The 144179-nt window shown below is 35.9% G+C and overlaps 1 pseudogene; it reads left to right on the top strand.

The window, feature by feature from the left end:
* Positions 1-131041: 131041 nt before the first annotated feature.
* Positions 131042-132482, top strand: LOC123608829 (annotated as a pseudogene).
* The last annotated feature ends 11697 nt before the right edge of the window (positions 132483-144179 follow it).

Genomic DNA, 144179 nt, shown 5'->3' with positions numbered 1-144179 from the left:
GCTGAGTTGCTTAAAAAAACGGAAATGCATTTCTCACAGTTCTGCAGGCTGGGGAGTCCCAGATTAGGGTGCCAGCAAAGTCAGGTTTGGGTGAGAGCATCATTTCCTTGTTTCCTCTCATGATGGCAGGTAGGAAAGGGGAGCAAGCTGTCTTGTTTCTCTTCTTACACAAGGCACTAATCCCATCGTGAGGGGTCCACCCACTTCCCAAGGACTACGTCTCCAAATATCATCATGTTAAGTATTTGGGGAACACAAACATGCAATCCATAGCAAGTATTCAGTAAATGATTTTTGAAACCTTAGTAAGAAAAGATTCCTATTTAATCATTCTTTAAGATTTGGAGTCCAAAAATGTTTAGGAGGCATAACTTTTGTGTTAATCTGAGACTTTTATAATAGTGTTGTTAAAAATAACTATTCTTGGGTATTGTTCATGATTCAAATTTAAATTTTTACATATATGTTATTTATATATATGTGTAAGCTTTACATTCTGGTGATCTAGGATTGATTGGTAACTACCTTATGTAATTCAAATGACAAGACAAAAAACAATAAAATATCAACTCTAGAAAACCATTACAAGGCAGGTCTTAGAGGAAAACTTGCCATTATGTGAGAGTGAGAAATGGAGTTAGCTAAACTCTGGCTTAATATGATCAGGGAGCATGGAGATAGTCCCTGAGGGGAAGAGTAATTACAAAAGAATCAGCAGTTGCCTACTTGAGAAAAACAGAAGCAATCACTAACAATCTCAGTGTATGTAAGTTAGTGGGGCAATTCTACCTTCAATTTCTAACAAAATTATAAATTTATCTCTTATTCTAGAATATAAACTGAAACTTTCATAATTTAGTACTATTCTAAGCAAAGAGTTCATATTTCAGCCATTGATATTTGTGTCTTGACTTTCTTCAGAGTGCTTAAATATTGTGGCCTTGTGATCTTAAAATAAGATACTATAATGTGAAGAGCTTCTTTTGCGCTCTACCTGGTCTTGCTCAAGTCACTTAAATTAGTAAACAGAATATGCAAACAGGAGAGCCTTGAATCTCGCCCTGGACATTCAGATAACTGAGCTAATTATAACTTGAGAAGCAGATTCTTTCAAAGCATAAAATCCCATCCCTCAGATATATCTACATTTCTACTCTAGTCTCTTTAAAATATTGTTGCTTTGCCTACTTAATGAAGCTGCCTATTATAATAGTACCAGTCAATGAATCCTCTTCTGTTTTTCTAAGCTTCTTTTAATCTTTATTTTTTTTAAATTTTCTTTTATTTTATTTAAATCCAAGTTATTTAACATGTAGTGTAATAATGGTTTCAGGAGTAGAATTTATTGATTCATCACTTACATATAACACCCAGTGTTCATCCCAACAAGTGCCCTTCTTAATGCCCATCACCCATTTAGCCCATCCTCCCACCCAACGTCCTTCCAGCAACCCTCAGTTTGTTCTCTGTATTTAAGAGTCTTTTATTGTTTGCCTCCTTCTCTGTGTCTTATTTTTCCTTCCTTTCTCCTATCTTCATCTGTTTTGTTTCTTAAATTCCACATAAGAGTGAAATCATATGATCTTTATCTTTCTCTATTTTACTTAGCATAATACAATCTAGTCCCATCCATGTTGTTGCAAAAGGCAGGATTTCATTGTTTGTGATCACTGAGTAATATGATCTTTAAAGTTAACATGTCCCAATTAAGTTTGCATTTGTTTTCCAATTAATTTTTGTAGTACTTACTACCATATTATTTTCTTCCTCCAGTTAGATCACAAGTCTTTTAAAAGCATTTACATCCTTAGTTCCTTCTTCATTAATTGATGAAGTTTTTGGATGGTGGGGACTTCATGGGGTCCAGAGCCTGATGACCAGGCTCTTTGAATTCAAAGAATTCTTGAAGATGTCTTTGGTGCAAAAAGGTGATTTTAATAAAGCACAGGGACAGGACCCACTGGCAGGAAGAGTTGCACTGGAGTTGTGAAGAATGGCTCCTTATATACTATGGAGTTGGGGAGGTAAAGTCAAAAGGGAAGCCTCCAGAAGGACTTTGATATCCTAAAGAGGATTCCTAATTTACCTGAGGCCTTGCTCTTGTCAAGGTTGTTTTTCCTCTAGTAAGGCATTAATCTTATGACAGTAGGGAGTTCCTAGAGAAATGTTTAACTAGGCCAGCCTCAAGTATCTGTCAATGGGCTACAGGTTATAATGAAATTTAATTTTACCTGCCATCTCCTTCTTGCCTTTGTTCCCCATATCACTATGAATGGGTGATGTTGGGGCTCCAGGAAACAGAGTCTCTAAGTTTCTGGAGATTAGGCTATAGATAAGATCACCTTTTTCTTGTAATATACTAAAATATTTGTAAACTGACGGAGACCCATGTCCTGTATAACTATGATCTCTATCAGTTCACCATTTGTTTTCTTTCCTTTCCTTTGTCCTTGGGCAACCAGGAGTGGCCGAGGAATATCACACACATCCCACCTTGGATGAGGGTAGTGGTGCTAGCTTGTATTTTGCCCTCAGCCTGCCCCATGCTAACTCATCATTAAGTATCAGAGCAAAAATAATTTTTAATTGATACATATTTTAATTGCTACCAAAAATATTTCTCAAATCATAATTTCACCCGAGAGAATAGATACTCTGATATTCAATATGTTAAGTACTGAATTTACCTTATGTAACACCCCTGAATCTTCTCATTACATCCATATTAATTTATCTTTAATTTATTTTTAATTTTTTAACATATATTTATTTTTGAAAGAGAGAGAGAGAGAGAGCAAGCAGGGGAGGGGCAGAGAGAGACAGAGAAACAGAATCCAAAGCAAGCTCCAGGCTCTGAGCTGTCAGCCCAGAGCCTGATGTGGAGGCTCGAACTCACAGACCATGAGATCATGACCTGAGCTAAAGTCTGACGCTTAACCAACTGAGCCACCCAGTCACCCATATCCATATTAATTTTTATTCTACTTTTGTATATTTGTTACTAGTGAAATGATTTGTGTATCCATTCAAGCTAAATACCACAGATTCATTTTTTTGTCCTCCTTCATTTCTTCCGTAACCTTCAAATAGCAGCCAGAATTTTTAATTATACCTCATTAATTTCTCTCATAGTCACCTTTTATATCGATGCCAGGCTTCTGGTTCACATCTTCCTGGTGATCCTGTTTTTCCAGATATAACTTCTAAAAATTATAATACATTTTTCTGAATAGGTATTTTAAACAAGCACAGCACTGATAAAAACTTACACCGGATCTCACTGTAAATGGATTAATGTTTAAATTTCACATCCTGTATTTGAACTTGACCTTATACTTCTCATTATGTCCTCCTTAAATAAGAATACATAGCCTTCCCCCAATAAATACTTTATCTTCTTGCTTTTATGCATTAATTGTGCCAGTTTTTTCTCCTTGAAATACATGATTTCCCTTCTCAGTGAAATGCAATACTATTTATACTTCTAAATCCAGTTCAAATAACTCTTCTTCTCTGAATACTTTCTTTATCCTGCTAGTCACTGCTTTCACTTAAAATAATGTGTATGCACTACTTTTATGTAAGAGCCACGCTTACCTTCAATTTGTCTATTGTATTGTTTTATCTCACTTGTAGTCTTCAATTTCCTTATAAACCAATAGTATGTCTTATTCAATTTTGTATTTGCAGAGGTAACCTAGATAAGGTCTTCTAGGTGGCAGAAACTCATTAAAAAGAAATAACTGAATGAGCCAATGAATGGCAAAAAGAAGGAAGGAAGGAAGGAGGGAAAGAAGGAAAGAAGGAAGGAAGGATGTGTCCACATGCATGGCAACACGGGGAAGGTGTAGACAGTGGAGAAGTAACCAAACACAGCGAGATCAGACTAGGATTATGAAGTCGTAAAGCAATGAAAGAATGAGACAACACTAAAGCTGGCCTGTTTCCTGCCCTTCCTCAAGCCTAGTTAACTAGGCGTTTTCTGCACTGTTGTGAGATCATCTCCACCCTTAAATATTTCCCTTTTAAAATTAGATTGTTCAAAACGCATGTTGTCCCTTAGCCCTAACTAAACAAGCATTAACTGGGACATGTTCATAAAAGTCCTTATATTATTAATTATCTTTCCATGTATGTCTATTGTTTCTTGATGATCAAGTCTGTATTTGTTTTTAAGTTTATTTATTTATTCTTTGAGGGAGACAAAGACAGCACAAGTGGGGGTTGGGACAGAGAGAAAGGGAGAGAGAGAATCCCAAGCAGGATCTGCACTGTCACCCCAGAGCCTGATGTGGGACTTGAACTCACTACCTGTGAGATTATGACCTGAGCTGAAATCAAGAGTGGGACACTTAGCTGACTCAGCCACCCAGGTGTCCCCTGAATCTGTATTTTTAACTTTATTTCTCACTCACACAAATCTACTAATACATTACATTTATTGAATAGATGGGGAAAACGGGTGGTTCAGTAGGCTTTGTAGACCACTCTAGGCTGATCTAACTGGTAAAATACCTACATGATTCGTGTGTTTCTACGTGTGCTTGTTCTTGTGTCTGTTGGGGGTAGGATGAGAAATTCCTTCAGAGTTCATTCTGTGGAACTCTAATTGCTCTCTCTCTCCTCCATATATATTTATGATAATAATGTATTCTACACATTGAAGCTGATGTCTAAAGAGGTGTAGCGACCTCATCAAAGTGACACAGTTATTAAGTGACAGGACTTTTATGTTTTTCAAACCTTATCCCAGGTTACAGTCCTAGATCCTTCCTGCAACTTGGCATCTCATTAGAGATTGGATATTACAGATCCAATTACACTCCATTAATTTTTGAAACACATTAAGCTTTGGTCCCTTCTGTAAAATAGTCTGCTTTAATTTCAAACTGAAAAATTAGAAAGCAAAAAAAGCAAAGGGATTTCTTTTTCATTTCCCAGTACTCTGAATGACTACTTCTCTCCCCAAACCACGGGCATCGGATAGTATTAATATGAGACACTGTGTCAAGAGACTGAACTTTAATTGATCCATGATTTGAATCCGTGTTGCGGTGCTGACGGGAAGATCTGAGGTTCTGGTAAATAATTTGAGGTGTACCAAATACCTCTGTGAGTTGAAACATCTTCATAGCTTGGCAGTGGTCACTACAGACTTAAATTGAAAATATCAGGAATAAAAGCATGAAGCATATTTGACAATGTCTTAATATTCTACAATTTAAAGAAAATCTGAATCAAAGCGAATTTAATAAAACCAAGCCATAAAACTATCAGGTCATATGCTGCTAAAGGAGCATTTCCTTTCAAAATCTTAGAACTTAACAACAGAAACACATGCCCCTGACAGGGATTCTCCTGCCCAGCTACGCATCATTTGGTGATATAAAATCACCTTACAAAATAAAGGAATATACCCTCAGGATTTCGTCCTCAATTCATCCTACGGTTTGCATAACAGCTAGGCTTTCTCCCGTGAACAAACGAACCAATAAGGTGAGGCAGGAGAAGAGCAGGGAGAGGAAAGAAATAAGGGAAGAAAGTCATTTTCACCAGCTGTGTAGGAGAGCATGTAAAGGGTATGTTATCTCACTCAGCACAAAGAAACCCTGGATTTCTTTCTCCACCACAGAGCAGCAGGTTTTTCCCTCCTCCCTAGCCATCATACCAAACAATACTTCAGAGACAGCTCGGTTCGTTAGCTTCGAGTGTCTGCTAAAATGTAGAAATTGAAAGCACACTACAGAGCTTTGATTCAGCATATTTTTCCTTCCCACAGAAACAAAAACCTTAAAGAAGTTCAGGCTCTTCTACAGAGATCCTGAAACCATAAGTAAAAGTCAGGATTCAAAGGACAAACCATTGTCTAGGCATCCTATTATCCCGGGCAATGCTATATTCACTAGGAACTTCAGAGACCCCTGAGGATGCTTATGTAAATTACTTCAGAGTGTGGGAGAAATCTAGTGTTATCCATGCCATTTAAATAAGCACTTGAGGAGCTCAAAGGGGAAAATGTGGTAAGCAAATGGTACACTGTGTCAAGAGACTTGAAAAAATGTTAAACCTTACATAAAAATAAACCTAACTTCCAAGATTAATGACTGTACAGAAGTTAAAGCTGGATGAGAAAGAACATAATATGTAAATGTGACAGAATTTATATTATCAACCCTTTTAGGATTCCAAAAATATGGGTTCAGGAAGGAGATTTATTCATAAATACTGCGATGTTTTGAATTTTACTTGAAGAGACTATTGTTTTATCACAGAACATACTTGAAGGAGAGAGACTTTGTAAGCAGAGCAGGAAAAAGAATCACCGTCATGACAAAAATAGGAAGTTGTGTGTGTGTGTGTGTGTTCTCTTTTCACTTTAATTAATCTCTTTCTCTCTCTCTCTGGACTTCTGCGATCTAGAAAAAGGTTTTATTCTTGTTTTGGGAGCTTACTTGCCAAATGGGGGTCTTTGAACTATCACTGCTCTAACTCTGCTTACTTACAGCATTCAGAAGTAAAGATTTTAATTTGTTTTAAACATATACAAAAGTAAAACCAGCAACTATGTGTATATTGGAGTGTACAGGTAAAGGTCAATCTTGAGGACATAGATGGCTATTAGTAAGGTAGACATATAGGCATACAATGTCTATCTCTTTCTTTTCCTTCCTTCTAATTCTTATAAAAAATCCCTGGAGGGGCGCCTGGGTGGCTTAGTCGGTTAAGGGGCCGACTTCGGCTCAGGTCATGATCTCGCGGTCCGTGAGTTCGAGCCCCACGTCGGGCTCTGTGCTGACAGCTCGGAGCCTGGAGCCTGTTTCAGATTCTGTGTCTCCCTCTCTCTGACCCTTCCCCGTTCATGCTCTGTCTCTCTCTGTCTCAAAAATAAATAAACATTAAAAAAAAATTTTTTTTTAAATCCCTGGAGGATGAGACTGATTTTTTTTTAAGTTCTTTAACCATTTACCATTATCTCTGAAACAACAATAATTGAATCAGAAGTTTTTATTCCCTTTATATGTTTTTACAACATTCAATGCAAAACCTTGCCCATGGTAGTTGATACATAAAATTGGTTGCATTGCTTTAAATTTAAATGTGGCCAACTTAAGACAAGCTGTATTGTTTAAGGGGAAAGGCAGGTGGAGGCCTTTTGTAAGCACTTTTAAACATCACAAAGAATATTTAATGGATTTAATTCTAAAATGATTCAGTTTACTGAGATTCATTGTTTGTGTACTAGTCAAAGATGTAAGTCATATCGCAAGGAACCCAGGATCCTAAGGAAACCCTTGTCACTTTACCACTCCCACCAAGTTGCATACAGATTAACTTACTGACATCCCATTTTCTCTCAGATCCAGAGCTACGTATTAGGAAAACATGAGGAAAGGTGAGGCAGCTGACTGAAATTGAGAAATTAAGGAAAAAGTTTTTTTTTTTCCTTTAAATTTGATTTATATTGAGAGGACTTAGGAGAGACTTAACTAAATAAACATCTGAACACTGACCAAATCAAAGCAAAGAACAATAATTTCTTCTTTTTTTTCTCTTTCCTTACATCCTTCTTTCCTTGCTTCTTTTTTTTTCCTTGCTTCCTTTTTTCTTCACTTCATGAAACATTTATAGATGAACCTGCTATCTAGGTAATATAATAGGTATTAAATATCCTGATCCATCGTTAGTAAGAAGACAGTTTTCATTTACAAATTCAAATTCAACAAGTACTGAATACAAATCTGCCACATCAGGGTCTCCTTAAACTTTGGACACTGGTAAACAATAGAGAGACATTCCTTCCCCTCATGTAAATTGATATGTAAACCTAAACAGTAAGAGTTTGAAATTCTGCCAAATAAACTTACTCAGAGTCAGTGACAAAAACTAAAAGAGCCATGAATCTAATTTACTATATGCACCGTTTGCTATACTCTCAACTGAATGCTAATTAGTATTGTTTAAGAGAAAAGACAGTATCATTCATTGATCAATGATTCCAATTCACTATTCTCAAAGAGGTGAAGATGTAGCAATTAAAAGCATCCCAAGAGCCAAAGAAAATTATCGTATAGGGCTATTCCAGAGGATTCTCTAGTTTAACTATATGTCTGTATCAGACTTTCCCCCCAATATTTTATTATAAAAATTACAAACATACAACGAAGTTGAAAGAAATGTACAGTAAATAACCATATAATCACTATCTAGATTCTAAAATTAAGACTTTTATGTATCTGCTTAGGTTGTCTTTTGAAGTGTGGCTTTTGGCTTAAAATAAAGTTGTAAGAATCAATCACAGACAACTAATCATGTCAAGAGCAATTCTATAACAATATTAGACCATAATTATATGGTTACAGCAAATATTTGGCTCCCAGGAAGAGACAAGCCACACGCACGAGGGGAATTAGGAAAAAACTGTTTATTGCACACCGGTGCTGGCCCAGAGGAGTCACTTCCAGAGGCTGAGCCCTGACCCTTGACATCAGCCTCCTTTTATGGCTGGGATGGTAGGGTGTTGAGATACAAAAGAAAGAGGGGAGGTGGCCCTTATCAGTGGTGCTATCCAGACAGTTGGTGGACACAGGAGGCAAGCAAGATTACAGGAGCCAAAAGTATGCAAGGGGAGTATCTGGCCCCAGACATCTGGCTGCCACTTTTATCTTGTTTTTACTAGCTTTTCTTTTCAATATCATAGGAAATCTAATGGAATCAATGACAGCTTAGTTCAGAAATGAATGAGAATGGCTTCTTACAGTGGATAACATTCAAAATTTTTGTGGCATTGGAATTATTACAGAAAAACATCATATGTTAAGGAAGGAAAAAAAGGGTTTTAAACTACCTTGGCATATAAATGTAGAAACTAAATTAGTAACATTTATTCTCATTTTTATTAAGATTTCATTATGTGCTATGGGGACAAATCCTACGAAATCAAATTAATTAAAATAAATAGTTCAATGGAAATGAGTTTTTTTTAACTAAATGACAAACTATGATTTCCTCCCCAAACTATTATCTTCATCAACAGAGTAATTATATTTAAAATATTTAATTCTTTGTAAATGGCATTTATACTTGCTACTATTAAACTTTGCAAATATTAGCTTAATGTCACACAAAAGAGTTGTAAAAAGCATATAGTTTTGTATGGTAAAAGGTAGATACCTGGAAATTTGCAGAATTGCATTCTAAACAATGATCTATGAGTTTCTGGTTGTGCAAATCTCTGGGTATCAGATTTCTTACTGATTCTCTTTTACTTTTAGAGAGAATGGGAGAGAGAGAAGGAGATAAACTGAGTGCGTGTGTGTGTGTGTGTGTGTGTGTGAAAGAAAGAGATAGACAGAGACAGAGACAGCGGAAGAGAATGAGTGGAATTCTCTCTAAATTTCCTGTGGTTGGTGGTTGGTACTCAAATCACCTCTCTAGATAGCTATGGTCTCACAAAGGTGAGCAGGAGGATATGGATATTGTAGATATTCTGGGGATTAAGTGGAGTAAATTGCATTTTATTATCCTTATTTTGACTTTACCAAAGGAAAATTTCCAAAGCTTAGCACAGATCTCTTCCAAGTGAACTTCTGTGTTCACAGGATCACAGAGCATTAGTTAACTCCCTTTTAAACCATGACCTTCATGGGGCTCCAACTCTATCATCTATATCTTATCCATCAAGACCTTCAGCTTCCCCTGGATAGGAATGAGATTTCAAAGCCCCTGTGGTTTTTACTCAGTCTTTTTATTTTAACTTAAGGTACAGTCACTTCACTCTCTTTTTCTCAACTCCCAATACAAATACAAAAGTTTATGAATAAAAATGCCTGTACTCCTTTCCTCATCAATACTAATAGGTATGCTTTTCATACAGACCCATTAATTTGATCTGTATCATTCCTTATAACAGCAGTCTTGCAGTTTTTGGATGACTTGAAGATAAAACAAACAGCACTAAAAAAAATAAGACAGATTGAGTATCAAAACATGGCAATCATCATATAACTTCTAGACATGAAAATCCTATTCTAGAATTGTCTAAAGAGAGCTACAGATGTGGTCTTTATAGATAATGTCAGGAAGACAAGTAATTCAGTAGTCCGAAAAACAACAAAAACAACATTGCCCTGTATCTATGGGTCCCAATGCCCACAGGCCAAAAAACTTCTCAGTATCTGTATGCAGAACAAGAAGGACAATACAAATATTCAATATTGACGTGATACGTACTATGAACCCTTTTCTAAGCCCTTTGCATATATTAACTTATTTAATGCTAAAAAACTCAGATGGATTACATGTTATGAGAAAATCGAACTATAGTTAGGGTAAGTAATTCACCCAGTTAAGGTCATAAAGGTAGAAAATTGTAGGTCCCAGGATTTGAAACGGAGGAAGTTTGTTTCAGAATCTTCACCCCTAAATAGTTTAAGAATATAGTAAAAACTCTGATCTTGTGGTTTCTCTAATAGAGTATGCTAAAATTCCTGACCCATAATATTTAGGTCTTTTCACATTTATCTTGCCTGATTCCATTGTTCATTTTTGTCATTTAACTCCTTTTATGTACAAATCCTCTTCAATATCATCCACTTACCAATTCATTTAACAATAGTAGATATTAAAAGTCTCAGCCATTACTGCTGTTCCACAAATCAGAATTTCTTCTGCTTCAAGAAGTCATGGATTCCTTTTGAGGCAAATAGAATGACCCACATTTATAACAAAGATAACTGATCTATTATTTAGAGTATCTCAGATCTAAAAGAACTATCTACAGTTAATGGATGACATTGGGCCGCATGTTCTTTTCTCCAAATATTTATTTTAGGGATCACAGTCAATGAACAGATTAAGAAAATGAAATTCTTTCGGTCTGGCATATTTGTGTGTTTATTCATACTCTAATTTTATCAGTGACTTTTAGGTATCTAGAAAGAATCCCTCGAACTTCTTTAGCATCCTCAAAAAGTCCTCCATTGATTAAAAATAAAGATAAAGCCACACAACTTTCATATTCCTAAGTACATTACTCAACATTACCTAAATATCAAAATAAAGGCAGTGATGCAACCAAAGGTATAGGAAACACTGTTAAGTAGCACATTTTTCATACTTCATAATGCATCCTTTGTCTCTGAGACCCACATCTGCAACGTGAAGTCAAACCCTCTCCAGACAGCCATACCACAGGTGCAGCTGAAATCCTGATTCTGTGTCCGTCCTCCACGTTGCCTTCATCTAATCACAGAAGGATTACTTCATGAGCTGACATCATCCACTATGTTCATAACCACCCCTCCTTAGAAGAATACAAAAAAATCTCCAATTTGAGCAACACCAGAGCAGTCGGCAAATTAGCAGTTAGCAAAAACTTTATGTACCTAAATAAATTGTATAGCAATCTAGTGATGGGGTTCCTAACATATGTTTGCAAGGAGAAGCAAAGACTCCTTGAAAGGAACAAAAAAATCGCATTTTGTATTGCTGAACACCCCGAGAGAGATAATAACAAATGTTACTATATTTAAATGTAAATCACATAGTAATAAGATATAGTAAAATTTTCACACTGAATTAAGATTATAAGGTAAATATTTCTTCAGGTTTGGGAATATATTTGATTTAGAATTTTATGAGTAGATAAATTTTATATTCCCAACTTTGTTATATAAATTATTCAAATGTATTCTATCACCTCCTATAGAAGATTCTATAACAGAATAATATTGGCTGTCACTTACTGGGGGCTTACTAGTGTGAGATATCATTTTAAGTACTTTATATAGATTACTATTTAATATTTTTGATCACCTTATGAAGTACACACGATTGCAATCCCTGCTTCACAAAATAATCAAATTGAAGTACAGAAAGGATAGATAAGTGGTTTGCCAAATGTACACAGCTAGTCAGTGACGAACCACTGTTTGAACTTAGGTAGCCCATGTTGATCCACTTCTCCAGTGAATATGAAATAAGATGCACTTTAAACCACTGGTTTTACCATATGGTAAATCATTATACACATTTAAAATGCTATTTTTAAATATCTTTTTAATTGTGTATTTATTTTGAGAGAGAAAGAGAGAGTGAACAAGGGAGCAGAGGAGGGGCAGGGAGAGAGAGAGAGACAGAGAAAGAGAGGGAGAGAGAAAGAATCCCAGGTAGGCTCTGCACTGTCAATGCAGAGCCTGACATGAGGCTCGAACTCACTAACTGTGAGATCATGACCTGAGCCTAAATCAAAAGTCAGATGCTTAACCAACTGAGTCACCCAGATGCCCCATTTAAATATTCGATATGTACTGTAATATGTGCACTACTTTGAAGTTAAGTTTATTTTTAGTTTCTTTGGTTTACACTTTACCCTTATAATTTTGTTTTTTTTTTTCTGTCTGTGCTTAATCAATGTTTTTTTTTTTTTTTTCAAAATAACAAATGTTTGTCTTTCAAATATGGCAATAATAAACTTTAAAAAGGAAACTGGAATTATCAGAATTATGACCATTCAAAACACTGTTGCTTGTAACTTTCTAATATTTTGCTTTGTGGGATTTTTTTTTTCTTCATTAGTGCTATATATACTAACAGTTTGGAACTTAATTCTACTTGAATATGAGTCTCATGAAGGCAAGCTTTTGTCTTTTAGATTAATTTTTGTTTCCTGTGCCTAGAAAAATAGCTCAGCAAATAATTACTAAATGTACTTATTTTTGAATGAACTTCAATTAGTCTTTGTTTTAAATTATTCTTTGCTATTCTTACCAGTTCCTCTTATTCTTTTGAACTTTACTGTCATTTTATTTCTTTATTCCTTACTGCAGTGGAATAAGGTGGGCGAATCAGTAGTTTTGTAAATAATCTTCTCATTGCCAAAATCCTTTTAGTTAGGTCTTCACTTATTTCTCAACAATTTTTATTGGTTTTATTTTGCGTTGGGGAAGGGGGAGTTCAGTTTACAGAAACCTACCATTTGTTTGTTCCATTTATTCAAATTTCCATATCCCAAACACGGAGTATTCCATGCTCCCAAACAGTAGCAACCTTTCTTGTGTATTTTATGTATATCATTTTTGTTTGCATGTATCCTTATAAAATTTGTAATTTTTTTTATAGGTAGAAAACACTGGTGTGTTGTATATTGTATTCTGTTCTTTAATTTTTTTTTTAACTTAGTTACATGTGCTAATGCCCCATCCATCTTGATACATGTACATCCTCTTTATTACTTAAGATAGTGAATTGTACTGCATGGTGTTTTTTCAGCCATTTTCGGTTTTCTCCCACTCCCTTCCTCCTCAAGCATAAACACAAATCTTACAATCCAATTATCCTCTCCACAAATAATCCTGCATTTAATACTCTTAGGCATTCAATACATTTTGCACATATTTTATTATATATTCTGTATATTTTGCTATCATAATTGGATGTCTTTTTAGTAGATTTCCTTTTGGTTCTCTTCTACATCTGAGTTTAATGTAGTATTATTATATTATATAAAATACCTTTGGAAGGGCCACCAGGATTCAGTGAATAACTTAATCTGACTTAATATTTATTAAGAGTTCCATTATTCAGTTACATTGTTGGGAAAATAAGTAAAGTTATGCACCATAAGATGGCCCATGGGACTAACATAAGCTCTAGTCCGTGGCTTAGAGACTCCTCTTCAGGGTTCTTCTTCCGCTCCGCATGCCAGGTGTGCCAAATTACTACTAATGCAGAATGAAGAAGTAACAGAAGATATATTGCCCCCGTGCTTATGCTTGGGACTCAGATGTCTGGAGAAGGATCTCCTCCGAGCCCGCTGGTGTAAAATAAAACTCTGATCACCAAGGTCTCTGAGTGCCTCTTGGTTTCTCCACCAGAGATCCAGCCTGGTTCTGTAACAAAATTATCGTTATTCAATCCAATAATCAGTAGCAATTAATCATCAATAACACGGAAGATAACAGGCTACACGTGCCCTTATTCTAAAACAGAAAATTAAAAATAGAGATAAAACTGTGATTAAGTGTTCAGGAAAAAGAATTGAATTAGACCTATAGAAACTTGTTTAACCTTTCCAGAGCATTTTAGTTATGTCCGCATGTGGTTACAAACTCATGTTTACTTTGTGACAAGTCCCTGAACTTTCTTGCATTCTATGGTCTGTGTATACCTTGGGAAAATAATAACCACCAGGGCAAAGATAATTTAAATATGAGGCTATTCATATTTGTTGGAGTGCTCTCAAATTGTTGTTGAAATCCCATTAAAATATTGAAATATTGAATCAGTTCTAGTTTCTTTAACACCATAAGAACTATTATATAAAGAGAGGCTGCCTTAACACTTCCACCAACAAAATTCTTGGCCAAGTCTAAGATGTTACATGGGAGGGGGGTATAGGTGTTACTGGCTTACATGGGAAAAATTTTTGCTTTGTTTCGTTGGTTCAAAATAATGATTTCTACCATAACTGGAATAGTTATGAAATGACTCTTGTGATTCATTCCTAATCTGGTTCCCAGGCCCAAGCCTACTGATGTTCCACTGACAGATCGCATTCCCACACAGCCTTATCTTTAATACCCTTCTATCAATACTGTGCACCAATGACACCAAAGTAGAAAAACATGTTTGGGCTTAAACAATAGTGTTCATTTAGGTGAAAAAAAAAATGAGAGGGAAGGGAGGAGATGTGTAGAAGTAAGACTAAACTCAGGAGATAAAGAGCACATTCCATTGAATTTGTTCACTCAGATACTAAAGAAACTAAATAAGAATTCACCAAATTTTGTTAAAGCCATATATTTATAAGCCAAACACAACAACACCCAATTGCTTCTATTTTTCCTCCCTAACAGGACTTTATTTACAATACAGAAAACAAATAGCATTAGCACATGTACAAACTACAATGAGCAGTTCACTGGCATTTCTAAAATGGAACATTCTTTATATGCAGGATATTCTCTAGAGTCAAGTAAAGTTTGAAGAGGGCGCAAGGGACAGAAAGCAGATATGTAAGGTGATCTCTGAAGTAGCAAGGAGTTCTGACTTCTGACCAAGCCATGATAAAAATGATTAGCTTGCATTATAGTGTTGCTAATAACTGGACCACTATTATCAGGTCTTTCCAAAAAGAATGCAAGTTTCAATGCAATATTTTTGTTTTAACTTTTATCAAAATTACTGAATGTTTACATTTGAAAAATATTATTAAAATACACTGGTTGGCTTACTTATCTACATTATTTATACCTCATTTAGACAGTTGTTGAATTTGCTTTAATTACACTGTCTAGATGTAAACAAGGTAAGGGGGGAAAGGCTGGTTTCAATGAAACCAGTTAGAATAATGCAAGAACTAGATAGTCTATATAAAAATGATTGAGAATTCTTTGCATGTGATAAGGCTACGGAACCGTCTAAATTGTATAATTCACCCTAATCCAAAAGACAAGTCCAGAATTTAGAACTGTTTATTTTTTCTAGGCCCAATAATAGCACATGTGGAAAAAAAAATTGATTATATTATAGCTGGGCCTGTAAGTTAGCTGGGTAATTGGCCATATTTAGGAGCTGGCTTCTTGAGGAAGCATAAGTCATGGCCACCAAAGAAATACGTATTGAATGTGAGGAATTTACTATGGCATTTCTTGATACTAATGAATGATTTAAATGAAGTGGTTGAAAGTGATGGTCCAGGCAGTAAAATGTGCAATAAATCTGCTTTTATGATAAAAACAATGAGCAAGCAGTTATATATAGGAGCATCAAGTTAAAAATCACTTAAAAATACGAAACCTATCTAATAACTGCTTTTAAAATGTTTAACATGCTTTAAAAATTGTAACTCCTTTAGCCTCATAAAATCTTCCCAATTTAAAATAAGGAAACTGAGACCAGAAAGTATAAATTGCAAACAGTCATACAGCTGGTAAATTGCAGAGCTAGAATTGAATGTAGCCAATTTAATGATGCCATCCATGATTTTAAACCACCACACTGTGAGTTGGGTTGCAAATAGTTATCTAGATAGGTCAGGGAATTGAAGAGACCATCTCCTCTGTCTTCTAGCTAGAGCAAGATTTTAATGCGAGCAAACATGCCTACATAGCCACATATCAATATACCTGTGCACACAGAGCAGAGAAAAACGTACTGAGTGAAAGACTTCCCTTTTTCATGATCCACAGAATGTATTTCTCCCTCTTCATCATGCTCATTTTACAACTTCCCTTTTCTTCACCTCAACAGTGAGGTTTCCTTCCAACTTATAGGTTGTATGTTTTTAGCTTGGGAAAGGCAATTTTGTGGTTATCAAAGAACCTGATATCTTTCAGAATTTGTTTTCTGATAATATTTTCAGCATTTTCTATGCAACAAAAGTAAAGAATGAATGAAGCTGATTTTTCTTAACCAATCTTTGTTAAAAGAAAGCATGATTTTAATAGCTTCTTTCTGAGATATAAAGCGATCTTAAATTTCCTTAACATGTTTCCTATTCCCATTAATATCAACTGCTTTCAGAATTTTCTCTGTGAAACACATCTTTCTCCTGTGAGGAGCTGATCTCAAACTCTGACTCTGTGAAGTTGAAGGCCATTGTTTACCATCATTCTTGGTGATTGGTACCTTATTGCAATCAAATGGTCTCAGGACGATCATTTTGAACATAGAGTGGGACTATAGCCTAGTGGTTAAAAACACATAAGTTGGAGCCAGACTGCCTTGGATTTGTCAATTCCTAGTTTTTTTCTCATTGAAAAGTTTAATTCTCCATTCCTTCGTTCCCATATAAAAAATGAAGATAATTATAACACCTACCTCATTGGATTGTTTTGAAGATCAAATGAGTTTGTGTGCGTGTGCGTGTGTGTGTATTTAAAGCAACACTCTTAAAAATTTGCCAGACACAAATGTGTTTAATAAATTTTTGCTATTATTATTAATAATAAAATGTGCTAGTATGTAAGACTTATGAGACAAATTCTATAATTAAAAAAGAATTAATTAATTGTGAGCATGTTCCATTGAAAAATTAATCTGCTTACTTCCATTTCAACTTACTTTAATTGTCTGTTGATCTTCTAAATGTCTCCATGCTATTTTGTTTCATAGTTTTTTCTGTTTATTTAATAATAATAAATTAGTTTGCAAATGATCCATTTATTTAATAATAATAAATTAGTTTGCAAGTGATTAAAGAGACTTAAAAAAAGCTAAAGGTTTTAATCTTAAACTTTAAAGGTACTATTTCAAACAGAAGTGAGCACAAGATAAAATTTTAAATAATTTAAAATATAGTTAAAACAAAATTAACCATAAAAGGTGTGATAAGATCATTTAATAGCTGTTAATCTAAATAAATATGCTTTTAATAATCAAGTGCCATTTAATTAACCTGCAATAACTGGCTTATTAAATTTAAATTAAATCATTATATGAGACACTTCATTTAAACTGTACATGAATGTTATATTTTCCTACTACTTTGTACTTATCTAGGGTATTCAGATTCACTGAAATGAAGGTTACTGAGAGAATTTTTTAAGTCAAACTTCTCATATATCCTTACTGGAAATTCCATACTTTTACTTTATAAGCTTTAAGTACTCTTCTTATGAGGCAGTCATTTAGAACTTTAAAACAACATTAAATTATGGGGAAAAAAAGAAAAGAAGCCTAGAAATTTGTGGTTAATTGCTTCACTTTACTTCTCCCCCCCAAAAAAAAAATATATATATATATTTGAGTCATTATCCAACACTATTTCTTAAAGTTTATTTATTTATTTTGAGAAGAGAAGGAGAGAGAAAATCCCAAGCATACTCCACACTGTCAGTGTGGAGCCCGAAGCGGGGCTCAATCCCATGAACTGTGAGATATATGACCTGAGCTGAAATCGCTGGCCACTCAACCAACTGAGCCACCCAAGCACCCCAATCCCACACTATTTTTATTTATTTTGTTGCTTACATTTTGAAGGTGTTTCAGTTTCATCTTGTATTTTTCATGTTCCAGTTCTATAATCAAGCACTCTTCCAGGAATTCCAGTTCATTTGTTGGAGAATGATATTTATAAATCAAGATCTACATACTGTGTGTGCTTATTGCTGTGCGACTGTCATTGTGTCTAGGCTATCTTGACAGAGTGAGGCGATGTATGTGTGTATACTAACCAACGCACACACACATATCTATGTTTATGTATTTATGTCTTTGCATATGTGTTTAAGAAAACACATACAAGCTCATACTGAAGAATCCAACCCAAAGCAGGTTTATTCTGGCATTCTCTTTTTGGATTTTTCTTTTTTTAGCTTTTCTTAGATAGTAAAAAATCTTACTCCATCATGTTCTTTTTAATTCCAAGAGCTACTTTGGGCTAAGTACATTGACTAAACCATGTTAACAGATTTACCTGGATATAATTCGGTAGGTTGTTTCCTTAAAACATTTTTAAGACTGTCACTTCCCAACATTTATTTCTTTATTTATTTCTTTATTTATTGTATTTTGACTTATCTCAAAGACTACTGGAATACATCTGAAGAGCTTTTTTGTTCATTTTTTAACTTCTATAGGGTACAACTCATGAGCTTTGGATTTATTTTCTTTATCTTTTTATTTATTTCTTAATGTTTATATTTTAGAGACAGAGAGATTGAGAGAGCAGGGGAAGGGCAGAGAAAGAGGGAGATACGGAATCTAAAGCAGACTCCAGGTTCTGAACTGTCAGTACAAGGCCTGACACAGGGGTCAAATTCACAATTCTTGAGATCATGACCTGAGCTGAAATCGGACCTTAACCGAGTGAGCCACCCAGGTGTCCCCAGAGCTTTTCTTTTAAATCAGTTTGCTAAATAAACAATTTTTAAGTAGTAATTTTCCCCTCAAAATTAGATAAACAGCTAGATACAGAATTACAGCCCTTAGAAAAACAAAAGACTATATGTAAGTCAATATAAAGTTTAATTAAGTTATAATAAATTAAATTATCTTTCGGATATTTGTGGAATCTTTTTCTTTAAACTTCAAAATCATCAGCGAATATTTAAGTATGATACTTTTACATTACTTTTGCTCAGTAATCCATTAACTAGTTTTCTCTAAATACTCAAATATGGCTTCTACTCAAATTATCTTATTTCTGTGATGCTTTTTTTTTTTTTTTTTTTTAATCATAGCACACTTGTTTTCTTGGGAAATTTCTGAAGTATCCAGTTATCTAGAATTTCTTATAATCTTATTCTGGCATGGTTTTCTCTCCATGCTTGCCAGATCTAATTACAAAGAAATGATGATCTCTTGAATAATTTCAGTATCAAATTTGTAAGTCTAAAATTTTATAATATCTATTTCTATAATATGGGAAAACATATACTCCGAGTTGTCAACAGGATTTGATTCTTTTGAAGTTAACTTCTTTTCAAATACGCTTGCCCAGTAGTGAGTATTGAGAGTACTTCTAGTTGCAGATTTTGTATGTAAAGAACTTCAGACTTGCCATTCTGCCATTCCTAACAAGTACAAAGCTGAGCAGACTGAAAAACCAACTCCTCTTGGAGAGAGGAGAGGACATAGGGCAAACTGCGGCCCCTGAGACTGGAGAGAGACAGACAAACATAGGGAGTTGCAGATTACCAGAGCAGAGATTCACAAGAAGAAATTGCCATAAGACCCAGTGTCAGAGAAGGAAAACCTGAACTATCATTGAATAATTGCTATAGAGTGCTGAGTGTTCAAAATTCTAGGAGGACCCAGACACAGGGGAGCACCCATGTATCGTGGGATTTGCCTCCAAGAGCTTGACCAGGTTCCAAGACATACCAAAAGGCAAAAGGAGTCTTTATGAAGAGACAGAGTAAATATCAGAACAAGACATGGCAGGGACATTGGAATTATCAAACAAGATTTAAAACAAATCTGATTAATATGCTAAGGGCTCTAGTGGATAAAGTAGACCTCATGCAGGAAAAGAAGGGCAGGGTAAGCAGAGATGGACACCTTAGAAAAGAACACAAAGAAATGTTAGAAATAAGAAAACACACTAAAGGAAATGAAGAATATCTTTGACATGTTCATTAGTAGAGTGGACACAACTGAGTATAGAATCTCTCAGCTGGATTTACCTAGATAATCCTCAAAAACCGAAGTAAAGATATCAGAGACTGAAAAATACATACCTGAATAATCAAAGACTATTGGACAACAAGTGATATATTTTACACATAATAGAAATACCAGAGGAAGAGAAAGAAACAGAAGAAATATTTAAAAAAACAATGATTGACAATATCCCTAAATTGACATCAAATACCAAAACACAAATCTGGGAAGCTTAGAGAACACCAAGCAGGATACATGTAAAAAAATTATAAACTATAGAAAATGTAGCTTTATCAAAGATACATACAAAATCCTGAAAAAGGCCAGGGGGGAAACACCTTATCTATAAAGGAGCAGAGATAAGAATTATATCCAGCTTCTCCTCAGAAACTGTGTAGGCAAGAGAGTGGAGTGTTGAGAGAAAAAAAATAAAAGCCCCTACAACCTAGAATTCTGTGCCCTGTGAAATTATCATTCAAAACTAAGGAAGAAATAACAACCTTCTCAAACAAAAATTGAGGGCATCTGTTGCCAGTAGACCTGCCTTACAAGAAATGTGAAAGAACTTTAGAGACAAGGAACATGATAAGGTCTGAAATGCAGATCTACTTAAAATAAAAAAAAAAAAAAAAAAAAAAAAAGAGCATAGAACAAGGAATAAGTGATGGTAAAATAAAAACATATTTTTTCTTATTGTAAATTGATCTAACAGGTAACAGTTTGTTTGAAATAGTACCATCTGTGCTTATATTATGTATCATATGTTATATATGTGTCCTGAAGATTGCTCATCTATAAGTGAAATGAATGGCAGCAATGATACAAGGGATAGGATGGAGGAACTAGTATTATGTTGTTATCATAAGTATTCACACTACCTGTGAAATGGTAGAATGTTGTTTGAAAGAGGACTTGGGTTAGCTATAAAGGTAAATTGCAAATTCTAAGGCAACCACTAGAAAAAAAATAAAAAAGTATAATATACTAAGAAAGGAGAGAAGATGAAATCATATAAATTGTTCAGTTAAAGCCACAAGAGGCAGAAAAAGAGTGGAAGACAAAATTTGGAACAAAGAACAAAAGCAACACAAAGAAAGCAATAATGCATGTGGTAGAATCCAACTATGTCAATAATCACTTAGAGCTTCTATGGTCTGAATACACCAACTAAATGACAGAGATTGTCAGAATGAATCAAAAAACACAATCTAAATAAATGTTGTCTGCAAGAAATTCACTTCAATATAAAACATACATAAATTAAAAGTAAATGAATAGAGAAAAATATACTATGTTAGTACTAATTAAAAGAAAGCTAAAGTGGATATGTTAATTTCAGACATAGCTGTTTTCAAAGCAAGAAGAGCTATCTGGGGTACAGAATAGCATTACAGGGCATCTGGCTGGCTCAGTAGGTTAAGCATAAAGTCTCAATTTCGGTTCAGGTCATGATCTTGTGGTTTTTAGGATCCAGCTCTATGTTGGGCTCTGTCCCGACAGCATGGAGCCTGCTTGGAATTCTCTCTCCATCTCTCTCTCTGCCCCTCCCCTGCTCTCTCTCTCTTTCTCAAAATAAATAAACTTAAAGAAAAAAAAAAAAGAATAGCATCTTTCTGTTTGGTTGGGTCAATCATCCCAAAACACACAAAAATTATTCATGTTTATGCTCCTAATAACAGAGTGTCAAACTTCATAAGTCAAATACTAATAGACTTGCAAAGAGGAATAGCTGAATCCGCTATCATAGTTGAAGACTTTAACACCTCTCTCTCAGAAAAGGACATATACAACAGGCAGACAATTAATAAGGACATAATCTTATCAATAGATGCAGAAAAACGTTTGACAATACCTAACATCCATTGATAACAACTCTCAGTAAACTTGTAATTTAGGAGAACTTCCCCAACCAGATAAAGATTATCTATAAAAAACCTACTTCACATTACACTTAAAGGGGAGACACTGGAAGCTTTACCGCTAAGATCAGGTACAAAGCAAGAATGTCTCCTCTCACCACTGCTTTTCAGAATTCTCCTGGAACTTGTTAATGCAAGAAGACTAGAAAAGGAAATAAGAGTTACAAAGATTGAAAAGAAAAACATAAAACGATCTTTCATCATGATCATCTATGTAGAAAATCCAAAAGACCTGAATTAATAAGATTTTATAGAATGGTTGCAGGATACAAGGTTAACATAAAAGTCAATTTATTTCCTATATACCAACAATGAACAAGTGGAATTTGAAATTAAAAACACAATGCCATTTACATTAGCACCCAAAAAATGAAATATTTATATATAAATCTAACTGAACATGTATAGACACGTATGAGGAAAATGATAAAACTCTGATGAATGAACTGAGAGCTAAATAAATGGAGAGATAATCCATGTTCATAGATAGGAAGATTCAATGTTATCAAGATGTCATTTCTTCCCACTTTTATCTATAGATTCAGTGCAAATAAAATAAAAATTCCAGCAGGTTATTTTGTGAATATGACAAACTGATTCTACAATTTATGTGGATAGGCAAAAGACCTGGAATAGCCAACACAGTATGGAAAGAGAACAAACTTGGAGGACTGAAGCTACTTGACTTCAAGACTTACTCTAAAGTTATAGTACACAGGACAGTGTGGTGTTGGCAAAAGAGTAGACAGATCAATGGAACAGAATAGAGAGCTGAGAAATAGATCCATATAAATATGGTCAACTAATCCTTGACAAAGTAACAAAGGAAATAGAATGGAGTGGGCAAAGGTAGTCTTTTTGACAAATGGTATTGGTAAAACTGGAAATCCACATACAGAAAAGTGAATCTAGACACAGACTTTAACACCTTTCACGACAATTCAAAGTGGATTGCAGATATTAACATACAATGCAAAATTATAAAAACTAGCAGACAATATGACAAAACCTCAATGATTTTGGGTATGGCAATGACTTTTTAGATGTATCAAAGGCACAATCCATAAAAGAAAGAACAGATAAAGTGGGCTCCATTACAATTAAATCTTCTCTGTGAAAGACAATGTCAAGGGAATGAAAAGACAAGTCACAGACTGGGAAAATATATTTGCAGAAAAAACAACTGCTAAAAGACTGTTATCCCAAATATACAAAGAACTCTTAAAACAACAATAAGAAAGCAACCTAATTAAAAAATGGGCCAAAACTCTTAAACAGATACCTCACCAAAGGGGATATATACATAGGAATAAGCATATGAAAAGAAGTTCCACGTTATATTTCATTAGAAAAAACGAAAATGAAAACAGTAATGAGAAACAATTACACACCAAAATCTGGAATGCTGACAACACCAAATGCCAATAAAGATGTGAAGCAACACGAAACTTCATTTATTGCTGTTGGGAATACAAAGTGGTACAGTCACTTTGGAAGACTGTTTGCGGTTTCTTACAAAACTAAGCATTCTCTTATCAGACAATTCAGTAATAGCACTCCTTGGTATTTACCTAAAGAAGTTGAGAACTTACATCTACAAAAACTCCTGCACACAGATGTTCAGAGCAAGTGTATTCATTATTGCCAAAACTTGGAAGCAATTATGATGCCTTTCAGTAGGTAAATGGGCAAACTAATATGGTACATCTAGACAATGGAATAGTATTACCACTAAAAAAGTAAATAAAGAAATAACTATCAAGCCGTGAAAAGACATGGAAGAACTTTACACTTGTATTTTTAAGTGAAAAGAGCCAATCAAAACAAAACAAAACAAAACACAAAACACTCTTTAGTGTATTATTCCAGCTATGCAACATTCTGAAGAGGGCAAAACTATGGGGACAGTAAAAAAGGTATGTGGGTGGGATAGGGAAAGATGAAGAGGCAGAGCACAGAAGATTTTTAGGACAGTGAAAATACTCTGCATGATACAATTATGGCAGATGCATATAATTATACATATGTCTAAACAGAACGAACAAAACCAAGAGTGAACTGCAACATAAACTATGGACCTCAGGTGATTATGATGTGGCAATGTCGGTTCATCAGTTAATACAGAAGTAGTAGTCTGGTGGGGCTGTTGATAATGGGGGAGGTTATATTTGTGGGGGCATGGAGAATATGGGAAATCTCTGTACCTTCCTCTCAATTTTGTTTGAAAACAGAATAAGTTGCATTTCTATACACCAAAAATGAAGCAACAGAAAGAGAAATCAAGAAATTGATCCCATTTACAATTGCACTGAGAACCATAAAATTCCTAGGAATAAACATAACCAAAGATGTAAAGGATCTATAAGCTGAAAACTACAGAAAATTTATGGAAGAAATTGAAGAAGACACAAAGAAATGGAAAAACATTCCATGCTCATGGATTGGAAGAACAAATATTGTTAAATGTCAATATTACCCAAAACGATCTACACATTCAATGCAATCCCAATGAAAATTGCCCCAGAACTCTTCTCAAAGCTGGAACAAACAATCCTAAAATTTGTATGTAACCACAAAAGACCCCGAATAGCCAAAGTAACGTTGAAAAAGAAAAACGAAGTGGGAGGCATCATAATCCTGGACTTTGGCCTCTACTACAAGCTGTGACCATTAAGACAGTGTGGTATTGGCACAAAACAGACACAGAGACCAATGGAATAGAATAGAGAACCCAGAATTGGACCCACAAATGTATGGCCAACTAAGAAAAAATATCCAATGGAAAAAAGATAGTCTTTTTAGCAAATGGTGCTGGGAGAATTGGACAGCAACATGCAGAAGAATGAAATGGTACCACTTTCTTACACCGTACACAAAAATAAACTCAAAATGGATGGAAGACCTAAATACGAGATAGGAAACCATCAAAATCTTAGAAGAGAAAACAGGCAACAACCTCTTTGACTTCAGCCTCAGCAATTTCTCGCTTGACACATCTCCAAAGACAAGGGAAATAAAAACAAAAATGAACTACTGGGACCTCATCAATAGAAAAAGCTTCTGCACTGCAAAGGAAACAATCAACAAAACAAAAAGGCAACTGATGGAATGGGAAAAGATAGTTGGAAATGACATATCGGACAAAGGGTTAGTATGCAAAATCTATAAAGAACTTACCAAACTCAACACCAGAAAAACAAATAATCCAGTAAAGAAATGGACAAAATACATCAATAGACATTTTTCCAAGGAAGACATCCAGATAGCCAACAGACATATGAAAAGATGCTCAACATCAGTTATCATCAGGGAAATACAAATCAAAACCACACTGAGATACCACCTCATACTGGTCAGAGTGGCTAAAATTAACAACTCAGGAAACATGTTGGCAAGGATGTGGAGAAATGGGAATCCTTTTGCACTGTTGGTGCAAATGCAAACTGGTGCAGCCACTCTGAAAAACAGTATGGAGTTTCCTCAAAAAATTAAAAATACAACTACCCTACGACCCAGCAATAGCACTACCAGGAATTTATCCAAAGGATACAGGAGTGCTGATACATAGTGACACTTGTACCCCAATGTTTGTAGCAGTGCTTTCAACAATAGCCAAATAATGGAAAGAGCCCAAATATCCATCAACTGATCAATGGATAAAGAAGATGTTGTTTATATATATACAATGGAATACTACTTGGCAATGAGAAAGAATGAAATCCTGCCATTTGCAACAATGTAGATGGAACTGGAAGATATTATGCTAAGTGAAATAAGTCAGTCAGAGAAAGAGAGATATCATATATTTTCACTCATATGTGGAACTTGAGAAACTTAACAGAAGACCGGGCGGAAAGGAAGGGGAAAAACAGTTTTAAACAGACAGGGAGGCAAACCATAAGAGACTCTTAAATACAGAGAAAAAACTGAGGGTTGATGGGGGGGGGGGAGGGGAGAGGGGAAAATGGGTGATGGGCATTGAGGAGGGCACTTTTTGGGATGAGCACTAGGTGTTGTATGTAAGCGATGAATCACGGGAATCTACCCCCAAAGCCAGTGGCACCCTGTATGCACTGTATGTTAGCAAATGCGAAATAAATCATATTTAAGGGGTACCTGGGTGGCTCAGTTGGTTAGGCGGCCGACTTCAGCTCAGGTCATGATCTCGTGATCTTCAGCTCAGGTAAGAGCCTCGCGTCGGACTCTGTGCTGACAGCTCAGAGCCTGGAGCCCGCTTCCGATTCTGTGTCTCCCTCTCACTCTTCCCCTCCCCTTGCTCTCTGTCTTTCACAAATAATAAAACATGAAAAAAAAAATTTAATGAATTAATCATATTAAAAAAACACACAAATACATGCACACACACAAACTTTTTTGTGGTGATGGTGGATAGATTAAAAAAAACTATTTCTTTATCTCACTTTTCTAAAATAATTATTCCACACATACCACACTTATATCATATGTGACATAAAGTTAGAACACAGAGAAGAAAGAAAAGATGACATATGGGACATAAGTGTTTGTTTTGGGGGGCCTGTGATTAAGCAATACTCTATCATCCCAAACTCTCTGGAGCATCCATATAGAAGCCCATCTATAAAATGTCTTTCATCCAAGTAGGAGGCATTGAACTATAAATAAGAGGAAACTGAAATTAATGGAGGTTTAAATCATATAGCAAGTGATTGTCAGTAATGAGAAGTCAAAGGTAAGGTGTCCTGGGTTTTTTGATAGCTTAACAATGTCACCCAGGACCCAGGTTTTTTCCTGACCTTCTACTCTGAATTCCCAGTGTGTTTTCTTTCATCTTCATGACTGAAACTGACTGCTTTGGCCAAATCATCATGCCCTAGCACACTGTGTTCAAAGGCAGGAAAAAAGAGCAAAGGTTGTGAGAGAAGAGCATTCACCTCACGTGCCTGTCTCCTTCCATCGAGGACAAAAATCTTCAACAAAATATCCCTGAGCCCTCATCATGTAATATCTAATTAGCCAGAACTGAACTGAATTCCAGCTGTAAAGGAAGCTCAGGGAAAAGAAAATGTATGTGAGAGAAAAATACTGGGAGGCAGGGCATGGGAGAGAATGTTTGAAAGGCCAATGCTCTGAACTTGTAACATTTGATAATCAAGAGTCTGACACAATGCTAAATGTGACATATTAAAAGTCCCATTTTACTGAGACTTTGCCTCCTCTCTTAATTAGTATTTCTAGGTGACTGTGAAGTAATATGAATTCAAGTGTTACCCAAGCATTATAATAATTATTTTTTAAATTTATTTCTACACTAATGTTAATACATAGACCGCAAGGTTAAAATCATGGTTCATAATCAGGATTTCCAAAATGTATTCCATAAAATCCTAGTCCCGTGAGAATTTCCAAGAAAATAATTTTCTGAGCTCGAATAAATTTGGTAAATCCTTCAGACTCAACTAGTCCTTGGAGATTCACTGAATATATATTGAAGGCTCTGAGAAATTCTAAAATTAAAAAAAAATAGTTTAAATGTGTTTAGCTCAGTGTTTTCTAAATGTGTAGCACTTTCCCACAATTAAACCTATTCATAGTGTGTAGAAACTGTTTTCTAGGAAATGTACCCTGAAAAAACATTGCCTCTGCCATGAGTAAACTGTTCCAAGAACATAAAGTTAGCCTGGCTGAATTTACCTAATCATACCATCTTTAATTTTTAAAAGAGCTTGACTCCCTCGAATATCCTTTATTTGTATCAGTTATAGTGATTCCACACATTGCTATTTACAAAACTCTTTCTTTCACATTTTCTTATTCGATCACAATAACCCTAGGATTTAGGTATTACTGTAATTGCCAACTTATAGATAAAGAAAATCAGCAAGACCAAATAATCCATTTGCTTACTCTCAGCTCGTCAAAGAAGCTGCAAACAGGACTTAGGTTTAAATGTTTTCTCTAGAACTAACTACTAGCAATTGAGAAGATGACTTAACGTCTTTGAGCCAAGGATTCCTCAGCTATAAATGAAGGATGATTATGAGGATTCAAATAGCTAACGCTTAGTAACCATTTAATGGAGGCATGGCAGAGATTATCATTATTATTACTATTACTATACTATTGCTATTACCATATTCATGAGTGCACTGCAACTATGTCTTAAACGGAGTGAAAATCATTTGGTTCAGTGGAAAGATTTGATTTCTATTTTCCTATTCCATCTAATACCTGGCTCCTTCATAAGCTACATGGACAAAAATGAAATGCGAAGAAGTTTCCACAGACGCCATCATGCCTTTTGTTTTCATACATTGCCTTTCCATTTTCTTTTCCCTCAACCTAGATTTCCATTTCATTACTCTTTCACCTAAAGAGCTGGTATTCATCCTTTACAACACAGCTCAAATGCCATTTCCATTGTGAAATTTTAATTTTATTTTCCAGGGATTAGTTAGTTGTTCTCCTCTCTGAGTTCTCGCCCATATTTCAACAGGAATATTGGATCATACTTTTCTATTTACTTCCCTGTTTCCCCCACTCTATTGCAAGCTTCTTGAAAGCATAGCCCATGGTTTATTCATGGCTGTTTTTACTATCTGGCAACATACTGGGCACATGATATGTTTGTTACATGACATGTGCTATTTTGTCTATCATAAAATATACATTGAAAACATTCACAAAATCTTTCCATGTTTTTTCAAACGCACAGTTTCAGCGTGTTTTAAAGGGACATAATAGAAAGTGATTGCAAATTCATCACTAACTAAAAAAACAATAACTTATGTTCTTAAACTACATCAGGTTATTGATAATATCAACTGAAAATAATTCATATGCCTTAAATAACGGGTGTACTCCGGAATATCTATACAGATATTTCTATCATTGGCAACTGTAATAGCAAAAGTTGGGTCTATTTTTTTTTTTTGGTAGATATACGTGGATATTTTTATTCTCTTCAGTTTCCCTTGAAAATAATTTCATTGCCACTTCATCCATTCCTCCCATAAATTAATGTGGATTTTTTTCACAGTCAAGTACAGATTAATTTTAGAATAGTGAGCCAAAAAATTATTTTCAGTTCTTTATGGCCAAAACTTTCCTTGTTTTAGAAATGCTTTTGTAAAGTTCCATCCCTTTTGTCCTTTAAAGACTGACTGAAATCTCCTAAGAGTTACCAGGAAGCACTGCATATATTTCTAAAAATGCACTTGCTGGAGGGATTCTGACTTCCCAAGATATCTTTACAGCTTCAATATATATTTCCCTATTTTGAACCCACCTAGAAAGTTGTGGTGATTTTAGATCATAGTTGTCTTCAAGGTGGTCTCTGAGAATTAGCAAAAGCTTTAAGTTGAATTTGATGCATAGGCGTTTGAAGGTTGTTTCATGTCATACCCTCTGACTTGGACCTGAGAAGAAAGTGTTTTTAAGGCCAGCTAGGTATCCGTATACACCTGCACATTAGCATCAATGTTATAATGAGCCAATTGGTTTTGAATATGCAGGCACAGATCTATCATTCTTTTCTGTAAGATCCGGGATGTTGCCATTACCCCACTGCCATTAATATGTCAAGGTAAAATAAGATACAACTTACAAATATGCTATTCCAGAGCTGGAATACAGTTTGCATGTGTTGGAAAAATATCTTGCCCAGAAGCATTAGGAAAAACTGTGCATCAACCCAATTCTTAATCTCCCAAAAGAGATTAGAAGACAATCTCCCAGTCCTGGTAGAAAAGAAAAAAGACCGAAAGGGAGAGATTTGTCTCCATTTCTTCAATGTGCTTAGAAGCAATAAACCACACAGAAATCTGTGAGATAATCAGAGCAAAGGAACCCTTGACAGAATAGCTATTAAACAAAACTTCTCACTCTCACAAAGATTCTTTTACCCCAAGGGTACCAGAGAAACACAGGGAGCTGTTGGATAGCAAATATTAGAATTAAGAGGGTGAGAGATGTCTCTAGAAATATCCCTGGACAGATGACCGAAGACTAGGAACCTTTCCCCAAGTCCTTTGAAAAAATTTAGTGCCCTATAAACATGACACAAGCTTGATGGGGTGGAAAACACTGAAAACATCTGAGATTAATTTTCCCACCAGCTTAGCAGAATAGGAGCTTAAAAGAGATATTCAACCTAGTTACAGCTAATAAATTTTAATTTTTTTAACATGTTGTGATATTCTTTGAATTAGCACAAGATTAAGATGTATCTTTGCATTCATGCGAGCCCATCAAAAACAGATCCTTTTCAAAGAAAATGGAAGAATTTTTTCTGGGTCTGGAGAGAATCCTATTGACTTATCTTGTGTTTTGGAACTGAAAAGAGTAAATTAAATTCCTTTGTGCTGATAGTCTAGTATGCATGTGTCATTAAATAAGATTTTAAAGGGATGCTAACAGTACCATACTGAAATATGAGTCATGAATGACATTTTCAATGGGCTGTAAAATCTTTCTGATTGCCACCCTTAACCAACCAGTTGCTAGTGAATGTCCCGGCATCAGGTTGAAAAGGTTAAGCACTAGTACTTTAGATGAATTATCCCAGAAATCCTTTTGCAATGGTATATAATGTCTGTTGATATCATTTGTGTTTCAGAAAGTATAACCCAGATGAACTGAGAAGTGATATTCCCATGCCATTTTCCAGTCTTGTCACTGCAGTAATAATGGCTAACTTAGTAACAATTATTATTAAAAAAATAGAGTTTATTTTATTAAGAGTAACTGTCTTGAAATGATATGATCACTGAATAATAGAAGCTATTTGGCAACTCTGATAAACAGTGGAACTTGTGGCTGAGATCTAATTAGTAATTAGCCTTGGGAGATTATAGTCAGGTTCTAAGTGGTAAAAACAAATGAATAGTAGTGTCTAATATTTTTAAATTATTTTTCCATTTATTTATTTTTGAGAGACAGAGAGAGACAGAGCACAAGTTGGGGAGGGGCAGAGAGAGAATGAGACACAGAACCCGAAGCAGGTTCCAGGCTCTAAGCTGTCAGCATGGAGCCCCATGCAAAGCTTGAACTCACAAACCATGAGATCATGACCTAAGCCGAAGTCAGAGGCTTAACCGACTGAGCAACCCAGGTGCCCCAAATAATTTTATTTGATATTCAAAAATTTACCTTCAGGCTAGTTCCCCCCACTTCTTAGAGGCTATCACTAAATTGAACGTGCAGGTACGGATTTAGTGTGGTCACTGGAGCCCTACTCAGATAAAGACCTGTTTGTAGAGCCAGGTGAAAGGGCATTATCTTGGCCAACTGTATGTCTCACAGACGTTTTGGGAAGTATTCCTATCAAGGGAATTTCTACAGTTCTTTTTTTTTTTTTAACAAAAATATAAGATAACAAATCTATACCTTTATTTATCTACTTGTCAGTTAGTTTAAATCTTTAAGGGGTACAGAATCACACGGATTCTGTGGTAAATGGCGATAGCAGGAAGGTTGCTTCGGAATTTGGCACAAACCATGCCACTGCTTCCATGAGCACCAGTTAACTTTTCCCCAGATTACTCTGGTTGTATTCAATTTGCCACCAGGAGTCACTGTGTTGTTCTTTGCTTTGTACACATAGCACATCTCTTGCCTAGATAGAATTCAGTTTCATCTTGAGCCTAAACACCTTCAACTTGAAGAAGAGCTGTGTGTTCCCTCTGGTTCCAGAGACCTAGCTCATAGCCAGCAAAAGTGACTTTGGATCACAGACTTCCAGAAATCTTTTTCACTTTAGAAGTCCTGTTCCCAGCAGGCCTCCGCAGGTTCCAAGATGGCGGAAAGATATACTTCTTAAATTCATAACTTGATAGGAAGGGAAGAGTTTGATTGATTTAGATGCTTCAATTCAGAGAAGAGTTGTTTAAAGAATGGAAAACAGCTTTCACAGACATGGACTCTGGTTTGTCTTTGATTAAGCAAGAAAGCTTATCATTGACAGAGAAGGGTAGTTTATGATGAGACAGCCTGGAGAATGAAGTTTTTAGCCATGTGACTATAATTAGGAAAATTCTTACTGACTTAAAACACACACAGAAAATTTAACTATAAGCCCCAAGTGAATAACTTTCTAGGGTGAGTAGTAGCCAAGAGACCTATATGGCTATAGGCTTAATGACTTTAGGAAATCATGTTTGATGTTTAATGTACTTGTCCTCATAATATATATATCTTACTTGAACCAACAACAACTAAGCAATAAGAGAACACTTCCCATTTGTTGAATCTAGGTAATGTTGCATCTGTTCATGCCCATTTTGCTGGAATTTCTACATCCTTCACAAGTCCTGCTGCTTGAACAATATGTTCTCCTTTGTATGTAGCCAACTCCATTTGGCAAGCAGTGTCTCTGGCCATCTGCAATTGATGCATAACTAGTTTTGTTAATCACTCCCAATGGCATTTACTACATTTTTTTTCATTTTCAATTAATTGGTCCCAGGTCATTTCATCTTGCAGGGAGCTGCATTTACAGGTAGCTAATACAATGAAGATGACTGACACAAGCTGTTGGATACCTGGGCAGAGCATATCACCAGAACAAGCATGGTCCATTAAAGAACTTTGTGCTGAGGTAAAATGAAATCCAAAGCACGGACTGTGTCTTGTATTATCCACAAACTGCAGATAAGAGAAAACAAAAACTAAACTATCCCAAGCACATTAAGAACTCCTTATGATCTTGAGCCTAGATGACCTTCTTCTTGGTTGATAGTCTAACAATAATAAAATATGAGAGTAGACACGCATGACGAAAGAGAAAGGGATACATTGGGTGAATATCAGCATCATCACCTACACAGAGAATTCATTTCTAGATCTATTTTGGATTTTTGCTTTTGCTCTTTAAAATACACAGTAACAAGATCCCTGAAGGGCCAATTCTATGTGTTTTCTCATAGGCATGGAAGATATTATAATTTGTCAGTGATCAGATGGCTAAAAATACTGGGAAGGCAAGAAACAGTCAAAAACATATGAGTATATAAGGAATAATGCAAAATCAAACTTCATGTTTGTAATATCACATGGATATGTTCCATTATGCAAAAGGATCAGGGACATAGTGGTTGATTGGCTGCCACAATGCTTTATATGTAGAAATGACCTGATGTTAAAATGTCTTTAAACTTTACTATTTAATGGTATTTTTATTAGAATTCGGTAAGGCGAATTCATATCAATATTTTGTAAATTAAGAGATTGGAGCTTAACTGGAAGACATGGATGTGTAGGTTACCATGACCAATAAACAGAGGACTAGCATGAGTCACCAGACCTTGTCTCCTGACCTATTCCCCTTCACTTGTTCATGGGCCACAGTTTTTGCTGCAGGTATCTGCTAAATGTTTCTGTCAAACATGATAAATATCTGTGAATCCAAAATATTTCTAACTTTAGAACCAAATCTAAATGTTATCATCTTCCTTTGTATTCATAGTATTTATTTCACTCAATTCTCACAATAACCCTATGAGTTAGAGGGTTTGTTTTGCTTTCTATTTATCACATGAGGGAAATAAACCAGAAACGTTAAGAGTGTAAGGCTATACAGTTAGTTATTAGCTGGGCTGGGTTTCAAGCAAAAATCTACCTTTTTTCAAAATCTGCAATAATTTTTGCTTTCCTCCTTCATGCCCATGTGAATAATTTATGAGTTGTTTTTCATAAAGTTAACATAGTGACTACAGCTGATATTTTTGGGCAATAACATGACACTTGCTACAATTTGAACTTAAATTATACATAAGAATTAAATAAATCTCCAGACCCAACTCTATCTCACTTTTGCAATTGCTCCAAAGAAAATGGTAAATGAGAAAATCTCAGGCAAAATTATTCTTCACTGAAGTGAAAATTATTTCCTCTTGTGTCTTCTGGTTTCCTTTGATCAAGATTGGAATTGTTTGGTAAAATGTGAAACATTATGTTTAACGTCAGTCACTTTGCAAATAATCTAGAATTAAATTAATTTCTTAATGTTTACATCTGATGATCAGTTACAGGGGTTTAGAGAAAGCAATGGAAAGAATATATCACTTCTCAAAAAAATTAATAGCTTCTTTGAAAAAAGGAACATGTGGCAACTTAAGAAATCAGAAGGCATTTTGACTGCTCAGCTTTTTACTGTGGACTACCATTTGTCATTCTATTATAGCAAATCAACTTTCTTAACCAAAAATATTTTAAAAAATCTCTCCGTGGAAGAATAATGATAAATTAATGAATACCTTTAGCAAATATGGTAGAAGTTCGTGTATGCATTCCTCAAATACTGATTAAGTGACTCTTATGTGCCAGACCCTGTTCTAGCGGCTTAGGATATGAGGCAAATGGTGCATTCTGGGGCCCTTCCCTTGAGGAGCTTACATTCTAAGTCCTATGACAGGGGGACTAGGACACTTGTCAGATAAGAGATAAAATCTGTACTTTATGCTGGCTAAGACATTGCCATTTCTTTTCCACATAACTCACATCTTCCCATTAGTACATTCTCTGAGAAATTCTGCAATAGAGTTATAAACTACATGCACAAAATCTGTTTGCAAATACACCCTGAATCCTTTCTTGCTTTCCTCCTGGTGACCTTTTCAAAACAGCTCTTATTTGCAGAACTGTGTTAATTTATGTGTTCTAACCTCCATGTCAAAAATAACTTGGTTCTCTTGGGTGAAAAGGAAACCTCACCAGGAGTGACCTGCCTCTTTATCTTCATCAAGGGGGACTCTGAAACAACTTGAGATCTTTTACTGCCAGCCAATCCCTGTACTAATGTAGCATTTCACAGGGTTTCTGCAATAACTATCTTTGGGTCTTCTCATAAGAGCCCTATAATAGCCATAAATATTCCTCAGGAGAGCAAGATAGAATCTGAAAGGCCTATAATAGCTATCATAAATGAATAATAAAATGTGGAAAGGACAAGCCACCATGAAAATGGCAAATGAATATGATGACGTGTGTACTGTACTTGAAGTAATTATTGGAGTGTTATATTTACAGAAATTGTCCACAGTTTTTTGTGGTGTCTGCGAAATTCAGCAAGGGCTGCATCTACTGTAAAATTGGTGGCATGGAAAGAGCATAAAACTGAGAAAGTGTCTCTTCATGTATCTTTTAGAATCAAATCAAATACGACCATCTCACTACACTGACTTCTGAAATTTATCAGTCTTAACAACAAATCCTGTGCACTCAGAGCATCCACATAAACTTCGCTTTTGTGCATCAAAAAGAAGCAATATGCCAAACAACACAGTTTTTGCACTGTCATCAGAACTCATCGAGTAACTGGCAAGGAACTTTAACAGCGAGGGTGAAAATGTGATGTGTGTGGGTGTGGGGGATGGAAGAGTGTATGCATTGAAGGAAATCAAGGGAAAAAATGAATAGTCACTGCATGACTCTCAATTTAAGAAGGGAGAAGGGACGGAAATGCATGTAACATTGTATTGTACTTTGTAAGAAAGGCAACTCCAGAAACCCCCGTGGACATGAAGAAAGAAGTAAGACGCATGCTTTATGCAGAGGAAGTGTGTAAGGTTTCATAACTAAAAGGTTGTTTATCTTGCCAGGAAAAAAAATTATAAAAGAACAGCAATGGGGAAAACAAATCTGGAAGACCTTGAGAGGGATCACTGAATAGAAAGAAAAGAATCACTTTGAAATGCTAGAGTGAAAGCAGTCTATCAATTCTTACTACTAACTTACTGTGTAATATCCTGAAGTCTTCGCGGTTTTTTTTGTTTTTTGTTTTTTGTCTTTTTCATTTGTAAGGGTTTGCATGTGGGGAAGTTTCCTTTTCAAAAGACCAACTGATCATAAGGAAACCTGCGGGGAAACACCTGATTTGCAATCATCTCTCTTTGCTTCCCAAGGTTCTTTCTATATTCCACAAAGACCTTTAGAAGAGAAGTGCTCTAAGGAAGAGCTCTTTCAAGTAGTTCTTTTCATAACACAGTCTTGAGATCCCAGAAACTGTCTTTGACGGCATTCTTATCTTGAGGCTTGCGGAAGTCCCTGGCATTTGGTTTTCTTTTTCCATGTCGTCTGTCAGCCCATTGTGTAGGCTTTTTAATGTAGATTCTTGCAAGCATTGTCTTAATTCCAGTCTATTCTACCAATGGAAACTAGGTTAACTTTCCCCATCTACAAATATCAGCTAAAGTTGCTCCCCTTAAATCTGCCCACAATCTCATCACAATCTATCTTTTTAACCTCATAAACATCCCATACTAATCAAAAAGCATTTACTCTTTGATGTGATCATAAATTCACTTATACCTACTCTTTGTTTCACGTTTGTGTCACATATCCAACAGTATAGGTATAACCCAAAATTGTCTCTTACTTATGAACCCTTGGTTGACTACAAATGCTGAAAATAACTCCTGTAATGACTGTCTGAACCATTCATTAGACCTTATCATTGGTTGGCTCATATGACTTACATTTGTGTATATCTTTTCTCTATAAGTATATGGTCTATTTTCTGAAATTTATTATCATAGTAAAAATTTGCACATAGTTGATCAGATGGAATAGTTTTGTTTGTTTTGTTTTAAAAAGCTCAGAGACTTCAAATTTCTTCAGGATGGGGAAAAATTGAAGACATATTCAAATAAACTGTATCATCCATTTGGTTCAAGGTAATTAACTTTGAAGACTGGTGATAGTATAAATAAAGACTCAGTTCACTGATTTTTAAATTTGAGAACCTGATGATACAGACTTCTCTATGTAATTTACTTACGCTGATGTAAAGACTATGCATTTTGTAAAGAAAATGAATTTCTGGGCTTCTCATTAACAACACAAACCACCTAGCTTCAAAAATCTGTCTTCTCATTTACACAATAAGCATATAGTTTCCAGTCTATTCTTACTATATAAGACCATTGAGGGGTGCCTGGGTAGCTCAGTCAGTTAAGCCTCTGACTTCGGCTCAGGTCATGATCTCACAGTTCGTGGGTTCGAGCCCCGCATCGGGCTCTGTGCAGACAGCTCAGAGCCTGGAGCCTGCTTCAGATTCTGTGTGTCCCTCTCTCTATGACCCTCCCTTGCTCACACTCTCTCTCTGAAAAGTAAATAAACATAAAAAAAAATTAAAAAAAAAAGACAAGAGAAATAAATGTAAAAACAGGAGTCAACTTAATTTGTAAAGTGTATACAAATGTGATCTATTTTTATATACTGTGCATGCCTTCAGATTCTTTAATGTGCTCTGATACTAAAGAATTTATGTGCCATTCAATATTTTTGTTATATGGTATTCTTAAGGGCACATTTCTGATTATTCTTTCTTGGCTTTCCCCTAACGACTGGCTTTTCAAGTTATACTGGATGCATTTGGTTCTGAAACAATTACTGCTGAAGTATACACAACTTGATCAAACAGAATTCTTTTGACAATATTAATTGAATTCTTTAAAATCACAGATTGCCCTATCTTCAATATCTTGCAGAGAGAACAGATCAAAACTATTGTATTCCTTCTTTGGTTGATCTCTTTTTACTCTTCTATAGCATGACCATCAAGTCTGAAAACAAAGATAAAATAATTTTATCATTTTTTGCAATAAAATATCAGTAAACCTTTTATTATGCATATACGTGAGTTATAAGATTTGGTTGTTACCCTATCTTTATGTTCTGGTGCTATGCAATAATGAGAATTGTTTTCAACATGATGTTTATAAAGCATATTTTGATAAATGTTGAACAGATTGATGAGTGGGTCCACAAAGGAAAATCTAAGAGTTTATATTTTATTATTTCTGTCTAATTTGACACTCTTCCTAAACCAGTACTGATGCAACATATTATATGCCATAGAAATGGTAGTATGTACAATTTATTTCCTTCAAAAAAATATTTATATTGCCTAATTCTGTGATGAGCACTAGAGAGTTTCTGATCATTTCAGATGCATGGCTAAGTTATTTCCCCAGTTTATTCTTAAATTCCAGTTCAAATCTCATCTCTTCGAGATTGTCTTATTTCTCAAGCAGAATTTGTGATGCTCCTTACTTCAGTTTCTTACCTATTTGTTTATACACTATCCCATATGCATTGCATTATAATTGGCTAAACGATAAGTAGAACTGCTGTTCACATTAAATAGTGAGTTTCTTGAGGTCAGGAAATCTGCCTGATTTTTCTCTGGTCTTTGTATCTCTAAAGCCTAGCATATATTCTGGGCAAATGGGTACCATATAGTGGACATTTATTAAAAGAAAAATAATTCGGGGCGCCTGGGTGGCGCAGTCGGTTAGGCGTCCGACTTCAGCCAGGTCACGATCTCGCGGTCCGGGAGTTCGAGCCCCGCGTCAGGCTCTGGGCTGATGGCTCAGAGCCTGGAGCCTGTTTCCGATTCTGTGTCTCCCTCTCTCTCTGCCCCTCCCCCGTTCATGCTCTGTCTCTCTCTGTCCCAAAAATAAATAAACGTTGAAAAAAAAAATTAAAAAAAAAAAAAAAAAGAAAAATAATTCTTAGGTTGTTCTAAGTAGATGCAGGCAGTATTTACTTCATTAACATGCAAATCTCTTAGAAAATAAATTATTAAAACTGAAGATTGCTATGAAATCTATACCAAAATCCACCTTTTCTTGCTCTGGAATGTCTCTCAGTTAATCAAACCAAAGAAGAATATCTGTTTTGATCCTTGCTCTCTTTCAAATATTAGTTGCCATGACAATGTGAATCATGATGCCATGGCAGAGGCTAAGTGTAGATGACGATTCAGTTTAATTTAGTGAGACCATTTCTTGTGTTTCTTCATTCTCTTTTGCATACTGGCAGAATTGACTATGGTGCATTTAAGCAGAGATTAGTTGATGCCTGGGGGTGAATATCCTGATATTAGACTTGCAGTAATAACACACTTGACAGTACTTGTCAATTCATGGATTTCAAAGTGTCACCATTTCACTCACTGCCCCAACAAGAATTGATTCTCGAGAAAACTGTTTCATAGATAAAAATCTGTCATCTATTAACATTCATTTCAGATTCTCACATTTTGCACGCTCTTCTCTCTGACCTATTGTCAGGGTCCTTTTCCGTTCTACCAGATGACTTGTTTTCTCATCATTGCTGTCTATCACAAGCAAAATATACTCTAAAGTAGTTTAACACTATACTAAACTGGTTTGCAGTTATTATATTTCATTGCCAATTTTAACTGTAATAGAATCATAATCAAATGAGTAAGTCATTAATGCCGGAATTTCAGGTATCAATAAAAAAACTAATGGAGGCATTTCAGAGGGTCTAAGAACCCTAGTAATGGTTCTGAAGTTACAATACATACATAAGCACTAATTTTACTTATAAATTTAAGAACAGAATGACTGAGTCTGAATCAATGTTTATTTTATTTTGGAAATACACAAATATCTCTATCTACCACATATGCATCTTTCTACCTACCTACCTGCCTGTCTACCTGCTTATGTCACAACAACTCAACTGGACTCAACCACTTTCATTTTTTTTTTTCAACGTTTATTTTTGGGACAGAGAGAGACAGAGCATGAACGGGGGAGGGGCAGAGAGAGAGGGAGACACAGAATCGGAAACAGGCTCCAGGCTCTGAGCCATCAGCCCAGAGCCTGACGCAGGGCTCGAACTCACGGACCGCGAGATCGTGACTTGGCTGAAGTCGGACGCCTAACCGACTGCGCCACCCAGGCGCCCCATCAACCACTTTCAATGTACATGCACATGATAAGCGAAACTGGTCATCTTGTGAAGTATATCTAGTCTATATTTCATACTTAGGAGGCGTAAGAAAATCTAAAATAATCTAACACATGGAAACTTCTGGGAATGGAACTGTTTAGTGTTATTATAATAAAATATGTGGGATAATTTAGTGGTCTGGGGATCAAACATTTCTGGAAGTTCTTCTCAAACTAGAGATATTAGCAGATATACTCTCTTTCTTTAGGAATATATATTAAAATTAAATATCTTTTAGTGTTTTATTGTGTTTACCACATTTTGAATGAGAGCATATCAATGACTAATGTTTAAAAATGTGGAGTTAAATTTCCCTCCCCTATTGATTTTAGGATTGTAAGGTCCTTGTAGATCAATTATTATTATTATTATTTTTATTTTATTTTATGCTTTTAAATGTTTATTTATTTATTTTGAGACAGAGAAGCGATAGAGAGGGGAGGGGCATTGAGAGAGACAGAGAGAAAGAGAGACAGAGAGAGACAGAGAGAGAGAAAGAGAGAGAGAGAATCCCAAGCAGGCTCCGTACCATCAACACAGAACCTGGCATGGGGCTCAAACCCAGGAACCATGAGATCATGATGCTAGCCAAAACCCTTTCCAAGAGTTGGACACTTAGCCAACTGAACCACTCAGGTGCCCTGATTTTTATTAGAATTTTAGATAATGACTTTGAGCTGTTTGAAATAAAGTAACCATAGGAATATTTAGAGCCTAAAAGTAAGAGGACAAATCATAAGGTTTTGTGGATTTTCAATAGGCAACAGAGTAAAAACTTCCTCAACTGAGTAAAGTTTAAAAAGGCAGCAGAAGAAAATATTACTATGATGGCTAAACTTGAATTTTGATTACAAAAGAGAAAAATCCTTATGTATACTTTGTGAATTCTGACATCAGCCCTGCAAATTTTATCAATTTTTCTTTGATAAATTTGAACAATTTAATTTGTTCAATTTGATCTAATTTGAACAATTCTTAGATTTTTTTTAGTGATTTAGTATTATTTTGGGAGAACCTTGAACTATCCATTCTGCTATCTTTTCTCTCCAGCTGTTTTCCTGGGGACAAGACAAATTCACTCTGGCAGGAAGGATTTACTATACAGAATAAAATAGGTAAACATAATACTAATCAAGGTCATACCTTATAAATAGTCAATAATTTGTTGTATAAATGATTATACCTTTGTTCTGGCTTTCAATCATGATGATAGTGTAGGAAAAAAGATATATCAAAGTTGCATCAAAATTTCAAAATTGCAGAAAAATTTTTTCTCCATTTGAAAATAAAAACTAGTCCGTCTAAAGGAAGATTAGGTTGGGGTGCCTGGGTGGTTCAGTCAATTGAGCGTCTGACTTCGGCCTAGGTCATCATCTTGCAGTTCGTGAGTTCAAGCCCTGCGTGGGGCTCTGTGCTGACAGCTCAGAGCCTGGAGCCTGCTTCCCAGTCTGTGTCTCCCTCTCTCTCTGCCTCTCCCCCACTCACACTCTGTCTCTCTCTCTCAAAAATAAATAAACATGAAAAAATTAAAAAATAAATAAATAAAAGAAGATTAGATTTAGAGTTAAGGAAACTTGGACTAAAATCCCAGTTCCAATAGTTACTACTGGAGAACCTCAAGCAGGTAGTTCTGCCTCCCTGATCCTCAACTCATATGTAAAAGGAAAATAATACTTACCTTGAAAGATTGGTCTGGAAAAAAAAAAAAAAAAAAGAGGAAATGTAAGAAAAGTTCTTAGTACAGTGCCTGAGAAAGGGTGGAATTTAAGTAAAGTTTAATAGTCAGATGGTTGAGTGAGCCGTCTTTTCCCCAAGACCCTCAAAACAATAATACATGAAGAAAAGAAGAAATAAACCTGAAACAAGAGAACAGGAAGAAAGCAATCAGGGGGCAAGAAGTTGTGATACATTTCTCAAAATCAGGAACTGGATGAAGCACTGATGGATGAAATAGCACTAAGGAAGGTCCAGCCTAGAAGAGGGAGTCCTCAGCAGTCAGGATGGGGTTGGTCCACCCAGTGGAGCTCTGTAGACGGGGGTTTCAAAGACAGCAGGTGAGGCTGAGGGCAGCAGGGACAGGAGAGATGAAAATGGAAATTCTTACTTCCAGTGCAGGTAAGAGCTCTCCATTCTTCAACAACATGGGCTGTCAGAATTGCTTGGAGCCAGTTCTTGCCTACGGGGAAGAAAGGTAGATATTTCTTCTGTAAAGAAATTGAATAAATTGGGTTTAATTAGGTCAATTAGTTTGGTATTGGCAATTCAGTTAAGGCCTTCTTTTTGGCATATGGAGGGTTTCCTTCAGATAGAACCTGATTCTGCCCACTCTTAAAATGTAGTACTGAAGAAACTAAGCCCTATGTTTAAAATAAGACTTTCTTGGGGCGCCTGGGTGGCGCAGTCGGTTAAGCGTCCGACTTCAGCCAGGTCACGATCTCGCGGTCCGTGAGTTCGAGCCCCGCGTCGGGCTCTGGGCTGATGGCTCAGAGCCTGGAGCCTGTTTCCGATTCTGTGTCTCCCTCTCTCTCTGCCCCTCCTCCGTTCATGCTCTGTCTCTCTCTGTCCCAAAAATAAATAAACGTTGAAAAAAATAAATAAATAAAAATAAATAAATAAAATAAGACTTTCTCAACACAGGAAAGACAGGAATTGTGACCACACAATTCCTTAACCCACCAAAACCACAGTTTTATTTTATACACTAGTTAAACTTTAAGCCTCCTCCAAAAGTTGTCTGTGGTCATCAAGGGAAAGGGGCCTTTTGACACTTAGACGGGAGAAGAAACTTCATGTTACTTAGAAGTAACATGATCAAAAGAGTAAACTTCAAAAAGGCTGTTTGTAAGGAATACTGATAACACATATTCGAAAAAGGCCACCTGGTTTTTGCGGTTAAAATATTAAGTATCTATCATTCTGTTCAACTTTTTTCTTTTCCTTCTTCTTCACAGTAGTGCTGTCTTATTACAGAGGGGCTATTTTTTCATGATTTTGCTTCCTTTATCATTATGCAATCCATGTGTTTATACCTAAGTATCCAGTTCAGAGGTTGAAATTGTTAATCATCACTCAGGAGATGTGCAAGGAGGAGGAACACACTGAGAAATAAGATGAACTGATATTCCAGCCATGGAAATTAGAGTAATGGTTCCCTTGTCCACACTACAATTAATTCCTAGAGTTACTTATTCTGGGTCACTATGACGTTCTTCAAGGTTCTTCCATAGTCCACCGTGGATGCTGCAGGATAACCATTTCCTATCTAGGTTAAAGCTACCACCAAATTGTAAAAATCTAGCAATCCCCAGTTCTGCTTTTTTTAAAAAGTTCCACCACATGCTACAATCACTTGCAAGGAGATTTAAAAAAAAAAGAACTTTCAACCAGTGTACAAAGTAATCAATATATTACCTTAAAAGATTTTAAATGTCACATATAAATCACATTTCTTTTTTATACATGTAATTATCTGGAAGCACCATAAACTTTTCTTAGTACTGTATAATTATTATAACTGCAGCAAAATTTTAAAATATAGCAAATAAATACTTATCTGAGATTTGCCGATACTAGGTGTGTGCTTACCAAGATTTAAAATTACAGACAGATCGATCAATTATTCAATTATTTATTCAAAATTATATACTTATAGTTATAATGCTGTCACTCCAACAGGCCAGAATTCTCCCTCAACTTACAAGAACATAAAGTATCAAGTGTATCCATTCTCAACATGAAATATTAATACTGTGTTTTTTAACCTTCTTATACTTATGATTACTTATGAAAACTTTTAAATTTATCTTTGAGTTGCAGGTTCTTATTAACTTAATACTTTAGGCTTAACTTGAGTTTGCAGCGTTGCAACTTATCTGCTTCTCCTAGTTGGCATTATCTTGAGCCAACACCAACTGTAGATTAATTTTTCTCCAAATAAAATCAAGGAGATACCTAGTATCATAGAATTTTACAAAATTGGCAAAGAATAGTACATGTAAGTACAATCTCTCGATGTTTGGTTTGAAACCCCATTTAACTCATAGGTCAACAATATAACCTATCTCGAATTTATGGACAACCTTAGAGTAAAAATTCCAGCTCTTCAGAGGTCTATGGATACATGCAGTCTTTGTACTCTACTGGTATGCAGATTAGAATTTCCAAAAGCAGCTAGTAATGATGGAAAAAAATAATCATGAGAATCTGATCTCTATCAGACTCCATCACCAGAATCCCCTACCCTCTGGCTTCCAGTTTGGTCTGGCCAATAACATATCAAGAAGGAAGAAGGAAGGAGATTCTGGGCATTTATTTTCCTGTTTCTCTCGCTGCCAACCTCAGTTTGAGCTACAGTGTGTCTCTGCCTAAGACCACAGGCTGAAAAGCAGCCCCTGTTTTATACCTATGGTTATCTCAATGGGATCTGGTAAAGTCTGTGGCTGTCAAAGGCTTCCCCTCTGTGTTAGCATTTCATCATTTGCTGCTCCCTTAACCTTGGCTACACCTCTGTACAGAGTCCCTGACTCAAATTCTCTTCAGTCACTCACTTGAATACACCATCTATTTCCTACTGGGACCTTGACTGACATAGAATATTCTATCTATGCTATATCCATTATTTCTATAGTGGACTCTTTTAAGAACTCAGTGTATTTAGGGATAAACTCTGAGGGGCTTAATCTTCTAAAGAGTGAGTTTAAACAGTTGCTCGTAGAGGTTTTTAAAAGGTGCTTGAGAAGTTCTATGTCTATTTTTTTTTCTACATCCTTAATATGATTTTGCAACTCTTCCTGGATATCTGTGTAACAGACAAAGATTTGGTATTATTTTTATAATATAAATTTTTTTTTACATTTATTTATTTTTGAGAGACAGGGAGAGAGAGAGAGAGAGAGAGAGAGAGAGAGAGAGAGAGCAAAAGTGGGGGAGGGGCAAAGAGAAAAGGAGGTATAGAATCTGAAGTAGGCTCCAGGATCTGAGCTGTCAGCACAGAGTCAGATGTGGGGCTTGAACTCACAAACGATGAGATCATGACCTGAGCCGAAATCAGAGGTTTAACTGACTGAGCCACCCAGGTGCCCCAGATTTGATATTATTTTGACAGGCCTTATTTTCCCACAAAGGCTGTGCGTGGCCAGGACAGAAGTTCCCCAAGTTGTTTCTCATGCATCACAGGACATCATGATCCCTCATTTAAGTGTTCATCAAATACTTTTGAGCTTGTACCCTTAAATCAGTTTTCAAAATCAGTGTACCTTATCACATATTTTTAAAACTTGACATCTAAAATAATTTATCCAAAGTTTAAATATAACTGCAAAGGATGCTAGTTCTATGCATTGTAAACATAAACATTTTAAAGTATTGCCCTACCAAGCAATCATATATGCGTAATGGTATCAGATAACTGTAGGAATATGATATCATTATTATCCAATTTAAATATTAATGAAAAATATCTTCATCGATACAACTTTATGTAATTTATATATATATATATATTATATGTAAATGTATATTAAAATGTTATATAATTTTATGTCATATTTCTTCTCTATACTCATTCCAATTTCACTTCCTGCACATAATTATAACTTAATGTAATATAACTTAATAACTTAATGTAGTATGTTTTTATTTTTGAAAGTATTTTATTGATTCTCTTCCATACCTCACTGAGTAGAAAAAATATACATGTTAACACTGAATTTCTTTCTTTTCTTTTTATTAAAAAATTTTTTTAATGTTTATTTATTTTTGAGAGAGAGACAGAGGCAGAGCACGAGCAGGGGAAGAGCAGAGAGAGGGAGACACATAATCTGAAGCAGACTCCAAGCTCTGATCTGTCAGCAGAGAGACAGATGTGGGGCTTGAACCCACAAACTGCGAGATCATGACCTGAGCCAAAGTTGGAAGCTTAACCAACTGAGCCAACAGGAGCCCCTGAATTTATTTTCTCATAGCATAAGCTCTATATGTTTTTCAAAAAATCCTGGTTTGGATTTCAATTTCTTTGCAAATCAACAAAATATATTAAAATTTCAACGTATAATTATTAAACATAAGAAGGAAAATGTTGGGGCACCTGGGTGGCTCAGTCGGTTAAGCGTCCGACTTCGGCTCAGGTCACGATCTCACGGTCCGTGAGTTAGAGCCCCGCGTCGGGCTCTGTGCTGACAGCTCAGAGCCTGGAGCCTGTTTCAGATTCTGTGTCTCCCTCTCTCTCTGCCCCTCCCCTGTTCATACTCTGTCTCTCTCTGCCTCAAAAATAAATAAACGTTAAAAAAAATTTTTTTAAAAAGAAGGAAAATGTTTAATTATTCACATATTTCTTAATGAAATGAATACAGTGTCTTTGTTCCAATTATTTCTTATATCTATACATGATTATTGTTGCTAGAAAAAAGAGCTAATTTAATCTGATTTTTATCCCTTTTTTGTTCTGTTTTCAGAGATTTACACACTAAGAAAACTTGTTCATGTAAATAATTAATGAGAATAAGAGCTTTGTTATATCAGTGTCGCTCCATTTTTTGATTTTTTTAGTGTCAGGGGCTTGGCTGAGCTGGGAGAGAAGGAGCTGGGCTGCCAAGCATTGGAGTGGCCATTAAATCAAGAAGTCAAAAATGATAGGGTTGAGCCCTTAATCACTTACTGATAAGGTGTAAGGAAGAGTCTAAAACCATGAAAATGCCAACTCCCTCGGTCCCCCCAAGGAAGGGCCCACAGGTGTAGACCAGGTGGATGAGCACAGACGTGGGGTTGTTGTATTGTTGAGGGAGCTCCGGAGGAAAGATGATCAGTTTTTGGACAAAGATAAGGAAGGAGACGTGGAGGAAAACGTGGGGGCTGGGGAGGAGGCTAGCAGTGAAGGGCCGGTAGTGATTCAGGGTGAGGAAAAGCATCTTTAACTTTTCCCCATCTCCACATAAGGAGGCCTCAGCAGAGGAGCCCGTAGAAGACCTTTGCACAAGGCTTCTGATAAAGTGACCTAGGAATGAGCGTTCTGAAGCTGGGAATGCAAATATGCCAAGAGCGCAACCCCCTAGTGAGCCCGAGTCCTTGGTGGCAACTCGCTCCATAAATTGCAGGGCTGTGGCAGCACTCCGAGTGTGGTGCAAGGGGAGCGGGGGTTCCCTGTGAGGCCTGTCCAGCACAACCATTGTAACCTGCTTCAGGTCAGGCTTGAAAATAGCACACACAGGTTTTCGACCAGGAGGCAAGCTCCTCGCTAAGTTATACATTAAATATCTCAGACTGATCGATCATCAAAGGCCATGTTTCATATTTCCGCTGACAACTGGACGGAGTCATCTTTCAATTATGTTCAAAGCAAGTTTTTCAGTTGACATACACAAAATGTGTAGTGCACATTTTGCAAAAACACTTGCTACACAGTTGTTAGAATCACTCACAGAAACATTTTGAATTGTCTCTCTTTCATTTGTCCTGGGCCTTTACCCACACACAATCGAGTAGACTAAGATTTCGGATGCATCAGAGATATGCCTTTCTTTGGTTAGACAGTGGCAAGGCGATTGTGAAAAGGCAGGTAGGAAAGAAAAGTGACCCCGGGTCAAACAAGGTTCCTTCACAGTCAGGTCAACTCGGGGAAAGTGTTTTACCTCTTCTAAGGTCTTCCTGTACCCCCGAAGGGTGCATATACCCACTTAGAAGATTGGCAGCACAATCACACTGGCAGCGAATGGCAGAGGCAGGACACATGCTGGCAATCTGCCTTGAGAGTCTGTTTTCCACCAGACTCTGCCACCTGACGAACTGGTTTCCAGATCTGCCTTGGTGATATGGTTTGGCCACCTGCTTTCTTAGTAGTTCTTGGACTCCATCCAGCCAAACACGGATATAACTCAGAAGAATAATGTTCACAGCCACAACAGCGTAGCACATTTCGAGAGCCACGGGTCCAGTTTGGACGAAACACAAGGAGGCGACAGTGAAGTTCACTGGGAAAGGCATCAACAAATGATGCTGGCAGAATTAAGTTGTTACTCTCTTGAAAGCAAATAAAATGGTGTCTTTACTCCTACTCATAAGTCTATTCAGGTGGATTCGATGTCAAGTGAAAAATTGTGTAATTTTCAGAAGAAAATAGAGAAAAAGAGCTTTGTATCCTGAAAATAGAGGAAGATTTGCTAAGAAAAAAGCAAAAAAAAAAAAAATAATAATAATAACAAAACAACTCTTAAGACACATGGCGTTAAATGTTGAAACTATATTTAAAAAATTATATCAATCAAAAGTCTATCTTAATTTCTTTTTACATTTATTTATTTTTGAGAGACAGAGAGAGACAGAGCATGAGCAGGGGAAGGGCAGAGAGAGGGGGAGACACAGAATCCAGGCTCTGAGCTGTCAGCACCAAGCCCGACGTGGGGCTCGAACCCACCAACTGCGAGATCATGACCTGAGCCGAAGTCAGACGCTCAACCGACGGAGCCACCCAGGCACCCTGATCAAAAGTCTATCTTAAACAAATGAAAATAAAACCCATACACTGAGAATTTTTAAAAATTAAGTAAGTATATATTTCTTGTGTGTATATATGTATATATACATATATTTAATTTTTAACATTTATTCTTGAGAGAGGAAGGGGAGCACAGGGAAAGAGACCAGGGGAAGGGCAGAGAGAGGGGGAGACACAGAATCCAAAGCAGGCTTCAGGCTCAGAGCTGTCAGCACAGAACCCGACGTGGGGCTCGAACTCAGGAACTGTGAGATCATGACCTGAGCCGAAGTCAGACACTTAACTGATGGAGCCACCCAGATGCCCCCATTGTGAATATTTTTAACAAATCAGTTTAAAAATGACAACATTCACTAGAAAAGTGACCAGATAGACAAAGAAGACACCTGTAGAACAGGAAACCCAAATAATACTCATAATGAACAACATGCAGGTTATTAAGCAACAATTAAATAGTTAGAACTCCAAAGTTGCAAAAGATTTTATGTCTTCATATAAAAAAGCTCCAGCATTTGGCACGAATTTGGAGCAATAAGTCATATGGTATGATTATAAACTGTTCAAAACAATTTAGTAAGTAATTTGGCCTTATCTAGTAAAATTGAAGATCTGCTCGTATGCCTATGACCCAACAATTATTCTTATGTATAACACTGAGGGAATCCTTCTGGAAACTCACAGAGAAACATGTATAAAAGTGTCCACTGGAGAGTATAAGAAAACAGAAACAGAAAAATTTTAAATATCAACTCCCGAATAGGTAAGTAACTTGTGAGAAGTTCATGAAGTAAAGTACTACAATACAGCTGTGCGAATGAATGACCTAAAACCAGGTCTAATAAGAAGGATACTCTTAAAACATAATATGAATGAAAAAACAAACTGCTGAATGGTATGCATGGTATGGTAACATCTAAATACATTTCTAATACATAAAAAACATGCGATGCGATGTTTAGTGACATATGCATGTGTGGCCATTTATTTATTTCAGAAATTCAGGGAAAATAATAAACCACAAATTCAGAATTATAATTAGCTCAGACTGGTGGAAGAAGGGAGTATGAGGATTGCTACCCACAAAATACACAAATGATATCCTGAAGAATACAACTCCATTTGTACATTTTCTTTCTTAACCTGACATGTGGAAACTTGTTATTCTCTATATCATTGTTCATTCAATTTTAAATAATGCTTCCAGAGGGTTGTCCTTGGGGAAAGAGGTAGACCCCAGAGGCTGTGTAGTATTATTGAGAGTGTAGGAAAATGTGATAAAATGACAAAAAAACAGAGTGCAGAGTGAAGCTGCACCAGAAAGTCATTATCCGAGAACAGAATACAACTACCACCAAGAAAAGCCACGATTGAACAGGAAGTAAAGGACTTCACAAATACGAGACTATCTTCCTATCATTCGCTGAATTTTGTTCACTCACTCAATTACTATATCTGTGTGAAATTTCAAAAATGTGAATTGCAACTTCTGTAATAAATGGCTTACCAAGTTATTTGCAAATGCCAGCTAGAGAACTACATGTTACAGAGAACTAGTCAGTCAGACAAAATTCCCTTTTCTTGTTTAGCCAAAAGAAATGAGAAAAAAAAAGTAATTACAGGTAATATTCCAATCATTCCTGTGATATGAGATAGTATGCACACAGAAATTACCAGATAATGGGTTTCTATTACTATTCTTTTAATTGAATACAGAGAGTATAACTCAGGTCTTAGCGATTTTTTTTTTTCAACGTTTATTTATTTTTGGGACAGAGAGAGACAGAGCATGAACGGGGGAGGGGCAGAGAGAGAGGGAGACACAGAATCCGAAACAGGCTCCAGGCTCCGAGCCATCAGCCCAGAGCCCGACGCGGGGCTCGAACTCAGGGACCGTGAGATCGTGACCTGGCTGAAGTCGGATGCTTAACCGACTGCGCCACCCAGGCGCCCCCTAGCGATCTTAATAAAGTAAGCCTGTGGGTGCCTGGGTGGTTCAGTTGGTTGAGCATCTGACTTCCCCTTGGGTCGTGATCTCATGGTTTGTGAGTTCAAGCCCCACATGCGGCTCTGTGCTGACAGCTCAGAGCCTGGAGCCTGCTTCAGATTCTGTGTCTCCCTCTCTCTCTGCCCCTCCCCTGCTCATGTCTGTCTCTGTCTCTCTCTCTCTCTCTCAAAAATAAAAATAAAAAACAAATAAAAATTTTAAAAAAATAAATAAAGTAAGCCTACATATAATAGGACGTGAGGCAAAGCAAGTAAACGGAAGGGGGGCATACTCATGCCTAATCTTCTGAGTGAGCAATCAGGAGGCATTTTCTAGTGGATGACATTAAAAAATGAAGTTTAAATATGTTGTTTGATATTGAGACAGGGTCCTGTGGAAGAACTTAGTCAAGGATATAACCAGGAGTAATAGTTACATAATGTCAACTTTTCCAGCTGGTTACACCAATATGAATGCACCCACCCGCCAGCGTTAGTGCTAGGGCAGGGCTCTGAGAACTCCCCTACTCTGGGAGAAGCGTGGGGAGAGGCAGCAAAGGCAATCAAGGGTCCTGGGAATCAGCTACTTTACTTTCAGCTTTCAGGCATATTTCAATATTTAACGACGTTTTTTTTTTTTTTTTTTTTTTTTTTTTTTTTGTCTACGTTTTTAAATTTAAAAAAGTTTATTTGAGTGTAGTTGCCATACAATGTAACTTTCATTTCAGGTGCGCCACATAGTGATTCAACTTCATAAATATATATTATGCTACACTCAGCTCACTGTGAATGTAGCTACCCTCTTTCACCATAATGTTATTAAAATATCATTGACTATATTCCCTATGCTGTGTATTTTGTTCCCATGACTTATTCATTCCATAATTGGAAACCTGTATTTCCCACTCCCCTTCATCCATTTTGCCCATGCCCCTCTTCCCTCTGACAACCATCAGTTTGTTCTCTGTTTTTAGAGGTCTGATCCTGCTTTCTTTATTCATTGGTTTTATTTTTTAGATTCTACATATGAATGAAATCATGTGGCATTTGTCTTTCTCAGCGTGACTTATTTCACTTAACATAATACCCTTTAGATCTACCCATGTTGTTGCAAAGGGCAAGATGTCATTCTTCTTATGGTTGTGTAATATTCCAGTCCATTCCATATGCAAGATAGATATATACATATATACACACTATATATTTCCATTCATCTTCTTTATCCATTTATCTATCAATGGACACTTAGGTTGTTTCCATATCTTTGCTATTGTAAATAATGCTGCAGTAAGCATAGGGGTTCATATATCTTTTCAAATTAGTGTTTTCATTTTCCTTAGGTAAACACCCAGTAGTGAAATTACTGGATCATATAATATTTCTTTTCAAAAATGTTTATTTATTTATTTTGAGAGACAGAGAGAGAAAACGAGTGGGAGAGGGGCAGAGAGAGAGAGAGGGAGAAAGAGAATCCCAAGCAGGCTTTGTGCTGTGAGTGCAGAACCCAACTTGGGGCTTGATCTCATGAACCATGAGATCATGACTTGAGCCGGAATCCAGAATCAGATGCTTAGTCACTAAGCCACTAAGTCGCCCCTGGATCATATATCTATTTTTAATAATATTTAACAACTCTTAAGGTTGTAGTGTTGTATATCAGCTGAACAAAAACCCTAGACAAAGTTTTGGAGACTGGGGGGAAGAAGAGTTAAGCAATGTTTAATGTAACAAAAACAAAACAAAACAAAACAAAAACTCCTCTTTCATAACAAGAAGTGAAATATCAATTTCTAAAATCAATAAAATAAATGGAAGTTAAAGCATATTATTAGTAATATTTGATTATCTAACTGAGGTCTAAAATTAAGAATGCCAAATACTATTATTTATCAACATCATAATCATTTCCCCATACTGTCCTAAGATTTAGGCCTGTAAAAACTCCAGCACATTTCCTATCATTATTCCCAAAATATGTTGTCTTATCTTTCTTTACCCATATCTCCACTGACTTTTATTTCCTCTCCTCTGCTAAGCACTCCCAAGCTTACCAATTACAAAATATCTAATACCAAGACCTCAACTCCCACTGACTTGTCCCAATCTTCCCTGCTCCCGACACACCTTTCCAGGTAGATTCCCATTTTCTCCAATATATTAAACCCACCATTCTTTTACGATCTAGCAACACCCTTCTGTCTTTGGTTATGCCTGGCTTAGATTTCATAATCCATAAAAATAAGTGCTTCTTTTCAAAAATATTCAACTTCCATTTCGCTCGACTTCTTCCCTGCTCAGCTGGAAGAACCTCAACAATATAAAAACTCAACAGCAAACTTACTCCAAAGCAAGTGTGTTTAGATGAAAATGACAGTCACAAAACCAGTTAGGTTGACTTAAAGTGAAATATGAAATTAAATTTCAGGTAACAGAGATAAGTGGACTCAACATCTCTGGCAATCCACTTTTCTATTCTAAAATAATAATTTTACCTATTATCTTTTCTCCTCAAACCACTTAGTGCTCCTCTGCCATTACATCTACCTAATTGCTTTTAGGTGATGACCTTGCTTCCAATATTGAGAATGCAGAAACTATTGTTTGAGAATTCCCTCAGCATCCTACTTAATTTCTAACCGACTTGCATGTTCATCTTATCTTGTTCCTTTTCCTTTGTGTTGCATTCAAATTTTATCTCTCCTTCCCTGTCCCTAACATTAACTCTACATCCCATCTCCTTTCACAATTTAAAGAAATTCAGAAATTTCCCCCATTGGTGCTTATTCCTCTCATCTCCTAGACCATCATTCTCTCCCTCTCCAGGAGAATATTCATACTGTTTCGTAGTCCTTTAGAAAAAATTCTTTTTCCCTACCATTCTTTCCAGCTACTATTCCATTTCCATGCTTATATGGATGACATTTCAGAGAGAACTGTCTACACATGCAGACTCCACTTCCTCACTTTCTATTCACAATTTTGCTTCTTTCTCCATTATTACACTGATACATCTTTTGTCAAGACCTCTGGAACTTTTGCCAAATTCAGTGATCATTTTTTGTCCTCATTTTATTTCTCCACAATCTTTATCACAGCCGAGTTTCTCCTTCTTCTGAAACCCGTCTCATCTCTTAGCTTCAAGGACATCGATCTTATCTTGGTTTTTCTAATAACCTTTCCAATAACCTCCCTGACAGCTTCATGTTGGAGTCTCCAGGGCTTATTCATCAGTCCTTTTGCTCTTTGTTGCCTACACTCTATTCCTACAGCTGCTAATGACTCTTAAATTTCTTGTTGGATCTCTGTACTGCCTATTCCCAAAGCCAACTTTCTTGTTTTATTTACAAATCTCAAAAGTAACATGTCCACAGTGGACATGATAATTTCTCCTTATGAAACCTGGATGTGTTTCTTATTTCAGTAAATGACACAATCATTCATACAGCTTCTCAGGCAAAAAACTCTGGGGGCTTTCTTTATTGGTCCCTCTCCTCTATCTGCCTCTATCCAAAATATTGGCAAGTGTTGTTAATGACCCCATCCAAATAAATCTAATGTTCTCCTTGTCTTTGTACCCAGCACCACTGTTGTAATTCAGGACACATCTGGCTGAACTGTTGCCATCGTCTGTCTCAGGTCTCCAGATTTCTATTCTGATCCTTCTCACTATAACTGCCAATAATCTGTACAATGCAAGGTACCCCGGGGTCATCTTTTCTTAAAGCCATGAATTAAACCATGACATACCTCATAAAATTCTTCTATTGACTTCTTGTGGAACTTTGCGTATAATCTAAAATCATGCACATGGCCTAGAAACCTCATGTACCCTTTTCAACCACATTTTAAACAACTCTTATTCTGGTTCCCTGTGCTCCAATCACACGGACCTCTCTACAGATCTTTTAAATACCCCGAGTCCTTTTCCATCTTAGCACAGACCATTTGCGCTGCCTGGAAGGCATTATTTGGGCTCATTACATAGTTGTTCCTTTCTTAAACTTCCCATCTCATTGTAAATGGCACCTATTCAAAAAAGGCATGTATTCTCCCACTTCCTATATACTCAGCAGCCCCCCTTATCTATTTTTCTTTTATCACTGAACTCTTTCAATTTCTTCAGAGAGCACATTTGTAATTTTATAGTTGTTTGTTTGCATTTTTATTTTCTGCTCTTCTCATTACACAGTAAATTCCATGATGGCAGGAATTATGTCCTTTCTCAGCACCCGGTATCTGCTAGAATTTATTTATTGTGTAGATGAGTGAATGATAGACTATTAAGGATTTGAAATAACTCATATGTTTATAAATAACTTACTTCATTGTAAGGGTCTAAGTCAGAGATATCATATGCTTCTTTGTACTTCCACAAGGCATCTAGCTGTGCGATACACATTAGAACAACATCATTATTGACTGTTTGAAATTCACATTCATACATATAGTTAATAACTCACTATTTTATATCAAGTTTTCTCATGTATTTCTCTTTATCTAGTATTTTCTGCCACGGAGTCAGCACTCATGTTCAGTGTTTGAGCTAAAGTGAACAATATAGTACTGATAAATATAACAAACTGGTTAATTTAATTCCCCCTTTGTTATTGCCAATTTGGAAGCAAAACGTAAATTCTAATTTCATTGAATTTTTATAGGAAAAATAAATTAGTAACATTCTCTTCAAACACAATAAAGAAACCCACATGGTTTCTATTTTTGCATTGCCTTTCCTCATAACTTTAAACCACCCACAACAATTCAGTCTAACAATCTGTGTGCTTTTTCCTCTGGGGAACTTGCTAAATTTGCAATTGAGATAAGCAATCAATGCTCACCTCTGCTAAACTGTACATAAATATTATTTCAAAAGGAAATTCCTTGGAGGAACTCCTTTATGGAATGTAACTTCATTAGTAAGTAATGGATTGCTCTATTGTAGGTTTTCTCTCATCAAGCTAATTTGGAAACTGTTAATTGTCTTACATTTCTTTTATATGGTAAAATGAATGATACTCCTGTGTGGGAATCGACCTGATTATAATTATGCTTTCCATGAGTTAATGGTATTGACTTCATTCGACTTTCATGTTCACATTAATCTATTTATTATAGAATATTTACAGAATTGAATTGGAATGGAATTTATCCTCACCTCTACTTTGTTTCTTGAGCTTTCGTAGGTCTTGTGACAGAGAAAAAAAGAAACCCAGTATTAAAAGAAAAGATCTCAGTACTCCTTTAAGTTTTCTTGGTGCTCACACAAATGCTTTCCACCACTCCTACGAGTTTACATATAGTTGTTTGTTTGTTTCCTGAAAAAGGGAATCAAAAGATGTAGCCCTTGGTTCCCCTTAAAGTATTTGGGTTTTCTCAGTAGTGCAAGTTTTTTCACTACTGAATTTTATTTATTTGCTTGGTCAATAGAGATAAATTATGATTTTTTTCCTCAAAATACATTAGTAATATTTTCGCCAAAATATCAGAGTACTATAGAACTTTTGATATCAAATAGACTCTGAGAAATATAATCTAAATTTTATAGTTGAGGAAACTGAGGCTTGGAAAGCTTAAATAACTTTGTTTAATCCACACCACTAAAATCACAGAATCACAATGCTAGAAGACACCAGGAGGAAGGTCTCGCTTATTTTCCTATCCGAAAAACATCTTGGACAGCAGTGTTATTATTTGAGATATAGTCGCGGGGAAAGTAAACCAAAATTTTAAACTGAACTATAATTGTTATTTTTACAACTTTGAGTTAAAATTTGTAAGTTAAGTTGATATTGAATCTTCCCCAAGACTAATTTGTCCATTGCAAAATGTTTGCCAAAGATGAACAGTGAGCAATAGAAATTATGAAATTACATCTCCGGTATTTCTTTTGACTTGCTGTACTAGTTTTCTACTGCTATGCAACAAATTACCAAGATTTTAGTGGCTTAAACAACATGGATTTACTATCGCGCCATTTCTGTGGGGAAAGAAATGAGATACTTTTTTGCTGAGTCCTCTGCTCATCATGTTACCTGGCTGAAATCAAGGTATCATTCAGTGCTATGACCTCACCTGTGGCCCAAGAACCTCTTCCAAGCTCACTAGTTGTTAGCAGAATTCACTTCCCTGTGGCTGTAAGACTGAGCTTCCTGCTTTCTTACTGTCGTCAACCAAGGCCTATTCTCAGCCCTTACGGATCATCCATCATTTCCTGTCACATGGCCCTTTCCACCACTTTCAGTTTGCTCCTTTAAAACCAGTAGGAGAGGGGTGTCTGAGTGGCTCAGCCAAGTTAAGTGTTTACTCTTGGTTTAGACTCTGTTCATGATCTCTTGGTTTGTGAGTCTGAGCCCCGGGTAGAACTCTACACTGACGTCACAGAGCCTGTTTGGGATTCTGTCTCTTTGTCTCTCTCTGTCCCTCCCCTGCTCATGCTCTTTCTCTCTTACTCTCAAAGTACTTAAACAAAGGTTTATTTAAATAAAATATGTATATCAAACCACCATGATGTGCAATTTATATATTATACATCGTTATACCTCTAAAGCTGAAACAAACAAAAAAGGAAAACCATATATGTCTATTATTCTCTACTTTAGATTGTTTTCCTTCTAAAAGGTTTAATTAATACATAATTTGTACTCAATCACAAAAAGTGTTTGTTGATCAAATTGAAACTGCCCAAGGGAACAGACCTCTATTAAATTGTATATACAGTATGTAATCTGGAGCTAAAAGAAGTTATTTTAGTATTGAAAATAAAGGTAAAAGGAAAAAATATGTATTTGGGAAATTCAAAGCACCATGCCAAAAAAATTGGCTATTAAATATAGGATTATATTCAACTGGCAAGTGATTCTATAGTGACCTCTTTAATATCTGCCTCTATTATTCTATTAAAATAAATAAAAGAGCAAAACATCTTATAGAATGCTTATAGAAATCAGCAAAACAAAGTTTTTCAATCATGATCAGTCATGTGACAAGTTTATAGTAAACTGCCTTCTCCTTGACAAATTGTCACATGTCGTAGCAAGGCATTCTTATATATGAAACTTGTATGCACACTCTGGAACTCATAATATCCAACTGTCAAGTCCCCTGAATAAAAGAAGTATACAGAAGATTTTTAATTTACCACAAGTTCATATTAATGTTGATTTTAAAAGAACACACAAGCTATCATGAGGTCTTGTCTCTTTCCTTAAGACTCTCTTAGTTGTCGGGGTGCCTGGGTGGCTCAGTCGGTTGAGCATCTGTCTTCGGCTCAGGTCATGATCTCAGGGTCCATGAGTTTGAGCCCCGCGTCAGGCTCTGCACTGACAGCTCAGAGCCTGGAGCCTGTTTCAGATTCTGTGTCTCCCTCTCTCTCTGCCCCTCCCCCACTCATGTTCTCTCTCTCTCTCTCTCTCTCTCTCACTCTCTCTCAAAAATAAATAAATATTAAAAAAAGAAAAAAGAAAAGAGTGTCTTAGTTGTCAAGAATCAGGCAGCTGTTTATAGCATCAGTGGAAGACCTAAGTAAACACCCATTCCATTTTTGTGATTATTTTTAGAATAAAGACCTTTTTTTTAAATTTAAAAATCTTCTTTCATAGATGGTATAGTGGCCAGTATTCTTGTCAGTTTCAAACCTAACAGTTTAAGGCATTAATGAAAGGGGAAGAAAACTTGTGTTTTCTGACATATTTACCAATTGAATCCCCTACAATTATATTAAAAGTAACCATTATTTCAGAATAATCATATTTCTATTACATAATTTGTATTTAAAATACATTATTCTACATGAAATAAGCTAGACACAGAAAGACAAACATTGTATGATCTCATTTACATGTGTGATCTAAAAAAGTCAAATTCATAAAACAGAACAGAACGATGGTTGCCAAGGGCTGAGGGTTGGGGGAAATGGGGAGATGGTCAAAGAATACAAAAGTTCAGTTTTAAGATCAATAAATTCTGGGGATCTAATGTACAGCATGGTGATTTTAGTTAATAAGATTGTATTGAATACTTGAAATTTGTCAAGAGTGTAAGCGTTAAGTATTCTCATACAAACACACAAAAATTAACTATGTGAGGTGGTGGATATGTTAATTAACTTGACTGTAGTAAGAATTTCCCAATATATACATCATACATCTTTAAAAAAATCACATTGTACCATATAAACATATATATTCTTTAATTGTTGATCATACCTCAATCAAGATATTTAAAAAGAATATAATAATCCTTCTGAACATAAATATCTTTTTTTTTTTGTAAGTAGGCTCCACACTGAATGTGGAACTTGAACTTACAACCCTGAGATTACAACATGCTCTATCAACTGAGCCAGCCAGGTGCCCCAGAACATAAAAATCTTTTCAAATTAAATGTGTTTTATAGTCTGTAGTACACACTGAAGTTTCATTTCTGATAATCTGTTCCTAGAAATAGCAGGCCAGAATATTTGGACTACATCTCTCTCTGAAGAGAGGAATAACATCAGGATGAAATATATTATTAAAAATTTTGTAAGAGTATCAGGAACTACAAGACAGTGGAGAAATACCACAAAGAAAATGAAATTCAGAGAAATACATGAATTCTAAATCTACCTTTGCCTGAGGACATATGTAGATTTTCAGATATTTGAACTTTCCATTGAGTGAGACTAGTTGAATTCAAAGCACAGAAAAACTAAAAGTAGTAAGTCCAAAAAATTACCTTCCCTACAATATGCTGGAACCTCGGAGAATAACACCCTCAGGATGAAACTGAGAAATGAAGAAACTGCTTTCTCACAGAATTTTCCTTGGACAGTCTAGGAAATCTTAAGCCATGAAATTGGTTTAAACGGGTTCTAGACCAATATTGTTTGCAGGTTCTTGACTGAAACAAGTCACTACATTCTAAAGGAAAGGAAACTTCAACCCGGTTCTCCCATTATTGTTATAGATAACATCTCAAGATTGATGTACATTACATAGTCCATGAAAATCCAACACAGAAGGAAATAAAAAGACACCATGAGTGAGAACTGCAGGGAAAGTAAAAAGAAAACAGAAACAAATCTTTGAAAATTCAACTACTAGAAAAACAAATACAGGCTATCAATTAACCATGTTTAAGGAAATTTAAAACAACAGGCTTGAAGATATCTATGAAGAAAATAAAACTCAACAGAGGATCAGTGCAAATTTGGAAAAGAAATGTAGATGTTATGGGAATGAAAACATTTGATAACTGAGAGACTATTAGACTAAGCTAAAGAGAAAATTAGTTAGCAAGGTAATAGATGAGATGAAATTATCTAGGGCACTGGTAAAGAATATAAAAGAGATACCATATGTATGATATATGTAATATATAATTACCTATAGAATGCATATATAAGAGAATAAATTTGTCCTATAGCTAATGAGTCTTGAAAGGAGAGTGAAAAAATGGCATCAGTGTTATTTTAGAAGACAATAAATGACTGTTCTACAAGTAATGAAAAACCAATTATGTACAAAAATATTTCACACAAAAACCTTATAATTTAAAAAAATAATCTGCAAAAGACAGTCTCTTCAATGTTACAAGAAAATAATGGATGGCGTATTTTAGAGAGGAACAGAGGGATAGATAACTTCCCAACAGTAAAAACAGGAGCCAGGAGACAGTGGAAATATATCTTCACTATGCTAAAAGAAAATACAAGCCAGCCCAGAATTTCATAATGAAAATATATTTTAGAAAGCAATTTCAATAGGAGGGAAAAAAATGACATTCATCACAAGCATAAACTAAGAAAATTTGCCATCCACACAACCACAATAAAGGAAATTCTAAATAATCTACTGAAGTCCAAAGAAAATTGACCTCAGATGTAAGGTCTGAGAGGCCAAAACCTTGAAGACCAAAGACAGCGATAAGTTCATGGGAAAATATAAATAAAGATTGTATTAATGCATACTCTTAATAATGTGTGGTGTTAAAGTAAATGAGACAGATTCAAAACTCATGACAATAATACATATTCTGTTTCTTTAACGACACATACATTATTGTTATAGATTTAAACAATCTGTATTTATATTTTTCTATACATTTATTTATTTATTCCTTTCACTTTTATTTCTTCAAATAGATAACACAAAAGTAGATTTAAAGATTTAAAACCAAATACCTCAATAATTGTATTAACCATGGACTAAATGCTTTTGTAACAGAAACCATATTCAGAACCTAATATTGTGGCTCTTATAGGAAAGCCACATAAATTATAAAGAGAAAAATGTGGAAAATGAAATGATGGAAAAATGTTTCATGAAAATTACCTTTAGATACAGAATAGTTACATTGTTATTTAGACACATCAACTTTAAATCAAAGGGAATTAATAAAGAGAATTACTTAATAATTGTTTACATTTCATCAGGAGGAGAGAACTATTTCACTTATGTATCCATCTAATAATGTATGAACCTAATGATATGTAGAAAAAGAATTGACTAGTGGGACATCTGCGTGGCTCAGTTAGTTAAGCAACCAACCCTAGATTTAGGCTCAGGTCATGATCTCGTGGTTTGTGAGTTCGAGTCCCACATTGGGCTGCATACTGTCAGTGTGGAGCTTGCTTGGGATTCTCTCTCTCTCTCTCTCTCTCTCTCTCTCTCTTTTAATTTTTTAAATGTTTGTTTATTTTTGAGAGAGAGAGACAGAAAGAAAGAGAGAGAGATGAGTTGGGTAAGGGCAGAGAGCAAGGGACACAGAATCTGAAACAGGCTCCAGGCTCTGAGCTGTCAGCCCGGAGCCTGATGCAGGGCTCAAACCTAGGAACCATGAGATCATGACCTGAGCCAAAGTCAGACGCTTAACCAACTGAGACACCCAGGCACCCCATCTCTCTCTCTTTTTCTTTTTCTGCCCCTCCCCAGCTTGCTATCTTTCTCTCTCTCTCTCTTTCAAAGTAAATAAATAACCTAATTAAAAAAAAAAAAAAGAATACTGCTTAAAAATAAAGAAAACAAATTGACTAAACTGTAAGAAATAGAAAACTCTCATATTGGGATATTTTTAAATATTTTTCTCCCTGTAACTAATAGTACAAGAAGACAAAAGAATATCGTTAAGATCTAATGCATAAGTACATGATGGGCAAATTTGGCCTAACAAATAATTACAGAATAACATATCCAATATCTGAATAATACACATTATAAAGCACACCAATAATGTTTTTAATGCCACATATTTTTTTTAATTTTTTTTAACGTTTATTTATTTTTGAGACAGAGAGAGACAGAGCATGAACGGGGGAGGGGCAGAGAGAGAGGGAGACACAGAATCTGAAACAGGCTCCAGGCTCTGAGCTGTCAGCCCAGAGCCCGACGCGGGGCTCGAACTCACGGACCGCGAGATCGTGACCTGAGCCGAAGTCAGATGCCCAACCGACTGAGCCACCCAGGCGCCCCAATGCCACATATTAAAACATGCAGCAATTCTCAAAAACAACGTTTCAAGGATCAAAAGCATGCATAGGATAGTGTGTGAGTACAATGAATTAATTTAGAGTACAATGACAAAATATAACAAAACAGCTCTTACCTGTTTGGTAAGTACAAAATATACTTCTACATAAAACAGGGGCCAAAGAAGAAATAGAATGGAAATTAAAGAGTATTTTAAATAGGCATATGAAATTATTGCATGAACATAAAATGTGGATGCACTGAGGCACTGTTAAGAGAAATTAAAACACCGGAAGAATTTAATGAACTAAAATAAAGCCCTACAAATATAAAATAAAATTTTAAAATGTAAAAGAAATGAGAAAGAGAAAAAAATAACCATAACATGGATTAAAAGGGAACATGAATGAGAGGCATGTCAATATTTAAAAGATAATAGGACTTGTGTGAGCCAGGTGGAAGAATAAGGAGTCCTAGAACTCATTCTCCAACAGAAATAATGATTTAACAATGAAATACAGATCGTAATACCTTTATGAGATTTCCAAAATCCAGTTAGAATGTTTCAATACCTCAGGCAAGCAAAAGGCTGAGGAAAGCCACATTGAAATGGACAGGAAGAGCAATTTCACTTTATCCACATCAGCCCCTCCCCAATGTCAGCACAGCTCATTGCCAGAAGAGAACCTTGGGCTTGTGACTTCTTTCTCGGGGTAGAAAGAGAAGAGTTGAGGACATGTCAGACCTCGTTGGTTGGAGCACTGCTCAGGAAGCTTATCACCACTAGACTTGCCTTACAGAAATGCTAAAAGGAGTCCTTCGAGTTGATACAAAAGGATGCTAACAACAACAACAACAAAGCATATTAAAATATAAAGCTCAGTATATATAAATATAAAACATAAAAATTACCTTTGGGATGCGTGAGTGGCTTAGTCAGTTAGGCGTCCTACTTTGGCTCAGGTCACGATCTCACAGTGAGTTGAAGCCCCACATCGGATTCTGCACTGACAGTACAGAGCCTGCTTCAGATCCTCTGTCTCCCTCTGTGTGTCCCCCACTCATGTGTGCACTCTCTGTCCAAATAAATAAATAAACTTAAAAAATTACTTTTATAAAACTATAAAGGTAAATACACAGACAAACGCAGACTATTATTATACTACAATGGATGAATATTCATAAAAATAAAGAGTCCCTTCGACTTAAGCAAAAGCCAAATGGCCTAATTAAAAAATAAGCAAAGGACTTTAATAGACACTTTTTTAAAGCTTATTTATTTATTCTGAGAGAGAGAGTGTGGGTGCTCAATTGGCAGAGGTGCAGAGAGAGAGGGAGAGAGAGAATCCTGAGCGGGATCCACACTGTCAGCACAGCGTCCCATGAGGGTGGGAACCCACAAACCATGAGATCATAACCTGAGCCGAAAACAAGAGTCAGACGCTTAACAGACTGGGTCCCCCGCCAGGAGCCCCTTTAATAAACATTTCTTGAAAGAAGACTAAAAATTGACGACGGGTGGAAACAACCTAAATGTTCACGAACTGATGAATGAATAAAGAAAATATAGTGTATACATACAATGATATATTTTTCAACTTTAAAAATATGGAAATCCTGTTATATGGTACAACATGGGTGAATCTTGAGGATGTTATGTTAAGTGAAATAAGCTAGTCACAGAACAAAAATATTGCTTAATTCTGTGATGTATCCAAAGTAATCAAACTCATAGAAATAGAAAGTAGAATGGTGGTCGTCAGGGACTGGGGGAGGGGGAAATGAGGAGTTGCTTTTCAATGGATATAGAATTTCAGTCAGGCAAGAATAAAAAAAAGCTCTAGAGATTTGCTGTACAACAATGTGCTTCTAGTTAACAACACAGAATTATACACTTAAAGTTTGTTAAGATGGTAGATATCATTTTATGTTTTCAACATATAATCGTTAAAAGATAATATACTATGAGCAATGTATGTAGTAGGTTTTAAAATTTAGGGAAAAATAAGTGAATTCTTCAAAAATTAATTATTAAATGTCATTTAAATAATTTAAAAAATAAGATATAAATTAATCCATAAACCAAATTAAATCAGCATTCAAATATCTTCCATCAATATTACTCAAGGCCCTATAACTTCAACACCAATTCCAATAAAATTTATAAAATACATTGTATTAGTTGCATATTGCTGCTGTAACAAATTGACGTGAACATAGTGTCTTAAAACAACACATATTATAAAATTAATTTTATATCATAATTGCAAAATTGTAAATTTTACAATACATATTGGTCAAACGCAACATTAATCTTACTAGGCTAACATCAAGATCACGGCAAGATTGCATTCTTAAAGGACAATCTGTTTCTTTTCAATTCTTAGTTTCTAGAGGCTACATTCATTCCTTGATTTTGACCCCTTAAATTCATCTTCAGTGCCAGCAATATAGCATCTCTCTGGCCCTCATACTGGTATCACGCTTTCTCTGACCACAGCAAAGAAACCTTTTCCCCTCTTTTAATTCATATGATTAGATTGGGTTTATCTGGATAGTCCACAATATTTTCATCATCTCAAAGTCTTCATTTTTAATCATGTCTACAAAGTCCCTCTTGCCCTTATAAGGTAATGTATTCTTAGATTCAGGGGATTAGAAAATGGCATCTTTGGGAAGCCATTGTTCTGACTACCTAAGGAATTTCCCTAATGTCCCATAAAATTTTCCAAAGACTAGGCAAAGATAGTTGCAGTTTATTCTCCAACTTTTTTCATGAGGTAGCCTGAACTTGATAACAAAATTTGACAGGGCGCTACAAAGAGATGAAATTGGCAGAAATATCTCACTCATAAAAACATGCAAATATTAGTAAAATAATTCTAATATGAACAGTATGGGTCCATGGAAAGAATGCAAAATGTGTCTAAGATTAGAAAGCAAGCAGTTTTAATTCATTACATCAACAGATTGACAGACTTTAAAAATCATATGGTTGTTTAATAGATTGAGAGAAGCATTTGATAAAATCATTAAAACAAAGAGCTCTCAGAAACTAGAAATAGGAGAGAATTTCTTTCATCTTTTAAAGAAGAAAATATGAAAATAAATAATTCCCATAAAAGAAAAATAGTTGTTCAATGCAGCAGAACCAATGAGGGGGATCAAGAACAGGTATGATAATGCTTCCGGAGTGGGCACTTTTCTGTTTGTCGAGCTGGTTACATGGCTATTTGCTTTATAATTATTTCTTAAGCTGAATATTTGTATTTTATGTATTTGTATTATATTTTACAATAAGAAAATTAAAAACATAGTAGGTTTTAATATATATTTTACACAAGGTATCCATATTTTTGTAGGAACATAATAAATTCAGGCATTCAAAAAGACAAAGGAAAGAAAAACACAAAAATATTCTTTCCATCCCGATGTACCAATATCAGTTACCAAATTTCCTATTGGGTATTATTGGTATATATAACCATACAAAGGCATTTGAATTTCAAAAAAAAACATTCTATTATATGTACTCTGAATTAGAAATACAGAATTAATATTTAGCACATTAATTAATGTATCAATAACATTTTTAGTGGATATATCATATGGTATATTACTAGTGTAATTGCCAGGTCAAACACTATGGAACATTTTATGTGATTCCATATATATTACCAAATTTCACTCCAAAAGCTTTTATTAACTTATGTTCCAACTATATCTATCTTTATCTGTAATGATATATCTATATCTGTACTATATGTATAAGTATATGTACATCTATGTGTATATCTACAGGGAACACTCATTTTTCAATATCCTTGTTGACACTCACCATTATTATTCTTTTTTAAATTTGCACACATAAGAAGTAAAAATGACTTTATTAATTTTTATTAGTGTTTGATTTGTCACTAATTGCAATACAATTTTCACATATTTACTCATTTATATCTTTTCGTATGAAGTGCTTGCTGATTTCCTTCCCCATCTTCTACTTCTTTAGAGTACTTTGTATGAGAAACCACCCCATTACTCTGACAATCCCCAAGTCACAGCCAGAAAAGTTACGCTGTGAGTCATGGGACTGACCAAATTAAATTGCTTAAGTCACACCGTTTATTAAATCAGTGTAAAACTCACAATGAGAAGCAAGAGGAAAGCAACGGAATTAATTAACATATTCAGGATAGATAGCAAGTAGAGAAGGTAGAAGAGTTTACCAATTGGGTCCTGATAAATCTAATAATGCACATGTGCTCCAACAGATAGCATGACCAGTATGTGGCCACAGGTGTGGCTCACAGATTCACCTGCTAAACTGCCGTGGATTTTATTTGCATACTTTGGGGGTAGAACATATGTGGGGCCAGAAGAGGATGGTGCTATCACCAAACGGGTGCCAAATAGGAGCTGCCAGGAAGAAGTATGATCATGATTTGGTCTTTCCAGTACCTTCTATCTACAAACAGCACTCACATTTCTATTTATTCTAATTTTTTTTTAATTTTTTTAACATTTATTTTTTAGAGACAGAGAAGAGACAGAGCATGAGCAGGGGAGGGGCAGAGAGAGAGGGAGACACAGAATCCAAAGCAGGCTCCAGGCTCCGAGGCATCAGCACAGAGCCTGACGCGGGGCTCGAACTCGTGAACCATGAGATCATGACCTGAGCCGAAGTCGGCCGCCTAACCTACTGAACCACCCAGGCGCCCCTATTCTAATTTTAGTATATGTTATAGATTACTAACTTCTTCTATTTAGTGCACCTTATAAGTTCTGTTCTATCTCACACATGCATGCTACTTACTTACCTACCTTTATTTTAACATATTCTTTGTGTTTTGTCCATATCTCACATGCTACTAGCTTACTTAATATATATACTTAACATTCAGTCCTCACAATATCTCTATGAGTTGTTCTATTATTCTAATTCTTTCTAATGAGATTTAGAGATCAGTAGAATTGTCTAAAATCACTCATACAGGATGGAGGAAACTAGTATTTGGCCCCAGTTTGTCTGACTCTACCCACAAACATGACCATTTTACCAAACTATTTCCACGTGGATAAAGAATAATGATTTGAGATATTATTTTCTAGTTTATCGAAATCTTTATTTGTGGCATCTGCATTAGCTCTTTACAAGGAGTTATGTTCACTCAGGGAATTCATTAAAGCCACTTGTCTCCATGGATACACTCATGAAGTATAGTTTTGATACACATGGAGAGCACTTTCTTATTATACCACATATCCTGTATTATTCCTTTTTTGCCACTCAAGTGCCAGCTATTAATCTATGTAGTAGAGCAATATAAGTGGAGAATAGAAAGACACACCTCCTGGCATTACAATTCTACATTTCTGTGACGTCAATAACATAACATGTTAATAGAAAACATCGCAAAAAAAAAAAATGTAGAAAAGTATGTTTTGAGAAGAAATGCTGAGGAAGCCAGAGACTGAAAAGGGTATTTATCCCAATTCTGCTGAAAACAATGTTGAATGGGAAAAAAATCATCATTTTGAATTGCATTAAATTCTATGATTCCCATGGTTGTTTGCACACTGGGGTTGTGTATGATGAGGAAAGAGAGAAGTAAGAAATCGTACAGAAAAGTGTAGAGCAAGGAACAGTGTTGGGTCTATGTGCACAACTTCTGCTTCCCACTCTAGATTCTTTGTCCAAGGATTAGAGATACACCCACAAATTGAGTGGAGAGAAAATTAGATTCATCTGTTTCTATCCTAACACAAGAGTGTTATAAAAGTATAATCATGGGGTGCCTGGGTGACTCAGTTAGTTAAGCATCTGACTTCGGCTCAGGTCATGATCTTGCAGATTGTGAGTTCCAGCCCCACGTTGGGCTCTGTGCTGACAGCTGGGAGCCTGGAGCCTCTTCAGATTCTGTGTCGTCTTCTCGCTCTACCCCTCCCCCACGCATGTGCGTGCTCTCTCTGTCTCAAAAATAAATAAAGATTGAAAAAAAGTGTCATCATAATTGATATACTTGAATTATGTTAAAGTTGGAGAGCTGGAGCAGTCAGCAAATGTGCCCTAAAGGAGATGATGGCACTGGACCATAAATGGAGGGCATTTAGATTGCAGAGAGTGAGTATGAGAAGGAGATGGCATTCACTATAAGAGGAAGGAAAGCCCAAAGCATGGTACTGTTTGAATATTCAAAATATTTATTGATGTCTACAATACATAAAGCAATGCAATAAGTTCTGGAAACACAAGAAGATGAGATATGGCCTCAGTCCTCAACAATTTATGTTTAGCTGGAAAAGCTCATGTATCGAATATGGAATTATTACTGAAAGTATGGGAATATGCACAGATATGTAAAAGCAGAGAGGAAAAACTACTTAGATTTGGGAATGGCAGTAAAGTCCTCAAAGAGATACAAAACTATGAGCTGTGTTTAGGAAAAAAAAAAAAAACATAAACCAGAAAATGCTAGATAGACAGATGTTCCTAGGTAAATGTGAAAGCATGTGCATTTATGGATAAAATGAAAAAATATATATATGTATACATCTATATAGACGTCTATATATATGTATATATATGTATACATATATATACACGTATATGTGTATACATATATATAGACGTCTATATATACGTATATATATATATGTTTTTACCATAGGCTGTGTGTGTGGTGGAAAAGAGAAAGAAAGAAGAGCAAAACTTGGAATAGTTTAAAAGCCGTGTCAAAGACTATGGAGTTTATATTATATAAAAAGAAAATTGGAATTTATTCTGAAGAAAATGGGCAAACTTAAAAAAATGACTGACAAAAGAGATTCAGATTTTAATCTCAGAAAGATTACTCCTAAAATACAGTAGAAACAGATCAGAAGAAGGCAAAATGGATTAGGGAGATTAGTGAGGGGATGGGTGCTCTGGAGATTATAGACAGGAGAAATGAAAAACCTGAAACGAGGCAATGGCAAAGGAGACAAAAAGGAAGACTATTATCTGGGGCGCCTGGGTGGCTCCGTCGGTTAAGATCTCACGGTTCATGGGTTCAAGCCCCATGTCGGGCTCTGTGCTGACAGCTAGGAACCTGGAGCCTGCTTCGGATTCTGTGTCTCCCTCTCTCTCTACCCCTCCCCCTCCCCTGCTCGCACTCTGTCTCTCTCAAAAATAAATAAAATGTTTAAAAAATTTTAATAAAAAAGGAAGACTATATCTGAGAGATATTAAAAGGAAGCATTAACACAACACTATTGTCCTAGGGAGGAATTATAGATAATTCACAAAATCTAGTTTGAAATTTAGTAGACTATGGGGCCATTCATCAAAATAAGGCAAGAAGGAAATTGGGGGGAAGACAGAGAATTTATTCACATTATTTTAATAGTAATTTTAGGTACTAATAGAGAATTCATGAAGAGCCAACCATGAGTGATATGCAATTTAGGGTCTAGAAATTTGGGTTTACAAGTTAAAATGCACAATAGCAGAAGACATGAGTATATTGGGCTGCTCCAGAAGGGTATGCAGAACACAGAAAAAAACAGATGAGGATCCAGGACAGAAACTGAGGAACAGCCAGAAATAGCCATACGTTGCAAATGGATGAAGGATGAGTAGCCAGCTCATTATACTAGGTTGTAAGTGTCAAGACTGCAGGGACTATATTATAGTAGTGCCCTTCCAATGGCATGGTGAGTCACGGTCCCTTTATTCAAGCCGCTCAATTTGAAAGGTGAGAAAGCAAGGAAGAAAGCAGCAATCTGGGTACAGACTGTATGTCAACAAATTCTAACACTGGGAGTTGAAAAAGAATTCTTTGAAATATATTTCAAATCAGCCTTGAGGGTAAAGCATCATCTGCAAACTTGTGAGCAACACTGGGGTTAATGCAAGAGTTGCGTTGGCGGGATGAATGAGAAAGATGTTTGGCGTGAGGAAAGTGGAGATTCTGTTAGGAGTGGAAAAAGAAGGGTGTCAAATCCGGTGGGAGTTTGTATGCTTCTCAACAGTGATGGTTAATGAGATAATTATCGCCTGTGAATTGTCTTCAAATGACACATATCCTGTCCCTGAAACATGCCCCAGACATTAAATTATACATTCGTTATATACATTCATTAAAAAAAAAAAAAAAACTATGAGGAAAATAGGAAAACAGTTTTAAAAAGCAGGATACTCCACACAGAGATTAAAGAGGGAGAGACGGTTAATATTTTCCATGAATATGGGTATTACCAACTAGTCGACCTAATGATAAGGTGTATTTTAAAAATACATCCTATAAAAATTACTAGACGCAGGCATTCACTTAAAACTTTATGAATGCTCTCTAAGATAGACATAATTTAAAATAAATGCCAGTATTTAAATCTGAAACTTCCATTACAAATGGTTTAAGTTCTTTGAGGGCTGGTCAAAAATCATGATCATGAACCAATAAAAATTACAAATTTTGTTTCAAAATAAAATGTTGTTAATATTGTGGTTTCTGTATGAGGATGACTGAAGTTTCACTGACATGCACTGATACAATTTAGACGTAACAGGATTGATCACCACTTGCCGGTGGGAAATGGCAATCCCTATTTTGAAAACATTTCCTAGCAAAAATAATACTGAGGGCCTTTTTGGTAACAAAAGGGCGTTTCTCACAGCTACTTTTTCAAATCAGTGACATATTACTTGGAACACATTCATTCAGAGATTTTAAGAATTCTTATAATTTAAAAAATAGGTAGAACTGTCTAATGCTTTATAAAAGGGGAATTCACTAACCACAGTAATCATTTAAACAAGATTATCAGGAGGGATCTAGTTCATTAAGAAAAAAACGGTGTTTTCAAATCACAACGTAGCTTTTTCATGCTGTGAGAAATGAGTGTCTTTTCTCCACGCCTTAGTTTCTGTGGGGAGGAATTTTCCCTAGGAGTTTGTTTGGCTTCTTTGTTTCCTTTTACTCACATTATCTCTAAGAAGGCAAACTAATTTGCTGATTGGAAAACTTTAGGAAAATAACGTTATGGTGCAAGCCAGTCCCAGGGATGACCTCGGCTGCTCCTGCTTAGCTCCTGGGCCTCAGCTAAGCAAAGTCCGCTCCCATCCAGCACCCCCGCAAGCACCAGGCAATTCTGTTGTTAGTAAGCAGCTCCTATCGGCTGTCATCCTGTGCTGAATCCTAGCCGGTGTAAATAATATGGGATACTTTGTTGGCCTTTTTTCTTGTGTTATATTGTTTCTCAAATTAATCACTATTCAGTCATTGAAGAAAAATGTGACATATTGGACAAGGACTAGGACAGACCGACATAAGATGCTGATCATCCCGAATTTTCCTGCTTATTGAAAGAAGTGCTGGGGAACCTTTCAATATTTGCTTAGTTATCAGTTTCCATTATTACTGTATTTAGCTAACAATGCAAAAATTAATTGTTTTCTAATTGCTTGAATCCCAATCATTGTGCTTCTTTGAGGGGAAGTCAGCTCAGAGGAGTTTGGCAGTTTGGTAGTTCCTATGTGTTTCTATGATCTGAGAAATTAAGAAAATACTATTGTTGTAGAGCTTCATCTTTCTCAACCGTGGGTGCAATTTTAGAATATATGGCTAAAGTGAATGTCTGAACAAATCTTTGAATTTCAAAGTGAATAATGGATCAAAAGCAGGTTTGAAACCAAATAACAGATTAAAGACAGGGCTTGTTTTCAAAAAAGTGATATGAATAACTACAGAGTGTGCTGTCAGATTTTCTCTAAGGTTTCAGAGGAACAATCACTGTGTGTTTATTTTCCAGATCTGTGATTAGCTGATTCAATTCTATTTTTTTCCAGTACTGCAAAGATAATGTGTGTAGTTGCAATTGAAAAGGTCCAAAGTAAACCTTTAATACACAGCGTATGGGGCATATGTTAAGAAGAATAAATGGGATGGAAAGTGGGAGTTAAGAGTCTTAGATCTATTTATTTCAGGAGCATTTGTGCGAACTACATCTGTACACACACACACACACACACACACATACACATATACATACACACATACACACATGTATATATGGATATATATATATATATATGTTGACATATATATAAATGACAGAGAAAGAAAAGAGATACTTAATATATTTTTAAGTAGTTTGTACTCAATATAACCAATAAATCTATTGAAAAGCATGTTTGTGCACAGAACAAAGAGTAATCAGGTATTTATCCTTTCCATACAAGAATTTATAATCTTCTATAAGGCAAAGGCCAGACAGTGTGGAGAAAATACAACAGAAAAGTAAAAGGATATAAAGAATAGTATAATTTGATGAAGGACATGAAAGAAATAGAATGCCAGATAATATTCAGTGCTTTATACACTCTCAGCAAAATATACTTGTACAAGCAGAAATAATGAGAATTAAAATCCATAAACTCAATGCAGAATCTCTGTCCGCATTGTGCTATGCAACCAGATGCAGACCTAGGAAGATGTGGCCAATTTTTTTCTTGTTATCTCGCCAATCAGGAAAAAAAAGACACATTACCAACATTAACGTGCTGTATGACTTTGTGAATGCCCCTTCAAGCTGTCAGTCTTCTTGCCAGTGCTCCAGCAGTAGCATTTACCAACAGGAGTATGGACTTATTTCAAGCCCAGGTGTCGAGCAATTTGAAATGCATGAGTTCCTTGTTGTGAAACAATCATTCCCTCTGAGGCTCATATTGTCCTCATCACTCCATGAACTATGCACATGGTGAATATGCATTTACTTGCTTTCCTACATGCAGATTTCCAAGAACACTACAATATTGCTGTCTCCTGCTCTCTTTAACAAGTTCTTGCAGCAGGAATCAGGAAGGCAAGCTGCAAGAAAGGAAGAAGGCACTAGGTTTGATGACTGTCCTAAAAGATTCACAATTATGGCATCACCGGTGAGCAACATCAATCCAACAGATGGCCTCTGACTTACACAAGAACACGATTTAACATTAATTAAGAAATCCCACACAATAGAAATAAACTGAAACATTTCAAGCTGTAAACACAATGGGAGCTCCTCAGTGGTTCTTCCGAGGAATTTTTACTATTTCTTAGCTGATTGTCGTTTTCAGTTGTTTTCTTCTCTGGTACAGAACAGCAAAGGTAATTATGAATAAAGCCTTTAATGTGTTTAACTTTCTTTTACTTAGAAATAAGGCCTTTTTTTAAATATTTCATAGTAGACTCCAATATCATCTCCCCAGGGGCAAATTAAAATGATGATTATACAGATACAAGTCTCCCAAATGATGGATTCATAATTATTACCCAATATGGTACCAGTATCTAAAATAAGGACAATAGATGATTTATTTAATTATTTAAGTTAATTTTAGCAATGTTATAATCAACAGTGAGAAATATATTTGGAAAATACAAATTGACCATGCCCAGCTATTAGATGGCCATCCAGAGGGACATTCTATAGCTGAAAGTTGTACCTTTTTTTTTTTTTTTTTGTCGTCAAGAATAAGCAATTTATTGTGGATGGAAAATAACAAACCAATTCATTAGGCTGACCAGAATTAATAATGTGACTCAGTTTTTTGATAGAAATATGGCAATGGATTCAAAAAGTCTGGAATCTGTTCTATAGTCTAGAACTAGTTCTATAAGTCACTAGCATTATGGTTTTGGCAAGTAAATAAATCTCTGTGCCATAATTTCTCATCTGTAAAATGGAAATAAACATTTTCTACATTATAGAGTTATCATGACAGTCATACTTGTTCACACTGTTAAACTCATAACAATACGGTAAACGGTCATTTAAATTTGAATATTGTAACTAATATTGTTTGGTTTAATTCACGGACATACATATCTCCAGCATATTTAGGAAAACATAGGACAAAGTTTGAGTGTACATAAAAAGAAAAGATACATATCTAAAGTTCCTCATAAATTATCTTTAATGATGAATTATGGTTTTATTTAGAAAGCCCATTCATACAGATGTAAAAACATTTTAGAAATAAAAAAATGTAAAGAATTTCAAATAATCCATCCATTATATACATTTACAAGTTCTCTAATATTATTCATTTAAATATTTGTCTGAAAATCTGCTTTATGACTCCCAAGAAGAAGTTTTAAAAAATATGTTGAACACATTTCTGTATATATGGATATATAAATAAAATATGCCCAAAAGCTTTTTTGGAAAGCTATACACTAAAAATTTGCCCATAAAATGAGTTTCTGGAGTGAATATTTTTATGACTAAGGTATAAGTACTGTACCTTAATTATAGCAGCAGGAATAGTGCTGGCCTCATGAATTTAGTAAACATTTTTCCTAGAAAAGTATTCACCAATTGAAAAAAAAATAGATCCATGTTAAAAGATACATGGTCTTATGAAAATAAGATGCTAACAGAATTTTCAGTGCAAATTAAGGCTGCTTCTAAAACAAGAAACAATAAGCAGCATATTTGCAAGCATAAAAAGAATTTTGAATTGCATCTGCAGCTTTGTTTGCAATTATAATACAACAGTCATTCATCCCATTATAAAGGAGCTTGTGAGCTCTGTTAGCTCCTTATTGGTGTTGTGAGACAAACAAAAAAATTGCACATTGTGTGTTAAGTCTGTTCATTAAATATCTGAATCCCACCCTCCCCCCCCCCCCCCCCCCGCCGCAACTCAAGCAGCACATTAAATGTTCCAAATAGTAGGAGGAAATTGTCCTTACTCTCCAAACACATCATGAGTATTTCCAGGAATTGCTTCTTAGACTTTGTGGAATTAGAACAGAAAGGGAAATGTTGATCCCTTAAAAACGACATACCCCTGACTCAAGTTTTGTGGGTCTCTCTGTCATGAGTCTTCATCCATGTCATACATGAAGAAAATGGACCTTATAGAAAAGTCAACTTTCCACCCGTGATCGTTCTTACCGATAGATAATAAGGGTCAGAGTTAGCATTTAGACACAGAAAAGGCAGGGAATGGTCCTGTTGCCCCAGATCCCAAGGCCTCTACCACGTTTGCTCCTCTCCATTCCTCACCTCACTTTCACCACCCTGTGCTTGCTTCTTCAGGTTTTCTGATTGGAGAGGGCATCTGTAATATACTCAGTCCTGGCTAGGTTGATCAGAAGAGAGGCCAGGATATGATCTGCAATTCTTTCCTCTTAACTGCTGCCATCCTGTCAGTCTTCCATTGAGGGGAAAACATTATATCCTTGCTTCTTTAAGTGGCAGCAAGGGTAATTCTAAAAATTAGCGCTCTAGTATATTGGGCATCTGAGAAGCAAATAGCACTGACCTGAAGTTTTCAGCCAATCAATCCATCTGTCATCAGGCAGACCCCAAGATTTGACCTTTACTGCCTACCTGCTATATCCATTCACCTCTATGCCACATTTTGCCTTAAGCTTTTCTTTACAGCTCATCTCTTAACTCAGGCAGAAGAGCCTATGGGTATAACATCCTGTGATGGAAACTGAAACTACTCCCCATGTAATAACTGCCCAGAAGAAGAGCTCTGATGGCCCAGACCACCCAATCCAGTTGGAAAGAAATCCCAACTCACACCTGCACCAATGGACCATGGAGGGACCTCTGGAATGACTTCTGGAATGAACTTTACCTCATTATAACACTAATATCTCCACCCAGGGAGGAACACAAGCTTCATTTACATAACTTGCAATGTGTGTATAGGCATGTTTCCTTGATGCACATGTGTGACCTTACACCCATCCCTACATATGATGATGTCTTCTCTATCTAAATATTCAACTCAACCCTAAATAAAGAACCCATTCACCCTTGCCCAGGGAGTCACAGCTTTGGAAGTTATCACCTGTGATCTCCTTATTTGCTGCAAAGTTTCCTTTGTGCAACAACTTACCTGGTATAGTGTCTATCTGTGACTCACCAAAGAGCAAACTCACACTTACAAATTTAACAGTGAAATAAAAGAGTTGACAGAACAAACGAAAAATAAACCTGTTGAATCTTGCCTCAACAATGGCCCTCAGGTAACTGCAAGGTGATACCTTTCTCCTCAGATCACCATAGAAGCAGGAAAGGTAAAGCAAAAAAATGTTAAATGTGAAGAGTTGATAAAAATGACCTATTTAAGTTAAAAAACTGGTTCACAGCTCTACCTATTCAGAAATAACACAAAATCTTAAATTTTTATTAACATCAAAAAGGAAAATTACAAACATCTTCACTCAACTGAGGATTTTTCATTTGTACCAGATGTTTTGCCCACCAGCTCATGTAGAGATAATTGGTTCTCAACATGTGAGGATCACTTGGCATTGTCTGAGTCTCCTGTTTAATATTTCATCTCAGAAACATTTTTTTGTTATTATAAGTTTTTTGAAAATCAAGGAAAGCAAAAATTGCGTAATTGTGTTTTACCAAAAAAAAATCTAAACATTTGTCCAGTTAATAAATCATAACTATTAATAATAGGACTAGAAGCACCAAATATATCATCTCACAAAAAGTCACATGTATGGTAAAAACAGTACCATTATGGACATATAAAGTTATATTTTCTAAACTAGAATCTTGCACAGATTTTAAAATTTGTGAAAATAACCAATGGAATTGTCAGAGTATATAAAGTTCAAGTCATCAATAATTAAGACAATCAGATTTTTAAAAAAATATTTGATATATAGTGTTATTTTTTAAAGTGACATGTTACTTTTCTGACATGCCAAGAACAGGTAACTAATGATTCAATGGTTGTGTAGGGAGGAATTTTACTAATAATGTAAATATGCTCCTAACACTAATTTCAGGCAACCCAGAGAAAGTTTAATTTCATCTACAAAGTTCAAAAGTAATCTATTTTGGCCTTTTGCTTTTTCAAAGTAATGTTTATAATCGCATCTCTCAAATCTAAATTATCATATAGTAATTTGATTTGGCTTCATTTTTGCAATATGTACACACGCACCTAGATACAAATATTTAACTTAATATCTATAAATAAATATAGACCTCACTATGCATGTTACCATATTCCACATGTTCAATTCTGTTAAATCAGAGATCCAAGATACTATTACTATGGCTATAGATAATTTTACTGTTACAATTTCAGGAATTACCATAGCAATGAATAGATATTTTATCATAATATATTTTATTATTCAAAATAAAATGAGCTATTTTAAAACTGTCTAATTATTTAATTATAATTTGTTAAATGTTTATTTATTTTGAGAGAGAGAGTGTGAGCAGGGGAGGGGCAGAGAGAGAAAGAGAGAAAGAATCCAAAGCAGACTCTGTGCTGTCTGTACAGAGCCCAAATCAGGCCTTGATCTTACAAACCATGAGAGCGTGACCTGAGACAGAATCAGGAGTCAGATGCTTAACTGACTGAGCCACCCAGGCGCTCATTAATTATAAAGGTTTTTAACTAAAGTCCATCAAATAGAGAGGCCAACCACTCCACTGCAATTAATGTTCCTCTGATGTCTCACTCCATCATTTTTGCTGATTTTACCCTCAGCCTGTGACAGTTCGTAATTTTTTGACATAATTCCATTTCATAAATTCTTTTGACAAATTTTAGACTAAATAATCCTAAATGAATATTTTAATGTTGTTTTTTGGTGCTACATGGCGATTGTATCATACAGAGTAATAGATCTTCCTTATGGGAATCTTTCATGAAGAAAAAGGAAATAGGGCGCCTGGGTGGCGCAGTCGGTTAAGCGTCCGACTTCAGCCAGGTCACGATCTCGCGGTCCATGAGTTCGAGCCCCACGTCAGGCTCTGGGCTGATGGCTCAGAGCCTGGAGCCTGTTTCTGATTCTGTGTCTCCCTCTCTCTCTGCCCCTCCCCCATTCATGCTCTGTCTCTCTCTGTCCCCAAAATAAATAAACATTGAAAAAAAAAAAAAAAGAAAAAGGAAATAGAAATATAATATAGGTTTCAAATGTTATCACCAAGAAAACCATTCCATACTGTTTAACAGTAAGAACATATCTCATAATTTAGTTAACAAACCACTTTTGATAACCATGGCTGTTGTGATATGATTCCACCATGATTAAAATGTTTGAAATAAACCTTTTGTTCAATGATACGTAATGAATTATATTTTGTCATGGAAAAAGCTAACAATAGGTAAAACAATCAAAAAGCATTTAATTTTCTAAAAAGCACAACAAATCATTCTTCTACCTCATCAGTATGGAGGTCACTAGATTAAGGTGGGAAGTGTAGTCTAAAGTCTGTCTTTGGGGCGCCTGGGTGGCTCAGTTGGTTGAGCGTCTGACTTCAGCTCAGGTCATGATCTCATGGTCTGTGAGTTTGAGCCCCATGTCGGGCTCGGTGATGACAGCTCAGAGCCTGGAGCCTGCTTCGGACTCTGTGTCTCCCTCTCTCTCTGACCCCCCACACCCCCCTCCGGTTCAGGTTCTGTCTCTCTCTGTCTCAAAAATAAATAAACATTAAAGTCTGTCTTTCTGTGAAATGTGGGCAGGGGACTGTTTAAAACTATTTTGAAGCTACATAGTGAGAAAAAATTACAAAGAACATGTTACTTGCTATAAGAAGTAGATGGAGCTGGGCTCTTCTTTCTATTAAAATATTCATATGCTCACAATATTCTTCTACTGGTAAAAAAATTTTTAAAGGTAAGAAAATAAACCTTTTAAAATTCTTCTCATAGAAAAGATATTCAAATCCATAATAAGAATTTTATTTCCACCTATGAAGTAGAACAAAGCCAAAATGTGATGAAGCTATAAGAAAGAGGATGAAAATTCTGTTTCCATATTTATTTCTGTAAACTTAATTAATTATACATTTATATGCTTGTAATCCCAAATATTGATGATGAATTGTTAAGAATTTATCATGACTATTGCTTGAATCTTCTGAACCAAGAGGCAAATTATTAATCAGGACTAAAAGATTCTTTATTTAAAAAAAATAGAAATACAAGTCAGGAAACAGAAACCTATACTTAGCAACAAAACATTAAAACAAAATTTAATGGTTCTTAAATTACTCTGGGAGTACGGTACTAGATTCATCATAACCTCTAAACTTTTTTAAAAAATAAAAATGTTAAATCTTTAAGTTTTTCCAAAATTTATTCTTCTTAGGATACATTTGTGTGTGGGAGCCAGCAAGGAAAGCATATGTTGAGAAAGGAGTCATTCTTCCCTTGGATCCAAAAATACCATAATTTCCTATTCCTCGTCTTATAGCTAAGACCTCTCCTTATAAAGCTACTTCAGTAACTTCTGGGTAAGGGCTCCTTTAGTTTCAAGTTACAGGCACTCAATTCAAAAAACTTAAGCAGAGGAGGGTATTTATATCATCATGAAATTTGGCCAACACCCAACCAGAGGGTTACAGGGGTGGCTCAGCCAGTGTCTGACTCTTGATCTTGGCTCAGGTCAGGATCTCACATGATCTACCTCATGGTTCCTGAGTTCAAGCCCCAAGTTGGGTTCTGCCCTGACAGTGTGGAGTCTGCTTAGGATTCTCTGTCTCTCCCTCTGCCCCTCCCCCTCAAAATAAATAAACTTAAAGATTCTCTTTCCCTCTCCCTTTGCCCCTCCCCTGCTCATACACTCATGTCTCTGTGTGTGTGTGTGTGTGTGTGTGTGCGTGCACGCACATGCTTTTTCTGTCTCTCAAAAAAAAAGGGGGGGGGCACCTGGGTGGCTCAGTCGGTTGAGCGTCCAACTTCGGCTCAGGTCATGATCTCGTGGTCTGTGAGTTCGAGCCCCACGTGGAGCTCTGTGCTGACAGCTCAGAGCCTAGAGCCTGCTTCAGATCTGTGTGTGTGTCTCTCTCTCTGCCCCTCCCCCACTCATGCTCTGTCTCTTTCTCTCTCTCTCTGTCAAAAATAAATAAACATTAAAAAAAATCATAACAGAAAAATCCCAACCAGATGCCACTCATGTTTCTCTCAAAGTATTTTCCAAAAAAAGAGAAAGACTATGAAATGAATTCAGTCACAAACAAGAAAATAAATTGGTTAGTTGGAACCGATCTCCTGGTAAAGTGACCTTTACAGGCATTAAGAAATTTTCTCCACTTTGATATTTAAGTAAAGTTGAAGTAAGTTACTAAATAATTAGTTAAGCATTCAGTTTACAAAGCTGTTTTCAGGTTTGGGCTTAGCTATCTTTATTAATTAATTAGGGTCTATAAAATGACTTAACACTGCCAATAGGTCATAAGGAAAATTTCTTAGGGTACCCCCAGGATCAGATCTCAAGCATCAATTAAAATGCTGGCCAATACTTAACTCACCTATCAGACTAGACAAAATATATTCAATTGAGAAAGTAATTACAATTCTCTTAGAATAATATACTTGTTGTCTGGATGGTTAAATGTCTTTACCAGAAAGGTTAAAATAAAAACACTAAGGAATTTATTATTATCATCATCACTATTATTATTGTGGTGAAAACACTTAATATGAGGTCTACACTCTGAACAAATTTTTACATGTACAACACAATAATGTTTACTATAGTCACAATGCTGTGCAGCAGATACTTGGAACTAAATCATCTTACCAAACTTCAGTTTTATACCCATTAATAGCAACTGCCCGTCCCTTTCCCACTCACATCCCTGGAAGCCACCATTCTATTTTCTGCTTCTGTGTTTCACTATTTTGAAAACTTTAAACACTTTTGCATCATTTCTACATTTTCTCCTAAATACTTTTGAGTAGATTAATTATCTTCCAGACTATAGACAAAAATATATTGCTTCTTCTTTTGATAACCTTGAAGTTATTTTAGAAGAATGTGTGTACCATGTAGCAAGTAATTCATAAATCCCAAACCAAAGACAGTATTTAACCAATGTTGAGGTTCTATTTGAATTGCTAACCTTAAGAGATCTAGGGGGATAACAGCCAAATAGAATGGGTGAAACTTATTTAGAAACTGATAAAAATAATATACTGTAAAAACTGTTATTTATCAAAAAATCAAGGAAATTCTATTATGGGCTGTGTGATAATATTAAAGGATTATTGTTAACTTGGTTAGGTATGATAATGACGTTGTGGTTACGTTTAAAAATATTTTCTTTATCACCACCAATCCCACCTCCTTTATATGGTCCTTAGGGCCCACTGCTATTTCTCCAGTTCATACTTCTTTAGGTGAATTGCTTGCACCCTTTTCCAGTATGTTCAGTACAGTTAAGTCGCTTTGAATCCTTCAGAAAAGAGAAGGAAAAGTAAAAGAAGAGAAAAACGGTGGAGAGGAGAAACACACCTACACCCAGGGTATAGAGAATTGAGTGATTGTCTTTAACTAGCATGAGGTTAGTTGCTGGTGCTCATTGGTACATAGAACAAAAACACCTCTGCTTTATAGACATAATATCAGGCCATAAATCCATACTAACAGTACGAATAGGGTAGATAGCTTCTTATGTTTCTTAGTGTACATAACATACCTCATCTAGCCTGTATCTTTGAAATATGCTTTCTTGTTGTAGGTTTCTCCTATTAAGCATTTTAAGTCAATTTTTCAGTAGAATGGAGCTCAATGGGATATGCCTTAAATCCTGACATGAATTTGAACTCATCTCCCTCTAGATAGTGATGTTACTCCATGGGAAGTTCATTAGCAACATTCTCTTCTTTCTTTCTCTGAGTGATAGCTAGCAACATGTCCTTCATATGCATAGGAAAGTCTTGCAGAAACTCCTGCTCCAGAAAAGCCTCTGTCTGCCAGGAGCAGCTCTGGGACTGGACTCAGCAGCTGGCAACAGTAACTCTTTGGACACAGGTAGCAGCAGACAAAACAGCCTCCCCTGCACGTATTTTTGTGAGCATCATCAACCAAAGCATTTATGAGTTGCCAATTTGCTCAGGCAGGGCGACATTGAGAGGCAGGCCAGCTTGATCTTTGGCAGATTTCTCTCTCATCACAAACTCAATTCCATTCTCTGGCCAGGCTGACAATCATTTCAAAGATAAGCCTCATGTTCAAAGTCTCAGAATGATTTTACTTTAATTTACTAAGTACCTCTAACATTTGAACCAAATGATAATGTTAATGTAATGGGTCTAAATTTGCAATTCAAAAATACATTTCACAATTATAATAATCATCATTAAATTTAGCCCTTTTCCCCTTTCTCCATGTATGATCAAAATAAAAGTGTGGACTTGGAATGAGACAAATGGGAGTAGAAGAGAAAAGCTAGAAAAGAAGTGGAAATAGAAAAAGAAAGATCCAACAGTGTTTAAGGGAAGAAGGAGAAGACAAAGTGAGGAGAGAAGGGGAGAAATGATAAAGGTAAGACTAGAGAGGAGAGAAGGAGCAAAGAAATGAGTGAAATGTTGGAGAAAAGAGAAAAGATGTTCTGGGATTGAAGGTATTCTCAGATTTTTACTTCTCTTCTCATCCAGTTCTTATAGTCAATGGCTATTCTGGGATCATCCTGAATGAGCCACCATTTCATTTTGTAACAAATTCATTCATCCTGGAATTTTCATGTTGCGTCTCCAAACTTTACCTGTCAAAATCTTGACTTATAACAAGAACCATGCATGCCGCTCTCTCACTAATGATTGTTTTATGTGTGACATATCACAAGTGTTGGATGGTAGTTTTCTTTAGCAGAGATTCGGCTTCAAGGATTCTTGGGTGGCATCTTGGCTTTAAACAAGAATGCGCTTCAGCAGTCTATTTTCAGCTCAACAATAAGGGAGGACACATTAGTGTGCTCATTCATTTTTCTCTGAAGTAGTTTCAGTCTCTCCCTGACCCTACACAGATATTCATTTTCAGATGATTTTAAAATAGAGTTTTTGTTTCTGCCAAAGAACTGACCTCTTGAATGGCATCATGTTCCCCCCATTTTTAAGAAAGAATTTTCTTTTATGGCTTTCGTCATTATCCAGAGACTGGTGTTCTAACCCCTGTGGATTTACTTCAAGAACAAATATAATATTTATGTTGGATAATCAATATATTAAAAGTACCATTCAGATGGTGACCAATTCTTCCTAAAATTTGTGAAGTTCATGTTGTATTTAAACAGCTCCACAGTATTATGTATGATGTGGTTTTAGCAGAGAAAAATATGGTTCTTCAAATTTAAAATGTACTGCTTATAACACATTTCTTCTTAGTGTAAACAAACATTTTTGGTTTAAGAACTTCACAAATTAAAAATGTTTTCACTAAATATTAATTTGCTCAGTTACAATACGAATAACAATATGCTATGAAGAGTTCAGACTTATTTGGACATGTAACACTTTTTTCTTGAGATACCAGTTAATATGAAAAAGCTAATCTTTTTTATTTTTTTCAATGTTTATTTACCTTTGCGAGAAAGAGAGAGAGGCATGAGTGGGGGAGGGATAGAGAGAGGGAGACACAGAATCTGAAGCAGGCTCTAAGCTCTGAGCTGTCAGCACAGAGCCTGATGCAGGGCTCGAACTCACAGACCCAAAGATCATGACCTGAGCTGAAGTCGGACCCTTAATCGACTGAGCCACCTAGGTGTCCTGAAAAACTAATCTTTATTATTTAGTTTGACCAGTAGAAAAACAGAAATCCAGATTCATGACAAGACCTGAAAAAAATGAAGTTAACCCATGAATAGAGTTTTACAGATGAGGAAACCAACAGAAATGTTAGTACAGGTGCATGTCTAGTAGATGGCAGATATCAGTGGTCTGAATACCTAGCTTGTGTTTTTGTTTTTAAATTATCACTTTTTCTAGTGACTGATGACTTTTTTACTAGATTTTATTTCCAGATTTTCAGATTATGAATATACAAAATACACGGGGCGCCTGGGTGGCGCAGTCGGTTAGGCGTCCGACTTCAGCCAGGTCACGGTCTCGCGGTCCGGGAGTTCGAGCCCCGCGTCGGGCTCTGGGCTGATGGCTCAGAGCCTGGAGCCTGTTTCCGATTCTGTGTCTCCCTCTCTCTCTGCCCCTCCCCCGCTCATGCTCTGTCTCTCTCTGTCCCAAAAATAAATAAAAACGTTGAAAAAAAAATTAAAAAAAAAAAAAATCCACCAGCCAGACTGCATCCAGGCCAAATCTGCCAGGTAAACCAGTGCCAAATATTTACTTTATAGATAGACTCGTAACCAAGCATGTCTTGCAAGAAAAACTAATGTGAAATATAAAATTAAAATGACTGAGGAAGAAAGGACAAGAGAGAAAAACAGAAGGAAGAACAGGAGAGGTTCCAAGACAAAGTCAAGAACTCCAGCAATTTGAAATATGATGTGGAATTAGGAGACAGACCCTAAGGAACAACCACAAAAACTGGAGGGAAGAGTGAAGAAAAGTGTCATCAAATTCAGAATAAAAATGAGTTTTCAGAACAGGAGGTCTGACTGTAGTGTTGAATACTCTAAACGTTTCAGCGCATAAAGTTACCTGAAAATAATTTATTCAGTCAAGGAATTTGGGTTGTATTCTAGGATACAAAATCGGTGGGCTAAAGCACTTAAATTTTACATACTGTGCAGGTTTGTCACTGTCTATACTTACTGGTAAAAAGAATTTCAGTCCGGAGGCTGTGTTTCTTTACCAATTTTTATTTGTTCTACAAGTCTACACTCTCATACCTAAGGGGCACTCAATCCACATAAAACCTGTATGCTTCCAAAATATTTTTATAGGCGCCGAAACTATGGGCTTGAGTCAGATGACCCTGATTCAATCTTGGCTATAACCATTTACTTTCTGTGTGATATTGGGCAAGATACTTATTATCTGTGGCTCATTTCCATCATTAGTAAAATGTGAGAGGAGTAGTCCTTAACCTATCGAGTTGTGAAGAATAAGTAAGATAATGGATGTAATGGGTTTGGAAAAGTCATTGGCCTGACTCATCAACGGCTAATACATTGTATTAGTTATGGGCCGAACAAGAAAAAAAAAATCCTCTCCATTGCGTTTAGCTGAAGAGAAGTTAATAGAGAATCTAACTGAAGAGATAGGTGGAAAGTTCAGGGAGCCAAAGAGGAATCTGAGACATTCTTGGACTGCAACAGTAGAGTCATTACAACACCTAAGCTTGAAGGGAAAAGAGAGGAATTAACAATAGCGATACCTGATGAGAACTGGACCTGTGGACGAGGAGAACGCTCCCTACTCCTTTCTGCCATCGCCTAGCTGGTCTTTGTATTGGTTGAATCCAAGGAGGACAAAGGAGCCTAAGTGTTCAGCCATAACTGGATCTCAGAGCACAGAGGAGCAGAGACGGTATGAGGAGGGGAAGGAGGGAACAACATTTTTTTTTTAATGTTTTCTTTATTTTTGAGACAGAGAGAGACAGAGCATGAATGGGGGAGGGGCAGAGAGAGAGGGAGACACAGAATCGGAAGCAGGCTCCAGGCTCTGAGCCATCAGCCCAGAGCCCGACGCGGGGCTTGAACTCACGGACCGCGAGATCGTGACCTGAGCCGAAGTCGGACGCTCAACCGACTGAGCCACCCAGGCGCCCCATGGGAACAACATTTTATAACCAAAATATTCTACACCTTTTGACATTCAGTATCCATTTTTGGTTTTTATTTAGATGAAGAGTATTTTATCCCCAAAGAGTTATCAGCCATCATATAATCATGGGATGATGTCAATGTAGTCAGATTGCCATCTAGAACATAAACTATAACATGAGCCACAGCCAATACTTTTCGTATATGAAGACAGGGAAAAGGACAAAAGAAATGAGAACTTAACATAAAATACAGCTATGACAGTACCTATGCTAGCAGGTAATAAAGCCTAAATTGATAACCATTGATTCCTTCTTACATCATCTCTTCTATGTTTCCCTTAACCTTTGTCAGCATTTCAACTGGGGTGGGTTCTTTACCCAGAGGAGTGACCTGAGTCATCATTTCTGCAGTGTCCAAGACCTTAATGTCTTATCCTCACTGTATTGCCGCGGGTTACTTTCAGTCATTATTATTGGATGGAGATTATTAAAATATGCCGCAGTGAGTCTCCTTGTGTAATATCTACTCAAGGATTTGAGAACCTTTAATGATGGGACCATTTACACATGTGGCAGACCACTGAGGTCTGCCACCTACTAGATGTACATCTATACATCTACTCCTATATGTGTGTTTCAGTGGAAAGGAACCAACAATACATGCTAAGATGCCTGGTGACTATCGCAATAGCAGAAAGTAATTCCCACCTGTAGGCATGATATTGTACTCAGAGCCTGAGAGCTGACTCTCAGCCACTGCTAGACTGCTGAGTCCTCAGAAGGGAGCAGCAGAAGGAACAGCCGAAAGCCTTCTCATTCTCTTACATCTTGCTTATGTCCCCCACTGACTGCAACCAGCCGGATACCAAAGACCAAGGAAGCCATAATGATAAAACCATTAAGCCTCAATTCATCATGACACAGGGAAGAGAAGAGAGAGGGGAGAATGGATCTTGTTGGGAAGATAGAGAATAAATGGCATGTATGTGTTAGCTATAATTGTTATTTTATTTTTATTAATCTGTCTTCAGCTTTATTTCTACTGCATCTGGGCCACTGGTGATTCTAGTCATAGGCAGCTTTTTAAACAAAAGCAAAACTGATTCTGTGGTGTGGGTGATAACAAAGAAAGACCTTTCTTGACAAAAAAAAATATTATTTGATTTTAATTTCTTTGGGGGGTTTAAGGAGTTAGACTATAAGATTTTATTTTCATATGAGAGTACGGTATTCCTTGAACAGCTAATGACAGAGTAAATCATACATAGGTAACTGTAGTTATAAGTTAACATTTTTAAAAGAATGATCTGACATCTTGCTGAGGGCAAAAATAGGAAGAAAATAGTCTACATTTCTGGAAAAGTAATGTAAAGAGAAAGAAACAAAGTATTTACTGGTGGAAAAGGGCAATGTCAAATTTGGACAAGGTCCAGCCTTGGGAAGAAAGAAACAAGGGCTAAAACTCTGTGAAGTGTTTTCTAATTTTGTTGACCCTCTAGTCTTGGAGTTATCTTATACATTGGATTCCTTAATTGCTTAATAATTTTAGTTAATTATAAAATACTTAAGGGTGGCTCTAACTTTTATATAAGCAAGTAAATTTAAAAATTAGGACTATATGAGTGTCCGTACGTACAATCCAACACTTGGTTTCCTCCACAGTGAAGAAAAAGGATTCATGTGGTCACGGATGGATAATTAAGACTTTGTGAAATGACTACATTTCGTTCCTTAAATTAACATTTTTAATGGTTCCTGGGAATGTATTTGAATTCCCCTTCCACTTAGAAATTAATTTAGAAAACACTTCATTTTTTGGAGGCACCTGGGTGGCTCAGTCAGTTAAGCGCTTGACTCTTCGACTCTTGATTTCGGCTCAGGTCACGATTGCACGGTTTGTGAGATGGAGTCCCATGATGGCCACTGCGCTAACAGTGCAGAGCCTGCTTGGGATTCTCTCTCTCCTTCTCTGTCTGCTCCTCCCCCCTCCCTTTCTTTCTCTCTCTCTCTCTCTCTCAAAAAATCTATAAATAAACTCAAGAAAAAAAAAGAAAACACCGCATTTTTGTGATCCACAGTTTTCAGAAATACATTATAAGCAGAGATGTGTTGTTCAGAAATAATGAGGAAGTACTTTCTGCAGTTTTCATTAGTGGTTGGCAATGGGTATGGGGTGATTAGGTTGGAAGATTGCACTGAAGCACATTACCGATGACCCCCACAAGGTGCTCTTGTCCTTGATACAGGCAACTGCTTTCTGAACTAAGTTGTCTTGCATCTTGGGAAGATAACAACTGTTTCATAGTCTTAAATGAAACCTAAACCTTACTACTAGCTTGATGCACACTAATCACTATATCACTGTGAAGCTTATTAAAACTGAATGAAAATCCAGCAACCAGCTTTTCATCAAAATATTCATAAGATTACCCCCCTCCCCACCGTGGAGAAGTACTCTGCAGGCTCGGATCAGTGCGTTAAAGGCTCCCTCAGTATGCATTGACACAGTGGACCATAGCAGCTTTGAAAGAGCCATTATAGTCTATCATGTCAATGGTCTGTGCACGAGGACTCCCTTAGTATGCATTGACACGATACACCATGATGGCTACAGAACATATGATTATGATTTCAGTGGAAGAACCATAATGGTTGCATTAAGATTTCAGTGAAATTTCAATGGAAGCATCTCATATTCTTCTCATGAGATCATAATGACTCAGATGAGTGTGTTATGATCTCAGTATAAGTTTTAAAAAAAATTAAAAAGAGAGACACAGCCAGTAAGATTAGGTTCTTTCAAAGTCATATGTTTGTTTCTCCCCTTTCTAAGGCATTCCCTTATTTTACACAAACAATAAATAATCAGGGATGAATTTATGAACAGGTTTACAAAAGGAACATAAATAATAATAGTAGTGACAACAGTAAACGTATATTGATTTCTAAGCTTACTTTGCTATGCCAGGCGCTATGCCTACTCCACAGCTATCATCTCATTTCATAGCAAAAACACCCCTGAGATTAATACTGTGATTTTTCCTTCATGACCAAGGAGGGTAAACAAGACCTTAGAAAAGGTAGATAATTTGCTCAAGGACCTACATGGTCAGAGGCTCTCAGAAAATGAGTTTAATAACTGGACTAATCTTACTTTGTCAATTACATAAATTCAAATGTCTGCATTTCAGAATTTCCGTGAATGGTTGCCATACAATCTGAGTTTATCAGTAAGCAATGGTACATGTAATTAAAAATGTAAGTAGTCACGAACAACCTTTTACAAGGGCCTTTCAAAATTTTCTCATTCAGTTCTCCTAGCAACATTAGAGAAAGATATGATGAGTCCCATACTATAAATATGGAGATGAAAATAGAAATCTCTGAGGCATATACAGTTTATTCAATGTACCTCAAAGAGGGAAACACAACCCAGATTATCAATCAATAGAGCTGGATTTACCTGTTTTGTTTCCCATATTCACAAACCTTTTCTTCTAATGAAATCTTAAGCAAAAGTTCAATATAACAAAGAAATGAAGGGCACCTGGGTGGCTCAGTTGGTTGAGCATGTGACTTCGGCTTAGGTCATGATCTCACAGTTCATGAGTTCCAGCCCCACATCAGACTCACTGTGGTCAGCACAGAGTCCCTTTCAGATCTTCTGTCTCTCTCTCTCTTTCTCTACCCCTCCCCTGCTTGCACTCTCTCTATTAAAAGCAAATATTTTAAAATATTATAAAAATAAATAAAATTAAAAAACAATGAGCCGCTTCTCCTACAGTGAGGCTCAGTCTGTCTGCCCCACATTCAACCCTTATGTCTTTTTTTAAGGGAACCTCTCAAATTATGAAAACAATGCTTTAAATAATTGTACTATTTAACAATCCAGGTCTTTGTTTAAGATACAAGTTGAATCCCACATATTCTGAATTCGTGAAAGTGATCAGTACAAACAAATGTGTACAACCACATGCATTCTCATCAAACTATTGGAACTTTTAAAAAGGATGTAAAACTTTAAATTAGTCCCAATAGAAAGTGCCAGATGAGTATTCTTAGGAAACTAGATTTTTATGAAACTCAGCAAGGTGGTGTTCTTCCTGGTGTGGGAGGGGTTATTGGCAATTGGCTTTAACAAGTATTAAATATCATTATAGTGTGTTATAAAAAGAATTATTACTCAACATTCCATGTGTTTTTAACTTTTTTACATTTATTTACTTATTTGCAAGAGAGAGAGAGAGAGCATGCACAAGTGAGGGAGGGGCAGAGAGAGAGAGAGAGAGAGACAGAATTCAAAGCAGGTTCCAGGCTCCACACCATCAGTGCACAGCCCAATGTGGGGCTCAAACCCACGAACCGTGAGATCATGATGTGAGCTAAAGTAAGATGCTAAACCGACTGAGCTACCCAGGCGCCCCAACGCTCCATGTATTTTTAATATGGACGAGGTTTGGGAACATTTTAGACTGGGAAGAATCATTTTTTATTTAATTCATATTGTTATAGCAGGGACCTTCCACCAGCCAGTGATCCATGTCATTTTACCGAACATGTCACATTAGAACAGCAGATTAATTCACAGCCGACAATAAACACTCAGGGCAGCTGTAAGCAACCTCCACTATAATGTCCAAACAACCACGTCTGACATTACGCATTAATATTGCTAACCCTGGTAGTAACCCTTTTCATAATAAAAGAGTCCTTTTACCCAGAAAACAAATCACATGGAAATGTCATAACGTTCCCAGAAAAAAACTGTACATGATTACAGATATATATTGAGGGTGGCCAAACAAAAGAAAAATAATTTGTCATCTTGGTTGACACAGTTTGACTCAGGTAGAAAGAGAAGGGCTTTGGAAAAATAAAATTCAAGCAGAAATATGATGAATGTTATTTATTTATTTATTTATTTATTTATTTTGTTTAGGCTGTGGGCTGCTTAAATCTGAGGAATTTGAGCGTGCAAATAAAAGTCACATTAACCTGTAAGGGTATTGCTGGAAGAAATATGTACCTATTTATATCATAAATGTTCCATCTCTCATACCTCCTCAGAAAAAGGTAAAGGACATTCAACTGCACTGAGAAACCAGTTGCCAATCACAGCAGTGAGACTACCGTCCCTGGGTTATAATTATTGTTCTAAGTTCACTGTGTGATTTCAGGCAGGCATCACTGTTTTTCAGTAGCTCAGCCAAAGGCCTCAGATTCTGATCGGTGAGAAGAATGCTATTTGCTCCTTATTTACCCTCACCAGAATGTTGTGACATTCGAAGATATGATGTCTGTTAAGTGCTTGCTTAGAAAGCAAGTGATTTATAAACGCTGATCTTCCAGAAGAAAATGGAGGATCTTGACGGTCCCAGGAAAATGCAGTGATTGATCCTACTCTTTCCTAAATGAATGGAGATATATATAGATATAGATATAGATGATATAGATATAGATATAGATATAGATATAGATATAGATATAGGTATAGGTATAGGTATAGGTATAGATAGATATATCCTATTATATATATCCTAATTACATATATCCTAATATATATATATATATATATATATATCCTATAATATATATAAATATATCCTATAATAGGATATAATATATCCTAATATTATATATATCCTAATTACATATATCCTAATATATATATATATATATATATATATATATATATATCCTATAATATATATAAATATATCCTATAATAGGATATAAAAGGCTTGGTTTCTTAAAGGACTGCAGAGTTAAGAATAAATTCTGAAAAATCATAAGATCCTTCCACCATCTTTAGCTGAAATAAAGAATTTATCTGAGGAGTATATATATTGTTGTGTGGTGCAATTGTTTCCCCATTTGCATGCTTCAATAATTATATGTACATACATTCACACGTAGGCACACATAAGAATATATATAGGAATATATATATATATATATATACACACACACACGCTTATATGTATGTATTGAATATCATTTCTGAATATAGGTAGGTGTGGAGGAATATAGATAGTTTTTTCTGCTGTTTTGATTTAGACAGTTTAAGAATTCCATATGCTTTGATAATCTTTTTTTTAGTTGTATTTCTGGATATCCAGTTACATATTTCAGTGGCACAGCAAATACTAATGCCAACAGTCCTATCAATATTCTTGCAAAATGATGCATATTACTTTTTCCTTTAAAATTTAGAAACTCATAGTTAATTATGTTACTTAAGACTTCTCATAGGAAAGCTGTCTTCTTGTAAATGGAATGGAAGATAATAGGGTTATCATAAAGGGTTATCATAAAGGGTTTGGGGAGCACCCCATGCCTGCCAGCCGCTGTAATTTTAGGGACAAAGTCAAGCTCTCTGATTCCAGAGAGCATATCCTTTCCCTAATTCAGTTGTTCCAAAAGTATGCACATTTCTCCCCATGAGCCCCAACATCTCCAAGTCCTGTAATTCAACATGGTTCCACAGTCAAATTGTCATTTAATGACGAACAGAATTATTTTATGTTAAAAAGAAAATATTAATTGGCATTGTTCAAAGGCCAAGATGCCATTCAGGAAAGATGGTGTTAGCCCTGGTCTATTCCCTTCTTATTTGCCTTTATCCCTTTCCAAAATTTATCTTTCATAACAGTTGATTGAAGGGCCCAGACCTCATGTGTCTTCAATTGCATGTTTTATTGATTGAAATATGTTAGGAAAAGGTACAGTGTATTGATTTCCTCCGCCTCTAAATAGAATGTAAGCATCATTAGCTTATATACTGAAGTATTTAAAACAGTCTCAGAAAACCTAGAAAAATCATGGCATTGCATGGTACTCCCATTTCACCCTCCATATTCAGATGCATAGTGTTACCTTTCCCAAACCTGACACAGCTTCCTTCTGCCATCAAGGTAAGATAATGGGAATTTTTTTTTGCCAACAGCTGAACAGAAGACTCCCAAAAGATAGAAACAAGTAGAGGGATAGTTTTATCTTCTATGTCCCTGGAGGAGAAGGACACTCCAAAGAATAAAAGGGCAAGTGAAACTGAGAAACCTTGCTCATTTACATAGAAGTTTTAAGAAGTTCAGAGTACTTAATACATCATCAAGTCAATGCTCAGAGGCAAACCGAAGTGCCCATATTCCTATTTTCAGTTAGGTCATGAGAGTAAGTTGGGTATCTTCTAATTTGCAATTAACTTATTCAGGGCACTGGAGTATCATTGAGCCCATTGCATTGGCAATTTGCTAAATGGTATGCTAGTGACCAGAAAGAAGGAGTGCAGTTCCCTGTGTGCTAACTTATTTCCAGGAAGTAACTTGCACACTGGAAGACACCAGCCGATTAGACCTCAATTATCCCATAATGTACTAGACATGTCAGAGCACACAGACTCAATTCAATGGCCTCAAAATCAAAGCTAGACAAACACAGCACAGACATGGAAGTTGGAGCCCGGGTATCGGTGACAGTAAGGAAAGTGTGGTTTCAAAATGTTTGTGATAAACCATGTCTGTCCAATATATTAGGTATCAGGTTGCCTTTAATGGGGTTATATGGCTAAAGTGACCCAATGATTGGGAAGTTTAACTAGAAGTTTAATGCACATAACTCAAAGCACAAAGAGAACAAGCTTTATAAGGTCACATCCTCTTTGCTCTTAATGATTATAAGAGTTCAATAGAGCTTCCAAAACTCAGGAATAATCCTATAGAAGATTAAATGAAGGGGCAGCATTTACAAATTTACTTGCCTGTTCTATTTGCTCATTTTCCCTGTTTAAATGAAATATTATGCTGTTCTCTGTGTTTATGATTAATGGCAAACACATTATTTGCAGGATATGTAAAGCTAGTTTTGAAAACTCTTTTCTTTTGACCTATCCTAAGGACACAAGGTATAAGACAATCAGGTCTATGCTTTGTGTGACTCCTTAAAAAGTCCTTGAAGAAGGTGTAATGCAAATCTTATTTTCCATTTATTATGTTACATACAGTGCTCTGAAAAACTGGAAAATATTGATTTTTCACTAAGAACATTATTTAAATCATTTATTTTATGCTCACTGAGTCAGAATTAGCTATAAGCTTTAAAAAATTACATTTATTTAAACTGTGTAACACGTTATGGCAGAGGAACTGTGCTGAATAGGCATTTGTGATTAAAGTGTCACTTATGGTAGCTGCCCAAGAATCTTCCCTACAGAGCTGAAAAACTCCCACTGACTTTTTAAAAAAGAAAAGTTTCTCCTCTGGACAATGTAAAACATTTATTCTTGAGGAGAACTTATGTATGAACAACCCTGGAGGATGGTACCAACACCAAAATGAGACCTAGAGCCATGCTTCATTTTTTGCTTATTATTTTGAGCATAAGAAAATGAAGGATTTCAGTATCAAGTAAGAAGTTAATAAGTCTGTTATCAGTCTGTTTGGAAACCTTTTCTTTTTTTCTTCCAGCTTATGGCACAATAACATTTTTCCTGCTAAAGCAGTTGAATGTTCAAATGAGTTGTAAAACCCTGATTTTAGATAGATAGATAGATGATAGATAGACAAAAACTATTTTTTAGCAATGATATACTAAAATCAAAGTGAGGGAGACATTAAAATAGAAAAATAAAAAAGGAAATAAATGAATTAATACTGGCTAAAGCTGGAGAAATAGCCCCCTGCCCTCAAAGAGTTGAAACAATTATTTGAGTGTGACTTTCTTCACATGATTTCAATGTCAAGACCAATCTTGGAAGGACCATATCCCTTCTTCTGTGATGTGTCAACAGATGCACTATTTTTTTAATTCATTTATTTATTTTGAGAGAGAGAGAGAACAAGAGCATGACAGGGGATGGGCACAGAGAGAGGGAGAGAGAGAATCCCAAGCAATCCCGATGCAAGGCTCAATCCCACGAACCATGAGATCATGACCTGAGCTGAAATCAAGAGTCGGACGCTTAACTGACTGAGCCATCCAGGCGTCCCAACAGATGCACTATTTGGCCCTGTTATATGGGAGCTCAGCCTGGGATTTTTAGATTGCATAATGATGAGCTCACCTGGAAGTATATAATGCTGAGATATATTCAAAATAGTATTCATAAAATAGTTTTTACCGAAATCTCCCACGATATCAAAATTATATTTACAACTAACAAAATCATGTCTAATAATACAGTATATATTGCTGTCTCAGTTGTACTAAATATGGAGATCCTACTATGTTTCTGGCATTTTCTAGGTTTGTAGCGCCCAAATCCAAATATTACTAAGACTCAGATTTTAAAGAATTCACAGTGTCGCAGAGTAGAAGTACAACCACATATTTAAGGAGTCATTACAATTTAAGGCAGAGGTATTAGCAAATCTAAAATATGAAAAGGTTTCTGTAGAGGGGCTAAAAGGGATTACAATAAAACCAAAGTAACCATACTTAGTGTGGTGGAAAGCCCATGGAATTTGCAGTCAGAGAGATCTGTGTTCATATGTTGGCCCTTCCAGGGATAATGACTAATGATTGATATGGTGATGAAATAAATCTATTATGATCAATTACTATAGCATTGCAATAGAAAAAGAAAAAAAAAAAAAAGACCTTACAAATTGAATGCTACAGAGCTCTCTGAACAGCCAGGTTTATCCAGTTGTTCAATTAGGGAAAAATCTCAACCTCACAGAGGATAACAGAGGAGTAGACCTGCCACAGCTCTCTAGTGCCAAAAGTAGATAATAAGGGGCGCCTGGGTGGCTCTTGTTGGTTAAGTGTCTGATTCTTGATCTCAGGGTCTTGATCTCAGGGTCATGTGTTCAAGCGCTGCATTGGGCTCTGCACTGGGCATGAAGCCTATTAAAAAAAAAAGGTAGATAATAAATGCATCAGAGCAGGACAGCTGATTACTCAGTTAAGCCAACAATGCGAGTATTACCATGGTAGTGGTTGTTCTCCTTGCCCTCAAGCCCACAGGGTGACACAATGGCTTAGGTGGAGGATTTGCACCCAGTTCTACAGCTGAACAATCCAAGGTCACGGGTCCAGCATTTCTTGTAGTAGGCAGTAAACAAGTCAGTTGCGCTCCCTTAGGGAGCAAGCAATCTCATCGTAAACAGGTTCTGGTCACTTTGATTAAACTGCTCAGTGTTTGGGGAGGAGAACCCTGGATGTTTGGCACACTCAGCTAGGAAGTTCATTGATGCTCAGGGCCCATGGCAACCGTCTCTCTCAATACCAGTATGAGAATAATGTGGTCATTTCTCATAGAGATATTATGGGGCGCCTGGGTGGCTCAGTCAGTTAGGCGTCGTACTTCGGCTCAGGTCATGATCTCACGGCTTGTGAGTTCGAGTTCCAGGTCAGGCTCTGTGCTGACAGCTCAGAGCCTGGAGCCTGTTTCTGATTCTGTGTCTCCCTGTCTCTCTGCCTCTCCCCAACTTATGCTCTATCTCTCTCTGTCTCAAGAATAAATAAACATTAAAAAAAAAAACTTAAAAAATACTTTAAAGACATAAAAGTAAAATAAGATTCAAGTGTGAATGTTTACTTAAATATTGCTGTGAAAGCATAGAGACAAAAATATGATAATAAATAAAAGGAAAATAAGATGGCAACAAGAGAATGAGATGAGGAAAGTAAGCAGATGGGGAGAAAGATATAGACTAAGGTAGAGATTTACAACCTTGCCACACTGACATTTCAGACCTTGGCACAAAAACATTTGAGGACAAATAATTCTTACTTTGGAGACCTGTCTTGTGCAAGGTACGACCCTCACTAGAGGCCAATAGCCACCCTTCCCAGTTAGGACAGGCAAAATGTCTCTAGACCTTGCCAAATACTTGGGGGTGGGGGATGGGTGCTACAAACTAGCCATTGGTTGACTACCATTGGAGTAGGGGAAAGAAACAGAAAAGCAGGCGGGGGAAAAAAAAATCAAAACTAGGAGAAGACTAACACAAATCACCAGTTCCTTACTTTACACCAGGCACTGTGCTAAATCTATTAAATACATTATTTCACTTAATGCTAGCAGTATTACTTTGGCAGGAGTATTATTATTATTATTGCTGTTTTAACTTTGAGAAACAAAAGCTTTTTAACATAAATGAATTGCACGATTTGCTATGTCTCACTGAAATGGTTTGCTATCTACTAACACTTTGCCTGGAAGTTAACAGAGTTAACTAATTGCTGGTTGCAGAATTGGGACACCAAGCTCTCTGTTGGCTCTCTGGTCACTAATATCTGCATAAGAATTGACATCACAAAATCTAAGACAGGAATCTTTCTCATCATTAAAGAAAGGTTTGGTTTCTTTTTTAAGAAACATGCCAAAGAAAATGTTTTCTGAGGTTTTCAAAAGTGATTAGCATTATTAAAAGATGAAGCTCTGAAAACTCAAACAAAACTAGAAATACATTCCTTCCCGTCAGTATTCTTTGGGAATCCAATAGGGAAATGAGAACGTAGTTACGACCAATAAGAGAAAACTACACAAAACGGTTTTTGCGGTGTGTTTCTTTCAGAAGTGTCAATTTTCCCAAATGTTCTCACACTTTAGAAAACAAACGAACAAACAAACAAAAGGTTTATTTAATTTTCTACAGACAAATTTTCCAAAAACAGCACACAGCTAAGTCATGGAGCTCTCACCCAATGTGAGGAAGCAAGATCTGCCTTTCAGTTGGAAGCATATTCCTTTGCAAGGATTGCAGGATACATTCTGCAGGAAACTAATGACTCGCAGAGACTCACACACTCGAGCTGTGCTGTTCAGTAATAAAACCAGCCCAAATTTATGTTTTTGCCACTCTGATCAATGTCAGGTTTATACACAACACGTAAGCAGGCTGATCGAAGTATCTGTTCATTACATTTCCAGACTCTGAGATCTGAGCAGAAGGATGTGAGAAAAGACTGTTATTCTTGGTAGTTTCTGGCATGCTGCATGTAGTATATAAATACATCCTCAAACCAACAGACTCAGGAAATTATTAAAGACTGAAGACATATGTGGGATTTTGCTTGTCTAGGGTCTACACTCATTTGTGGAAAACTGTATATATTTAAATGATTTATTTCATATAAATCTTATGAGAAAACCCATTTGTAATTAATTTTTTTTAAATACTGATTTAAATTGCTTTCTAATATAACGTCATTTTGTGCCCACCATGAATTAAACGCTTCAACTTCATTTATCATGAGTCAACATGCATTTATTGTCACATCATGTACATATTTGTCTAAGCCTTTAGATATTGGTGGGGCAGTATTCCAGATATAAGGTGAAAAATGAATTGCCTCCACCTTTTAAAAGCTTATAAACCAGCAGGAGAAGCAAGAGAGACACAAATAAGTACAATACAGCGTATAAAGGGAGTGCAAAGGGGACAGGAGATGTTCTGCCAGAGGGGATCACGGTTTGAGGTTTGAGTGGGTTGGGGAAACTGGTGGGAGACAAAATCAGGGAGACAGCAGGGTCAGACTGTAGCTTTGCGGGCTCCTACGAATACTTGGGTTTTATTCTGAGTGAAAATGACAACCTTAGGAGGGTTTGGAGTGGAAAAATGAAATAACCATATTTGTTTTAGCAGGATCAACGGTGGCTGTGTTGGGAATAAAGGGAGAGACAGGAGTGTAAGCAGGAAAGCCAGTTAGGAGGTGAGTGCACTAATACAGAGAGAAAAATAAGATGGCTTTAACCAGAGATCATGGAAAGAAGAAAAAGTCAAGTTTGAAAAGAAATCCCACTGGTGCAAAAGCAAGAAAATAGTTCGAGGTGAGACTGAAAATTCTTAACTATAGCCTAAGGTGTTTGGATTTTGTTCAGTAGTCATTTGAGAATCTCTGAGGATTATATTAATTTTAAACACTGTTAAGGATAAATTTTAAAGATATTTTTTAACAGTATGTATCAAACGTGTTAAACTTAACATAATGTATAAACTTGTTGCATTGCTATGTTGTACACTTGAAGCTAATGTAACATCATGTGTTAACCACACTCAAATTTTTAAAAATTAAATTAAATTTAGAAGTGTGTATCAATAAAAATGAGAAAAATACAATGACACATATCATAAAATATAGAACTAGCTGAAAATCAAGTATGTAAAAGAAAATTATAAAATACTAGTATAATGCTCATAAAACATACATTTAAAAAATAATAACAAAAAGATCAAATCAAGAAAAAAAGGAAAATAATACAAATAACTAAATATAATAAAGTGATTAGATGTAAACAAATACCAATAAAAAACACTAAAAGTTATTAAGGATCATTTTGTACAATTTTGTGTTAGTAAATATGAACACCTTATTGTCACATGTAGAACAATAATTATGGCATCTCCAGGAGAGAGTGCTGTCATCAGGGTACTGCTCAAGAGGATGATCTCCTGTTTGAGATAAATTTTAGAGGATGGGGTGGGATGGATACGATGATGGGCACTTCAAGAAACTACCGAATGCAAATGACTGCTGCCATGGAGATCAATAAATAATAAAAATAAAAATGAAAAAAAAAGTGGTACAGGAAGGACAAGAAGGATTTGTAACTCTGATTTGGAGATCATAGAAAAGCAGGGTCCTAATTTCCAGCCTTTAAGAGAATTAGAGAAGTCAAAGGAATAACTTGAACAGGAAAGACAATGCACTGTATTTCAAATATGAGGAATAAACATGACAGGCAAGTAGAATGGTATAATACTAAAGGGAGAAGATGGCTTTAGGTGAACTAACCATCACCCATATATTTGAAGTGGAGAACCAGTTTGTTTCATTGGTCACAGAGGTAAATTAAAAGAGACACAGGGCAGTACGAATGCAATATCCCAAATGTTTATTGTGGCAAACGTCAAGGCTATTCCCTGGGTCAGCATGTGTGTATATGAAGGAAGAGAGGATACCTTGTTTCATGGATCAACCTGACAGCCCATGGCCTCTTTAGTCTAGGATTGCACAAGATTATCTACCCTAAAATATGGAGTTGATGTCAACATCAGAGGGTTCCTTCCCTGTTGCTTTCTCTCACATAGGGGAATTCTAGGTCTTCTGGGATCTAGAGCACCACTTAATATTTTATAAGCTTCTGTTGAAATATTGCCCTGGGAAAGTACAATGCCAACCATCATAAATAAAATATCATAATTCTGTCTTTCTAACATATAAGTTTTTTACCCACAAATATTTATTTCAAATATTTTGTATAAAATATTATATTATTGTTACTGGTAACCATTGTCAGTTTAACAATACAAGTACATGTAATATTTCTGTGATCATTCCCATCCACCTGACTATCCAGTGATTTTATGAATTCCATATATATATATAGAGGATTATTAAAAATCTTCTTTAATAAAGATATTCATGTCTTTCTAAAATTAGGTGAATGAAAGAATGTAGAGAAAGAGGAACCCTTACACTGCTGGTGAGAATGCAAACTGGTGCAGCCACTTTAGAAAATAGTAGAGGTTCCCCAGAAAGTTAAAACTAGAACTATCCCATGCCCAGGCAATTGTGCTACTAGGTATTTTCCCAAAGGCTTCAAAAATACTCCTTCAAAGGGGCACATGAACCCCAATGTTTATAGCTATATTATCAACAGGAGGCAAATTATGGAAGGCGCCCAAATGTCTATTGACTGATGAATCAATAAAGAACAGGTGTGTATACATAATATGTATACACACAGTAAAACCTTGGACTGCAAGTTAACTTCTTCTTCAAGTGTTCCACAAGACAAGCAAACATTTCTCATAAATTTTAACTTGAAAAAGGAGCAATGTTTTGCAATATGAGTAGTACGTGACACCGAATGTCACATAAGCACAACTGAGCCAATGGTCCTTGAAATTTGCTTTGTTATACAAGTGCTTTAGATTGTAAGCATGTTTCTGGAATGAATTATGCTTGCAAACCAAGGTTTTACTATATATATAATGGAATATTACTCAGCCATCAAAAAAAGAATGATATCTTGCCATTTGCAGTGATGTGGATGGAAATAGAGTGTATTATGCTAAGTGAAATAAGTCCATCAGAGAAAGACAAATACCATTTGATTTCACTCATATGTGGAATTTAAGAAACAAAACAGATGAACATAGGGGAAGGAAGAAAAAATGAGAGAGAGAGGCAATCCATAGGGAACTATTAGCTATAGAAAACAAACTGAGGATTGCTGGAGGGAGTTGGGTGGGGATGGGCTAAATGGGTGATGAGTATTAAAGAAGGCACTTGTGAGGAGCACTGGGTATTATATGTAAGTGATGAATCACTAAATTCTACTCCTGAAACCAATATTATACTATATGTTAACTAACTAGAATGTAAATAAACACTTGATACAAAAAAAAAGAAAGAAACAAATGAGTAAAGGTTAAAAAAAAAAAAAGATACAGGCAAACCTAGAAACTGACTCTCAACTATACAGAACAAACTGATGGTTACCAGAAGAGAGGTGAGTTGGGGGGATGAATTAAATAGGTGATGGGGATTAGCAGTACACTTGTGATGAGTACCGGGATGTCGTATTGAAGTGTTGAATCACTATACTGTACCTGAAACTAATATTACACTGTACATTAACTACCTAGAATTTTAATAAAAATGCACGAGAAAGAAAAAAATAAAATTGGGTGAATGAATGGTAATATGCAATGATGAAGAAATTCATTAGGGAGATAGAGGATTAAACTTTACTCCTGGTTTAATTTTAATCGATTTTTTCTTTGACCAGTTTACATCTAAAATAAAAACTTTAAAATGTTTTTTTAAGAAATGGAAAATTATCTTTTTATGATATCATGTGGTTAAGCTACACTATGTCTATAATGAAAAGATAGAACATGACTCTCTTGTGTTTCTAGAAATACAAGAAATACAAGAAAATGGTATTTCTAGGAATGATTAAATTATCATTTGCATTTCATGGCCTGAAAAATTGCTTTTGTTCTTTGTGGAGTTCTCAGTGTCATTCTCCTTTTGTCAAAAAAGTAAATTAAATAGCTCAAAGAGGCTTTGTGCAGAAATGTTTGCCTCTTTATTATGTTCTAGAAGGTTGAGAATACAGATATTGCCTTTCTTTGCAGAAGGCAGTATAATAACTCTGACAAGAATATAAGCAGAGTTGTTAGCAAGGCTAAATGCAAATAATGTAGCTAAAGTCCTAGCTTGGGAATAACTAGCATGAGTGTCATCCATTACGACCACGTGTTTAAGGTTGAATTTATATGACTTCAATTCAAAGCAGGGTATATGATAAAGTTTCATATTTAAAATACATGGTCTTTCATTTGTCTTCTGTGTATTCAGAACTAAACTAGTACACCAACTTTGTTTCACTTCTTAGACCCTACTTAATGATTTTTCAGTGTTTAACAAAAGGCCGCTTTATTTTAATTCAGTAAGACTTTAATGTCTCTTACCATTACAACTAAAGAGACCTTTAACAAATTAGCTTTGAAACAAATCCACTCCAGTTGCTTTATTTTCTGAATAATCATGCAGTGTTGCATGAAAATCTGTAATGACAGGGACAGTCTGACATACAAGATTTTGAGCATATGAATTCCCTAATTATTTCATGTATTTAGTTTCTTTCCACTTTTATTTTCAGATATAGATCCAAGCTACTAGGCTGGCACTCAACATTATTGATTCATGAACCCAGTACTTTTAAAAACATAATTTACTATTTGCTGTTATTAATAAATGGTCAAATATTTCTAATGTTCAGTCTAGTATTTATTCTTCAATACAAAAATCAATATTTTTTCATGTTATCTTGAAGACTAATTTGATCTTTCCTTAAAAAAAATGATAACTCTTGGGGCACCTCAGTCAGTTGAGCTTCCGACTTTGGCTCACATCATGATCTCACTGTCCGTGAGTTCGAGCCCTGCATCAGGCTCTGTGCCTCCCTCTCTCTCTCTGACCCTCCCCCATTCATGCTCTGTCTCTCTCTGTCTCAAAAATAAATAAACATTTAAAAACATGATGACTCTTAAAGGTTTATTTGGAGTCTATCAATATCAAACACCATTTTGATAGGTAATCTACAGGAATATTTCATGATTTTTTTCCTATTTTTATACTTTCATACTTTATATCTTATTAGGAAGGAGCCAGAAAAAAAAAGAAGAAATATATGCTGAAGAACAAAAGTCATTAAATACTAATTAAGGCCTGGTTCCTCACCAGGAGGAACCTGAACCAAGCTATTCAAACCACTTGAAGAAATCTCATATTCTGTTCTTACATTAGATAGAGTTAGCCGAAATCCAAGGACAGCTGAAGGAGTGTCCAGTATTTACAAACGAGTGTGCAATTTTTTAATGGAAAAGAAAATACTTCATCTTCCAAATGCATTAAATTTCATGTCTTTCATTCACCAATAGTCTTTTGTGTGTAAGAAGTGATTAAGTTTTTCAGAGTTCTCTTCTGAAAACAGCAGAAGTTTTCCCAGAGACTTCCACATACTTTCAATACTTAATAAAAGTACATATAATATAGATTCACTGGAAACTCCTTTCTCTGAAGCAATAGATACTTCGAATATGGGATCCACCTCAATGAGTGCTGATTGATTGAGCCTCTGTGTATGTTGGGGGTGGGGGTGGCATGTAACAGGGATGAGAGGAAAGAACGATAGAGGGAAACATTAACTGTGGATCCAAGGAATTCACAATAATCTAAGAAGAAAAAAATATTTTTACCATTTAAGTTTTAAAGCAAGTTTTTCTTCTTATAAAGGTTAAATAAACAGTGCTCAAGACTTTGAAGTGTGGTGCTCCAAGAGACACAGACATGGAATCAGATCTACCTGTATGGCACTCCAGAGCTCTCACTCTGGGGATGCAGTCAGTATTAGTTTCCTTGAATGATGATCTGATAATCAGAACAGCATAGACCTACCTCATTCTTCCCAACTCCGTAAGTGTAGGAATTTTAAAAATCATTATGAGCTTGATTACTCTTGGATATTAACTTGATTACTTTGGAAAAGTGTAACTTAGGGCCTTATTATTTCAAGTAGGCCAAGAGAAATGATAAAATACTCTGTTAGAGTAATTTATATAATTTTTCCTTGTTCAGAAAAAAGAACAGCTTTAAACTCACCTTTAACTAAGAGAAAACTCATAAAAAACCTTTCTGCCAGGGATATATAACTTTTATAAGGGCAAAAATGACATTTATCTAGGAGAAAATCACCTTTGATCATCAGCATTTGGAAGCTGAAATCAGAAAATTTTAATTTCACTGTTAGTTGGGGATGACAGTGATTCTCTCTGACTGCTTTTTGATTCTAGGATTTTTATTTTTTTGATCTTTCAAAATTTAGATGTCCATACTTATTTCAAACCCTAGTGGCAGTTCTATTGTAGATTTAAATCTGTGCGTAAGTCCTGTTTTCCTTGCTTTGACACCCAGCTGAGCTATGATACTGGTTCATTGTAATCACAGTAGGAGGAATGGAAATGAAAGATTTCTGAATAAATGAAGTAATTTTTTCTTGCCTCTGCTCTTGGACAAAAAGAAATCTGAAGCTTCTGTGGAAATTCTGTGTCACCTATAAACCCTCTATGAGCATGGTCAACTCATTGGGTAAGGGATATTTCTAGGAAGATATTTCCAACAGAGTTCTTTGTTTTAAGTTAAATAAGATCCACTATATTTATGGAATCAAATAGGATTCACCCATAAATTACTTATTCTTCCACATTAATTAGTCATCTCTGTTGTCTTTAGGACATCCTTTAAGGAAAAGTAAATAAGAGCTCTAGGAGTTAGGTAATGAAAATTGCCCTATGTTCAAACAAATTATTTAAAGAAATTAGTTTGGGCCATCCAATGCTGGATTGTCGGCTCCTTATTTATTTTTATTTTTATGTTTTTTGGAGAGAGAGAGAGAGACTGAGAGCACGAATGGGGGAGGGGCAGATGGAGACAGAGACTCTTAAGCAGGCTCCACACCCAGTGTGGCATGGCACCCGATGTGGGGCTCAATCTCATGATTGTGAGATCATGACCTGAGCCAAAATCAAAAGGAGAGAGCATGAGCCAGGGAAGAGCAGAGAGAGAGAGAATCCCAAGCAGACTCTGTAAAGTCAGCACAGAGACCAACATAAGGCTCAAACTCACGAAACCATGAGATCATGACCTGAGCTGAAATCAAGAGTTGGATACTTAACTGACTGAGCTTACCAGGTACACCTCTCTCACCTTTTTTAAAATGCCTTTTGCCAAATTCTCAGGTAAGACGACTGCAATCTCTTTCCCAGATGATTTTACGAACTTTTTATTAACTCCATACTTTTATTGTATTTTTACTTTATTATTATTATTTTGAGTAAGGAATTTTATTTTATATTATTTTTTTAATATATGGAATTTATTGTCAAATTGGTTTCCATACAACACCCAGTGCTCATCCCAACAGGTGCCCTCCTCAATGCCCATCACCAGCCACCCCTCCCTCCAACCCCCCATCAGCCCTCAGTTTGTTCTCAGTTTTTAAGAGTCTCTTATGCTTTGGCTCCCTCCCACTCTAACCTCTTTTTTTTTTTTCCTTCCCCTCCCCCAGGGGTTCCTGTTAAGTTTCTAAGGAATTTTATTTTTTAAATATTTATTTTTGAGAGAGAGAGAACAATAGCCAGCAGGGGAGGGGCAGAGAGAGAGAAAGAGACAGAGGATGGGAAGCAGGCCCGATGCTGACTGCAGAGAGAGGGCAACAGATAGCCCAATGTAGGCTCAAACCCACATACCGTGAATCATAATCTGAGCCAAAGTCAGACGATTAACCAGCTGAGCCACCAAGGCACCCTCTACTTTTGCTTTAAAAGGATGGATAACGAGAGATCAGCAGAAATGCCATTAAAACTGCTATTTGCTTAAAGTTGCTCGTATTAGTTTGGAGAATTCACATTTCTATTAACCTGCTATTCCAGGGGAAAAATTGGAATTTACTGTACAAGAGTTAAATATCATAATAACCTATATTGTGGGACCTGAGACATAACCATGTGTTCCTTTCCTTAGATTGTCATTTGTGTTGATTTTAGGACCTTTTTAACTACCACTCCTTCCTCTAATCTCTCTCTCTAGTTTGACCTTTATGCTGTATGACATCACTTTGATAATGACTTAACCTCTTATCCTGATTTAATTTTATTCCATGACCCTCATTGGCATTGCAGATTCTAGCCATGTTTACTTGATTTTGATTGGACTGTTCCCTTCTTTAATTCAAACGTATCCCACTCATTCTTTATGAAGCAGCTATTCTAATGCAGTCCCCTGCTTTATCATGTAAAGTTAGTGATCCACCTTCTTGTGCTGTGGTAGCACACGAAGTTGTGCATTTATGTTTTGCAGAAGTAAGTTACATTATGATTATCTTTCCACAGGTCTATCGTTCTTGCAAAACTAAAAACTACAAAAACATCCCCTGTCCCTTGTTTGTAGGTGGATCACCTATTAAGATTACTAGGACTTAGGAAGTGGAAGATGGGGAGAAAAGTGTCTCTTCTTAGCAGTTTGTACTTGAATTTTCTTGAAGTGGGAGACCAACTTTATTGCAAAAAAAGTTTTGAGAAGCCCTCTGGGGATAAAAGTTGGCCTGAGGCCTGGGCCTGTGCTATATTTCTTAGGAAGTGATTTTGTATTCTAAAGAAGACTGGTCAGACTTAGAGTAAGATCCTGGGATGGTGGCAATAGAGACTTTAGGCAGAATAGGAAGATCTACTGGGGATTAATTAAATAGTTCTCTTTGTTGTGGGCAATGATCTGTCTCCCTAAGATATTTTCAATAAGCCCCATAGGCTTACTCACTGGAGTGGGCATTTTATGGTGAATATGAAAAAAACACTGAGCCCTAGTTCTCTAAGTGTTTGAAGTCAAAGTAAGAACACTGAACTTTTTAAGAAATACTTTCTACCTCTATGAGTATAGAAAAGAATCAAATCAAATCAAACAAAATATTGCCATTTTTTACTTGTGTTCTAGAATACAGCACATTCTAGTACTTTTAATTTTCTAGGACAGACTAACCAAAAGGCATGAATTTTGAAAGATTTTCAATAGTATTTTCGTTCAGAATGGCTGTTCCCAAGTAAAATTTCAGTAGGGCAGCAGCAAGAGTTTGCGTATGTCAGAATGACTAGGCTAAAAAGTTTGAGGAGGTGAATAAATAATACATTGAAAAGGTAGAAGTGTAAGCAAAACAAAGTTTTCCAATTTGATGCACACGCATACAAATAAAATCATAGCATAGGTACAGCTACCATTTATTTGGCACTCACTCTGCTATATTCACTACACTAAACATTGCCCATACATTCTCTCTTTAGCCCTTACAAAACTCTGAGGATGCTATCATTCCTATTTTACAGATAAGAAAACTGAGGACAAAAGAAGCAAAATGTCATGCAAGACCATGTAAGTGACAATGTAAGAGTTTTAACAAGAATTCCTTCTAAGTAAGGTTATCTGATTCCAGAATCCCTGCTTTTAATCCTCACAATAGGGGGGTACCTGGGTGGCTCAGTCAGTTGAACATCTGACTTCAGCTCAGGATATGATTTCACAGCTTGTGATTTCGAGCCCCTTGTCTCGGGCTCTGTGCTGACAGCTCGAAGCCTGGAGCCTGCTTCGGATTCTGTGTCTCCCTCTCTCTCTGCCCCTCCCCTGCTCACACTCTGTCCTTCTCTCCCTCAAAAATAAATAAACATTAAAAAAATTAATCCTCACAATAGGTAGTTATCATTCAGTAGTGATTATGTATGCTCCAGCCAACTTCATTTTGAGATGACACACAGAAGAGGACAACAAGCATTATTGATAAATGAAACAAATTCAGAAAGGGAATTTTTCAAATGAAGAGAAAAGTATACATTTTTTCCTGAAAAATATTAGTGAATTCAATAGTTTTTCTTGACTCAGTTATCTAAATACATGTTGAGTATATGTTGACATCCCAAAACATGGCATTAAGAGTGTTCTTATATATTTTATTTTCTTTGTAAATTTTTATCCCTTATTTTATTTTCCCTAGGCTCTCAGGTAGTTCAAGATTAGTAAAAAGTTGGATAAATTTGAGGGTCTTGGTTTTTCAGTAATCTCCCTGTTCTAAATTATAACTAAACATCTGTGCAGTCATGAGGACTAATTTATTTGAAACTATCAACAAAACAAAAATGCAACCTACTGAATGGGAGAAGATATTTGCAAATGATATATCTGATAAGGGGTTAATATCCAAAATATATGAAGAACTTACACAAATAAACAGCAAGAAAACAAACCATCTGATTAAAAAATGAGCAGAGTACCTAAATAGACATTTTTTTTTCTAAATAAGACATATAGATTACCAACAGACACATGAAAAGAGTCTCAACACCACTAATCATCAAGTAAATCAAAATCAAAACCATGAGGAGATATTGTACACCTGTCAGAATGACCCAAATCAAAAAGTTAGAAATAACAAGTGTTAGTGAGGATGTGGAGAAAAAGGAACACTTGTGCACTGTTGGTGGGAATGTAAATTAATGTCATCACTGTGGAAAATAGTATGGAGATTCCTCAAAACATTAAAAATAGAAATATCATATGATCCAATATTCCACTACTGCATATTTACCACCCCCACCACCAAACAAAACAAAAGAAAACAAAAACACACAACAAACAAAAACAATTTGAGATGATATATGTACTCCTATTTTTATTGAACCATTATTTAAGATAGCCAGGATCTGAATAGATAAGGAAGATGTGGTATATGGGCACAATGGAATATTACTCAGCCATAAAAAAGGATGATATCATACCATCCGTGAAAATATGGATGGACATAGAAGGTATTATGCTAAGTGAGAAAGACAAATAGCATATGATTTTACTCATATGTAGAATCTAAAACACAAAACAAATGAATCAACAAATAAAAAGCAGAATACAGAAAACAAACTGATGGTTGCCAGAAAGGAGTGGTGTAGGAAGATGGACAAAATGGGTGAAGGGGTGGTGGAGATACAGGCTTCCAGTTATGGAATGAATAAGTCACAGGAATAGACTTACAGCATAGGGAATATATAATCAATGGTATTGTAATAGGGTTGTATGGTGACAGATGGTAGCTATAATTGTGGTGAGCAGAGATAACATATAGAGAATTTGAATCACTATGTTGTACATCTGAAACTAAAGTAACATTGTGTGTCAACTGTACTGAATTAAAAACATTTTTTTTAATTTTTTTAAGTTTATTTTTTTCAGAGATAGAGAGCGAGCATGAGCTGGGAGGGGCTGAGAGAGAGGGAGACACAGAATCTGAAGCAGGCTCCAGACTCTGAGCTGTCAGCACAGAGCCCAAAGCGGGGCTTAAACTCGGGAACCATGAGATCATGACCTGGGCGGAAGTCAAATGTGTAACCGACTGATCCACCCACATGCCCCAATTAAAAAAAAAAAATTTTTAAGTTTATTTATTTTCGTTTGAGAGAGAGAGAGACAGAATGCAAGTGGGGGAGAGGCAGAGAAAGAGGGAGGCACAGAATCCGAAGCAGGCTCCAGGCTCCAAGCTGTCAGCCCAGAGCCCCACACGGGGCTTGAACCCACAAACCATGAGATCATGGCCTAACCCAAAGTTAGAGGCTTTACTTACCGAGTTACCTAGGTGCCCCTAAAACCTTTTTTTTTTAAAAGAAGAGTAATGTATTTTAAATCCTCAGTAATTGTTCCCAAGAAATGCAATCCTAATAGCTATACTGTGTTTAACACTTAAATTCATCTGGGATCTGCTGAATAGAGGCTGCAAAATACTAGTTCCTATGTTAAAACTGTTATAAAAAATGTGAATGATATTGAAAGTATATAACTGACCCTTGATAGCAAGAGCTAATAAGAGAGAGGCTGTCAAAATTTTTCTAAAACAGAAGTTCTGTGGGGAGATATATATATATATATACACATATATATATACACATATATATATACACACATACATATATGCATATGTATATGTATATGTACACGCATATATACATATATGTATATAAATTATATACAGCAGATCCCACCAGTGTGCAAAACAGCTGACACATAAAAGCCAGCTCAGTCAAGCTCAGCCATCACTTCCATCTGAAAAGAGAAGGGAGAGGTTTTGGCTTCTGGCTCAATTGTGCCCACTTATTGCAATCAATGGTTAGGGAAATTCCAAATACTCAAATCTAGTCCTTCACAACCAGTGTTATTAAGCTATAATCTAAATTATAACTGCTATGGTGATTGCTTCACACTTTGATTACAGGTTGTGCTATGAGGAGGCAGTGATACAGGTGTTAAATGATCATTCTAATAGACTCTCTGTAAGGTGTTTGGCATAATGGGCAGATGCAGCCCAAAATGTCTTAGAATTTCTTCTGTATTTTTTTAAATAATGCCAGAGAATGCATTTTTGAAAGAAATTTTTTTTTAATTCGTTCATGGGAAAATAATCAATTCAGCTAGGCCTTTTGGTTACCAGACTTCACAGTAAATAGATCAAAAACAATAATTACAATTTTAAAGATGGGCAGTATTCTAGAATGTACCATCTGAGAAACAAGATGAGAGAGACAAAAACATTCAGGGCCTCAGACGATTATTTTCTTCAAACGTAATTACCATTAATGTTCAGAATACTTCAAATATGCAAAATTACTTCAATACTCCTGAGGGAAAAGACAGGAAATTAACTTATTTCAGAATTTTCCTCATTTTCTTTTGATTCTGGATCTTACTGAATTTACATTAATGGACATAATTCTGTTTTACCAATGGAAATTCTCACTTTGTTCAAGTAAAAATACAAGAAACTCTGCTGCTTTGGTTGTGTGTGTGTGTGTGTGTGTGTGTGTGTGCTTTCTTTAGGAATAATGCTTCTATAAACCCACAAAATTTCAGAGTTCAGTGAGACAGTGGCCAGCATTTCACCAATCTGAAAGCTACAGGGCACAGGCTGTATCTTATTCATTATTATATTATGATCAATGCCTCCTAAGTGCCTGGCTCTCAAATGTTCTAAAAATTGCAGTTTTATTGAATTTGTGAATGAGAAAATTGAGACCCAAAGAAAGAAGCTACTTATCCAAGACCTTGTACCAGTGAGGGGAAAAGCCAGGTTTTGGAATATCAATTCATTGTAATTTTCCACTATAAGTTAACAGAGTCAGGAACATCTTAATACAGTAAAGTAAGACTATTTTCTTTTCATTATAAAGAGATCATTTATTGCTTGGAAAATATAAATGGATACCAAACAGAAACTTACTTTACCTGGATTCTGAAACGACCAATGGAGAGAACTACCATATCTACAAATTCTCTTAACTCTGCCATGTAAGGTGCAATTCAGGGTTGCAGGCAAGTTAGAATTAAAAGATAAACCAGCACTGCTTAGTTCCTTTTGTGCTCGCCAAAGTAAAAATACCAGAAGCACAGAACTAACTGGCTATTGGTACTTTCTGGAATTGACAGGCGATAACTAGAGGAAACTGAATGATTTCTTTGCAGAATGCTAACAAATTTAATTGAAACTTTAATTAAAAGAACATCAAAGTACATCTTTCCTTCTAATAGACAGCACCTGCAACATATGAAAATGATTTGTTTGGGTTGCTAAATTTTTAGTGTTACAGAAGCAATTGACTGCACCCATATGCCCATTAAAGATATTTCCTGATGAACAAATATGTAGGAACTGAAGGATGATTCATTCCTGAAAAATGATTCATTCCTCGAAAAGGAAAATTGTTTGTGGTATCTAATATACCAATATAAACATCGTTAACCATCCTCTGTGAGATCTGCTGAGATTGGACACAATAATTTGGATTGCAGTTTTAATATTTTGTGAGGGTTTTTTTTTTCCTTTAGGATACTTAGTAAGAGATCTTTGGGGGGAAATTACCTCAATGACACATGTTGATTATATTTTATCCTGATATGAATGCCATAAATTGCACATTCCAGTTGCTAAAAATATGTGAATATTCCTCAGTATGCTAATTTATTATAGGCAGCCTCATACACCTGCCAAAATAAACACAAAACGAATGGTCTTATTCTATTATAAACCAAACTTCTAGAATTTTTCCAAGTGTCTAGTACTAAACCCATCCATTGACATAAGGTACAGCTTTTAGAAAAAATTCTTATTTAGATACAATAGAGAGGAGAATATGGTACACATTAAGAACAAAATATTCTTGTATTACCAAGAGGAGAGAAACATAGTTATATTATATGTATTGGAACATATATTAACAAAGTAGATTAGAAATTATAGTGCTGATTATAAGGGAAGTGCTTTATTCATTTAGGTTAATAAAATTAGTTTTGATTTTTCATCTCCTTAAAATTTTAATTTAAGCCATTAAATATGAAAAGGAAGATGAAAAGTTACTCCTAAAAAAGATTCAGGAGCATATTGTTACTACCTCCCTAGTCATAAATTATCAACATGACACAATGTGAAAAAATCCAGAATCTCAAATATAATTTAAATTATTTATTTAAAAAAATTTAAATGTTTATTTATTTTTGAGAGAGGGACAGAGCACGAGCAGGGGAGATGGAGACAAATTCTGAGACAGGCTCCAGGCTGTGAGCTGTCAGCACAGAGCCAGAAGCAGAGCTCGAACCCAAGTACCGTGAGATCATGACCTGAGCTGAAGCTGGGCATTTAACCCACTGAGCCACCCAGGCACCTCTAGTTTAAATTACTTTAAATAATTCTTGTACATGAAGAAATTTGAAGAGCACCAAAATGGTGATCTTGTACAATACCAAGGGCACAGAGAAAAGCTATGGTAGAGAGGAGTATACAGAAAAGAAGGATAAGAGGCTAGAAAGAGAAAGCAAGAACAAGAGATAAGATAAAGTAGGTAAATCAACAATAGCAAAGGAAAATTGAGGATTGTAGCTATTTTTTAAAGAATTCTAAGCACATGAATAGCATTAATTTTTGCCTTACATATATGAACATATCAGACAAGGATATAATTTCCCTTAATTGTTTAGACAGTTGATTCAATTATGCAATGATATGTAATGATATAACAAAATAAGCTTTCAAATAACTATAAAATCTATGATTATATGATTTCAATAAAATTTCATTTAGATGGGAATCATACAGGGAATGGAATACCTTTTTTGTCAACTCTCTTCAATCTTTGTTATCCCCAGTTTGTTACTACAGTAGATTTTATCTTATGAGCTTAATTATTTTGTTTAGTTTATATTCAGCAAGCTTATATTTGTTTTCCATTACCTGATGTCAAAGATATCATTCAGGATCCTCCTTGCATTGTAGTAACTCTCTTATACCTCAACCCGTGTACGTTGAGTAATCAATCACTGCCTTTAATGTCTAAATTTGCTTATGTAAAATATTGACATTATGTTGCCTCCTTGATTTCTCTTTCAAGTCCTTCATTTTCTGAACAAGGCTTCTCTCTCCATACCTACCTCTTAAAGATCCCCCACCAATACCCCATAGTAAACCATATTAATATAAGAGAAGTTTTTTTTCTAAAAACCTTCTAAAATTTTGTACATTTACCCTCTTTCTTTAGATTGCCATTTTATTTTCCTCCTTTTCCCACACATTACTGATTTGAATGATTCCTGCTCATCCTTCATAATAATGTCCAGTCATCAACTTCACCAAGAACCCTTCCCTAATTACCCAAGTGGAGATAGGTGTAATGTCTCTGTGACTCCATAACATGATGATCAATAATACTCCACAAACAGAATAGTTATCTAACCTAGAGACAATCAATGTAACATACCTCTGTAACAAATTTATTAAAATTCAGAGACTTTTGGGGAACCTGGTGGCTCAGTCTGTTAAGTGCCTGATTTTGGCTCAGGCCATGATCTCACTGTTCGCAGATTTGAGCCCCACGTGGGGGTCTCTGCTGTCGCACAGAGCCTGCTTCAGATCCTCTGTCCGCCTCTCTCTCTGTCCCTCCCCTGTCCCCATGTTCTCTCTCAAAAATAAATAAACGTTTAAAAAATTCAGAGACTCTTTCTAGGTTTTCTTTTTTGTCCTTAAATTCTAACCTAGTGTTATGCTTTGTCTCAGCCTTTGAGACTTTCAGACTTGACCCTAGAGTCGAGGTATTCACTTGGCACATTCCCAACCTCACCCCAGGGAACAGTTGCTCAGACACAAGCCCCATGCCCTATACTTGCTGTTCAAGAATTTGCACTGCCCTGTTGCACCACAGTGCTGTCCAATAGAACTTATTCAGTCATGAAAATGTTTTATATCTGCACTATCTGGTATGGCAGCCATAGCTATGTGTGATTATTGAGCCTGGAAATGTGGTTATTTTGATCAGGAACTGGATTTTTATTAAATAATAATAATAATAGTTATTATTGTTGTTAATTATTATTTATTATTATAATTAAATAATAATAATTATTATTATTTACATAGCCATTGTGGCTACTTAACAGAGGCTAGTGGCTACCATATCGAACAGCATAGGTCTATGATTTTTGAACCAAGCTCAAGTACTTTTCCTAGAAATTAGTTAATGGATTCCTTCTTTTCCTGGAAAATGGAATCATGGGATCCGAGAATAGATAAGGGACTTTACTAAAAGAATATTAGAACGTAAAAGGAAAGAACGTCCCTGCTTATTTTCTTGTCTTTATGATAACAAGATTGAGCTATTTAACTACTTGAGTCACATTGCATTTAAACTTGTAAGATGCTGCTACCCATCCCTTCCTCCATTCATTAGTCCATCTATTCCCTGGCTGATCATTTATCCTTCTGATATGCATTTTGAGCTCCTACAAATGCAGGCACTGTGCTAGAAAATGGAGATATAAAGATGAAGAACTTTTTTTTCTAATCGGAAGAACATTATTCTTCTAGCTCTAAAAATGAAATATATTCTTTTCTCCAGGTGTTCCTTTTTCCCCATTTTAATATTAACTTTTCAATGTTCTGTCTACACTTAATAAGAAGAAAGTATGCCTGCCAAATTATTACTTTATTTTTGGCTCTATAGCCACAGCTTTAATATTTATGGGTAAACTGCATGGACTCCTTTTCCAAACCATGACTATAGCATATATTAGCTATGTGACTTTGTGCAAGTTACCTCTCTGGATTTCAGGATGTTGTCTTTAATGCACAAATGAGGAAAATTATAATAACATACATACATATCGTTTCCTATTACCTTCAGACCCTGTCCACCTAATCACTGCACTATTTTAAGTACCATGCTTTCCTGACAATTAAATGAGATGCATAGAAAATATACGTAATGGACTGTCAAACATATACTAGGCATCAACCCAATACTATTTATTTCTATGTCCTCTGGATATGCCACCAGCACAGTTATGTGTACTGACAGGAGACCAGATTGCCTGCATTTCAAGCTACTTACTAGCTGAGCGAACATGGGCAAATTACTTCAATTTTCTTTGTATTATATCCACATTGAAAATGAGGACAAAACAGGTTCCTCATTCATTGGGTTGTTGTAAGGATCACATCAGTTAACATATATAAAATGTTTAGAAGCCCATCTACATAATATAAGCACTCAATAATTATTAGCTCTCATCATCATCATCAACATCATCATCATCATACAACTGTCTCTATCACTTCTAAACCTTCAGCTTCATAGTGCTAAAATGTCAAGCAATGAACATGATGTATCGTTGATTTTGAGCATGTAGGAATACTTGAAGTATGTTATTTACCTCAAACTATTTTGAGGGCAGTATTGTGGTTTAGTGGAAAGGGCATGGACTTTGGTCAGACAAATGGAGCATCGCTTGTGTCACTTTGCACGAATTGCTTCTTTGGTCCTCAGATTCCTCGTTTATAAAATATCATTGTCCTATCTCATAGTTATTTGTCATTATACAAGAAAAGTGTGCAAAGGATCTAATACATACTCTGTCATATAAATCCTTAATAAATATTATTTCTCCATACTGCTATTTTAGGCAACAGCCACTAAATGAGTTTTGAGAAATTAAGAAATACAGAATCAGTGAATATCTAATTATATGTGTTCCATATTTTTTTCAGTTTACTTATTTTGAGAAAGATGGAAACAGAATGGGGAAATGGCAGAGAGAGAGGGAAAGAACAAGCTCCACACCACCAGTGCAGAGCCCAACACAGGGTTCAAACCCAACACTGAGATGTGACCTGAGCCTAAATCAAGAGTCAGACGCTTAACCGACTGAGCCACCAAGGTGCCCCTATGTGTTCCATATTTTTCAGATAACTCATAGTCCCTAAATTTTTTTGGGAAAAACTGACTATGCATACATAAACATGTGCTTAATAAATTATCTCATCCTCTTATTTAGTCTCTAGCAAAGAACAAATTCCAAATATGAGGCCTGTGGGGTCCAATGGATGGAGTGCTAAATTGGCAGTTGCCTATGTGTCCTAAGTGGCTGTTGCATTTCTGGTATCTGTTAGAAAAGTCACTTAACCTTTTTTCCTTTCTTCTGCCTCTGACTGTAAAGAAAGGACCGTACTTCCCCACAAGAAAATGAATAAAGTTATGAATAAAAGTCCACAGATGACATGTATGTTCTTTCATCCAATGAACTTAAATTCTCTTCCTTACTCCCACCCATGTCTGAAGTCTGAGAGTGTATCTAGGGTTGGCAACATGCTCAATGGCACACAGTCAGAATTAGGAATACAAGAAAAATCTGAACTACTTTGCTGATGTCTAAAATGGCCATAATACATGCTTTGTTTTCTTTTCCACATTTTCCATCCATAGCCTGGCAGAAATCTAATGATTTTTCAAGGGCCAGTTTAAATGTCAACTCTCTTGGAAGGCTTTGCCAAAACTCATTGGCTCTGGTCCACAGATTGAATCTCTCCATCCATCCTTTCTAATTCTATAGCATTTAATTGGTGTGATTAGGATAATATAGGTTATTTATCACATTTTATTATAGCACAGTTGTTTGCATCCCTGTCTCCCATCCTAGCCTGGGAGTTCCGTGATGGCAGAAACCTTTTTATTTGCTTGAATCAGAGCCTGGCATGGAGTTAGTATTCTATAAATTTCACTTGAATTAAACCAAGATATTCTTGATTTCCTGGAATTTTCTCTAAGCTGTTTTGTCTCATTGAAACAAAGGCTATTGTTAAATGATTATATTACTGGATAAAGACTCAGTTTTAATTTTCCTGTTTGATGATAACTTGCAGTTTCTGATACCAGTCTGTGCTTAGTAGAAAGTCATAAAATCATTGAGGTAAAAGAGAATTTTTAAAAAAATTTTTTAACGTTTATTCATTTTTGAGAGACGGAGACAGAGTGCAAGTGGGCAAGGGACAGAGAGAGTGGGAGACTCAGAATCCAAAGCAGGCTCCAGGCTCTGAGCTGTCAGCACAGGGCCCAACGTGGGGCTCAAGTTCACAAACCGTGAGATCCTGACCTGAGCCGAAGTCGGACGCTTAACTGACTGAGCCACCCCGGAGCCCCAGAGAATTCTTTTAAATTAATAAAAGCTGAGACATTATCAACCTGTCAGATCTATTTTGAGCAGGTGTGTGAATAGTGACACAAACAGTAAACATACATGCATTTTAAAAATGCACACACATATATAATTTATAGAATTACTACATTGTAAAAGATCACAATTTCAAATAAAATATCACTCGTGGTTCATAACTTGATGCATAGAATGTTATGTTGACTATACCTTTGATTTTAAAAAGTGAGTCAAATATTAATATGAAAATTTTTAACCAATCAAATAATGTTAAAGAATAAAGTTTGTTTGTTGCAAATATCTGTCCTGTAATAAGTGAATAGCCTGGGCATTTAGCTGATTGGACTAACTGTTTTCAATGCATGCATTCAGGTTATATCTACATTAAACTAAAATAACTGGTTAAATTAATTAATCTGTCTTACTCCAAAATTGTACCAAAGATTTTGTTCCATTCATTTCTGAACAACAGGAAACCAATCTTACAACTAAAGATTTCATAATGTTAATTGGAAGGAATAGACGCATTCTAGCAAATCAACTATTTAATGATCTTGGCTGTGCTGTTCTCCAATTAGTGCTGGGTCACCAATTAATTCTTTACCAGGTGCCCAGACTTCCTGGATACCAGCACTGGGCTGAGTTCTCTTGATCCTTTCACCTAATGCTCCAACTATATTAATGATTCTGACCTTGCTCAGACTTGGACAGCAGGTTTCTCAATTTAAAGAAAAACTATCCTTTCCATTTTTTAAGAATGGGGCGAATCATAGTAAACCCATACAGAGTTTCTTTCTCATTTATTGTTAGTCATGTTGTAATAAGTTCACAAGGTACACTGACTTCCTATAGCTATCATGTTTGTATTTACCGACATTTTCTACCCCATCCCCTTAGGTCATCTGGGACATTGTCCTGCAACTTACTTCCTCCCCTGTAATATATATAATATATATAACATATATATGTAACTATATATAACATATATACTATATATAACATATATATGTAACTATATACAACACACACACACATATATATATACTATATATAACATATATGTGTATATATATACAATATATATATATGTATTTTTTTCCTTCTCAATTTCATGATTTTTCTGTTTTCAAATGATTCAAGCATTCCCTCACTAATGAGCAAGACCCCCCATTTCTCAAATCTGCTGTTTCTAAATATATCTTCTCACTTTCACAGGTACATTTGTTTTCAAGGGAATTTTACACCTGATGCTTTAAGTCGTCATGTTATTATTCACTAATTCATCAACACGGGTTGTCTACTTTATCTCATTGTTATAGTATTGATTCTTTCTTCTTTAAAACACAACCATATTTAAAGACTTCAACCTATCTAGTCTCAACAATGTTTCACATTGCAAATGTCTCTACCTTAGCTTCCAAGTATGGAAGTATGGGTGTATGGATGTATTCATTTCCCTAGGAGATCATGGCCTTGGGTGTCAAGTTGATCATGGTTTGCATGTCATCATTGCCTCTTCCTTGCTGACATATTTCTGAAAGGTCACGTAACCTCTCTTGGCCTCAAATTTGTCATAAAGTGGAAGTGACTTTATATATGAATACATATGATATATAATCACTTACGTCAGTCTCTCCACAAATTATTTGCCAATCCCTACTATCTCTTTAACTTTGTAACTGAATGTGATCTGTCTCCTTGATACTCCCATAGATAGAATGACCATGTAATTGTACAAATAGAGACACATTTTTTAAGTAAAAGAAGAAGCTATTAACTATTTTCCTAGAATATTATGGGTGAGGACTGTCTCAAGTATATCACAAAGTATGATTAACCAATTCATAGTATACCTTGTGTGTGTATGTGTGTGTGTTTTGCTTTTTGTGTTGGTTAATTTTGACCTTTCCTAGAAGCCCTTTCTGCTTCCTCTGTGATAATAAATCTTTCAAATTTCTGTTCAATTCTCATTCCAAAGAACACCATAGATTTCCTCTTTAACCAGTGAGCATTTACATGTCCATGCAAGTACAACCACAGTAATATCCATATGTGTAGCCATGCATTGCCTCTTGATATCACTTGTCATATTTAACTATTACATTAGGTATAAATTATCTCTACTAATAGGTTGCATTTCAAAGTGTTTTCTCTTTAGAATATACATTTTTAAGGAAGTAACCTAATCTGATACATTTTTTTTGTATTCTTTGTACTTTCTGGCATATAGTTTATCAATTAGTGGGTATCTATTAAATATTTGTTGATCGAATTATTAATTTATTATTTTTATATTTTGGCTCTCTTGGGGGGTGAATTAGCTAGATTATTTTCTCAAATTATTCCACACTGAAATATTTTATGGTTTGCCAAGAATCTAACAGTGATTTTCAGAAATTATATTTTTTAACAACGAAAGGGAGCACAGTGACTTTCAACCTCTATCAATTAATCCTCAACACATCAACATATTAGATTAACATAAACATTCAAAAATTTGAAGGAGGAAAATGAATCAACATTAATCTGTCCACAAACATAGATAGGAACAAGCTAAACTCTTGATAACGAAAGGGAGTTACATGGCCTAATTGTTTGTATTAGTTAGAAAAATTTCACCCCCCTCCCCCAAGCTCAATTATTTTCTAGCATTCTCAGAATTAATCCCATAATCGGAATACACATCATGAAGCTAAACACAAATACAACAGTTCCAAAGAACTCTCTTCCAAAATGAAAATTAAAACAAAACCAAACGAAATTTTACTTTATTCCACATTGTTGTAAGGTTTTCTTTGAAAACTAAAAGCTATGAGGCAAAATCATGATTGTACCTAGTCTTCTTTACCCTCTTTGTTCTAAAGCAACAATGTTGCTACTGTGCATAATGGTCTGCCTCCAATTTGAACGTGACTGTTGGCAGCTTTAATGCCTATAACTCCATTTCCTTTTCTGCCCCACATCTGCCCTGTTCTTCCCCACGAGGAAACCCAGGTTCTCCCTCTGTGATGCCTGCAGGAAAGTCAGCCCATGCAGGCCCTGGTCTTTGTATGAGAACGCTCACCCCCATCCCCGACTTTAATAAAACCCCAAAGCTGGTATCTTTTCTCCGTGTTTGTTCTCTCAAGGCATTTTCAGACCAACTTGGAAACCTGCTGTGCTCTTCCAAAATTACGTGAGAAAAAAAAAATTCCTTCTATATCCTCTTGGAACATGTGTGGAACCATCATTCTTGACATCCGAACCAACTTTGGATGGGGTCTATCTTAGCCCTACAAGATGATCAAAACACTGTAGGTTAAACCGAGGTAAAAAGTCTCTGAATTTATATAGACATATATGCTACTGATGTGGATTATTTACACATAAAAATAAAAGAAAGGATATCATGAAATTCCTACAGATTTTAAAGGAAGATCAGTATGCCAATAAACTGTTAATTTAGAAAAAAAAACAACAAATTGTTTATAAAGACACAATTTACGGAGACAGACACATACTGGTCCTAAAGCCAAAACCTTTTTTTTTTTTTTTTTTTTTTTTTTTTTTTTTGAGAGAGAGAGAGAGAGAGAGAAAGAGAGCATGAACACGCACACACATAGGCGCCCAAGCAGAGGTGGGGCAGAGGAAAGGGAGAAAAAGAATCTCAGGCAGGCTCAATGCCCAGCGCAGAGCCCCACACGGGTCTCCATCTCACAACCAAGAGATCATGACCTGAGCCCAAATCAAACGTTGGATATTTAACCAACTGAGCCACCCAGGAGCCCCTAAAGACACATTTTAATACTATATATATGTATATCGTTATTACCAAATATACTCTCATGGAGGCACCTGTGAGGGAACTAGTAGTTATGCAGGTAAGAGTGTAAGTTATTTGGGGGTAATATTCCCAGCTTATCAACAAGCATATAATTGCCAAATACAAAAATTTGGTCTTGGTGCTTTGACAGTAATTTCGTATACGTTGAATATTATTCAGCATTATTATTTGCAGCTACATGAGAAATTAGGAAAAACCATGGTATTGATTATTTACATATTATTCAATATCCTGAGACTATTACTGTCAAAAAGAATACTATTTACTACATTGTATAAAAGCAAAATAAAGTAGGGACCAAATATTACAAAAGAAAGTGGAAAGAGAGACTGGGGAGGGGGGAAGGGACTGGTACTAGTTTACCAAGCAATCAATAGTAATTTTGAAGCCCTGTTTTGATTGGAGTGTATGAGAAGGTTCTAGTATAAAATGTACATATAAAATATTTAAAGGTCCTCATATTCAATATAACTTTGAAGATAAAATTCCTGGTACCAGTCAAAAAGTAGGCAACTAAGAGGTAGAAGACAGAATTTTGGAATTTCGAATATAGCATAAGTTTACTAGTAAACTGAGAGATAGAATAAAAACAAAGGGTGATTTGAAAATAGAGTGTGTAGTGTGTGTGCACCAGAACACAACACGAGGGGTTTCTATTTAGCTTGTTTTCACACCATATCAATGCTTTAGTTATACGGGCAACTACAAAATAAGGACTTTCATACTTATTCTTGAAAGTATACAAATGTCAGTATTCATTACAGGGATTGTTGGAACCTCAATGCCTAATTGAAACTTTCCCCTTGTCAGTTTTTGTCACACAAGGTTTCCATTATATCAGTAATGAGCATGGAGTGAAGATTTATTCGCCTACTCTTTTTCCAGTGGTTTTTGTCTTCCAGTACAGTAGGGGAAAGACCTGGGAGAAATGGGACAGGATCCAGAAAAAGAGACTGGACTCGTTTACTAGTTATGAAGCTGTATCTACTCTGGCTCTTTTAGTCACCAATTGTACTTACTCAGAGAAATCATTTATCTCCGTTGACCTTTATTTCATCATCTGGAAAATGAATAAAGTTTTGATTAGAAGAGCTCTTACAATCCCTCCCTTTTTTCCAAGCAAAAACACCAAAATTAAACTGGATGTTATTAGAAGCCAAACCTTTGCCCAAAAGGTCATTAACGCATTCATGTAATAAATGAGTATTAAGTGTACAGGATGTGTCATCCAAACTTAACAAATATGACGAGAACACTCGATTTCTCCCTCCTCGTGTAGTCCTGCTACTGTTCTCATATCATCAAACCACAACATCATCTACCCGACCTTCCCAGTTGCTCAAGTAAAAAAACCTAGGTAATACCTTTGATTATTCTTTCTTTCCTCCATTACATCCACTTACTTCATCAGTAAAAGTTTTCAACTATATTCAAAAACATATGGTGAATCCATCCATTTCTCTCCATCATGTGTTGCCTGGCATGCCAGTTGATTTCTTGCCTCAACACTTAATATTTCCCCACAAAAAATCGTAACAGCTAGAGTCATCTTCTAAAAACATATATCAGATACAATCATTTCCTGCTTGAAGTCATTGACTTCACTCTGAACTTGAAATAATTCCTGACTCCTTAGCCCACGTACAAAGTCCTCTAGGTCTAGACTTTGCCTTTATTCAAACCACACCCAATAGCACTCTCCTTTTCAACCATTTTTAGGCACACCAACTTTCTATCGACTCAATAGTCAACTTGTTTTTGTTTTTTTGTTTTTGTTTACCTTATAAGCTTTGTTGTCTGTGCCTAAAATGTTTTTCTCCCTGATTTTCACCATGCTGTTGCTTCATTTAAATGTTAGTCTCTGAGAGGCCATCCCTGAACACCAATCCCAAGTAGTCATCCATATACACACTATGTCTTTACCTGTTTTAGTTATTTGCATAGCACCTATTTCTATCATATGTTTTCTTCTTTATGTAACTGTAAATGTTTCTTTTGTCTTCCACTGGAATGTAAGTTTCACAGACTGTCACTTTGATTCATTTCTATGTCCTTAGATCCTGAGGCTGTATGAATGAAGCACTGTGCCCATATATTTGTTCTTCTTGTAAAATTTCTTTTTTTCAGTTTTATTGGTGTTTAATTGACATGATTACAGAATATTTGAAGTACACAATGTAATGTTTTGATATACCTATGCATTACGAATGAATCCCCCCAGGTTAATTAGCAAATCCATCACCTCACATATTTACCTTTTTCTCTTTTTGTGAGAACCATTAAGTTCTCCTCTCTTAGCAAATTTCAATGATCTAATACAGTGTTATCAACTAGAGTCACCATGTTATACATTAGATTCTCAGGTTTTATTTACCTTATAACTGGAAGTTCATCCCTGTTTACCAATATCTCCTTATTCCTGCCCCCCACCCAGCCCCTGGCAAACACTTTTCTACATAAGATTGTTTTTTAAATTTCTCTGATAGTTCATTATTGGTGTATAGAAATAGCACTGAGTTTACTATATTTATTTTGTATCCACCAACTTTACTTATTAGTTCTTATGGGTTTTGATGGAGTCTTTAGAGTTTTCCATATACTTTAGTAATCTTTCTACTTTTAGTCTTTCTTTGGCTCCTGATGTTTAAAACCAAGTTAGAATTGTAAAATGTTTGAATACACTCTTGCCTACTGCAATTGAAGACCATGAATTTTGAGACAATTGGCTCTATTATAGATTTCTATAACATCAATATGAGCCCAAAAATCAAGAATGAATTACCTCCATCCTATGGACTTTGAGAAAAATTCCTGACTGTGTGACTGCTTTGAGTAGTATTAGAGGATCAGCAACTATGCACATTGTTTCAAACCTACCCCATCAACCGTTTCTATAAATTTTACTTGCAACACAGTCATGCATTTCTGTATTTGTCTATGACTGTTTCGTATTTCCATGGCCAAGTTAGCTATTTGTCAATAATACCACACGGACTGGAGAACTTAAAATATTTACTAGCTAACCCTTTCTAGGAAAAGTTCGCTGATCTCTGCTATAAGCTTAGTTTTGTAATAGAATATAACACCACTCTACATGCTCTACATTGATACAACATGGTTTCTAAATCCCTCATTTATTCTGGGTTTTTTTTCTTTTTTGCCTCCTTGGTACACAGTGATTTTTGTAATCTATTTCTTATTATAAACACATTACTGTGCATAATGCTCTCCACATGCTCAGGTCTGTAAAAAGTTATAGTACAATTTTTACAATATCCTGTATTTCTTTCAACTGTAGTCTTTGGGCTCAAGGGAGGTCTATCCACAAATCTGTTTTTTGACAATACCATATCACATGTATACACTTGTATCCCATTAAAGGAGTGAGAACAAAGAAAAAGAAAATAAAGCAACAACAACAAAAACTTTAGCTCTCTCAACTCTGTCTAGAATGCAAACTCAAATTAGATTGAATTTAAAAATGTTTACTTCATTAAGTAAATTTTAATTCTAAAAGACAGTTAAACATAAGCGATTTTGTTTCTCTGCACCTCTGGTGTTCTTTCCTCTTACTTAGTTTTAAGCAAACTATTTCTATGTCACAGGAAAATGACCCCCCCCCCCAACTCAAAACTGAGTAGTCACAATCTCAGAAAGAGGATGATTCATGTGCCTACACCATGTCTTAATTTACTAATGTTGATCTTCCACCCACATCTAGGCTGGAGTCATTGGGGACATTTGATTGACAATCCAGCAGATGGAGGAGGCTTGATCTCAAAAGGAAAAGATGCTTTACAGACCAAAATTTAACAGAGGATCACTTTACTTCCTTTGGTATTCATGGGCAATAATTTCAAATTATTCATCAACTAAGCTTGCATTAAATCAAATTAATATCAATTGGTGTACATCACACTAAGGCCTAGGTATCATACTAAGGCAAAAACAACCATGGTCAGAAAATAAGAAGAAATTAGTATAAATGCATTTCATCATTGCCATATGCACATTTGTGTTACCAAATCTAACACTGTTAATTTGTTAGAATTAAAGTCTATTTAATCAATGAAAGTACTGACTATCACTAACAGGAACATGTTCCCAATTTTAAATTTTCAATCTTGTATGTTATTCATTTATGAATTTGTTCACTTAACTAATGTTTGTTGAGTTCCTACTCTGTGCTTGGCACTTTTCCAAGGGACTTGGAATGTAACATTGAATAATTCCTGCATGGTCCACGACATGATGAGGTTTAAGCACAACATGGACCACAAATCTTAAGTCATTTATTATTTGCCTTCAGTTGTGGTAAGGACTATAAGGTAAGAACCTATATTAGGATGCCAGGCTGGTATAACAGAGTGGAGACTAAAATATTCTATGGAATCAGGGAAGACTTTTTGGAGAAATGAAACTTAAAACCTAAAATTTGATTGAGGAATAAGGGTAGCTAGGCATAAAATGTATCTATGTGTTCATGTGTGTTGGCGGTGGATGGAGAGCAAGAAGAAGTTTTCCAGTGTGAAAGTCAGTAGGGAGACCAGAAGAGGAGGAGGACGCATGACAGCAGAGTAAGCCGAGAGAAGCATTCCATTGGAGGCCAAAGGGAAATATACGCAGGACCATATACATCTTTTAAAGGATCTTTTATTTTATTTGAGGAACAATGGAAAGCCATTGAATTGTTTGAAGCAGAGGATTGTGTATAGGGAATGCTTTAGGATACCCGGTAGAAGGTTATTACAGCAGTCATTTTAGAGTGGACTGCTTATCATATAGAGGTGGTAGTCATTAGTTATTGTCTGAGACACACAAATAACTGGCATGAGACAATTTTTGAAAATAGAATAAGCCATACAGAGAAAGACAGATGCCATATGTGTTCACTCTTATGTGGATCCTGAGAAACTTAACAGGAACCCATGGGGGAGGGGAAGGAAAAAAAAAAAGAAGTTAGAGTGGGAGAGAGCCAAAGCATAAGAGACTCTTAAAAACTGAGAACAAACTGAGGGCTGATGGGGGGTGGGAGGGAGAGGAGGGTGGGTGATGGGTATTGAAGAGGGCATCTTTTGGGATGAGCACTGGGTGTTGTATGGAAACCAATTTGACAATAAATTTCATTTTTTTTTTATTTAAAAAAATTCTTTTTCAACGTTTATTTATTTTTGGGACAGAGAGAGACAGAGCATGAACAGGGGAGGGGCAGAGAGAGAGGGAGACACAGAATCGGAAACAGGCTCCAGGCTCTGAGCCATCAGCCCAGAGCCCGACGCGGGGCTTGAACCCACGGACCGCGAGATCGTGACCTGGCTGAAGTCGGACGCTTAACCGACTGCGCCACCCAGATACCCTGATAAATTTCATATATTTTAAAAAATCTTAAAAAAATCAAGTTTAAAAAAAATAGAATCAATAGGACTAATGATTGCCAGCTTTTATGCGCACATATAAACATGACTCATTCCTTTAATGTTAATCATAATAAAGATAGGTTTTTAAATAAAAGTAACTGATATGTTACTTATACTGCATTAGGAATTTTTTAATGGACAAGAGCTAACTAAAGATTTTCCAAATAATTTCTCCTCTTTGGGAATAATAATTTATTTTCTGTGTTCAATAAATATAATATTTCATAGCTAAGAAACCATAAAATATCTTGAAATGTACCAATGACATTTCTGTTTCACTGGCCTTCTGGAAATCCAAGGAAAGCATAAAGTTGCCCAGAGTAAAGGAGCGAGAAAAGTTATAAGAAGGAGAAAGACAGTTGAGAAAAATAAACAGCAGAACAAGAACACCCAGAGGGAACATAGAGTCTACCCAATTTTTGGTCTTACCTACATTTGAAATATCCAAGGAGACAACTCTATATACAAGAGAAACAGGTATCCAAGCATTCCTGACTTGTAAGGTTGCACTGACCTCTTTTAAATGCTCCACAGTTTGCACTACTCTTCTGTAACTGAAATTGTCTGACTATACAGCAGCCTGTCTATGAGCAGTGTCCTCTCCAATGCTATTTCTCTTTTCCTTTCTGTGTAAGGACATAATAACAGCATATTGAGAACTTATATATGTTCTTATATATAAGAACATGGCAAGCTTTGTTTTAAGTGCTTTACTTGTGTTAACTCATTTAATCTTCACAGCAAATCTTTGAGGTGGTTTCAATTGCTTCCACTTTACCGATGAAGGGATTGTGACAAGAAGGGATTGTGACACAACAAGGTCACACTCTTCCCCCAAGGTCACTGTGTTAGTAAATGGCAGAGATGGGATCTGAGCATACATGGTTTAGCTTCAGAGCCCGAGCCCTTGATCACTTGTTCTATTAACCTCAATATAGCAGGTACAGTAACAATACCTACAATCCATGGAACATTCTTTTTGCTAGGCATTGGTGGTTTAAAAAATTTAACCTGAATCCTGCAAGCACCACTTTTAAGGTAGACATTGTTATTCCCATTTTCAGAAAAGGAATTAATGGCTCAGGAAGCTTAATCCTTTTGACATGGGTCATATAACTAGTGAAAAACAGAGTCAAACTCCATAGTCAGATATGTCTGGATACAAAACTATTTCCTTTAACATCAAGAAAACTGAGATGCCAGTTTTAGCTTTATCACTGACAGTGTGACCACAACCATTACTTAATCTCCCTAGCTTCAGTTCACTCAACTGTAAAATAAAAGTGCTTCTCAAACTCGAGTAGTCTCAGGATATCCTTAGAGTATATTTTTATAAATGCAGATTTCCTGGTCAATTCTAAATAGCTTGATCAAGTAGATATGGGGTAGGGTCCAATCATCTGCATTTGAGCTGTCTGATTCAGGTGAGTGTGGATCATATTTCAGCAGAAGTAGCTGACTTCACCTTGAAACAGCCATCCAGCAAAAACTGCTTTTGCTTTACTCTGTTATGATCTTGATTAGAAACCGACAATCTTCTCCATCATTCTCTCTGGGTAGCACCTGGACCACCTGGAAACTTAAAACATTTAAGAATAATTGATTTAGTATATCAATAAAATACATTCAAATAAAAAATTTTTAAGAAGAGAGAAAGAAAGACACTGAAGAATTGACTTTTCCTCTCCACCATGTAAGGGCACGGCAAGAAAGGAACCATCTACAAGCCAGGAGGACAGCTCTCAGCAGTAACAGCCATGCTGGCACCTTGGATCTCAGACTAGTCTCCAGAAGTGTGAGAAAATAAATTTCTCTTGTTTAAACCAAAAAAAAAAATCTGTTCAATTGTATAATCTATTGGATTCAAAAAACCCAGTTCACCACTTATTCCCAGAGTTTATTATAGTGCTTAATGGTAGATGTTAATATTTGTTTAATGAGCAAATGAAATGAATTATATTTTACTCTAATGTATAACATTTTGAGATGTAAAAATTTAAAGTAATCAATCTGATAATAGATACTAATATATATATACATAATCTCTGTAAGCAAAGAATTCATAAGCCATGCCAATAGCTTTATTTGATATACTTTCTGGATACTACCACCTGATCTAGATTCTATCCACATGACATCAGAATTACTACCAGAGTGAGTCTCCCTCCCTAGAGCCACTCTTTATAAATCGTTTGTGTGTGTGTGTGTGTGTATATATATATATATATATATATATATATTTTTTTTTTTTAATATTACAACCATTTTAAAATATTTCATCAACACATTTGTAATGATCAAGATCCTTAAATTGCTCTGTAGTTTCTCCTATATTAGGTGTAAACTTCTCTCTCTTATTTTCAGACTTATTGTGCATTTAAGAACAAATAATTTCTTTGTCTTTAGAATTCCCTAGTGCCCAAAGCATATCTTGCATTTCAACCAGAATTGTCTGCTTACTATGCTAGGAACACACACACTCATGTTTGTTCCTTTGATTTGGCCTTTCCCACTTGCTCCTTCACTTGGCTACGTTCTTTTTGTTCTTCACAGTTTGGCTCAGATTTCATTCTTTGGAAGACAATTTGACTGATTTTGTTATTAGGCTCTATTTTGTTTCATGTTATTCTTCTCTCCTAACTTAGCTGCAACCTTCCTAAAGACAGAATCCTTATGTACTCTGGAGCGATATTTTTCAATCTGCTGGTCCTGAGTCTCAATCAACATTTTAAATATTATATAATAAAATAGCTGAATGGAGCAGAGAAGAAAGCAAAGATAACATCAGAGTGTTTCACTATATAAGCCTCAATTTTTTTCCTGAAATTTTCTTTTTGTTGAAATGTGTGCACATATGCTGGTTCACAAAACAAATATATTTCTAAACTGTAGGTCTTAGTTTAAAAAGTTTGAGGGGAGCCTGAGTGGCTCAGTTGATTAAGCCTCTGACCCTTGATTTTGGTTCAGTCATGATCTCATAGTTTGTAGGTTCAAGCCTTGCATCAGACTCTGCACTGATGGCGAGGAGCCTGCTTGGGATTCTCTGGCTCCCTCTCTCTCAAAAGTAAATAAACATTAAAACTAAAAAACTTGGAAGCTACCATTCTATAGAACCAAATGCACCATTGATGACCTTATAAAAATTTAGTAAGCACCTGCCATTTGATTGGTTGAAATGACTCCTAACTGATATATACAATATGTACAATCAATCCATGGTAGGAAAGTAGGTCTGGACAAAATAACCATATTGGCACTAAAGCAGTGTACTAAATATAATTTATTTAATTATTTAACAATTGCAAAGGAAGATTTAGGTTACAAATATAATATGACTTACTCAGTATTACTTAAAGGTTCCATCGTCCCGGTTTTTAAATTTAATCTCCTCTCTAATGAAAAATCAACTCTAGGTTGTGTATTTGACAAGAACAGGAAGACTAATGAGCTTGTGTTATTTTTTTAAGCAGTAAGTGAGAAACAGATTTAAAGTTGACCTAATATGTTTTAGTTTAATGAGTTTTAGACTTTGGAGCTTTATTTCACCTCACCATAAACACTTGAATTCTAAATCTAATACTTCTCTTCATGGGATTTTCTATAATCAAGGAAGAAGAATAAAAGTTTTGAGCTTTTGGAATTGGTATAGAAAGTGCCTAATTTCAGAAATAAGTCACCACTGAAGGCTGAATTAAATGGAATCAGTTTATAATAAAATCTACATCAAGCACATGTTTCACTGGCTTATGTTTTCAGCAGCAAACTTTGAATGAAGCAAAAAAGATGGCAAGAGGATAAAGGCAGGTGTTTATTAACTATTATTTGGTAATATATGGCAAACTATGGAACAGTATCAATCAATGGCTTCTCTGAAACACAAGTGAACGAATTATAATGACTACAAATCTTGTCACAGTTTTCTATTCAATGTCTTTTTCAGCATTTTTTAAGTGATAGTATTTGCCGATAATCTTTCCAACTAATGTCAAAACTGTTTTTTTTTTTTTAAGAGAGAAAAAAGAGGGGCTTTGTTGGTTTGGTTTTCTTCTCTTTTGCTTTACAAAGTGAAAAGGGAAGTCAAGGCAACACAGAGCTAACCCAAAAATCGCAAATGCAGCAAACACGAGTTTTTTGAGAGCAATAATAACTTGTAAAATAATGATGGAATTAAAGTCTACTGAGTCAGGGCTGAGAGGAAGTAAGACTAAACAGGGGTGGTGAAGGCATCCACGGTCAGCAAAAAGGTTTTAGATAACCTGGAATGACCAAACACGGGGAAGAGAAAACACGAATCATAGGTCATATTTCACTTGGGAATCTGAGAGTCATAAAGCCTTTGCATTTTAAAGCTGGGAAGGACTTAGTTCAACACTGTCATTTCAGAGAAGAGGAAATTGAATCATGTTCTGCTAAGCTATATGGTATGTATTCTGTGTTTGTACAAATTGCAAGCGACTTTTCAGAACCAGCCTTACACACTAGATAAAATAGATATTTGTCTCCCTCCCCCACATTCACTTCCACTGTTTACCTGGAAACTCTCTTTATCCTTCTTCCCCTCTTGCTTTCTGTTCCTATTTATTTTTATTTTATTTTTTAATACACTAAGTGTCTTCAAATTTTCAAGTGGGGTGCTGGGCATTGGAAATATGTGATACCTGCCTTTAGGAAATTCATGATCTAATGGATTAGAAATATGAAAAAGAGACAGTAACACTGCAGAAATATGTTAAATAAAGGGGGATTAATGTATGATTCTATAATTTTCCATTAAACTAATAATTCAACCATTCTCTAGATATATGGAGAATTTGATGGTTAAGCTGAATTTTAAAGCATTAGGAAGAGTTAATCAGATTTTTATAAAGTATATGTAATGGAACAGTGTTTTGTTTATATTAATATGTATATGAGGTGAAGGAAGGAGAGAAACTATTTTGTGGGTAGTGGTTTAACTATAATATTCTGGGTAAAGTCTACCTTATTAAATAGACTTGTTTTTCTACCTATATTTACTCAAGTGACCCCATCCTGCCTCATGATTTAAATACCATTTACTACTTTTTTGCAATGGGTTTCCCACTAGAACACAGGTGTCATGAAAAGCACCACTAATCCTAAAAAAAATGGTAAAGGAAAAAAATCGTATCAACATTGTCATCATTGGACACATAGATTTGGGAAAGTCTACAACTACTAGTCATCGCATCTACAAATTATGGTGGGATAGACAAAAGAACAATGGAAAAGTTTGAGAAGGAGGCCACCGAGATGGGAAAAGGCTCCTCAAGTATGCCTGGGTCTTGAATAAACCAAAAGCTGATTATGAACATGGTGTCACCATTGATATCTCTCTGTAGAAGTTCAAGACCAGCAAGCATCCTGTGACTATCACTGTTGTCTCAGGACACAATAACTTTATCAAAAGGAGGATTATAGTACATGTCAGGCTGACCGTGCCGTCCTGATTGTTCCTGCTGGTGTTGGTGAATTTGAAGCAGGTTCTCCAAGAAAGGGCAGACCCGTGAGTATGTCCTTCTGGCTTACACCCTGGGTGTAAAACAACTTATTGTTGGTGTTAACAAAACGGATTCCATTGAGCCACCCTACAGCCAGAAGAGATATGAGGAAATTGTTAAGGAAGTAGCACCTACAACAAGAAAATCGGCTACAACCCTGACACAGTAGCATTTGTGCCATTCTCTGGTTGCAATGGTGACAACATGCTGGAGCCAACTGCAAACACACCTTGGTTCAAGGGATGGAAAGTTAACTGTGAAGATTGTGATGCCAATGGAACCACACTGCTTGAAGCTCTGGATTGCATTCTGCCACCAACTCATCCATCTGACAAGCCCTCGTGTCTGAGGATGCAAGCCTCCAGGATGTCTACAAAATTGGTACTGTCCCTGGGTGCCGGGTGTAGACTAGTGTTCTTAAACCTGACATGGCGGTCACCTTTGCTCCAGGCAATGTTACAACTGTAGTACAGTGTGTTGAAATGTACCATGAAGCTCTGAGTGAGGCTCTTCCTGGGGACAATGTTGGCTTCGATGTCAAGAACGTATCTGTCAAAGATGTTGGCCAGGGTGATGTGGCTGGTGACAGCAAAAATGACCCATCAGTGGAAGCAGCTGGCTTCACGACTCAGGGGATTATCCTGAACCATCCAGGCCAAATCAGTGCTGGATATGCACCTGTGCTAGACGGTCACACAGCTCACATTGCCTGCAGGTTCACTGAGTGGAAGGAGAAGACTGATCGTCGTTCGGGGAAAACACTGGAAGATGGCCCCAAGTTCTTGAAATCTGGTGATGCTGCCATCGTTAATGTGGTTCACGGCAATCCTATGTGTGTTGAGAGCTTCTGTGACTATCCTCCCCCAGGCCATTTTGCTGTTCGTGACATGAGACAGACGACTGGTGTGGGTGTCGTCAAAGCAGTGGACGAGAAGGTAGCTGGAGCTGGTAGGGACACCAAGTCCTCCCAGAAAGCTCAGAAGGCTAAATGAATATCATCCCCAGTACCAGCCACCCCAGTCTTTATTTTTTAAGTTTATTTATTTATTTATTTAGAACATAAATGTGCAGGGGAGGGGCAGAGAGAGAGAGAGAGAGAGAGAGAGAGAATCCCAAGCAGGTTCCTTGCTGTCAGCACAGACCCTGATGCGGGCTCAATCTCATGAATCCTTGGGGTCATGACCTGAGCCGAAATTAAGAGTTGGATGCTTGACTGAGCCACCCAGGTGCCCCCTGCCACCCCAGTCTTAATTAGTGGTGGAAGAATAGTCTCAGAACAGTTTGTGTCAATTGGCCATTTAAGATTAATAGTAAAAGACTGGATGGTGTTAGCAATGCATCCTAAAACCTTCAGAAGGAAAGAATGTTTTGTGGACCATGTGTTGTGTGTGTGTGTCATTTTTAGGTTATTGGTTTTTAAAATCAGTATTTTTTTTTCAATGTTTATTTATTTTTTGGGACAGAGAGACAGAGCATGAACGGGGGAGGGGCAGAGAGAGAGGGGGACACAGAATCGGAAGTAGGCTCCAGGCTCTGAGCCATCAGCCCAGAGCCCGACGCGGGGCTCGAACTCACGGACCGCGAGATCGTGACCTGGCTGAAGTCGGATGCTTAACCGACTGCGCCACCCAGGCGCCCCAAAATCAGTACTTTTTAATGGAAAAAAAATTTGATGAAAAATCTGTCACAGCATTTTAATACCTATTAAAACAAATCTTAATGAGAAAATAATAAACAAACACATAAATACATCACCCTATATCTTAAGCCTATATTTCTTCCGTGATCTTCAGACTTGTGGATACCTAACTGCTTACTCGACATCCCCATTCAAAAGTCTACTAGGAAGTTTTAATACAGTAGTTCCCAAAAGAGCTGTGGTTCCCTTTCAAACCCTTAATTACTGCAAATCCCCCACCTAGTTGCTGAGATAAACACCTTAGAGTCAGCCTACCTTCTTTTCTCATTCAACCCAGGTATCCTAACTATGTCTTGGCAAGGAGTATCACTTGATTTTTATCATCATTGCTGCAACTGTTATCTTCCAAGCCTCCTGGATATCCTATCACATCCCAATAGGTTTCTCTGTGTTTATTCTTCTCCTTTCCAATCTTTTCTCATTAACAGCCAGGTAGATCCTATTAAAAAAGGGATTCCGTGCATTTCTTTCTTCTCAGATCATCTAGAGTACACAGTTCTTACTGCAACCACAAGTCCCTCTGTAATCTGGCCATTTGTTATTTCTCTGCTGTGATCACCAACTCCTCACTTTTGTCTCACTCAACTCTAGTCATATGACCCTCACTTTTCCTCCAACACAGCAGCCACACTCATACCACAGGACCTTTGCACTTGTTATTCTCTCTACTGGGAATATTCGGCCTCAGATATTCATAAAGCTCACTCTCTTGCTTCCTTCAAGTCACAACTCAAATGTTACATTGTCAGTAAGATTTCACTAATATCTTACCTAAAATATATTGCACATGTGTATCTTAGTTTTCTCTTTGGGTTATTTTTGTTTTTGTTTTTGTTTTGTTTTTTTTGTTTTTCTGTTTTTTTTTTTTTTGTTTTTTTGTTTTTTTTTTTTTTTTTTAGTTGTTATTGATGTGTTGTTACCATGCACTAGAATGTAAGATCCACGGGGACAGTGTTCCTTACCATTAACATTTGGTTCTCACGAGTTGATACAAACCGGTTCCAACACACCATTCCTCATGGGTATCTGTAATGCTAATGGGAGAAAACTTCTCCTGCCCAAAGTCACTTTCTCATCATTGGAAATTCCATTATTCGCAATGCCTTAGAATGAACATAGGTTTTCCATCTCTCTCTAAATACTGACCTCTTGGGAAAAGAAAGACATCAAGTTACATGAATTATTAATACATTAGCATAAGATTATTAACTGCGTATTTTGCTTCTATGTTAATTTTTTTCTTAAATCACTAAAAAATGGGGTTTTGCAGGGGCCCTGGGTGGCTCAGTCAGTAAAGCGGCCGACTTCGACTCATGTTATGCTCTCATGGTTTGTATGTTCGAGACCTGCGTCGAACTCTGTGCTGACAGCTCGGAGCCTGGAGCCTGCTTCAGATTTTGTGTCTCCCTTTTTCTCTGCCCCTCCCCCACTCTCAGTCTGTCTCTGTCTCTCAAAACTGAATAAACGTTAGAAAAAAATTAATGGGGTTTTGCAGATGAGGAGAAGACAAGGATAATTTTGAAAAATGTATCAATACCTGGGTGAAAGAGACTGGACTGCCATAGGAATAAGGAAGCCAGGGCATATAGTAATGGATAAAGAAAGAGTATGGTTGACATGCTGTGTATGGCATTTGACCTCTGTGAGTCTAAAACAGCTAGGAAGGTAAGATAGTCAGGGCCTGAAGTGATAAAGAAGAACTTGCTTTGTTCCCGGGGTAAAAATCCTAACTAAAATACAGGCATTCAGTTCATGAAGTTTAAGTTGTGTATCAGTAAACTGGAATCAGACTTACCTCATAGGTTTTTGTACTGAAAATGTATTAACAATCTGAATTAAATAATATTTTAAACATGTGCAGTAACAGGTACAGGCAAGTAGTAAAGGCCAACAGTTACTACGTGGTACCAGCTATCCGGGTACATTGAGAAGTCAGCTATTCATTGATGATATATGTCAATGCATTTAATTACCATCATCAAAGATACCAGATTACATACAGTTTCTATTAAGCAGAAAGTAATATGGATGCCCCACAATGTGGCAATTTGGTATTACGTGATCGGGAAAGGAATCCCCTTCCATAAAATTACTAAACATTGGTGTAAAATAATTAATGTCTTACACAAATGTAGAAATATGGTCTTGGAAGAAGGAGAGTGTTTTATTTATCTATGACTCTTTGAAACTAGATGCCAGAAAAAGTCAATGTGTGATGGATACAAATGATTTCCTTTCCATTTAGTAAATACGTCACCCTTAGTCTAAAATGGCATACAAAACAGATGGACAAAAACTACCACAGATGACAAATACAGTTCAAGAAATAATTTTTAAATGGGAGTATATATATTTCTTTTATGTTCTTTTTAGCTCTAGCAATTGACCGTAGCAATAAAAGCGAAGTTCTTCTACTTCTCTGAACCTCTAGTCTGCTGTTTGAAAAAATAAATAAATAAATCAGTGGACCTTGTGAATTTCACATTATATGCAAATTTCACATTTTATGGCAAAGAAAAACAAGAAATCAACAATACTTGATGTAAAGAAGTCAAAAACAGCCCAAAGGAAGCAAAAAGGAGAAAGGCAAGTGATGGCAGAGATTGATCCAAATGAGGGGGCAATTATTAAGGAGTCTTGCTTGAGCAAGACAGAATCAGCATTGTAGGGGCATTAGTTGAACTAAGGAGTCAGGACTGATTAAGAACAGCTGGCAGAGGGAGGGGCTGAGTACAACATAATCACCCTATGTGAATTCAATATAATTGACTCAGATTATCCCAGTAGCCTCAACTTCTTTCTAGCTCCACAAAGCAGCTATTTCTTTTAGAAATAGAATTAACTCTTTCTGTCATTAATTTCTTTGATGTACTACAGAATTATCTTGCAGTAGCTCACAGATGCGTCTTTGCCAGAAAATGTCCAGATTCATTATGAAATACTAGAGCTAGAAATAGTGCAATTCAAAACAACTTGGAAAAAAAAATTCAAAATATTTCACCCCCTTTTCTCCCCAAATTGCCAGAAATTCAAAAGTATACATTTGAGAAATTCCATTACCATTTTCATATTTATAATACATTTTGTTTCCAAGAACTGTAAATCATTTTTCAGTGAAAATTTCACATTCCTTTCCAAACTCCAGAGTGAATAAGTAACTTTTTCTTTTTTTTTGGTGATGTACTTAAGGCATCACTGATACCTAGAAAAATCTAAATTTAACTTGTGAGGATTATACAGCTTAGTACCTTGGCAGAGCATACATACATATACATTTGCTCTCAAAAAGAGAAACGAACAGTGTGAATACCCATAGGGAATTTCTAAAGGGCCCATGCCAGTTAGAACATGTTAGCGAACCAATAAATAATAATTAGAAATTAAAGAATGCTTGAAAAAATTAAAGCAAATCTATATTTAAAATACAGCAGAAAAGAAAGCCCACACCAAACAACTACCTTCAGCATAGAAAAATGTATTCACAATTGCATAATGAATCGTTATTAAAAATTGTAATATAAAAAATCTTCACGTGCTTCAGAAATAAGAAAAATTGATGGCAGACTCTTTTCATTTAACGTATTTATTTCAAATTTAGATTCACCTGTTATAAAAAGGATTTTGTTTCTGCTTTGATCATTAGAAATATTGTAGAACAAGGTAATAAAAACATGCTGTATGACTTGAGCAAAAACTAGATATTACCACGTTCCTCTAATGAACTAATTACTGCAGTTGAAACATTTTGGTTGCCATACTCCCCTAAGAAATTCCTGCTCGTGTCATAGGATTTATAACTTCCAATCTGAGTCCATAACACAAGTCTTCACAGGCACTCATATTCTGTTGGCATGCTCCAGCACCTTGTACAATATTTGTGTACTTGGGCTCCTATTATTTTCTCGGCACATACAGAAACAAGCCCTATTGGGTCATAGGTAAACAGGATTTAAGGGCACCTGGGGGGGCTCAGTCAGTTAAGAGTCCCACTTCGGCTCAGGTCATGATCTCAAGGTATGTGAGCTCAAGCCCCACATCCGACTCTGTGCAGACAGCTTCAGATTCTGTGTCTCCCTCTCTCTCTGCACGCCCCCCCCCCCAAACAAATAAAACATTAAATATTTTTCTAAAAAATAGTATTCAACATGTGGCAAACTAAGGGTATTTTAGAGAAATGCTTCTCAAACTTGACTAAGAATTCAAATAGCCTGGAGCTTTATTAAAATGCCAACTATGGTTTAGGAGTCCAAGGTGGACTTAATTAGCTGCATGTCTAAGCTGTGCGCAGGTACGTCATGTTGATGCCGTTACTCCACGGCATAGTCTGTACAGCAAGGCTTTAGAATTTAGTTGCTGTTGACCTTATCGCTAAAACTGTTTCGTTTAAAGCATGAAATGCACATTGTCTTCACTTTAAGGCAATGCTCTGAAAAAAATTTAAAGACGACGCTCTGATATCTATGTCAGAAGCAGAGTTAATATGTATACAGAGAGAAGAGATTTGTGGCCAAAATCTTTGCTTGTCTGCCATTCTACTTGTAGATAGTTTATTGCTATTCTTCCTTGAAGCTAGAAACACTCTTAACAAGAGTGAGCCCATAACAGAAAGTGACATTAATGAAGTTAAGCATGAAGCCTCCACATTACAGACTATTAGCTTGGTCTTTTGATGTCAGTCTCTATCACCTTCTCAATGTATCTGTGGCAAACAAGATTTGGTTCTAAACGTCAACTATCATTGCATACTATAAGGCCAACATGGGCATTTTAGCATCAAATTTCAGAATTTAGATATACAAAATATTTTTTAAACTAAATCTACTAATTTTTTGGTTCAGGTTGGCACATGCATTCCTGAGACCCATTACATGTATTATACCTGTGCACTCTGAAAAGTCATATGCAGTTGATTAACTTATACAGTTGTAAAAAAATTCATGGTATGAACAAACTGTGCTGGTAATCAATGGTTTAGTATATTTTGCATCCTATCCATGGTCACATATAAAATATTGGTGACTGCATATTTCCTGCAATAGTATTTCCCTACAGTGGCATTTGCTAATGGATAAGATAATGTACTATCCTCACTGACAGGATCAACAATACATTAAAATGGCTGCAGATACTAAGGAAAACCAGGAAGTATTATATATATATATATATATATATATATATATATATATATACACACACATATATAAATATATATATGTGTGTGTATATATATATATATATATTCAGAAAAAATATGGATTATGGAGTAGTGCAGAAAGCAAATTATATGAACTCACATACTGATTGTAATTGCTAGCCCTTCAACATTTCAACCATCATCTTCATGTTTATAACAAAGGCATACTTCCACGTAAATAAGTCTTCTTTCTCCCCTGTGCTCGATTTATCTTTTACTTTGCATTTGAAGCCCTAAGGAAAGCAACATCATTAGATGTGCTAAGATTTTTTTTCACATGGAACAGAAGAGTGCCATTGTAACAAAATGGAAGAATACACAATGCCAATTGTGATCCAGACCATGATCACTTTAAATTAAATGACCTCTGAAAACCAAAGGCAGGGTCTAGAGAAGTCAAAGTGATTGTTTTAAAGGCTTCATTTACATATCACCAAGAAAAGAGAGATGATCTCTCTAGCTGCTTGCTAAGACTGAACAAATCTCTGACCTTACATAACAGACCTGAGGCACTAACAGTAAATGTTCCAGCTGGAAAGACAGTGGAGGTATGTGCAAGAATATAATAAATAAAAACTTGAGAATGCTGTTTATCAGGCAGAAAGATGGAGAAAATTATTGATTATTGTAAATAATGCAACAGAAAATAGTATAATATGAATCAAGGAATTAAATCAAAATTTAAAAAGAAAAGAACAGTTTAAAGCATATTTCCTAAGGATAGCAAAAAAAGAGAAAGTTCTGTTTTTTTTAAACTGATATCATCAGAAATTTATACACACAAATCATATATAGCCATTATGTAAGTATATATTTATATGTATGCTATTTTAAATATATGGAATGATACAAACAATTTAGAGTCTAGTACCTCTAGGACAGCTCAATTCAAAGAATAGAAGCAGCAGTATAATGGTAAAAGAATTAGTCAAACCTTATACTATGCTCCTAAAAACAGATTTATTTTCACCACAAGCTACAACCTGCTTTGAATTTTGACATTGTCTATATCCCTGCCATAAAAATTGGTCAAGATGTTCCAGACAGGCACTTTCATGGTAGAAAAAGCACCCGAAACTTAATACTTAATATTGTCCCATCAACCTAAACTTTTTTTCAGCAAGATAAAAATATTAGCCTTAGGTCCAGCAAGGAGCAATACAAAGCCTAGTGTTTATTTAAAATGGAAGTTCATTTTAATGTTGAATTAACAATATTTTTTGCTGAGTTGAGTTGAATGTGGAGAATCTCTTTGTGCTGCATGCTCCTTAATTTTAATTGCCCAATTAGCTGGGGCTGCCTTGTTCATGCTGAACAGGAGCAAGATGGACCATTCTAGCAAGCAGAACAAAGGTTAGGTCTGGCAGTTTACTCATGTGTAACTAGAAAGCAAATGACCCTGCATTCTTCATAAGCAATATCATAAGAGAACCGATATCTAGAAGTCTAAAAGTAATGAATATAAAAGATTGATTGTAGGATTGCATTACTACTTTACTCATTATTTTGCATTATTTTCTCAAAGAATATTATAAAATAATACATTTCATCACCATAGCCCACCTTGATTAAAAAAGAAGAAGCTGCTTTTTTAAAGAAAGATTTGTGAAAATTACTACCACCTTGGAAAATAGGGCCAACCAAAAGTATTTGACTATTTTTGCCAACATAAGAAGAAATCTTAATCAAACAGTTGGATATAAGCCCTTTGGGTAAAATAAATAAATAAGAACAACTCAAAGTATAAGATGCTGACTTTTAAATTTTGCTATTTCTATTATTATTGTTCATAAGTTTTATTATAGTGAAACAAAATTAATTCATAATCATGTGATTTCTTAGCAAATTTAAGTATTCACATATACATTTTCCTGGTAATTAAAAAATATAGCAAGTATTTATTATTTAAGGAGTGATGGGGGCACTGGGTAAGCAACCGACTCGACTTCGGTTCACGTCATGATCTCACAGGTTGCTGGTATAAAAAGCCCCTTGCCTCAGGCTCTGTACTGACGGCACAAAGCCTGCTTGGGATCCTCTCTATCCTTCTCTCTCTGCCCTTTTCCTGCTTGCTCTCCTGTGCTCTCTCTGTCTCTTGAAATAAATACATAAACATTCAAAGAAAGAAATGATGGCGAATGTTCAAACGATGCAGTTTCAAATATGAACATAATAGAGTAGATTTTTATCATGGTTAAAAATAAATCATAAAGTATTGAATTATAATACCTTATTTAATGAATCAATATCAAAGTTTTGCAAAGAAAACAACAATAAAATACAAACTTCACGAAGGATTCAATAAAAATTACAAATATCAGGAATATGTTATCAAAAATCAAGGGGAAAAAAACAGCCACTAAAAACAAAACAACAAAACAAAACAAACAAAAAACAAAACAAACAAATAACTTGAGGCAAGAAAACAAAAAACAAAACAAACAAAAAAACCTGAGATAGTCCAGGCATTGAAATTAACAGATATTAGCTATAATAAGTTTGTTTAATGACTCAAAAGAAAATGTGATCTTAATGATTTAGCATACAAGGAATCTAAAAAAAAAGAATAAAAACTATAGAAGAATAAAACAGAAATCTTAGATCTTAAAAGTATACAATATGAAATGATAAAATCACTGCATGGACTTAACAGCAGATTGAGGATGATAGAAAAAAAGTTTAGTGATCTCAAAGAGACAATCATAGAAATGATCCAGTCTCAAGAATGAAGAGGAAACAATTAAAAATAAGAGAACAGAGGGGTACCTCCTTGGCTCAGTTGGTAAAGCACGGGACTATTGATCTTGGGGCCATAAGTTCCAGCCCTACTTTGGGCACAGAATTTACTTTAAAAAAAAAAAAAGGATCTCAAGGACAAAGAGTCTAACATATGTGTGTTTTGGAAAGTATCAAAAGAGAAGAGAGAGATAAGGTAGCAGAAAAAAATATTTGATGAGTTAACGATTAGAATTTTTCTAACAGTTTTGAAAAAAGCAACCACTTACATAGATCCAAAAAGCTCATGGGGTGGCTGGGTGGCTCAGTCTGTTGAGCATCTGACTCTTGATTTCAGCTCAAGTCACAATCCCAAGGTTGTGGGATTGATCCCCACACTGAGTGTGGACCCTGCTTGATTCTCTCTCTCTGTCTCTCTCTATCTCTCTTTCTCTCTCCATTTGCCCCTCTCCCCAGCTTATGCTCTCCCTCTCTGTCTAAAATGAAAAAAAAAAAAAGAAAACTCAATGAAACTAAAGCAGATTAAATATAAAACAAAGTACATTAAGTAACATCATAGTTAAAATGTGAAAATAAAATATAAAGAGAAAACCTTGACCATTTCCAGAAAAAATAACATAATATATACAGAGGAACAATAATACAAATTAAGGCCAACTTTTTGTCAGAACCAATAAAGGTCAAATAATGGCATTTAAATGTTGAAAAGCAAAAGTCTCCTCAGAAATCTATATGCTGTATACGTATACATGAAAAGAAAGGAAAATATTTTTAGGTAAGCAAAAGAGAGAATTTATTGCCAGAAACCTACCTTATTAGAGATACTCCAGACCTCAGTCTAAAGGAAATGATACCAAATGGAAACTCTGATATACTTAAGGAAGAGATTTAAAAAATGGAAATGTGGATAAATATTAAGGATTATTTTTGTTCCTTTTATAATTTTCTTACATGGCAAGATTCAAAGCAAAAATATCATTGTATGGTGGCTATTCTGTGTCTGAGAAGGTTTCAACATCAGTGATGTGATATATAAAGTCTCAAAATGGGCATTGGTATAATACTAAATCTTTTTAGATTGCTAAACTAATGTTTCCTGTTTTAGTTTCTGGAGCAATCCCTAAAAAGTCTTGAAATGTTGCTAAAATTCTGTAGCCAGGTTATTTGGCCACACTGTTTATTATCATCATGCATTTTTATAGTAACAGAGTCTTCAAGGTTATATAATGTGTGCTTATTTCTATTAATTTAAAGATAGGTAATTGATTGGTAGATAACTGAAGATGATAGATAGATGGATACTATCACACAATTGTGGTAGACTGGTTAAGAACTTGAACTATAGAGGAAGACAGCCTGAGTTCAAATCCATCACTTCCATTTACTCTTTATATGAACTTGGACACATTACCTAAACGCTCCTTTCCTGAGTTTCCTCATCTACAAAATGAAGCCAATAAAAATACTTCTTTTACACTTTTTTAAAAAAAGTTATACATATTAATCCATGTCAATTTCTTATACCAGTGCCTGGCATGTGATAAGCATTCAGTAAATATCAAAGGTTTGTTTTTTGTTTTTTGTTTGTTTGGTTTTTTTTCAAGCCACATTAAAGAATATCACTGGCCTTAAATTCATGGCTTGCTTATTTGGTCTTGATTTTGTAGAAATATCATGTCAAACATTTTTAAACATTATAAACTTCTGAGTCCAGCAAGTCCCAGAGTCACTGAAGCTTTTCCACGTGACTATGGAGGCAGCAGAGAACCTGAGCCTTCCAGACCTGCTTCAACTGTAGCAGCTCATACACTGTACAGAGGGATTCAGGCATGGTCATGGCATTAGAATTGTTAGCTATAGATTAGTTATTAGTTACAGATAGTTCTAGAAACTCTCATCGAAGTAACATTCCTTACATAAACAGAAAACTGTGAAAAAATATTCAGATATTTTAAGAAACTGTCCCATTTATTATTTTTGACAAAGATGTGTATTAGAGAGAGTGGATACCCACATAAAAAAGAACATTTTACCTATAGGGCTATAGTGAAAATGTCTCCATTAGATTTTGCAATATTCATGAGTTCTATATACACTTCTGAAGACTAAAACTGAAAGCAAAAATAAATAAATAAATAAAAATAAAAAGGTAGGGAAAATGCAAACACATGATATTAAAACCCAAGAAAAATACGCTTTTTCTAAAGTTGAATTTAATTATGACAAATGACATCTATTAAATCACAGTAGATACTTAGTATTAAATTTGTTTAATGACTAAGTGAATACTGTTTTTACTACTTCAATTTGAAAGTTAAAGTAGAAGTAAGGAAAAGCTCAAATTAATTAGGCTTTATACATTTAAATGCACTGCAGCAGGACATAAAGACACTGGGGCATTTCTTGCACTCCCCGCACCAAATCCAAGAAGTATCAGGGTAGGAAAAGCTCATGCAAAATCTATGAATATATAGATGATTTGGAAGCTTGAAGTGTAAAAGAAAAATACGATAAGAAAAGGCAAGGTGGCAAATGAAAAGGAGATTGCAGAAGACGTTAAGACAAATAATAAGACATTTTTCAAGCATGGAAGGAACAAAAGGTCAGTGACAGAGAGAGTGGAGTTTCTTACAGATGGTCAGAGCAATTTACGGACTGAAAAGACAGGCATTGCTAAAACAAAAATCAAATGAGTTCATTGTCTTCCTATTCTCTCAGAGGGCTTGGGGAACAGAATCAGAAATAGACATAAATCTCAGGGGAATAAGAAAAAAAAATACCACAGAAGGACTGTTCTGTGCTGAAACAAGTGCCTAAAAATAAGATCAGTTATTTTTTTTTAAACAAGAACTTAAAATCGCTTATATCTTTAACAAATTTATTATAGTTTTTAAGTGGAAACCTATAAGGAATTTTTGAGGCAAAAGTGCCGCAGAATCCTAGCAGTCCCTCTCCCAATTTGTGAGGTAACTGACTACAAATTGGGACAGACATGAGTCAAGTAGGATCTCCACTTGGGATCCATTTCCTAGTAAAACAAACAACATTTGGAACCAGTTT

Source organism: Leopardus geoffroyi, chromosome A1 (assembly GCF_018350155.1).
Source record: "Leopardus geoffroyi isolate Oge1 chromosome A1, O.geoffroyi_Oge1_pat1.0, whole genome shotgun sequence".
NCBI lineage: Eukaryota > Metazoa > Chordata > Mammalia > Carnivora > Felidae > Leopardus > Leopardus geoffroyi.
Note: the sequence above shows the minus strand (reverse complement) of the source record. Positions and strands in the feature narration are given on the sequence as shown.